The sequence below is a fragment of the Pezoporus wallicus genome, unplaced genomic scaffold (genome assembly GCF_028554395.1).
Source record: "Pezoporus wallicus isolate ANWC-B61680 ecotype Strahan unplaced genomic scaffold, APGP_CSIRO_Pwel_v1 contig_1438, whole genome shotgun sequence".
Classification (NCBI taxonomy): Eukaryota; Metazoa; Chordata; class Aves; order Psittaciformes; family Psittacidae; genus Pezoporus; species Pezoporus wallicus.
Window position 1 is genome coordinate 3588233 of NW_026638681.1, and position 129592 is coordinate 3717824.

Genomic DNA, 129592 nt, shown 5'->3' on the forward strand with positions numbered 1-129592 from the left:
AGGTAGTATGTCCCAAACTCAGATTAAAACTGCTCAGTATCTAAAGGCTTGCTTTTAAATTTGTGCTACTTTAAGATGTCCTTATTGATGACCTATGGCACACACAGAGACAGAGGCATGGAACACCCGGGTCTTCCATGTGTGTGTGCTCACATCTGTGCATGCACAAGCCCTCTACTGTGCTGAGCCTTTTAACTATTCAGTTCAAAAAAGAACTGAAATCGGTTGTGTCAAAATAGATGAAGCTTGACAATGTGCATTAATTCAGCTTTGTTCTAAATCATGACAGCCGGTGTTTTGCAGCACCAGAGCAGTATTTTATTCCACAGTTGCTGAAGTTCTGTCAGGAATTTTGATCCTTAAAGGAAGTGGCCATAAGCACATTGGCTCTATGTGATGTCTGCTCTTCTTGTTCCTCTGAAACACCTGGCAGAGCTGGCATGGCTTTCCAGCCTTTGCAGAAGGTAATAAAGACATCAAGCATATAACTTAGCTTCTTTCATCTTTTCTCCCGCCACACCTTTTGTTTTTTAACTCATTGGCAAGTTCAAAGCCTTCCTTCAGCAAGATCTTGCAGACAGACAAAGGCTGCTAAGCCTTTCAATGATTTATTGTGCATGTATTTTATTCTGCCTGGGTTTTGCTGGCCTCCTCTTCTACATTGAGCAAACTTATGAGACTAAACAATAGATGAAGGGAAAAAACCCAGTTGCGTCTTTAAGCTTTACGATTGCAACTACCCAGATCAAGCCATAGAGTTCCCTATTTTCTTAATGCAAAGCCGCAGTACTGTTAACACTTGCATGATTTTATCAGGTGCTGTGTGTAGGGGTCCCTACCCTCCTGCTTTCTCAGGATATAAGGATTCCTTTAAAGTTCCCTATAATAGTTAGGATACTTTTCCACTCCCAACAGACATATGTCGATTTCCACCTTGAGGACACCCATTTTTGCCTCATGTCCTGGCCTCGTCCCCTGTGGTGCTGGTGGAATGAACCCTTTCCTGCTCAGGTCCAGCCACACGTGCTTCAGCATTTGGACCTTACCACTTCCACCCAGGTTGCCTGTCCCCATCATGTGCCCATCTTCACCCCCATCCCACACTGGCCCCAAACTTCAGACCTGAGTGCCGCAGACAGCCCTCCCCTCAGCCCCCAGCACCAACCCCTTAGTGGCAAGGATGGGCCATTCCCACCCTGCTCCTGCATAGGCTGCTGCCAAAATCACCCTGAGCTTCCTGTTGCATGGCTGATGCTGTGGGGCTGTACATGCCACAACTTCATTACTTGCTTTCCCCCTTGTGCCCATATCTTTGACAAGAAAACACGAACCACAGCTGGTCACAAGATCCAGGGAGTGCTCCCTTACAGCACAACACATTTGCTTAATGCTCTGTGTTGTCTCTCCTTCAGTGCCTGGTGTTGTTTTCCCCTCATACTAATTTACCTACTGAGCCTTATTTTTTTGTGCTTCATTAACATTTACCTTTATGCCACTTCTAATACATAACTTTACTGAAATAGCAGGCTCTCCTGCTCCAGCCCCCCTCTTCCATTCCTGCAGGGGTCTCTGCTTGCTTTCCATATGCTTAGGAAAGTGACTGTGTTGGTGCCATTTAGGTCTGGGGTCCCATATAGGTTTCTCTTTATTCGTTAGCACCTTGGACTGGAGTTTCTGACTTTTCTTACTCTTGACTTCTCTAACTCTGAGTGAATAATTTTTCCTTTTGTGAATGAGACTTTCAGCAAGAGACTCCTTTCTTTTAATGCAGTGATGCAGAAGATGAACATACTTGTAGGAAGATAGGCTGGTTCTCTTTTTTTTTTTGCTTAGGGGTTTTTGATAATTTTGTTTTCTTGCTTGAGGGCTTGGGGTGTTTTGTTTAAAAACAGGGATTGCCACCTTGCTTGCTGCTGGAATTTGTGCTGAGGATGGGGGTTGGCCCATACACCCAACAAGGTTGCATAACCCCCATGGACTATGACTGCCAAAGGTAGCCCAATGACTGCCTGCATAGGGGGCTGGAAATTCCACAGCTTACATCCAGTGGAGGTATTTCACTAAGGTGGCCTGTTACTTTTTACCTTGTTTTAAAGAAATAAGCACACAAAGTCATTACTCAGTGAGTTTGTGGGTATCTCTACCTCACAGAATCAGACCACCAACACTTAGATGGCTTATTGCAGATCTGTCAGCCGCACTTCAAGTATGTTACTGAGGAAATTAGGCACCGATCACAGCTCACTTTGCTGCTCGCTTATGCCCACCTGTCAGCACTGAGGGCAATAGGAAAGCTGTGGTCCCTGGACAAGCAAAGACCATGGTGAGAAGCCCAGATGGTTCCATGTCAGGCATCAGCAGCCCTCGCTCTAGGAGCAGGGCTGGCAGTGGCTGTTGCTATGGGCACCAGAGCAGCAAACAATGACAACATCAAGGCACACTAAGGGGAAAAGGGTAAAACAGGATTATCTCTGTTTCAGTCTGAATACAGCTTCAAATTAACTGCAGTGAGCAATTACCTGTGAAGAAATAATAGTGATGATCCTTCAGTTTAGAAGGAAACCCCTTTAACAATGGTCTGCAAGAGACACTTTTGATTTTGTCTGCCATAAAAGGGCATTTCTTTTTCTTTTTTATGAGAAAAGAAATCATGGCCATGAAATATCCCACATCAGCTATTGCTAAGGCAGCTGTTTCATTATGGCATGCACTAGGTGGTATTATTTTTTCCAGACTGTTGGCTGTTGTGCTCAGCTGGCCTTCCCACCCATTCCTTCCAACCCCAATGGAAGGTTTTCATTCCCACAGATAAGGGAACGTTTGCTCAGCTCCCCTGCACTGAATTTTTCTCCAGCTGGGCTCTGCACATAATCTTAGCACTTTGATCCTTGACTGTCACTGGCAGGATAACTTTGCTGACTTTCATCCAATTTATACAAATTATTTGACCTTTTTCCTTTTGCCTTCAGCCACAAAGCACTCAGCTGCCACACAGAGCATGCCAGCATCCCACAGAAGGAGAAGAGCATCAAGCTGCCTGTTGAGGCACTATTGCCCAACCACTTCCCATCTGCAAATCCCTGATGGTAGCATTGCTGGTTGGGATCTTGTCTTTTGTTCACTTTCTTACAGCTTTCTGCTAGGCAGTTACTGCTCTGACCTGGCTGCTTTGTGCCACCCAGACAGCCAGGGCCATGCATGTGCTTTACCTCTCAGGAGCCTATATATCAGAATAGCCTTCTCGTCTGTCAGGTAAAGGTGTTCAAGGGCCACCTTCTTCTTCTTTCTCCCTTTTGCACTGCTTTGAGTTATTTAAGAAGAGGAACAGCACAGAACTGAGGCTGTGAGGACCAGGGGGGTCTCAGTGAAAAGCTCCTCTCTTCCTTTGTGCCCAGTGCCACATCTCAGTTCCAAGGCTCTGCATCTTTCCTTGGTTCTTTTGCTCCCTCCTTTGACACTTTGAAGGATAGTTTGTGTGGGACTGCACAGAAGATGACAGCAGAACCTATAGCCTCTGTATAGGGTGAGACTTCTGGCATTAAGAAACCTTGCACCTTCTTTCTGGTGAAGAAGTTTTAACCTATATTAATGATGCAATCTAAATTTGGCACTTCCTAAGTCTGAGCATCTAACAGTCTCACTTATAAAAGGAAGGCTATTGAAGTTAGGGCTTCTGGTCTTACTCCTTTCCCTTTTTCTTTCTCTTCCCCCATTCTCCCTTTCGCTTCTCACTCTGGAGCCATGAGAGCACTGGTCCTGAGTTGGTACCAGCAGCATCACTTATGTCCCTGGACACTTTTCCTGGCTTTCTCGGTGCTGCCAGAACAAGCATGAGACACCAGATCATCTCAGCTTTATAAAATCTGTTGCATGTGCACAATGTGACACTGCAAGCAAGCTGTGCCTCCACCAAGTCACAAAAGGATTCCCTTAGAGCGTGCAGCCAGCCACAGTCTGAAATACAGTGCAGAGGAGCAGTGCCTGTGTGTCTGTCCTGATATTCTGCAGCTCCCATTTGTGATTCCACATGGCACTGTCTGGATGTAACAAGTGCTTAGGGAAGTGCTGGTTGCATGAACTAGATGGTCACTTAAAAAGCCCTAGATCCTGAGAAACTGACAGTTACATATGGGGTTTTTTTGTGTCATTAACGCATAAGAAATAGATAAATACTGCAGGTGGGATTCATTATGTGCAGCACATTATCCTGTGACATGGAGAAGAGACATGGGATCATTCCCAAAATATCCTTCCCCACTGAGAAATTACAGCAAGCAGGTTTAAAGCTGCGCAGCATGAAGGATAACCTACTTAGGATGAACATGTGCGTGATGCTATCAGCAACATTGATGCAGTTACCAGACCTCATGTTGGGTTTGATGAAGGGTTTATATCAAATCACAATTGCCAGAAACTCAAGGGAGCTGATAGCCTTGAAGCAAAGCCACCTCTCATTTCCCCAAGGCTGGGCTTTTCCATCAGCCTCAGGATGTTTGCTCACTGCATCCTTCCTCTCCCACATAGTGTGGAAATAAATATAGGAAACAGAAAATAGAGGAATACTTTGTGTTCAGATGGTGTTAGGGGAGACCTGATGTGTGTGCGTGTGATGGTTCACACTTTGGGCATCTCCTATAGAAGTACCTCTGACTGGTCCGCCACCCCACAGGGAAATACAGAAAGTCCAGGGCCACTTCTCAGGGGAATGAGACTTTGTGCATCTCTGGAGCCAGACTGGGGACTGACCTCCATCCAGGGCAGGAATTCCCATGGAGGAATTCAAATTTGTTCATCCCATTGGTGCCTGGCACAAGTGCAGGGTGAGGAGGACACACAGGCACAGCAAAGTAGCCAGAGGGCACTTCATCAGTCAGGGTGGCTTGATTTCCACATGGGTCTAAGCATTCTAGAAGATAAATTCAAGGTGGCAGAGGCAGTGGGGCAGTTTGTTCAGCAGAATGCTTGCAGCAGCAAGCTGCAAGCTTTAAGGCGGAAATAGCAGGATTTATGAAAGGTTCAGGTGGGGCTGAGGCAGGAACACCAGCCACCTGATGTTTTCCAAGGCAGTCATCCATTAACAGGCAATTTCCCCATCCTTCCCTGAACTCCACAGCCCTCTGCTAAGCTCTGATGTGCATCATTTCTGTAAGCACAAACCAGCAGTTTCATTTTGAGCGCTCGATGGTGTCATCGGTTTCACTTCAGTTGCTCTTACAGCCTGCAAGACCCCAGGTTGTGTGTGGTGCTCCAGTAAAGGCAGCAAACAGTAACACAGGGACCAAGCCACTTGGAACTTGAAATTTCTTCTGTAATCTAAAGGGAAGGAAGAAAGAGAGAGAAAAAGCTCTAAAACTGGGGGAGTTAACAAAATAGTCATAAAACATGTCTGTTCTTCCCCCCCCAGGTAATATTTAATATTATGTATAGATATAGTGCTATAGTGGTCTAGTGTGTGAATCCATGACTGATCACACTAAATGCAGCCACACATGATAATCAAACCAGTCTGCACACAGGGAATATTCTCTTTAGTCATAGCTAAGCAAACAACAAATCTTTCTCTCTTCCGCAGGCAGCCCAGAGCCTTTACCACACTTTGGTGATTGCACTGCAGTCTGCAAAGCAGCTGGGGGCACGTATGTGTCTGCAGGCAGCAGGGGTTATATAGAAATATATATATATCTAATCAAACTTTTATTAACCCATGACCTTCCAGCTCAAAAAGACACAGTCAAACCACTGGTGATTTGTAATGGTTGCAGCCTCCTAACTGAGCAGAAAATCATTTGCAAACTACTCCTGATTTTCTGCTTTTTCATGATGTGCCAGCGTTCACTGGGGGCCCTTGGGCAGCTTTGCTGGCCATGCTGAGCATGATGCTGACTTCAGTTTGCTGCCTGGAGGGGATGCACAGGGAACAGTGGGACCAGGTGCCCTGGGCTGTGCAGCACCTTTACTACCCACGCATGGGCCCACGCCGGCTGAGGAGGAAGGTGTCTCTCACGGAGAAGTGACAGAGACTCTGGCTGGGAAGTCTTTATTTTGGGTTGTTCCTGTGGCTTTTTGTTGCATTTCAACACTTTGAGGCACTGAGCCGTGGAGGGGGGGAGCCCATAACACCTTGTGGTTGGCAGCACTCTCAGGCCAGCTTGTAATGGGAATGTCCTATGAAATCAGTGCTTATTGCTCCTGCTGCCAGGCTGGATTGCTGCAGCAAACATCAAAGTGGAGAAAAACAGGAACAGAGAAGTTTTTTCTTTCTTAAACAAGCAAGTAACAGCAACTCTGTGTCTCAAATATTAGCCAGCTGTACAAAAATCGTGAGACTTGAGGATTTACAAAATGTTTCTGTTCTTTATTACGTTATAGTACAATCCCCAAAAGCTAACCCAACTGCTTTGACTCACATCTGCAAACTATTGCTCATTCACCCAGTCCCACCTGCCCCAGCAACTGCTTCTTATTCACCTGCCATCTCCCGGCGTCTGCCCTGGTATCTCCAGGGGTTCCCCACTACAGCTCTCCCATCCTCTCTCCCAACACCATGGGATGCTGTCTTTGGGGTGCTGCTGGAAGGCAGGAGCCTTCTCACGCTTTGTGGGAAGGATGCTGGATACGTCTCTTTCTCAAAAATCTTTTACTCTGCTTTCTGTCTTTGGTTGCCTTATTCCCTCTCCATCTATTTTGTCAGCAGCCTTTATCTTCTTCTTTGTTTTCGTAAAGTCACTGGGGAGTGCAGTGGAAGGTCCCACTGGCTCACAGGCTTTGGTATAGTGTTGATTATACAATACCCAAATTCCCTAGCAAGACATTTCTGTGGACCCACATGGGGTTGGATGAACTAATTACAGCCTCTGCAGTTCAAAAAAGGAATGGGCAGACACATCAGCCAGATTTCACCTTCTTTGGGAAGGCAGAGCAAAGGCTGTTGGTACACAGCAGAGGGATGTATCAAATACAGACGCTTTTCTATTACTACTGGATGAAGGTAAGTGCAAACAATCAAATATCCCCTCCTATTTTCTGTGGCCCTCTGTGACGCTGATAGAGGGAATCCAAATGTTTCCAAGCAGGCAGTGACTATCTACAGCAGGCAGACAATTTCTAAATGTATTAGCAGCACAGAGTCAATAGAGAAATAGCAGTCCAGCATATCATCCAATTTTCAAATGTAAATAACTAGACCACTTTTAATTTGAAGGACTACAGCAGGGAATAAAACGAAGCCTGGAAAATACACATGGCAGTGAACACTGGTGCAATGCATTACCTTCAGGCATGCCTGTTATTTTCTCCTGCTGGCTGCTGTGCCCCAGTTCAGAAAAACCTGTGGTCTCATGTGTGAAAACAGGGCTGAGTACCCAAACAGCCCCACCACACGATGGAGAGGGCAGGCCGCTACATGGATGCTGCCATGCTGCAGACATGCAGCGCTGAGCACCCTGTGCAGGATGCAGCCCTGCTTCACCTCCCATCTCCCACTCTGGCACTGCTGGAAGGGAGAGGACATTAAAGAGAGGCTCAGGCAGTGCAGCATGTTGCTGGCTATGCTTTTTCTCTCTCTGGAGACCCTTTGTGGTTCCCATCACTGGCCTCACAAGCAGGAGCACCTCAGTGTCCCAGCCCATAACAGGCACTGATAAGGCAGTCACAGGTAGAGTAAGAAGTGGAATGAAGAATCCTCCTCCTGTCACAGCGACTGCCAGCAGGAGAGAAACAAGCAAGAAACCTTGAGGAGATCCTGGAGAAGAGGGGAAGGGATGATGCCTTTAGGAAAAACTCTCTTGGGGTTTGCCACTGTAACCAAAAGCAGATTTGTTCCCTTGTCTACACTGACTGCTGAAGGGAGGACTCTTACAATGTTGTCTGTGGCAGGACATGCCACGGCAGGGGGAAGCTGTCCTCGCCCTCAATGGCTGCTGGGATGTTCCCACCAGGCACATGTCCCAAAAGAATGCTGAGGACTCTCCCACTGAGACAGGAAAACGGGTCTGACCCTGGGACAGGCAATGACAAAATTGTTCTGTTCAAAGGAGGAGACCAATCAGGAAGGTTATGTCTTATGTAAATCCACCAGTCTCCATTGAACGGAGTGGAAATGAGCAGGCTTAGCCCAGCTGAGTGAGTTCATCCTGGGGCTCCTTAGCCTATTTCACACTCTCCTCACTCCCTTTTTGACCCACCAGTGGATATTCGCAGGGTGCATACAAGGAGGAACATGCTGGAGGTGCTAAGTGTCAGTCTGCCAGATTGGGAAGGTCACCTTCTCAACACTCACCAGCCCATTAAAAGACAAATCCTCTGAAAATGAATGATGAACATCTGGTTTAAAGCCCACCAGAGGTGAATCTGGCCCTATGGTGGAGGCGGAATATTGCTGCTGGGGAGATGCTTCTTTGGGAGGCCACCAGCAATGCCAGGAGGGCTGGCTGCAACACTCCCAACCAAGAACCTCTGCAGCTGGGCTGTGGGAAAAGGCTGGGTTTGCTTTTCTGTAAGAGCAGGCTGCATGGAGCAAGGGAGGGTGCATGGCTCACAGGGAGCTGTGAAAGCCTGCAGTTGTGACACTGCCTGTGCTGTCACAGGAGTGGTGCAGCCAAGGTGATCCAAGCATGTGAACAAGGCAAGATTTTCACTACCTTTCATTATAGAAGTTGGTCTAGCTGGAAAAAACAGACAAGGTTTCAGGCACACACAACTTTTAAGCTTGCCTAAAAGCTAGTCTGCACTGCTCATTGTTCTTTTTTTTTTTCCCAGACTCATGAAAAATACACTGGAGACAGAGTAAAACATCAGACAGAAATGCGGGATGTCCTCAGATTTCCCATACGCCCGGTGTTGGTGTGAAAGGGAGGTCCCCTGTGCCTAGGGGGGGGCCTGATGCTGAGCCCTTCGATGCTGCTTCAGCAGCAGTGGGGCCTCTCGGCAGCCGCACAGTGCAAAACCAGTGTGAAGCTGCAGCTCTGGAATGGAAAAGCAGGAAAACTGAAGGGGTTAAAGCTGCGGGGGTGAGGACTGTCCCCTGTCTGGCACTCACCTGGGGAACGGGTTTTCCTTAGAGGAACAAAAAAAGAGATGCAACAAAGAGTGTGAAAAGAGCAGCGCCCATAACTGGGAACTGGTAAACTCTTCCTTAGACCGTTATCTCTCATCCAGATCAACCCGTGTTTGTCCCCACGTGGTTTGATATGAGTCACATTGTTATATGCTGAGATCCAGCCAAGATTAGCTATTTTGTATAGTCTTGTGCTACCTTGCTACTACTGATTCACTGCAGTAGAAATGACAGTTTTACAGGAGGAAGAGAAGGGGTTGGAAATTGAGAAGCCCACCAGTACTTAAAACAGGGGATGTGCTCCACCTACTGGCTAGGAACAACAAAGTGAGCCGGGATAAAAGGCAGCATCCTCACAGAGAGCCAAACCAGTGCTCGATGTTGCCATCCTCTTGACTTTTTGCCTTTGGAGGAAAGGCAGGGGAAAGAATAAAGGAGAAAAACATGTGAAGAAGAAAGGAGAAGGAGATGATGGCTGCAAGGCAGGAAAAAATAAGAAGAAACAGCTCTTTTGATTTAAAAAAGAGAGATGATTCAAGCATAAGTAAGCTTGAAGCAACCTTGGCCATGTAAGGCCATTTTGATTTATTTCGTAACTCTAAAAGGAGAGTTCTTTGCATGCTACATCCCATTTTTTATTGATGCCAATGGGGTTTATACCTAAGACAGATGAGGATGCATCCCAGGCTGCTGCATGTTTTCTTTGGCTGCCGTCACATTCCTCTCCAAGGCCTAGGAGCTGGGCAGGGCAAAAGAACAAAGTTCCCAGGGCTCCTGCCTCCCCTGCATCCTCTGTGTAGCTGCTCCTACTGTCATTGCAATGTGGAGTGGCAACACATTTGTTTCCTGCTCCTGGTCCTTGGTAGCAAACCCGACTTTGGTTTTGTCATCTTCCTTCCACAGTCTGAGACATTTTTTCCACTCAGGTCAATGTAGCCTGTGAGCAGTCACTGTCTACATAGGATGTGGTTTATCTCATATGACATTCAATCCCCACAAAGTCTCCTGTGAAAGACACTTTTCCAGTTGCCAGGGAGGAGGTGGAGACACAGATCAGACTGAAGGTAATGTGTTCAGAAGTACACAATTTCATAGTCTCTGTGATGATTTAAAAGTAGATATTTAAGTACTATTAGGGTTATTGAAAATCAAATTCCCAGTATGGTCTTCTGGGAATTTCTTGGATTAACCAGTATGAAGACCAGGTCTGATTGTTTGTCAACTCCACAGTGGAGCAGCTGCTCATACCAGGACAAGGAGACAAGTCACTGCTAGTCCCTCCATCAGTGAGAAGGGTTGTGCACACGACTGTCGTGGTTTAAACCCAGTCAGGTAACCCGTTCACTCACTCCCCCCCTTCTTTCCCTCCCCCTACTCCCAGAGGGACGGAGAGGAGAATCGAAAAGAATGCAACTCCCACGGGTTGAGATAAGAACAGTTTAGTAACTAAGGTATAACACAAATCACTACTGCTACCACCAATGATAATAATGATAAAGGAAATAACAAGGGAAGAGAATACAACACCTCAGCACCAGCCGACCGATAACTCGCCCCCCAAGCCCGACCAAGCACCGACCGATACCTCCTCCAACCCTGCAGTCTCCCAGCCCTTCCGGCTAACTCCCAGTTACATCCTGGGCATGATGTGCTGTGGTATGGAATACCTCTTTGGTCAGTTTGGGTCAGGTGTCCTGTCTCTGCTTCCTCCTGGCTTTCCCTCCTCCCTGGCAGAGCATGAGGCTCACAAAGTCCTTGGCCAAACCAAAACATCATTGTTATCAGCTCTGTTCCCAAGTCGAAAGTCAAAACACTGCACTGCACCAGCTACCAAGAAGGAGAAACATGACTGCTTCAGCTGAACCCAGGACAACGACATAGAGGAAGAGAGAAAAGGGACCTGCAACTGTTACTCTAAATCCAAAAGGGAAAAAAGCATTTACAAAGTAGCACTGCTGCAGTGCTCTGAGATGTGAAAGAGGTATCTTACTCACTGCTTGCTTCCTCTTGAGGAACCCCCAAACAAACAAAACGCAAACAAACAAACAAAAGCCACCCAACCTTCCCCTCAAAGCTTCACAAAGTCTTTCCTGAAGTGGGATTTTTTTGCATGTTTAAATTTAAGTAATATTTTTAGTACTTCAAATATATATGTGCATATATACAATCACATATGTGTTATATACATTTGTATATATTGTACTCATACACATGCATACACACACATATGTGCATATGCCTTCACACAGGGGTCAGGAAGATCATTGCTGCCAAGGTCTACTTTTCAAATGTTTAAGCATATGGCTGCATGCACATAGCCAGGTATTCCTGCACCTATGCTGTCCAGTTGCATACTCCCTCTGTCATAGCATCATGCTAATGAGGACATATGGCACTGGGCTTGCAAACAACTTTGAGCATGGCCAGAGCAAGCACAGGTCCATCTATATCCAGCCATATAGACCTGTCTAAAGATCCCTCCTGCCCTCAAAACCCTTCTGCAAAGCAATTGCCCAATACTGTGTAGTGTATTCATGACAGAGCAGTAACTAACCATAGGTTAATGCAATAACAGTATCATTTAATATCTCACAGGGCAGCATCTGAATATATTTCAGACCTGTCCTGAATACAGATATTACCAGGGGTTGTAATTTGTCTATGCCTTTGCCTGCAGCTGCTCTTTTCTATTATTCTAGCAAATACTGCAGAAATGAATAAAAGCTAAGGAAGACTGGTAGGTTTATGAAGTGCACGCCTGCTACCGTTTCTTTGTCCTCATTATTAATCTACTCTACTTTTTCATCATTCTGTATCGTCTGTCTCCTACTGAAAAAAAAAAAAAAGATGCTTCCTTTTTCCCTTTGCATTGATATGAGCCTTTAATTCAACCCTGTCTGCTGGCTTTGACAGAGCAATGCTAAATTGTAATCAGATTGAGGCTATGACACTGTTCAGCTGCACACAAAATATGAAGGAAACAGGGAAGAAGGAAGAGGGAAAGAGAGATAAATAAAGAGGAAGGATATATGAGCAAACTCACTGTTTCTGATGTTGCATCCAACTTCACACAGTAGCTCACAAAGGGGCACAGGGAAAGATATTTACTTGGGGAGACACTGCTTCCAGACAAAAAACTGCCCTGTTATACCTCAGTGTATTACCACAACAGGACGGGTAGAGAGAAGAAAGAGAGAACAAGGTCAGCTGGGAGACAGGGTGACTTGTCTTGGGGCTGACAGGAGACCAGAGAGCTAGCAGGGACCAAGGGCATGGCTGAGGGTAGACAGACCTATAGGAGATATAGGTGATGAAGCAAGGAAGGGAAGTAAAACAACAGCGTGGGGAAAAGAACATCAAAATAGAGAAAAAATAAGGGGAAAAAAAGCAAAAGAGCACAGAGAGAGCAAGAGAAGAGGAGCTGTCTTGACAACTTGCAGCACAACTCTGCTGCTGGCTGCTTGGGCAGGCAGGAGTGAGTGGCTGGGGCAGCTCGCAAACCCTGATGGAGCATGTGTGGTGACAGGAGCTGCTGAAAATGAAGCTGAAGTACCCTGAGTTCCTTCTTTTCCCTGTAACCTGACAGGGTCTGAGTAAAAGCAGGTAAGGTTTTTGGGTTCGCTTTGGCACTGTGCTCCACATCCTTCTTCATGGAGGCTTGGGACACCTCAGTCCCCTTCTGCCTCACTCCTGGGCAGTAAGCCTTACAGATGTGTATCCCAAAATTTTCCAGAATGCCCTTTGTCACAAAGGGATTATTCTAAGTGCAGTTAGTTTTATTTTATCATCACTCTACTAAAGGTGCAAACTCTGGTGGCCTTTTTGCATGATAAGTCTCCGATCATCCATGTGATGTCTATTTTTTTCAACTCCCTTGAGAGAAAATACCTCCCTGTTCTGCTGTGCATACAAAATGACTGATTACACATCAATTAGTACACCCAGCACCCAGGCATACTGTATTAAAATTGTAATCCAAGGGCACAGAGATTGAGCATTATAAACTATTGATAATTTTTTTATATGGTTTTCATCCAAAAAATGTGATCTTTCTTATTTGCCATTTAAAAGGACCCAGGCAGAAATAGAATTCAAACCTATTGATTGCAAAAGCTGTTTTCTACAAAGAAAGCCAGGCTTCTCTTTTTTTCTCCTTCGTGAAGAGGTTTCAACAGGGATTACAGCTTTATGGTGCAGAACTGTGTTTTCCAGGTGAGTTGAAGCGGGATTGATTTGAGGTTTGAAAGTCTGTATCAAAATCTTCCTCCAGTTTAGGCAGCACATGGAGAGCTTTGAAGGCTATCAGCATCAGCCCAGCTCTAATCTCAGCACACCATCAGATATTCAGGGGCAACAGTCATGACAGTGCTCAGCCTCCCCACAGCCTCTACCCACAAGGGGCTGTACCTTGATGCCCCTTGATCAACTAAGCCCCGAAAGAGTGACGCCTGTGGGCATGCGCATGCATACACACACAGATGGGTCTGTTGAGTGACCTTCAGACCCTACAGCCTCCCTAGTCATTGGCTTGAACCTCATGGTCCCTCAAGTAGCCAACTGGCAGACCCTCAGGTCTCTCCCTGACTCCCAAGGCACTCAACCTACTCTATGTCAGCCCAGCCTGATGCTTACTGGTGATACATGTACCTTCATACCATCCAGCAGTGGCCTATACGTGCATGGACACTAAGACCAGTGTGTCCCACTCCAGCTGCTGCCACTCAGAAACACACACACACACACCACACAGTCCCTCCAGAAAATGATCAGAAATTTAATTTAATAAGAAAATATGGACAGACCGCACTGATCAGGTGCAGTGCAGGGCCAGACAAGTGCTGTGACTAGCAGCTTATGTACACAAACAACCCATTTTATCCCTTTCCCATTCTGTTTTTTTTCACACTTGTTTCTCCTCAGACTGCCTTGATCCCTTCCCTTGCCCATTTTAGGTTCCCTCCCCATCCCAGAACAACCCCTAAGTCACATGCAGTGCCAAGATGCTCCAGCCTGCAACCCATAAAGAATCCTTCCTCCCCAAAGGCAGTGATGGGGGGAAGACAAAGATGTCCAAGTGCTTTTTCATGCCCCTGTTGTGATGGAGATCCCCCCTGGCTATGGTCCTGGTCACCTCCTGTGACAGCCTGGAGAGGGGCAGGGTCATGTCCCCCTTTCCCATCTGCCTCTGTCCTCTTTCATGTGTGGGAACACCGGTCTTTCATCCAACACTACCAAGCTGTCATCCTTCATTTAACATAGCCCAACACTACCAAGTTGTTGTCCTTCATTCAACATTTACTTAAACCAGGACAATAACCCAATACTAGCCAGTTGCTCTGAAGTTCATATGAGATTTTGGAAATATCATGAATAACGAACATAATGGTGCTCTAATGGAAGGGGAGGTGATATGTTGGGATAAGATGCCATCTCCTTCAGCAGTTGCTGTTACCTACTGCCAGCATGCTGTGCAGGCAGGCATGCACACACCTAGGACAAGGGAAGTAAAGATTTCTAAAGCAAAAAAGGAAGGATGGAAGAGGTTTGAGGAGCAAGATTACAAGCAGAAGGCAGAGACAAGTTGAGAGTTAGGCTGGCCTCAATCTGATGCTTGCAGAAAGGAAGCAGAGGATGAGGAAGGGGCAGAGAAAGGACAGGGAAGCAAACAGGAACAGAATAAATCTTCTGACAGGGAGAATGATGTGGTCTGCAGGGCTAATTTTTCATCTTCAAATATATGCAGTGAAGAAGAATGTGAAAAATAAATAAGAAAGTGGAAAAAGAAATACATATTAAATGAGGCAGTGCATTCAAACGTAGAAATACAAAAGATCAGAACTTCAAGGACCTGTGTCAAATAATATGATTATACTGAAGTAAATTCTCCAGGAATTCAGAGACAAATAGAACTGTACCTAAAAAGGTATCACTTATGAAAAAACTCAGTGTGACTCTAGTTTGCTAAGTATGAAGTTAAAAGTAACCTCTTTTTGGTAAGTAAGTCATATAGTTGGAAATCTTTCCACAAAAGACATGACATTATATCCATACTGCAGGGTTTGGTAGAAACACCTATAGGAATACAGGAGTCCAGACAGGAGGTCTGCCACTTATGACCAGGGAAAATCACCTTACTCAGGCTCTGCTCCCATTTCAAAGCAGTTCAGGGTCCGACTAGTATGGAAAGGGAGGCTGGGAGGACCAGATGGGCAAGCCTGCCCTGCCACAACACCATCGCTGAGTCACCTTCAGCTCTCACTAAGGTCATGTTAAATACTAGCATGAAATACATTCATGAGAATCCAATTTGGATCAGAAAGGACCTTCAAAGACCAGTTAGTTAGTTCAAATCCCCTGCCATGGGGGACTTGGACTAAAACCCCTTCAAACCTCAAGCCTCACTCCCACCTTTTTATATTCAATTTAATAATTTTATTTTTTTTTCCCAAAAGTTGCTTCCAAAGACATATTACACCAGACCCCATCAAACCCCATCCAACCTGGCCTTGAACACTTGCAGGGATGGAAATTGGCCTTTCTGCTCTGAAACTTAATTTCATTACCCACTTTTATCTTTGGCAGCTATTAAAATGAAGAGCTGGTGAATAACTGTTCTTTTCACTTCTTAGCCTGAATCCCAGCTTTTATTTTTTTTAATAAATAACATGAATCTTTTACTTCTTGGCTTTTATTTTCATTCTTCCAGCTCCACTCTTGAAAACAATTCTCTCTCATCTTCTCCTTCACATCTCACTGGAAAAAGAAGAGAAGCTCAACTTATGACTGAATAATTTTCACAACAAGCAGACTTTGAGAGGGAAAAATAAAAGCATGATGGACTAGAAGATGATACTCCTGCTGAGAGAGAATCTAAGAGACCTATTAGAAAAATGCTAACGTTGTGTTATAAGAATACTATATTTTTAGGACAGACATTAAGAGGAGAACTAGATGCTAACAGGTTGACATGAGAAATTCAGAGAAGTAACAGTTTAAATTCATAGAGAGATACAGTTAATTATGAGATTGATTGATAGAAATGCATGAAAATATGAAAATTAAATACTTGCTGCTTCCCTAACCCATACAGTTACCTGTTTCCCTGGCGGTGTTGGACACCTTCCAGTGGCTGTAGCTTTGTTTATTTGGCTGGCTTAGTTGTAAAACCTGTTAGCAGAGCCTGCCCTGGTGTTAGCCCATAGTTAATCTGCAACAAAACCATCTGAAAGAAGCACTGTCCTTTAGTCTTTGCCAAGTGCCACATCAATGACCTTACACAGCTGATTCCTTCATTTGCTTCCAGGGAGCTTTTGAAATCACCTATGTATTTTGTCTTAGCAATATCCCAGAAGTCAGTCCAGGGCTCCTGAAAATTACTGAAAGACTGGGAGAAGGATCAAGGTAGCTATATTCATGCATACACACACATATATACAGAAATGCTCTGACAGTAGAGTAAAAATAAGAGAGGCAAATGGGAGGAGACTGGAAAGACATTAAGAGGTCAGGAGAGGATAAAGGAGCTTACGGAAGAAGTGGGGTTTGGAATTAAATTGGAGAGGCTTTTGCAAGGAAAATGATACTTGAGGAAAGGTTAGGGCTTACTGGATAAGATTTCTGAAGTGAGAATATAGTGGAATAATTAGGATCAAGTGAAGGGGAACATAATGAGATTGGATGGTGAGAAATGCCATTTTGTTGCTGTGACTGAAGGAGTTAGTGTTCTAGGAGGTTTCTGGCTATGAACAAGCCAGTCTTACAGATAAATTATATCCCCATCCCCCCCGCCCCAGCACAGAGATGTGCTAATACAATTCTGTGTTTCAACACCAGTTTTGTATGGGCTGTAAAGCAATTGGTTCAATGAAGAAAATTCACAAATTAATGAAAAGCAATTCACAAACACCTTCCAGCATCATCTGAAGACAGGTGTAACTGTGCCTGGATTTTGCTGCCTGAGCTGTTTTGTTCTGCTTGTCCATGCACATCTCCAGCAGCCACCAACCCCACTGCCCCAACAGGACCTTTCTTCCAGCCAGAAACTTCATCCCAGCATTAAAAAGGCTGCCTGGCAGCCATCCAGGCAGTCATCCAGGATTTCAGGCCAGTGGAGGGCTCATTTGGAGCCGATCTGACAGACCTCAAGCCACAGCATACGTGCTGTGCAGCAGAGGTGCATTGACTCCTGTATGCCTAGTGCCAGGCTGGACTCTGCGTTGAGGAGTGTTTCAGGAAGCTCAGCAAAGCCTTGAGTGTCCTGAATACACTGGATTTTATTGTGTATGCACTGCATAATCATGCATACATAAGCCTCCCAGGATTTCCCTGCAGAAAATACGGAAATCCTCCTACTGAAAGTCATTTTTCTTGCGCAAGCTGTTATGGTCTTTTTGTTGGTTTTTTTTTTTTCTGTATGTTAATTACATTTTAAGTGCATTTGCTGAAGCCTTGTTTTGCTGGGCTTACTAAGTTATTGCCAGGAAGACATTCACTATAGGCAATGAAATGTGAAAATTACTGAAGTCCAAAATATGGTTTTGTTCATTTTTAGCATATGTATTGGCTAGATAATACAAAACCCCAGGGTTTAAGCAATTGCAGAGCTAATGTTTCATAGGAACAGCACAATCTCCTTGCAAAACTCCTGAAGATACGGAACAGTACCTTTTGCCTTTACCACTTATTTAGCATCTTCAAAATGCAGACACCATTTTCTGATCTCCCTTGTGTGCGTATTTGATCACCACCTGGGACGGTGCTCACACGGTGACTGAGGGCAGAACCTTAACCCCTACCATTGTCACCAGAGCTTCAGTGACACAAGTGCTGTGGTACAGGTTAATGGCCAGCCATGAAAAAATGGCACTTCTGGAGAAAGTTGAAGGCTCAGGTCTCCTTCTGAGACCTTGCTCACATCAGCTTATGAAACACATACAGAAATAAGCTGAGCCTTCTTACTCGGACGTGTTATGGTAAAGACTAACAGTGGCTAATTGCATTTTCTGACACTTTCTGATTTATGTCAGATGTAGAGACAGAGATGATTGCTATCAAGCGTTTGCTTGGAGAAAAATATGACATGCCGCTAAAGCAAGGTCAGAATGGCTGCATTTGCATTTCCCAGTTCCTACTACTTAAGCTCACTATGATTCCTCCTACCATCAGACCATAAGAGACACTGCGGCACTGATTTGCTACACATCCCTTCCAGAGGGCATGGGGCACAGAAGGTATTTTGAGGTTCCCAAGCATGCCTGTTTGAGATCCAATAAGCCCCTGCTAATAGAAACTGAACCCAGAAAGAAAAACCACTGTTCACTCTGCCACACATGTTTACATGTCTTTGTAACATGTTACTGACCTACATAAAGATTTTGGTGATGCTTGGTAGCCCTCACTGTTTCTTAAGAGAGAACAGACAGCACCATTTTGTTACTGTCAACTAATGCTGCAACTAGTATTAATACCTAATACTAATAACTCATACTAATATGTCTACTTATACTGGAGCAGGACTTTATTGAAGGTAGCTCACTGGAAACTTTCACTCAGGAGATGAAAAAGGTTAACACAGGTTCAGACACACGAGGCAGAAATGCTGCATGTTAAGAAACATTTATCCCGTAATGACATGGGTTTGCCTGTTGTATATCCTTGAGCCTTTGCTTCCTATTGGCATCTCTGACTGGGACCAAATACCACTTACTTACCCAAACTCACAGCGTGCTGCTCAGCTGACCTGCTATATATGTTGTAATGTCACCACCTGTCAGTTTGCGTTGCCCTTGTTAGACTTCTAAAATGGTAATTTAATAAAGGAAGGTGATATGAATCATCAAGGAACAATCTGAATTATTATCTGTAGATAATTCATTATGCACACATTTCTTGTGAGATCCTTAAATCAGCAGGACTTCTTAATCAGAGACTTAAAAATTTTGTCTGTAGCAGCTAGAGACTTGACCCATAAATGAAGCAGCCAAGCCAGCAGGTCCAGTTCATGCTTCACATTTTTAACCTGTGAGGATGAGACACTTAATTACCACCAAGGTCACAGAAAAGGGGAAAAACCCTGTAACACAGAGTTGGTTTTGACAGCATCAATTCTGGCAGTGCTTTCTGAAAGTGGCAGATGGAACCATAGCCAACAACGCTGCTGCAATATTGCTGTCCTAACAGGATGATCTAAATGAGTGCTGATACCCTTAGAGGTAGCACAATTTTTCTTCCTTTGTCAACGGTAGATAATATTTGCCCAATATAAAATAGACAGTCACCAGAAGGTCCAACAGGTCCAGCCACCTTGGGTGACGGAGATGTGTTCTTCTGCCCCATTTTGACAGATGCAGAGGGGCTGCCAGGGGACCAGAACCAGCACAGCCAGAAGAAAAATGTGTTAGCACAGGTCTCTGAAGTACATTAGCCTACTTTACGATTTCAATCTCTTATTTTCATGCAATGACATGTATTTAGAGCATATAAATCCCTGCAATTTGAAAAGGAAGTCTAGGTTTATAAATCCACACTTTACTTTAAGTAAATGGCCTGCATCTCAGAAGTGTTAAGCCACTGCCATAGCCCCCTGAGGTGAACAGCACTGAATATCTGGTGCCTCTGAAAGTCAAGTGATAAATTTCAGAGTTTTGCGAACTCTGGGCCTGAGGTTTTGCTGATCAGTCGTAATTGTTCAGATGTAATGAGCTGTCTACTAGCACCTAGTTTGGATGATGAATGCTTGTGTGATCTAGGAACAAAGATGTTAACTAACTGGCCATATTTATTGGATTACATTCAGCAAATAATGAATTAGTTCTGTAATACTCATTTGAAATATAGTTAGGCATTTGTGCAGGGCTGTTTTTCCTTTGTTTTTCTTTCTCCTCTTTCTGGTAGTGCAGGTGATACAGTTCATTAGGGTCGGGAAGCCTCTGAATTCTGGTCCAGCTTTTGTAATGGGTGGCTGATCAAAGCAGATCCCCAAGGAGAGAGAGGTAATCAGCTCTTCCCTTAAGGAAAAGGAGTTTTCTGTGGAGAGCAACCCCACTGTGACATCTTGGTGACTGCTGCCTGCACCAGGAATATATGTGTCCAAAATTTTCAAGGGTTCAGCAGATTTGAGTCTTGAACTTTGCATCGGAAGAGATGGTGTCTCCTTTTCTGTTTTATACAACAAAGAACATACCCTTGTTTGTCCACAAGTGGTAATAGTTATTATGATTGTTTATGTTAATAAGAATCATAAACTAATCTCACCGTGAAAATATGGCTGGTTTTCAAGCATAATTACTTAAATATATTTTCACTGGTGGCAAAGCCATCCCAAAAAAAAAAGGTTGGGCTGTAGCACATATGTAAGACCAGCCTTTCCATGTAACTAACTTTACTTGTATCTATGACTTGGGAATCTGCTACAGGTGGTTTTCCAGGTACTCTTGAGTAACAGATTTTTACTCACAGTAAGGATGCACCTGAGAAAAGGAGACTATAAATTAGCTGTTCTCCAGCTCCACAATGAGACAGGACTGTGTTGCTATTTTAGTTTCTTCCTGGTTGCTATATGGTAATTTGATGATGTTATTTTACTTCAGCATGCAATTCTATTTTTCCCAAACACCAACATGGGAGATGTAAAGAGACAAGAGATTTATTTCAGGGCTCAGTCAGTTTTGAACATGACATGCTCAGTAAGTGAGTGTATTTTTGGCTGGAAAGCAACAATCACATCAGCAGGTAAGATTCATCTCACTGTCAGGTAATGGACAGAAGATGTGTGATGTTTTGCAAGGTACAGGCAAGTGGCTCCAGCCACTTCAGAGTGGCTGAAGAAAGCATAAAGTTGTCAGATGTCTTCCTTACCTCTGTGAGTGCAGTCAGCTAGAAGCCACTTGCCCAGAAGCAAGGGTTTGAGAGATTACATGCAGCACTATAAACTGATGGTGCCTGAATCTGAGCTGCTCCAGCTAAAGTAGCTATTCTTCACTAGCAAAGATGCATTTCTTAAAAAGTCACTGCTGTATTTACTTTTATTAGCGGCTGGGAGACCATGTCAAACGCACTATGAAGTGTTGAAATAGGTAAACCAGAAAAACGTATTCCCTCCTCAAGTACTACGTTGTTTAATGTAATTATTTCTAGGTATGCTTGAATGGTAAAACCAGGCCAGCTTTGTTTGTATTATTACTACTGCTATGTGTTTCTCTTTGGGCAAGATGCTGGAAATAAGGGGCACAGCCTTCCCTTACCTGGAAGCTGTGCTGTACAGCACAGCCACAATTGAAACCCAGAAAGCCTCAGTGTGAGACCTACATTTTGCCCAAAGCAGTGGCATATCACTCGCTCACAGCCCCTCAGGAAGGGGGTTTCTAATCGGCTGCTTGTCTGCTGCAGGGAACATTTTCCACGCTCCTCCCTCTCTGCTCTTTTGCAGTAAATCCAGAAATTTTCCAGTCCTGGCATTTCTGAACACTTCCCCTAAATGACACTGGGGCACCTGAAAGCCCTGGGTACTTGGACACAGGGAGACAAAATCCACTGGCTCTGTTAATTTTAACTTGTTTCAGGCTGTCTTCAGTTCCTGAAAGGTGTAATGGTAAAAAGAAGTGGACCACAAAGCCAGCTAATTTTTTGATGAAGCTTGTCTAACAAATGCTTGAAGAAAAAGCAACATGAAATGCAATTTTAAGGGTAGAAATTAGATGCTTTTCTGATTGCTTAACTTATCTGAACCAGAGGGCTGTGAAATGAACAGCCTGAGGTGGGTCTGACCGAAAGGGCTCTGGACCTGGTGTGGGCTGTGTGACTGAATCTAGTTGACAGGGACTCCCTCTCCCCTCCATAAATCTGAAATTATTCCTGTTCCTCTCAAAAAAAAAAAGCCTTTTTGGAGTAAATAGCATTTGTCATTACCAGGAGAGGATTCTGACACTCCTTTTTTCTTATGGTGGTTGGACTATCAGACCAAGCAGACAGGCTAGCTTACAGAAGGAGTGTCAGCACATTTGACTTGATAACACTTTTTTATTATTAAATAAATAAATCTTCTAAAACTTCCCACGTCAGCCATCAGCAAAATATTTTACCTACTAACAACAATCACATCTAGTCAGTGTGCAGCATTCAGAAAGCATTAGGAATTCATAAAATTTTCTTAAAAATCACAACAAGTGTATTATCACATAGGCACACACACTTCTACACACACATTGTTCTCTGCCCAGGGAACACTCCTTGTCACCTTTCTCAGCAATCGCACACACCAGGAGTATCTTTGATTTTAATGAACTCAAGCTTTTCCCATAACTAGCCATCTCCAGGGCTTGAAAGTACATACACTCAGGAACGGGGCTTATTTGGCTGCATTGTTGTAGTGTATATCAGCTATTACAATCTCGTTCCTACAGTATGCACTTAATAGCATTGGAGAGCCTCACTATTATGTCATGCATAGATCAAAAGAGGTTCAAAAGCCTTCCACAAGTTTTAAGGCTTGGCTCTCCTGGTAATAACATCAATGATGAAATTGCAATTGCATTTGATAGGAACAACAGCAGGCACTTTGCTCAGGTCTCATCTTGGGAAGTACTGAGCTGCTGCAGATCCCAGGAAGTCCAAGGAGACTAGTTCAGTGTCACACAAAAGCACATCCTTATTTATTAACTATATATTTACCAGGTAGTTCAATTAAACTTGACAGCTTGTTTATAGAGGCTTTCTGCCCAGTAGCTAAACAGGTATCAGCAAACAAACTGTAACATAGCAGCAAACTGAGCAAATGATGCAGGTCTCTTCATCATTTGAGCTGTACATCATTCACAAACATTGATTCGAGTTCAATACAAGTCATAGCACATTTGTGTCTGGCTTTATGTGAAAGAACATCAAAGCCTTTTAATGCTGACAGTGCTTCCCAGAATTTGTATACTTCAAGAACCTGAAAATATTCTGCACCATCATCATCTCAAGGTCAGTATACATTCAATATTCATTATATAAAAGAAATTGCAGGGGTGATAGAAATCTGATGATATAGATTAGCTGATGAGATGTCTGAATTCCCAGATCACCTGACAGGGAAGCAGCCAGGGGAGAGGGAGAAGGGGGAGCAGAGAGCTTCAGCAATTATCTTGTCTGAGTTAGTTATGTCTCCAGTTACAATACACATGTGGCCATAGGTACTTAAATAAGCTCTCAGCTCTCAGTTTCTGTTTCCTCCTTCCCAATACCATGTATTTGAGATCATGACCAGACCTGAGAAGCTTCCCTGTTTCATGTCGTTTGACCATTTATTAATTCTCTTAAGCTTAACTCCTGTCACCTCTTTGACCCTTGATTGCCTCCTCATGGGGTTTGACCTGTCAAGGTGTTGAATGACTCCAGCACTGTTCTGAGCAGTGCAGGAGCTGAGGTTTCGCCATGTGAAGAGGACTCCACACCCCTAGAGACAGGACCCAAAGCCCAAACATTTCAAACTCTGTTCCTTTCTAATCCCTCTTTTTCCTTCATCCAGCAAACACTACTGCGTTCTTGTTTCCATCACTTCCCTCCTTGTCATATCTGCAGTGTATTTTATGTCTAGCCACTTGATTTTTATGTTCAATAACTCACCAATTACAGTGTCTGCTTGGTATGATTCTTACCTACCTTGGTATGAATCTTACCTACTTCATTATTTCACTAAAGCTGGGGCATTGAATATTAATCATATCAAAAACAGTTGTTCATATTAATGTATAATATTCTTAGTTGTGTGACTGGGAGGGGAGGTTGTTTTTAGCATACATTTAGAAAATGTGCTTATACTAAATCTATTTAAATCAAGGAAATCCCAATGTAAGAAAATCTAGAGGTTTCTGAGCTAAACCAGAAGGATCAAGTATTGTGCTGCTTCTGGAATGGAGCAAAAGCACAACTGCATTTTCCTGATCAGTATATTTATTGTACAATATTTATCCTTCTATCACTCTGAGTTGCTGTTATTCTTAGTTTGCACCTTTGTATTTGAGAATCCCTATTACTCTGCTAAATGCATTTCTCACTAGAACCTTTTACTTTAAAACACCTTAAAGTCTAACCACTTATTTGTTTATACAAATCTGACATTAAGGATAATAGACAAAACAGCAAAATATCAGCCAAGGCTGTAGAGAGTATAAATGACTAAATCACAACACTGGAAAAGTAAATGGAGGCAAGTACAGAAAACGTAGTAGTAAAAATAGTGTAGCAGCACGCCATAAGAGAGGTAACATATAGCTAGTAAATGAACAAACTCTAATTGTCATCCACTCTCTTTACATACTGTGCTATATATTTTCTTGCTTAGCACATTGCATGGTTCATTCTGTACAGCTGTTTTTCAGTGAGTTGAGGGCTTTTCCAAAAAAGCCTTAATTTTGAGAAGAAAATTTCTTTTTATTAGATTGGCATTTTGCTTTCTGGGTTAAATACTTACCTGTCTGTTACTGTTCATGAATTCTGATATTATTTTGTCTTGGAATCAGTAAGACACCCATAAGAATTTACTGTCAGAGTGAGCAGGCTGAGGAGAAAAATTTAACCTTTTGCTGTATTTCACTGTAACTTAGAGATGGGTTCTGGAATACAAACCTAAATTCAACTCTTAAAAACTGTAAAATAAAGTCAAATTATAAATTATTTCACCGTAAGTGTAGTTTTAGGCATGTTCTCCTTTTCCAGACAGAATACAAGGAAGTGTCTGGATGTGATTTATACCCCTCAGCTTTGCTATCTTTCAGTAGAAACTAGAAACTGCAGGCCTAATTCAGGTGCCCTGGAGGTAGATAGTGAAGAATGGACCTCACCGGGATCTCAGAAGTGCAATGTCCTCTCCTGCCTTTCTGTAGAAAAGCCATATCTCTTATTGCTGTCAGTGGCCTGATCCACATCCATATGGCTGGCGATAGGCAGCAGCTAACAGGCACTGTTATGGCTCCCCATGCAGGGAGCATGGTCCTGCTGGGTGTAAATGGACCCCAGTAAAAATATTAACTGAGTAGCCCTGTTCAACATCATATCTTTGCAGCTGGATTTCCAAAAATGCTCAGGAGAGGCCAGCAAGCAAAAGTAAATATGCAGTAACTGAATGATGTCTAAAATGGGCAACTTGCACATTTTAACAGATAAGGGACTAACAGGTAAACATTTCTGGTCCATAAGAGGACTAACAAACATTTACAAAAGAGTGCTATGGTATCGTACGATGCAGACACGCAGAATGGGGCATTTCCAAATACAGAATTCAAAGGTACACCACATGTTCCCAGCCAGAAGCACAGCTCTGTGCAGGGTTAACCCATGCAGAGAGCCTGAGCTTGTCGAACAGGACATTAGGCTGCTGGATCTCAAATGTGCTGTTTGACTTCTACTTCTTACATACTCCTTATGAAGACACGTATCCAGCAGAAGGCCAAGCTTTGTGCCCAAGGCTAGGAAAAATGAGCTTGGTCTCTAAAGAGCTGGGATTACAGATAAACCAGAGCAGTCATGTCAAGCCAGCATAATCAACTTTCTCTTGGAGTGTCAATACTGGGTCAGAGTCTCTGGACTATCCAGAATGGCTACTGTTGTCACTGCTATGACAGTACCAATTGATGTGAGAGTAGCCACTGGGAAAGACAGGTCCTGACAAGATTGCTTGCCTTTAGCAAGAATTTGATGAGTTCTTTGCTCAGAATTACTGCTCAAACCAACCTGGGCTAATGACTGGCTTTAGCTAATGGTGTCTTTGAAGATTTATGTATTCATAACAAGAAGCAAACCAGATGATGAACATTATGGACACAACTTTGACTTTATCCACACCATTTCCTACCCTGGCATATTTCTAACTCAAATTAGGATGTTTAGTCTTATGTTCATTATAGCTTCTTTCATTGGAATTTTTCTCTTTGGTATGAAGAGATAATCCACATGAATATTTTTCCCATTATGGGCCACATTATTAAGTCTATTATTGTATTTTAATTGATGTTATTATAGCACATTAAGTACTTTGGGATGGGTTAGATACAGTTTGTTAATAACACTATTAATAAAATACTAAAAGCTGTGTTTCTATTCTGGGTAATATTGAAGCTTTCAAAATTGTACTCATTCTGTCATTTAGCTTGGGATCATGAATCTGAGCATTATCCTACTGTCTTTTATAGTGCTTTTAACTTCTTTAATAATCTGCTGTTTCAACAATGCCCCTATATTTCACTGAACCAGAGGTGATGCAGAACAATATATCATGTCTGGTTACAGTCATTGGCTGTATCAAACAAAATTTTATCCTACCCAAATGAATGACTTCAATTTTGCTATTTAAATGAGTATCAACAGAATAACTCTCAAGATGTTTATAGAATTTACTTTTGTCAAATAGTGGGGCTTATTTGCAGTCTGTTGTGGTTTGTTTTTTTTATTCCAGTATTTGTTTCAGAAGCCTTTGTGCCTCTTACATTCTCAGCAGAACCCTAAACACCTAAACACCTCTATCATCACCAAATCCTTTCCTGAAACACCCTGCATGAATTAGTAGATTGAATTTGTCAGCCACAATATTTCTATTCATCATGGACAAATTTGCAGCTTTCTGTCCCGTATCATGCTCCAGGTTAAACGGAATTAAAGAATGCCAAACTGAACAGGCACCTTCCTCATTTTTAAAAACTAAGCAAGTTGATTTGCAGTGAAATACAGTAAACGGAGAGCCTATGATTAATGTGTGGGCTGACCTTTCTTTTGAGATAGGACTTTACTTCAAAAAGTCTAAGAATGAAAAATCTGGTAATTCCTATCTGTATGAAGTAAAAAAGGTAATCATTTGAGCTTGTAGTCAATTCTTATGCTTAGGTCTCAAGCAGAGGGAGGTTATACCTATACTATTTAATACTATAAGACGTTCCTGTGCATTGCAACTTAATCAGTATGCATTTAAATTATTACGACAGTCACAGGGACAGTTTTGGCCTAGGGTAACTCATACTCTCCATACTCCGTATCCTCAGGCTATGAGTTAGCACAGGTCAGGGATACCCCAACACAGTTTACTTGGGAGGCTAAGAAAGACCAACAGTGAGGATGCAGACTCTTCGGTGCTGACTAACTTCAGTGCCAGAGTGTGGTCCTCAGCACATTTAATTTCTTAACAGAGATGTAGCCAGCTAGTCCTGTTGAAATGATGGCCACTTTAGCAGGTCATTTTTACATATAACCTTCTAATGTTATCTACAGAAGCCCAAGTCACAGAAAGGAATGAGACAGCCTATTTTCCAGCGAGAATGTGGAAAGACCATTCCATTCAGCTTCAGTGAGAGATGAATCAGGTCTTGAGGGCAGAAAGCTATAGACAAGTAAAGCAACAAGGAAAACTAATCTCTTTTCTCTATGAAACTGCCAGTCCAGTCATGTTAGTCATGAAACTCAAACAGCTCACAAACTTCTGAAAGTTTGGGAGGGGCTATCTGAATTGGACTATTTGACACTCACACCCCTCATCCAAAATACCACAGGCCAGATCAGAGCTGCCCATTCCCGGCTCTTGAGTCATGGTCAGTTCAAATACAGCCCCTATACCCAGGGTCTATGCTCTATGAACAGTGGTGAGGTAATGTGGACAACGGGCCTGTTTTTGCCTTGGAAGAAAGCAAACCAGTGGTGAAAGTTCATTTCACCATGTTTTTCCTGTTTCCATCTGAAAGTTCAACCCCTTCCCAGACATGAGGGGAGTCCTAATTCACACCATGCTGGGAGCTCTCCTTCTTTCAGTTCTTTGAGACATGTGCTGTATTTTTATAGCTCTCTGTCAATTGGCAATTTTGATGTGCAATGGGACAGGCAGGTGGTCCCTGCCTGGATTCCGTCATCAACAAGTGTGAAGAACTTAAATGTTCCTAAAACCTACCATGTTTGAGCACAGAACTGTTAAAGAGATGATGTGATCAACTGGATGCATGTCTCTCAATGTATTGTTCTTCTTGCCTTTAATTTCTATCATCTTAAGCCACTTCACACTGCCCCCACAAAAAAATACAATAACCTTTTATACCAGTGAAAAAAGTTAAGACTACAAGACTGTTCATCACAGTTAGGTAAGATTCAGAGTGCTGCACAGAGCGTCTTCCTTACAGATTTGTATTAAAGTGATGATGACCAGTTATGCCAGCAGCACAAATGTGTTGACTATGGGTTTTCTTTCAAGAGGAGAAATGCTACTATACCACATATTTCCACTTAACATCTCCAGAAAATTATGGCAGAGATAAGGTATAAAATGCTATTTGTCCTAGAATTTATATGTAGGTTACCGTGTATGTGAGCCCTTAACTATGTGAAATAGATGAAATAAACTCCACATTTGTAGATAAAGCAAGTCAACAGTTACTTGGCTGCATATTTTTACAGACTCTGTCACATCCTTTTCTAGACACAGGTATTTCATCTGACTCTGTAAGGTAAGTCTTACCCTCTCAGGCTTTTATTTGTTTTCCAGATGAGCCTTTCTCCTGTTCTCCCATGTGAGAAACTGCACTCCTCCTCAGATAAAATACTTCTTCCAGGGAAGACTGAGGTGTGTCAGGGCGGCAACAATTGGGGAACTAGTGTGGCAATGCTGGAGCAATGCCGTAGTACATGAACCCCCAGATGAATTACCAGCTTCTCTGAGCTTTTGGCTGGGTTGTTTTATTTGGTTGTTTGCGTGGGGTTTTTTACACAAAACTGACTGAAAACCGTTTTCAGCAATAAAATCCCAAAAATCTTTTCTTAGCAATATGATGTACAGTAGTCACAGCCTACAGACTACAACTGCATTGATGGCACCCATAGGCATTTATGGAGAGCAAAAAGGGAGAGAAGGGAGAGCAGCCCTTCCTTCTTTATCTAGGTCTCACTCTTTTTTAAAGTCAGTGTTGGGAATAAAGGCATTTTGTAACCCATCTGCTTTCACTTCCCTGCAGATTTTTTTTTTTTGGATTGTCCTGATGACCTTCCCATCACCTTCAGGTTTTTTTTCTGTACTGTACCACTGGATTCCAAGAGCTTCTCAGTTTTAATCCTTGTTCTGCTAGAGGGATCCTTTTTACTATCAGGAGGTCAATTAATACTCCAGTGCTCCATTTCCCCACTAACATCAAGGGATTTTGTGGTAATAATTGGAAGTTTTTCACAGAGCTCTCATTAGCAGCAACTTCATTAAAATTTTATTAAAAAAAAACAAACAACAAAATAAAGGACTTTCCAGTTGATATTAGAAAAGGGTATTTTATACGGAGGAGATGACAATCCTGAGAGAAAAAGGTCCAAATGTGTTCACTGCGACTTCTGTTCTCCTCTGGACATAAAAGGTTCCTCTCTGTTTCAGCACTGTGCTGACTTCCAAGTACCCTTTTGCATGACCCAAGGAAGCATTTGCTAGGTTGGTGCAACAAAGTCATTGGGTTCTCGAGGATTTTATGGTGAAAGATATATGTATATAAATATAATCCCCAGTCACTGTTGTAGGATGCATCCCTTCTTCTTTCATTCACAGAGGTTGAGAAGTTATTGCACATCCTTTCCAGCCTGTATGGGATGGCCACTGTACTGGGAAAGACATAGGAGAAATGTAGGGGTCTCTGCTTCTTCAGTGGCAGCCTAACACCCAACACTCATTGGACCAAACTCAGGACACAGGAGCTGGAGGGAGAGATCACTAATGCCTTGTTTCCTGTGGCATGCACTGCCTATAAACCAGATAAACTGGTTGCAAAAGGCTGAAAGGAAGGAATTGAAATCAGGGGAACTGTGTTCTTTCCAGTCTTTTCCATCTACTTGAGTAGTGCTATGTGTGCATAGCAAGTCCCTGGGCAGAAATTAAAAGGGCTGATGGAATCCCTGTCACGTCTAAGATGTTGTTTAATATTCAAATGAACAGCTGGGAAGCATATCTTGGTAGAAAGATATTAAAAAGCTGTCTTTCCCCAAAGAGGCATCCTGCCTCCTATATGCAATAATCTATTCCTGCTAAAGGATTTGGCAAATGGGCCTTTATTTGCATCACAAAAGGGCACTTCCATGGTTCTTCTGAAGACCCTGAAACTTGGTCGAGTTTGCACATGCTCACTTGCATTCCGTTTTGGAGCTAGGGCCCCTCAGACATACAGTGTGAAAAGAGGCTGACTTAAGGGGAGATGTTATTAAAACCTGCTGCTTGAGTTGCTTAAGTTTGCATTTTCTAAGGGCCATGGATGTTATTTTTCTATTTGCTAATTGCCACCCTTGATTATGGTACTCTTTAATGCAATTTAAATATAGAGCCTCCTTCCCTGAAGAGGGGGATTTGGGGGTTTCTATGTCTTGGTGTGCCTGAACCTGTGATGCAAGATCCTCTACCTTTCAACATTTACAGACCACAGTATTGGTTTATGTTATTATATTGGCTTTGGGTTCACCATCCCCTTGCCAAAAGGTAAGGGCAATTCTAGCACTTCTTTGTGCTAGAAGAAGTAAGAAACAAGAGGAGTGATGCAACGGCTGGTGCTGACTTCATCCCAAAGAGTACAGTAAGGGTTTTTGGAAGATGGCTGAGGACCTGTCTCTGACCTGGCTCTGTAAAGCACGCTCGGTTACCTTGCTGCCACCTGCTCCAGAGCTGTGGCACACAGGCTTTTCTTCATGCTGTGAGCTGCAGCTCCACGCTCGCCACTGTCACTGTGAGTCCCCAGTGTTGGTGCTACTGGTTTCCAGCCATGTGGCAGAGTTGGCTGCTCAGAACAATGTCGCAGCCACTGGGAGCCTATTTGTTTTGTTGGGCTGTGAAAGGGCTGTCAATATGCCACGCTTCCAAAACCAACTCCCAGTGAAGGCTTTTCTTTACTCTCCCCTACCCAGTTATTTATTACTCTTTCCCCTTTGTGTAGCAGTGTGTAAGCCAACCCTCTCCAGCAGAGGCAAGCTGCCCTGGGAGAATGACTGAGTGGAGGAGGAACAAGTAGCTGCAGCTGCATCAAAGGCAGCCCCGCCACTGCCAGCTTTTCACACTCGCAGTATGACACTCTCTTAATTCAAAAAGGAGGCCTGAATGTGCCCAGGGAACCACCCAGAGACCTGGTTCTAAAGGTGGTGAGCACCAATTCAAGGCCATCAACTAACTTCTTATTTCAGCATGAGGCAGCACTGTGCTTCTCAGGGGCTGCTTGGGTTTTACCAGCTCAGATTTTAGATGCCATGTCCTGACAGAAGACAGTGTGACAGCCAAGCAGTAAGAGGCACAAATAACGGTGTTACTCTTTGCAGTCAGCTACTAGATTTTGCTTCTGATAGTCAGTCAGCAGAGGTCTTGTATTAAGTGTTTCGAAGTGCTACCTGTACCCTTGCTAGCCAGCGTGCTCCTCTTCAACACTGCACACACACTGGGGCATCTACAAAGAAAACCTGTGACATTTCCCTGCAGCTGAATATAGAGTGTTGGGTGATAGAATCAGATGAATGCAAAAGGAGGGAAGTGCCTCAAATATTATATTTGAATGTGTTTAAAAGTATTCTTAATTTGACAACTCTCAGTGTCCACAGAAGCAGCAATGAACTCTAACATCTCAATGCCCACCAGTTTTGATGGGCACCAAGAGATGAGCTTCCCTGGCATCTGATCAGGATGTGTCATTATTCCCCCTCCTGCCTCCTTCCTTCTCCTTCCCATGCTCTCTCCCCTTATAGAAATCAATTTAAAAGACAAAATGGCCAGAATGCCCTTTTACTGTAACAGTGTATATACTTCTTTCAAAATTCCCTTTAGAGCTCGTAGTTAATTAACTCCCATTCAGAGGAACCAATTCCTGAGGTCACACTGCCCTGACTTCTTTTGCTGTCCTGCATACACTCAAATAAAGAGAGGATAAAGTAAATTCCAGTGCATCTGTGGTACCCGTAGCAAATCCCTTGGAAAAATAAAAAATTGCTGAGCAATATGTATGCCATTCTAGCTTCTCGTTATGTTCAAATGCAAAATGACAGCTGAAAAATATCCTCTGACTACAACTGCTGAGGAATGTTGCAGTAAATCATGCTTATCTGCATTGCTGCTGTTTTCTGCAGTGTTGTTTTCTATAGTGTAGTAATTGTTCCTAAAAGCAATATTGTACAATTCATAATTAAAGGAACAGAAGGTGTTATTGTGCAGTTATGACATGTGTCGGCGTTTAGCCAGTCGGTTCTGGCCTGATGCAGATTTGTGAGTGGCAAGTGCTATAAGCAGCCCATGGGGGATATCCACCTTTCCTGGTTCTGCCAGGTGTGACACGCTGTCATGTGCCCAGACTCTCCTTTCTGCCCAGCCTCAACCCACTGCATCAGTGGGAAGCATAAGTAAGGATTCAATACCTGATCACAAGCATCAGGACAGATTCAGTATCCAATCACACATACCACTTTAACGGAGCATTAAAATGCAGAAGGTCTAATCAGATGGATTGGTATGTTTAGGCAGTCTTTTGAGGAATGCCGGAGGCTGATGGTGAGATCAGATATCACCAATATCTGCAGAGATGCATGCAATTTCTGGCAACACAGACTCTGAAGGCATTGTTTCTGGACATCAGCATGAATGAGTCTTATGGGCAAGCAGGGAAATACACCAAGATGTTTAAGATCCTCTCCTTCTGGAGATATGCAGCAGCCCACCTCAGAGTAATCAACTTTTCAAAAGCAACTTGTAATAGCAATTATTGCATTTAGCTTTTGCTTCATTTGAACCGTGTCCTGGGAAAGAGAGGATTTGGATAAAAGCCTAAACCCAATTAATCCCTTAGCATTTTATGTTTTCTTAATTTGACTTTATTTTTTTTTGTATATTTTACATATAAAATTCTTTTTATCTAGGGGAGCTAATTTTACATAATTTTGCACACCAGTGGCATCTATTGCTAAAGCAGGATGAGGCAGTCTATATATCTGTAACGCCATTCAGTGGTTGCAGGTTATATAGCATTCAATCTGAAGCACACTGATTACTGATGGCATTTTATTTCTCTAAAGCATCACACTTGGAATTTCCCAACAGAGAGCATTTCTGGCTTAAAAAAAAAAAAAAAAAGAGGTGTGTAATTATTTTCCCTGCCCTGGCTCTTTGCTGAACACAATGTCCAGAGGCTGTAGTCAGTAAGTCACCATACATCACATTTGTGTGCATGGTAACTAAATCCCAAGGTGAACAAATCCCCAGGTAAGGGATTAAATGTTTCTTAAACACTTTCATGCACAAGGGCACTGGTACTTTTGCAAGACATAAAACCAAGAAAGGGTGTGACAGGAAGGCAGCAAAATCATGGCAAAGTTATCATGCAGCAGCAAGAGAGTGGCTCTGCCAGTATCCCAGTCTGAGCTCGTGGCTGGTAACACCAGTTAGCACACTGCTGCCTCACTTGCGGCATGTTCATCAGCTTATGCACATTCACGGCTTTCATAAATTTTTGTCACATTTAGGAAAGGTTGTCCTTCTGTTCCCTTTTACCCTTCTGTGAACACAGGTGTCACATCAGAGCAGGCAAGAGGCTGTTTCAGAGGCTGCACTGGCCATTTCTTGAAAGGAATAATAACAATCAGTATATGCCCCACCAAATTTTATAGGAGCAAGCAACCAATTGTTTTTAAGATCTCACTCTAGATGCTTACAGCAAACACAGCATCACATGAGCCCATTTGTCCCCTGCTGTTCCTGCTGCTATTTGCAGCAAAGGAACCCTTCAGGTGCTTCACATCTTGATTAAGAGACTGCTCTCTCCTTAAAGGGCCTGCCACTAGCTCACTCAGTGATGTATCACAAATTCATTGTCCTAGACTTACTTATTATGTTTTATTCTCTCCCATGATTCTTGAATTAAAAGAGAGCTTTTCTGCTTCCTGAAGGGGTGAATACTTTCAAAACTGCTGCTTAGGAAAAAAACCCACAATACTTTCAAATGGCTTCTTTGCACTGACTGAAAATCAGAGAGAAATGTTTTAGTCCTGCTAAACTGGGCTGCCTGGCCTGCTACCGAGCCCGGCCTGCAGGCATTATATATCTGTGCAAACACTGGCAGCCTAGAGGCCTCTCACATGAATACCTGCAACCAGCTAACACTGCTGTCATTAAGAAGCTTGAAAAGCTGCAGTTTCTTCTCATTGCATCAAAGAGAACTCAGATGATCAGAAGCCAAGCAGTAAATCTCAAAAGACGGCTTTGTCTAAAACTTCACAGTAACCCCTGTGCTAACACTGAATACCTAATGGACATAGCTAATTCCTATATAAGCCCAGATCAATAAGCCCAGGATGAAGTTTGTGAGTATTGACAAGAGCTTCCTTCCTTTAGTGGCTGCAACACAGCATGGGGCAGGAGGTGGGGGCTGAGCGGGGCTGAGCTGTGAATGCTTCCTAACTCTTGTTCTTGTAGACATCTCCCACCGCAGCAGCGACACTCATGGCAATGACCAGCTAAAAACAGAGAAAACACAGTCTTTTCCAAAGCAGCACATCTGCATCCTCCCTCCCTACCCCAGAGTATCCCCAGAGCACAATATGCCTTCAGGCTCAGGTACCGTTGTGACGGATTTTAGTACAAAACCCTGGCTGACAGGCAACAGATTGAGGGACAAACAGCAAAACCCTTGTTTTTTAAAAACAAACAGCCACATGCCTCTCGGAGGACAGAGCTGCCTAGAATAACGACTTGAGCAGTAGGGGGTTGCCCTGCAGGGAGGAGAAATGAAAGAGGAGAGGAGAGGAGAGGAGAGGAGAGGAGAGGAGAGGAGAGGAGAGGAGAGGAGAGGAGAGGAGAGGAGAGGAGAGGAGAGGAGAGGAGAGGAGAGGAGAGGAGAGGGAGGAGAGGAGAGGAGAGGAGAGGAGAGGAGAGGAGAGGAGAGGAGAGGAGAGGAGAGAAGATTTACCCTAGTAAACTAAAAGGGGAGGAAATATTTCTGCCCCACTGAAATCAAACCTTTCTTTATTGTCACAGCAGAGACCAGCCCCAGCCTTGCTCTGCAGAAGACTTTGTGGGCTATTTGACTGCCCAGAGATTGAACACAAGGAAAGCACAGAGCACTCTCAGCTGGAAGAGTGAAATGGAGCTAAAGGCTGAGCAAAGCAGGGGTAGATGATGGAGGGCTGAAAAATGTAGGCTGAAAAGAGAATGGGAGTACAACATTAGATGCTCAGCATTTATCTAAATATTTTTAAAAATGTTTTTACAAAAGCAGGCAAAGAATGTGGAAAAGATCTAGAGAAAAAAGGAGTCCACGTTTTTATGTCCACATCACTCGCAGCCTTTCTTAGGCTATTTAGAATGACATTTAAGCCTGAAAGTCTTTGACATTACTTCAAACAAGCAGGCAGACTAATCAAACTGACAACAGAAGCTACAGCAGCAGTTTGGTAGGGAAAAAATATCATTATGGTCTTTGTAGAAAGAAGTTTATATTAACTTAAAATGTGGAGAAAATCTTTATTTAGAAAGAAATCATTCCAACCTGAAAAGCAATCATCTCAAGTAAGTCCCATTTCCAAATGACTGTAAGTGCTCTTCTGTGCAAGATTTATCATTTTCAAAGATCTTCAGTACCGTTTGATTTGTTCTGCATCCAGCTGAGTGATCCCCTTCATGAGAGGGCACCAGCAGAAATCAGCCACAGATCTTGCTGCTTGAAAATGACATCAGTTTTGATAAGGCTCAGCATAATTTCACTTGACACTGGTTTTTCTGATAAGGGTCCTGTACGTGACCACAGCGAGCAGAACTAGTGGCTCAACACTAGGCATTCAAATGTTGCCACCCACCTAATGCTCATGTGTATCTATCTGAATGTTACTTTGCTGACTCCTTTTTTGCAGGTATGTGATGACACACTGATTGGGGAAAGCTTAACACAAAAATATGTGACCTGCATAGCCACAATCTTCATGCTTAAAGCACTAAAATAATGCTTTCTTTTTCAAGCAGGAAAGCCAAAGATCTCCAGCTGAACAGCTGCAGTATTGGAAGAGGTGAAAGCATGGCAGAGGCATCCACCTCTTTCCACACAGCAGCTCCACAGTTGATCTACTCAGAGAAGCAGTGTTTTGAGATTGAGTAGGAACTTGTGGAAGAAGAGTTACGGAGGGACTACAGTCACTTAGATTTCACCTGGTTCTTGGTATACAGCAGTAGAATGTCAAAGCAAAAGATTCTGCATTCATTTTTTTCTGACATTCAGGAAAATTGCCTTGGTTACCCATTCTTCTCAAGCCAGGCTCTTCACTGTGATGAAATAAGTTGACTGGACTATTCTTTGTAAGTTATTAAATCACTACTGAAATTTCTCTTTTTATGCATGTATATATCTCAGCAGCCACAAAACTGCATGAACCCCATTGCATGAAGCTCCCTGCAGCCCCAGAGGGCACCGCAGGACTGGCATCACACGTCTCATCACTACAAGGAGGTGCAGCAGTGGACTCCCAGGTGACTCCATTGTGATAGACACAGCTTTCCAAGCAGCAGAATGGTTGGCATTGCTGGGGTATCCTGTGAATAAAATCACTTTGCAATTACGAACTACAGATTTAGGCCCTGTTTACTTGACTTGTCCTAGGTTGCTGTCACCAATCAACTCTAAATTGACTTTCAGATTGGACAAACGTGCCAAATGTTGTTAATTTTGTCATTTAATACATTGTGACTTTAAAACATTGGAAAATCCCCAAGGCATGTTATGCCAATTAGCTTGCTTTCAATAGCTGAATACATCTGAATAATAAATCCAATTACAGCCCCTGTGCATGTTATGGAAATGAGATGACATGGGGCCATACTGATGTATATTTAGCTGTCTGAGGATGATACACTTCACACAAGAAAAAAAATTTAGAAAAGATCATCTTCATTGCTGGAACAAGGGTGAAATCCTGCCCTTAAGAGGTCCAACTGTGGTGGTGCTGCTGCAGAGCCACAGGGGCCTGATGAGAAGATGGTATTGGCTAGCCAGGGGTTCCCATTACTCTTTGCAGGCAATAGCTCAGGTCCTGGGCTTACACCCAGGTAACATTAATAGTGTTGTGAGTGCAGAGGAAATACAGCCATCAAGACAATTCTATGCAAGGCAGCAGAGTGTATCCCCTGAAAGAGCAATCTGGTGGTTGGTTCAAGAGAGATGAACAAAACCTCCAAACCCTCCTTTTACACTAAATTAAAGGTTTCATCCTGAGAGTTTCCCCCCGTGAGGTCCAGCAACACCCGTTTTTGCTCAGGCCTAAAGGAATTTGCAAGTCCTTAAAAAGTTTGACTGGTTTGTGACAAAGCTGTATTCAAAACTCTGAGGTAGAAAAAAAAACAGACATGCTTTGTGAATTATCATGTGTCCTCTTTCTAGTTTGAATTAACCTACGTTCCTGTATTTTTGTTTTTTTTTCAGTTTCTACTTTTCTTGTTTTAACTGAAAAGCCAAAGGAAAATCAAAGGACCAATTTTAAATTAAACGTGTGTTAATTTGTCATTTTTGTGATACAAGTATATTCATGTTTGTTGAAATTGCTTTCTCTGCGGGTAGATGCATACATCAATTGTATTCTCTGCTCAGAAAGAACACTAAATTGATTACACATGTATACACTGTGAAAACATGAAAATTTGGCACTTTGTTTCACCAATAGTTGACTACTCGGAAGGCATGAAAACACGTCTTTGAGCATTGTCCTCAAGGACAAAGAAAACAGATCATTAAGGAAAATCTTGCATCCCTTACAATTTTTGTGTTATGACCCCTCCTGACCGGCCTGATCACTCTTTATCATAACCTTGCATTTAATTACAAGCCAAATTATTATTTTCCACTAAACATAGCATAAACTTCATGTTAATCAATTTATGCCATTCACTAGAAGCAACTCCTACTGAATCCAAATTTATTGAAGTTACCATAAATAAAAAGCAGGACAATTTAAAGCACTGAATGAAATTAAGGCAATGCTTTGTCTCAGCAGTGTCTGTGCAGCCCTGCTGTTTTTATGCCAGCTCTGAGGTGTCCCCTCGTGGTTGCAACATTAACAGGACCAGCTACTCAATGGACAAAGCCTTCCTGAGAAATTAGATCAAATGCCCCAAAATGCAGATCATGGATCAGTTTACATGCAGGTAAAATATAAGAGATTTTGATTAAAACAAAACAAAACAAAAACACAAAAACACCTGAAAAAGCTTTTATATGACAAAGTTGCTTTTTTCCTTTCTTTGTAGCATGGAGAGTTGTCCACCTCTGTGGGTGTCCAGTGCCATCTAACTCACCCCCTGCTATGGCAAGGACCTAGTGTGGTACCCTGATATTTTTCTGAGCCACATTACACCTGCTTTGGTTATGCTTTGCTTCTAACTCTAGCAGAAGTGCTGGCAAGTATTTTGTGCCCTGCAATGCCTAGGTGTGTGTAGTATAATGCAACACCCAATCATTCTGCTCCAATAGCAGTGGAACACTTTGCAGGAGTGATGGTGGTCCCTTCTGCACCTGCCTTCCCAAAAATATTTCCTTGCAAAAACAATCTGTATGATCTTGCCTTTTGACACATCCTGTGCCAAGCTACATGTATTCCAACAAAGCTTTTTACTGTATTACTGCTTCTCAAAGCTGTAAGAACAAATCTAATATAACCCATAGTGCAGCAAAGGAATTGCAGGTCAGAGTTGTGAAGCCCAGCCTCACAGATACTTATTACAGAGAAAATCTCTGTAGGGTAAACGTCATTCAGGCTAAAAGCAGAGGAATATGGACATCATTTTAGGAATACATAACAATGTGAACCTTGCTCCAGCTATACTACTGACACTTAGTTCCTCACATTTAACTGAAAATATGTATCTGAGGCTTGAGGGGAGAGTAGGTATAAAGCTTTTTATTGGCACTCATGTGGTATGGCGCACCAAGAGAAATACAGCATGCAGGTCATCTCCAGTTACTGCCAATAAAACTTTTATGTACTCTTTCCAAGTACGTATATGATGGTTTCATGTCAGTGTTAGTCAAGAACCATGTAGTGTCAAAGTGCCTTGCTACATCACACTGTCACGGTTCTGTATCTGTTTCAGATGTTCTGGGTACTACTGCCCTGGAAGCCACAAGAAGGATGTTCCAAACCAAACTGCATGGAGCCAAGAATGCTTAAACATTACTACTGATGCTATTTTTTATCTCTCTGCCTAGAAAGAAAATGATATTATTAGTCTTGGGTCATGCTGTCCCAACCATGCAAAAAATGCCAAAGGAGGGTCTCCAACAAAGGAAATCTCAATGATGGAAAGCAAAATACCCTCTGGTGCTTTACTATGCTTTTGTGAGCAGCACTGGGACAGACAGAGAAGTAATCTTATCTCAGCCCACTTGCAAAGCCATGGTGCCAGGTCTGCCCTGCTGTTCATAGATAACTAACAAGGAACAAGGAGTTTGAGAAGGTCAAGTGTGCACAGGCAGCAGCGTCCCTCTGACATTGGATATTCAGAACATAATCTTAACTACCCTTACATTGCAAATCTATCCTTAAGGGGCTACTGGGAACTAGAGGGAAACAGAAACAGTTTTTTTACATGTGAGAACATGCTGACTTTAAGATCTACAGCTCCCATATGAAGACAAGCTGAGAAAATTGGGGCTGTTCATCCTGGAGAAGAGAAGGCTGCATGGAGACCTCATAGCAGCCTTCCAGTATCTGAAGGGGGGCTATAGGGATGCTGGGGAGGGACTCTTCATTAGGGACTGTAGTGACAGGACAAGGGGTAATGGGTTAAAACTTCAACAGGGATTGGATATAAGGAAGAAATTCTTTACTGTGAGGGTGGTGAGGCACTGGAATGGGCTGCCCAAGGAAGAGGTGAATGCTCCATCCCTGGCAGTGTTCAAGGCCAGATTGGTTGGAGTCTTGGGTGACATGGTTTAGTGTGAGGTGTCCCTGTCCATGGCAGGGGAGTTGGAACTAGATGATCTTAGGGTCCTTTCGAACCCTAACTATTCTATGATTCTATGATTACAGAAACTGGAAATACCCTTGTTTTGATGGTACTGAGTTATTCTTCAAATCCTGTGCATTGAAAAGCACTGAATTTTAAACATTTGAATAGTGATAAAACAAGTATTGCCTTTTCAAATGTGGGTTGGTATGAAAGAAGGAGAAAAAAACCCAACAGTTTTGGCCAGAATTCATTCAAACCAGTTATCCACATCTGGTTTAACTTACATATCCAGGAACAGGCTCCCTGATACAAAATGGTAAACCCCATTTCTCCTCCATTTTTAATATATTTTTTTCAAAGGAAACTCTTCTTTGTGAAAATATCCCCTAGAAGGGATCCAAACCCAATAAATAGTACTCAGCTGTTAAGCTTAACATCCTCCTTTGGTCTTGCCCTTTTGATTCTGCCCCAGCTGTTTTCCATAGTGCTGTAATGAATAGCCCAATTGATTTATTTTTTAGAATAAGTTCATTGCAATTGCCATTTTTTAGTATGAATGATATCATTGTGCCTGGTAGTCCTTATTGTAGCTAATGCCAACACACTTAAATGTCTTGTTTTCAGACGCTCATGAAAGCTTCAACATTTGCATCAAGATTTTTCAGGCTGGAGGCTTGCTTTGGGTTGACTCTTGTTGATTTAAAGTTCAAGTCACAGTGATCCAGCTGTTCCAAGGAATTAAGGGAAAGTGTTGATAGTGAAAAAATGAAATATGACAGAGTGGGTCATGCTGGTGTCAGCAGCATGTCCTGATCACTGCTGGGAAAATCTATCCGCTCAATGTAAGTGACGAGCATTAAAAAAGCAGTCTGTTTATAGTTGGTAAAGATTCATTAGGGGGTAAACACTGAATTTTCCAAACATTACAGATCAATTTTCACTGGCAAATGCTCTGACCACACCACCCAAGTCTTGCAGTACAGATGGAGGGACTGTGAGAATGAAGACCCTAGGCCCACTGTAGGAGAGGATTTGGTCTGAGACCATCTTAAGAAGCTGAACATGCACAAGTCCATGGGACCTGATGAAATCCATCCGTGGGTCCTGAAGGAGCTGGCTAATGAAGTTGCTAAGCCACTGGCCATCATATTTGAAAAATCATGGCAGTCAGGTGAGGTTCCCGACGACTGGAAAAAGGGAAATATAACCCCCATTTTCAAGAAGGGGAAAATGGATGACCTGAGGAATTACAGACCAGTCAGTCTCACCTCTGTGCCTGGCAAAATCTTGGAGCAGATTCTCCTGGAAGGCATGCTGAGGCACATGAAAAACAACAAGGTGCTTGGTGACAGCCAGCATGGCTTCACTAAGGGGAAATCCTGCCTGACCAATTTGGTGGCCTTCTATGATGGGGCTACAGAACTGATGGACGGGGTAGAGCAGTTGATGTCATCTACCTGGACTTGTGTAAAGTGTTCGACACTGTCCCACACGATGTCCTTGTCTCTAAATTGGAGAGACATCAATTTGACGGATGGACCACTCAGTGGATAAAGAACTGACTGGATGATGGCACACCAAGAGTTGTAGTCAATGGCTCAATGTCCAGCTGGAGACCAGTAATGAGTGGTGTCCCTCAGGGATTGGTGTTGGGAACGGACTTGTTCAACATCTTTGTCGCTGACATGGACAGTGGGATTGAGTGCACCCTCAGCAAGTTTGCGATGACACCAAGCTGTGTGGTTTGGTTGGTAAGCTGGAGGGAAGGAATGCCATCCAGAGGGACCTCTACACTCCTGTGAGGTGGGCTGATGCCAACCTCATGAAGTTTAACCATACCAAGTGCAAGGTCCTGCACCTGGGTCAGAGCAATCCCAGGCACAGCTACAGGTTGGGCAGAGAAGAGATTCAGAGCAGCCCTGCGGAGAAGGACTTGGGGATGTTGGTCAATGAGAAAATGAACATGAGCCGGCAGTGTGCGCTCACAGCCCAGAAAGCCAACTGTATCCTGGGCTGCATCAAAAGGAGCGTGACCAGCAGGTCGAAGGAGGTGATCCTGCCCCTCTACTCTGCTCTCGTGAGACCTCACTTGGAGTGTTGTGTGCAGTTCTGGTGTCCTCAACATAAAAAGGACATGGAACTGTTGGAGCAAGTCCAGAGAAGGGCCACGAGGATGATCAGGGGACTGGAGCACCTCCTATATGAAGACATGATGAGAAAGTTGGAGCCTGGAGAAGAGATGGAGCCTGGAGAAGAGAAGGCTGCACAGAGACCTCCTAGCAGCCTTCCAGTACCTGAAGGGGGCTTACAGGGATGCTGGGGAGGGACTCTTCACTAAGGACTGTAGTGATTGGACAAGGGGTAATGGGTTAAAACTTCAACAGGGGAAGTTTAGATTGGATATAAGGAGGCAATTCTTTCCTGTTAGGGTGGTGAGGCACTGGAATGGGTTGCCCAGGGAAGTTGTGAATGCTCCATCCTTGGCAGTGTTCAAGGCCAGGCTGGACAAAGTTTGGGTGACATGGTTTAGTGTGAGGTGTCCCTGCCCATGGCAGGGGGCTGTAACTAGATGATCTTAAGGTCCTTTCCAACCCTAACTATTCTATGATTCTAATTTCAGCATCTCACAGCTTTGCTGCTTACCTACTTACTGTCCTTAGCAAGGAACTTGCTTAGGTCCTTAGCAGGGACCATGTTTTCCCACCAAGCAACAGGGACTAAGCCAGTTACGGCTTGGTGGTTTCTGGCTACCCGAAGCCAGAAAGGTGGAAGAGGTGCTCCAGCACTTGTCCTCCCTCCATCTTCCAAGTGGCGCCTGTGATGCCTCTGCTGTCACTTAGGGATTAACGTGAAATCAAAGGTCACTCATTTGAAACACAAGTGATGAGGACCCAGACCTGTGAAAGGCCAGGGAAAAGATGGGACAAAGCACCCAAGAGAGGGGCACTTGAAAGAAGCATGCTTAAAAATGATAAGCAATTTTACTTACTGCCATCACCACCATTTCTACCTCTGCAATCCTACTGATCTCTGTCAATGGGACGTTCCTTTCCACTTTGTCAAGGTGCCCTCTTGAGTCAGTGCTGGAGAAGCACTTCTTTAAATCAGACTTGCTGGCAAACGTGGCAGTTTGGATTCTCTGCGGATGGGTGGGAGCTGAGAAATGCCACGTGCTTTTGAGGCTGGTATTCTGAAATGGGATGCTGAAATGGCATGCTGGAAACCAGCTTCATGATTCTTGCCCTAGCTGAACAGATGGTACTGGGAGATGAAATATTAATCACTGGTGGAGGTGCTCTTAGGAAGGGAAAAGCTGATGTTATTCTGACAGGGTGATTATTAGAGACAAAATTCTAAGGTTTTTGATTTCTTGCTATACATGCAGAAGATTTCTGTGCTAGTAAAGACTGAGATTTGTCTGTGTAGAATTAAGTCTCTGTATATTGGAAGTGACAACCTGTCTCAGCAGAACCCCTAATCTGCTTCGTAATTAACTATGAACTCCAAAGAGCCTGGATCAGCTATTCAGGTTGCCAGCTGCAAATTAGGGCACAGGGAAGCTTAAGCACCTTGGCATGCCAAGGTAAAATGCTTTCTTTCTTAAATTTATAATGTCTCATTCTTTTACAGCATTGAACATTGACAGATGGATGTGCTTCATAACTAAGGTTTGTATCACAGTCCCCCTTTCCCACAAAAGGAGAAGTGGCAGCAGAGGGAGGTGAAGTAGCACATCCACAATCATCACATCATGGTTGTAGCACATCATGCCCAAGGGCACTTCAACTTTATGCAACTATCAGATTTTCTTTTGTTGGCTAGAAACTATTTTTCACATTGAGTCAGAAACACCATTTAAAAGTCAGGAAAATTACCAGAGAATAGAGTTTGGGGAACATGTAGATGTTGGAAGTGCTTGCAGAGGGATTAGGCCTTGCTTTGTATGCTGCTTTAGCTGGTGGGAAAATGCGCTACAGCACAGGTCAGCAAACTGAGCAAGAATGTGTCAGGGAAAAGCGAATGAACTCTGCAACTTCTTATAGATAAGACTCCTGATAAAAAGAAAAATTCTTTCTCCAGAAGCCAACCCAGCATACTGATGTGGTCCAGCAGGTCGAGGTAGCTGGACAGCACTGACTTACACAGCTTTTCAGAGTCTGGCACTCTGGCCTCTGTCAAAAGACTGCTTAAATTACAGATGAGCAGATGTGAAGCTTTTCAGACGTGCACATCAGACCCTATGTAACACAAAAGGCACTGACAGCATCTTTTCATAGAAAAAACAGCCAACACATCAGGACTGGAGAGCAATTCCCTTGTTTGGCTCAGGAAACCCAGACTGTACTCTCACTGGCCTGTCTCTGCCCTAGCTGCTTTCTCATCTGTGAAACTGTGGCAACACTACCTTTTGGCAAAGGACTTCCAAGTGAAAATGCTGTGAGAGAGCAAATTACCATTATTTCTCACTCACAGTTGATATGCCTGAACTGGGGAATCTGAGAAACAAACACATGGATCCATGGCCAAGGACAGCGCACCCTGTTTGGACCTCCACCCATGACATGGGGTTCAGCAGACATGGCTAAAAGCACTTATTCTACAGTTCAGAGTCTGTGTAGCAGCCTGCCTCAGCCTTAATCCTGATAATTTAGACATTTTTAAGAACTGAATTTCCACAAACTGGTGCAAAAGTACTATTCTGCCTCCGAAAGCTCAGATTTGGATATATGCTAGCCTAGTTTGGCTATTTCAGATTTTGGATATATGCTAGAAGGGTAAATTGCATTTACTTTCAACTTCTAACATACATGTATCAGAAGCTTGAAGAAAAAATGCTGTCCTGTGTTAGATTTCTTTTCTTAATCTTGTTCCGAAAGAAAAGATACATGTAGTTTTACACATCTTCATTGAAAGTGCCTGACAAATGTCATTGCATGCCACCAGTTTTCAACACATTCAGTCAGAAGCACTTTCATGGCAGAAGGAAGCAGGATGGTATGCAATGCTGCATTGTACTGACAAGTCTTGCAAAATAAGTAGCACAAATACCAGTCTAATAAAGGAAAGCAGAACTGCCTTCTCATACAGCTTTCAGATGAATCCAAGTGCAAGACAGCAAAATGGAAAAAAGAATCAAAAAAGGGTAAAATGAAGATACTATTAGGTAACACAGGCCAAATTACTTTTTAATTTCTTTCCTTTTAGTGATTCAAGATCCATATGCTTCTTAAAACATAGTATAAAAGCTCTAAAAGGAACTAGAAGAATCATAACTCTGTGTTCAGGTCTGCAGCACACAGCTGGTGCTGAGAGTCACTGCGGGCATACGGCCACTGCAACTGAGAGGAGGATTTGGTCAATGAGACCTCAGACAACTGGACTATCCATTGATTCTAATGCCTTTCAGCTCATGACTCCTTCCACTTAAATGAACTTTCTAAAGATAGGGTGAGGATATTCTTTCTCAAGATCTGACATTTACTTTTCTCCTTTTCCAATACATTGAACTAATCTCACAGCAGAGCTCACAACAATGCATGACTGGATAACCCAGTGCTTCCTGCCTTGTTCTTCATTTTCTAATTTTTTTTTGCACACACCTGAACTCAAAAAGGTCAGCTCATGAACACTGTACATCGCTTCTGCTCACCAGAGCTACATAGGTTTTGAGTGCTAAGCACAGGTTAAAAATGGGTAACCATACAGAGTTACCAGCACAATCTTCACTATGCTACTGAGGATACAGCTGTGCATCTTCTCTGCTTTGACTGCTGCTTCGAGGCTGGAGCACCCTCAGTTTTCTTTCTAACACAGTAGCATACCTGAGGGACTGCCCTCTATTTCCTCATTTTCATCCACGATGTTTTACTTTCATCCACAATTTCATCCACATAAGCCAGATAAACACCATGTCATTATTCTGTCTTTGTGAGATCTTGAGAGCAACCTGCACACTGATTTCATGTCAGGTTGAGCCCCAAATAGGTGCAAACAGCCTACTTTCCATTAACTTCCCATTAACTGGATACATACATTGCAACTACCACTGCCTTTACCTCAGTATTTCAGAGGTTTATCATTAGCCCTGACACAGTGTACTTTCTCCTGTCTTTGAAACAAATCTCCGAGTCTGTAATCATCAAAAAGATGCTTTGCTTTTCCTGATTCTGTTTGAATCTGAAGCATGCTTATTTGGCTTACAGAAGGAAATTTATTACATCTGCAGAAATCAAAACTGTGAGGCATTCTTAGGATTGCATATGACCTACTCTTTATATTATATTGGTTTTGATATTTCCAGACTGAGCAACAGAGTGGAAAATTATTTTTCCTAGCCATTCGATTTTCTATCCTACTATCTACTAAACAAAACTTTCTCAACTGTATATTTCAGCTTGCAGGAATGTAATTCACAGCCATTTACTTGCTCAGTCTACAATGAAATTTGTATTGCATACTTACCTTCTGTCGCATTAAATTCGCTGTTCGTTAAGAAATAAAAATATATATATCTAAAAGTATGTGCTAAACTTGCATTTTTAAACAAAATGTCCTGATATCACAGCCTAAATGACTGTCTGATGTGCCAATATACTATTATCTGTGCAAATTCAGGCTTTGGGTCTGACAGCAATACAAAACATAAAAGATGCCCAAGCCCTGAAAATTTCATGTTAAACCTGAGGTAAGAGACAGAAGTAGTCACTAGAGGGAGATAATGTAATTTCATAGAACACTTCCAGAAAACTTTCCAGTGGGAGAATTTATAACAAGCTGCATAATTCGTGCCTGTGAGTCTCAAGGGTTAACCTGCTGGTACTACCCTGCCTAGCAAATTCAGAACTATAGGATCAATGGCAATATGTGCCCATGTTGGAAGCAGAGAATAGATATTACAGAAAAAAAGAACCTGCCTACTCTTCAGTCATGAACTGTATTCACTTTTAAAATACTGTCTTTGTCTCATCTGGGATAGAATTAATTCGTTTTTCTAGTAGCTGGTGCAGTGCTGTGTTTTAGCTTTAGTCTGAGAATAATGCTGATAACACACCCATATTTTAGTTGTTTAAGAAACATCATCAAGGATAGAAATACATTAAATATGTATTGGATTCAAAATATATGAAATTTTAAGTTTTTTAGTCTAGGCAGGAAAAAATTCACATCTCTGATGTATGATATAGGCTTACTGCTTTGGGTAGAATTACTCACCTTAATTCACCAAAATGAACTCACCTCAGTAGTTATTTCTCTTCTTCATTCTCACTTCTTTCCTTTAGTTCTCTGCTTCATCCCTGTTTCCACTCTTCTTTGCCTTATGCTGCCTGTGTCAGCATCACTGATGACCTAAAGTTTAGCCTTCTGTGTGTGTCTGACTACAGACCAGATGATTTTGATGAAAGATGCTGAGAGGGTCAGCACAAATGTTTACTACTTCACAAACATCTTTATTATGTCTAATACCTGGACAATGCAAATTGTATATTGGATTCTTTGTCAGGACTACTTGGGTCAGTGAAGCCAACGGGTTTCATGACAAGTTGAGAAAATGCAAGCAAAACACCGAGTGAGGAATGGCAGTAGCGGTCACTGGTATGGACTGCAAAGGGATTGAAGATTCTGCTGATTCAGGTACCTCCTTGCACTTTTTCAAAGGTTTCAAAGGTTTTTTCAATGCAGGAATTTCATATTAGTTTAGCTGCACTGAATTAGCAATATTCTTCCATGAGAAATTGTTTATGCTAATCTGATCACCATTATTAATTTGTAACAGTACTATGTGGAGGCTACCTGGTTTGGCTCTTTCAGTTTTTATAATAATTATAGCTAAAATGATACAAACCCTGGAAGTATGGACCTAGAATATCAGTATGCTGATTTTGCAATCCAATATAAAAGGCACTAGTCCAATGTAAAACATTTGTAAAACGGATGCTTTACCAATATCTACCACTTGAGTCTCATCACCTGCAATTATGCAACAAATGCTTCCTCCCAAAGCTTGGCTTTCTATTTATCTTTCAGACTTTCTTGAAAAAAAAAAATAAAGCATAATCAGCTTTGAACTAATTTGTGTTCTCTGTCTTCAGGAGAAAAAATAATTCTACATTCTCCTATTTGTGCCACCTGTGACAACACTGAAGCCATCTGGCTTGCTAGCTCTGCTTGCAAGCATCCAGTGACAAGCAACGCAGCAGCTGCGCTCCAGTGTGACAAAGAAGGTTTTCTTTTACCAAAATCAGTTTTACTTTTGTTGTTAAAACTTTAAGAACTAAAATCCCTGTCTTCTCTTCAATCCTTTTATCAGCTTAAATCTGATGAAAATGACAAAGGTAATTACGTGAATTACAGAGAGTGAAATTGACATATTCATTTACCCAGGGCTGAAAATTAAGGGAATGAATATTCAAAGCAGTATGATGCACCATTGAGTGAGGTGAAAAGACTTTAAGCCAAGCTGAATTAATGGTTTATTGGCAGCATCTTTGAAGTGGATCTTGCTTTTCCGAATAAAAAGGTCACCGATCGAGTAGTTCCCACTAAACTCAGCAACCAGAAGAAAAATCCTGTACATAGCAATCTCTCTCCTGCTAAATTCAGAGGATCTGGATGGCCTCTGTAGGAATGAACAGTATTTCTTGTGGAAACCCTCTTTCTAATAAATTTGGTTTAGATGCACTTCACTTCAGCCTCCACCCCAGGCATTGTGTATTGTTAATAGACATAAATCAATCAATCAATCAATAAATTTTCCAAAGAAACCCTACAGCTGGGATGCCATAAGAGGGTTTTTTTTTCACCTAATCCTTGCTTCTTGCACAAGACTCAGCATTTTTCTTAGTTTGGGAGATCACTGTGGAGCTGCCTTTGATGGAAGGTGAATTGACCTGCCTGATCCTATACAAAGAGCATCCAGACTTTACAATGCTGGATGTGGTATTCAAAAGCAGAAAAGTCAGCTTAACCACAAGTGAACTGTATATTCCCGAAACGGTCTGGACTGGAAATCCTCTGTAAACACATCTTTTTCATCTCAGAGGAAGGGTCCGTTGCTTTTTTCTCCTTCTGCTCTGATTTGTGGGTTTGCTTGGGGCAAGAAGTGAGAGTAGGCTGCTTGAATGATTTCATCTGACTGGTTTCCACATCTTTAGAGCTGCTTGAACAGGTTTCTGTGCCACTACCAGGACTCTGTCTGTATGTACTGTAAACAGTAACTTCTTTGGATGGCAACGTAGATGAGATTTGAGTGAGAATTTGTGTGAACTTCCTGTAACTGGATAAACTAGCTGTCTAAATTACTGTGAAGTATACAGATAAACAGCAGATGAACTCTATTCTTGTTGCCATCCCTTTAAAACCCCTCTCTGCAAGGGTCCTTCTTCGGCACAGTAACAAAATTTTACTCACAGAAATAAACTGTTTATTTCAGAGTAACCTTTACAGATTTATTTATGCTCTGGTAATTATATTAGGCACTTCAATATACTATTAATAACTCTGATAAGTAGCAAGAAAAATGCATAATTTATTTATACTTACTTGCTACTCCCAACTTAATTCAAGGCATCATCTACAGATAAAAACTGTTGTCACTAATTTCAGTCCTTCTATATAGAATCATAGAATAGATAGGGTTGGAAAGGACCTTAAGATCATCTAGTTCCAACCCCCCTGCCATGGGCAGGAACACCTCACACTAAACCATGCCACCCAAGGCTTTGTCCAGCTTGGCCTTGAACACTGCCAGGGATGGAGGATTCAGAGCTTCCCTGGGCAACCCATTCCAGTGCCTCACCACCCTAACAGGAAAGAATTTCTTCCTTATATCCAATCTAAACTTCCCCTGTTTAAGTTTTAACCCATTACCCCTTGTCCTGTCACTACAGTCCTTAATGAATAGTCCATCCCCAGCATCCCTATAGCCCCTCTTCAGATACTGGAAGGCTGCTATGAGGTCTCTGTGCAGCCTTCTCTTCTCCAGGCTGAACAGCCCCAACTTTCTCAGTCTATCTTCATATGGGAGGTGCTCCTGCTTCCTGATCATCCTTGTGGCCCTCCTCTGGACTTGTTCCAACAGTTCCGTTTCCTTTTTTGTTGAGGACACCAGAACTGTACACAATACTCCAAGTGAGGTCTCATGAGAGCAGAGTAGAGGGGCAGGATCACCTCCTTCGACCTGCTGGTCACACTCCTTTTGATGCAGCCCAGAATACGGGAGACAGTAGACATTTACAGAGATCATTATGCTGACAATCTTCTCTGTATTCCATGCTAATTCTACCTCTTTATTGTTTCTGAGTGTCATTCACTTATTACTGCGGATACAATCTCTGAAAATGCATTAGTGTTGGAAATCCCTATATTGCTTTAAATCCTTTTATTTTCCATGAGGTGCTATTTGAATAATATGCACTAGAAACCTCTGTGCCCCTGTTGCAAACAGCAACACATTTTTCTCCTCATTATTTGAAAGCATTCATCCAAAATTAAATGCTACCAAATATTAATTTCCTTAAGCCTGTTTTTCCTTCCTACCACAATATTTTGTTCAGTCATTACAATGAATATTCACATTCTTGACATAATTGGCATTATGTTAGCATAGCCTCACATCCTCACTGCTAATGCTCATATTCAGAATAGCTCTTCTCACCAGCAGCTAATTTGAGTTAACCTGCTTTGCTGAAAATTGTTGTGCTCAGAGTTGGGCTAGACCACTTCAAGATTATTAACATTAGGCATTAATCTGGCTTTTACCTGCTACGTTTAGAAGCGTTTGTAAAGTCCAGGCTGCTTCTTTTCTTTTGTAGATATTCCTTAGTATAAAATGACAAGTAACAAACCAGCCTGTTCTGCAGTTTCTTCTGCCCTCTGCTGGATGCAATGCTAGAACAGCTCCAGGAATTCATCGTTTTTTATCATGTTGTGCCAGGTAAGGTGTTCTCTTAAGGAGCAGGGTGGTGTTTTGTTTTTCCTTTTCTTTTCTGTACACAGATACAAATGATCACCTGAGAGAGAGAGAGAAAGAGAACATAAATAACAGTCTTTGCTTGGGGAGCAGAAAGAGGGGGTTAAATTCTTCACCTTACCGGGTATTAGGTTTCAGCTTCGGCACATTTCTTACTCAGACTTCAGCATAAGTGTGTTGTCTCTCTGCAATTGCTTTAAACATAGGGGTACCACAGAGGTTAAACTCTGCATGCTTGCTCTCCACTTAATCACAGAAAAACTTGCACTGGACTGCCTCTCTGGAGGTCATCCTGGTCCAAGCCTCTTCTTGAAGCAGGACCAAAATACACTGTTGTACACAGTAATCATGAGTACCTACCCGAAGGAGATCACACCACCCTTCTGGTCATCTGTTCCGGTGTTTGCCCATCCTCACAGTGAAAATGTCCTCTTGTCATTACCCACAAGCTCTCAACCGGTTCATCATGCAGCCACCCCTTTGCACTTCCTCACGGCCTTCCCAGACTGTCTTTGTCAAAGAGCCCATACCCACATAGGCAGCACTCCGGTCATACAAGGTATCTTACTACACATGTCCCAACAAAAGCACAGCTCTGCAATCGTGCACAGGTTTCTAATTTTAACCCTTTGTTTCCCCTGCTCAAGTGTTTGTGTACAAGCACTTGAAATGGACCCCATCACAGTGTTCATACAGAAAGAAGTACAAGACCCTCCCCATCCTGCTGTGACTTCCCCACTGCTCCCTGTGCCTTCAGTTCTCTGTAAGTTATAATAAACTTCCCCCAGCTTATGTAGTATCAAGCTGTCCTCACTGGGTTTGAGGCCTGACAAAGACACTCTTGCCACACCTCATTAGATGGATCTTGCCCCTGATTTGAAGTCCTTGCCCCTCCAAAACAACTGCATGTGTGCAGAAGCCATGCTCCTCTGTGATACCAGTCATGCACCAAAGTGTTGATCCACTGAAGGTACCCACTCCTGCCCAAATCTCTCCCTCTCACTAAAAGAACTGAGAGCACTACTGGTGACACCTCCCACGACACACTGCTGGTAAAAAAAAACACATCTTTTTTTCCCAAAAGCCTATTATGCTGTACCCTTGACCACGCCATGTATGCATAGTCTCTCATGCAGGGGCTGGCATCTAAAACCAAATTAAAAACCTGTAACCCTACTGGCAAATTTCATAAGCATCAGCAAAGACAACAGTACATTAAATATGATCTTAATTTGTGACATGCCTTTGAAGCTATGCTACATGCTGAGAATGCTGACACCATGTAAGTGGCATGTTCTATGCCCTTATTGGGACTGCTCTGCATTCAAAATGAACCTCCAATCTGTCTCAGATAGAGAATCCAAATCAAAACCAAGTCATATTGCTGATGCAAATTATCAAGGTAGGAAATCTTAAAACTGCAAGAGGTTTGCCTCAAAGTAAGTAAAACAAATCCCCATTCTTATTTTTAATGCATTTTGATTTCTTTTGAAAGATTCCCAACTAGAATTTCCAGACATCTGTTTACTTTCATGTCGCACATACGCTTGACAATACGAAGTCAAAATTTCTTTCCATGACTCACCACTGCAACCAAGCTGAACCAAAATCATCAGTTCTAATTATGACAGGTATGTTCTTTGCTGCTGATATGTCTTTTTGCCTATTTGCATTTCTGCTGAAGCCACTGGTGAGAATGCTATTTATTTAGTTAACTTTCTAGAGATCATTTCCTTTTGTGCAAATGTAATTAACGTCAATCTGGATTGTTTTCACCTACACAATGTACTAAAACATTATTTATCTAATGACTTTTCTTCATCATGACCAACTTAAGCATGTAATCTGTGCGTCGTTCTTTACTGTGCTGTTATTTCTCTTGAATTCTGCTTATTAAGTTTTATTGCTATGCTTTGATGTTTTCTAGGTTACAAAATAAAATAGTCCTGCACTAACAAACTTCTTTCTAATCTGATGGGTATATACAGAGAAAACAGGATACAATGTTAACCAGACATAAGTATGATTTTGATCTCATTGGATTAGTATAAACTTTTACTGCTTTCCTAGGAATTATTTCGGATTTCTACCCATGATTGGTAAAATCTGATTAAGAATATCTGTATAGCCCAACTATCCTGTATGCTGCCCACACTTTGATGGAAAAAAAAAATCACTACTTTCATAAGAGTTAATATATATATTTAAAAAAAAAAAGGCTTTTTTATGTAAGATTAGAAACCTTACACTATAAGGAGATAAATGAAAACTGAACTGAGCCACTTTTTATGTGGGAAGAGGACGAGGTGATGCCAGACATGGACATATTCTAGGAGCCTGAGTCCAAACTTACACTTTTAACACCACTGGGGCAAAGTAGGGCAACTAAAACAAAGCAACATTTTCAGGATTTCTAGGAAGCTTTAGGACTCAAAACCATACAGACCAGGTGAAAGATTCCCCATAGCCTTCTGCAAAGGAGGCAGCTACTGCAGGATCACAGTTACACAAACATAACCCTCTTTAAAAAGGCTTGGGGTGGAGCTAGGAAATTATAGACCAGTTTGACCTTGGTGGCAAGACCAAGGACCTTAGGCAAGATTCTAAAGATATTAATAAGAGATGAGATCACAAGGAACACAGTCTGCACAAAGTGGTTAAAGGACATAATCTACTTGGGTTTCCAAAAAGTATTTGACATAAAACTGCAAAGTAGATTAATGCATAACGGTAGCAAGAGTAACAGAGGAGGTGTCATCCTTGAATGAATAATGATACAATCTGCAGCCACACTCTCAGAGGATGTATGTTACAAAGCTGGATTCATTTGACATACAGGCTGCAGATGTACTACTAACACACATTAAGGCTAATTTGCTGTCCTAACGCTGCTGGTCACTTAAAGATACAGTGGACACATTTTGATCTCAGTTTCACTACTGAAGTCAGAAGAATTGCTCAAGGTACAAAGACAAGATAGACTGGAATCTACCCTAGGCAACTTGCCTTGGCTCAGTGTGTTTCCTGTATTTTGTTAGAGCCAGGTTTTTTGCCTGTTACTCCCCCTCCTCAGTATATTGCACCATTTTTTTACTTTAATGCCTCATCAATACAGGTGGACTGTTTGCCAGCACAGATTTACCACTCAAGGCTATATATATACATATATAGTATCACCTACTCCTGTCAAACTAAATTATTTTGATTTGTTAGTATTGATTTGAATTCACAACAGTGTATATGACAGAAGTATTCAGCTCTTCTTTTGCAGCACTAAGTTCTTTGATGGCCACTGTCAGGAATCTAATTCTGGATCCTTTGTATGTTTACATCAACCAAAGAAAGCTGTTCCACTAAAATAAATTTAAAATTCTAGCAATAAAAGGATTAAATGTGGGTTTTTTTGGCCAGATCATCTGAAAGTCAACTGCATCAATTACAAGAGAGAATTTGGCTTCTGTAGCTTATTTACTGCTGACCTCTTGTAAAGTCAAAAGGAAGTTCCAACCATTTACAAGCTGACATATATAAAACATGAATACAATGGGATGTTGTAAGTCTGCTTTGGAAACCTTGTCAACATCAACAGGTCAGGCTAATATCAGCAACTGCTGTGATAGTTGTTCAGAACAGTCATTCCTTTTTCCAAGCGTAAAGCTGAAATGGCAAGACAAAGCTGTTGCTTGCACTCGTGCTGTTCCTTCAGTTGGTTATATTTATCCCATTACTACTGGAGAGCTTGGCAGTTAGCTGAAGCACCATGATGAACCAGTTATTGATAGCAGGGAAGCCAGCTCTGTTCCAGATTTGTCATGTGAACATGACGCTGTGTGCAGTGGGCTGCAATATCAATGAAAGGATCAGAAACAAGTCAGCTGATCACTGACGATTCAGTCACTAAAAACTACCACACATCCACTACCGAAACTCTCTTGACAGGAAGAGGCAATCATAATGCATACTTCTGGAATTAGGAGAGACCGCCAGCAGGAAAAGGTCCAGAAGTGTGTATACCAAAGCAGTGATGAATCTCCAAGTGTAGCTGGGTAACTGAAAATGAAATTTGACTCAAATCTGTTGACAGCCATGCACGTACAAGTCACAATGCCATTCAGATGTGTTGTGTGGTGAGTTTGGTTTATTTTGGTAAGAGTGACGTTTCAAAAAATGGTTTAAATTTGTTTTGGACTCTATCAGTACTTAGCAGTAAAAAGTTCTACTAAATTCTCTCTACATCATAGAAAGAATATAAACCCAGTCCTCTGATTTACCAAACCTGTACAACCTGGGTTGGGAAAAATGCCTGTTTCAGCTATTTACATCTACCTTTTTGCTAATCATGTCCCCCTTTTGTTGTATCTCTATCAGCTGAGAATTTCACACATCCCTTCCCAAATGGAAGAGAAAGCAAAAGAAATTATGTATGGATCATGTTCCTTGTCCATGCCACAAATTTATTGTAAAACTCATCATAGGCAGGTTTAGGGCTCACAGTCCATGACCCTTTCTTATGGATGACATGCACTATAAAAAAGAACCTTAGCTTTTATTTTTAATTATGTCTCCAGTTTTGTCAGAATAGTCACAAGCTGTTAGAAATCAAAAGAAAATAATCTAGTTGCCAAGGGACTCTTAGAGATGACAAATAAACACAAAACAATCTTTCCTCCCTGCAAACATTTAAAATCAGCAAGGGAGATGTCTCTCTCCCACTACACACTGGAGGCTGGTATTTCAGCTTCTTCCTTTTCACTGGAAGCCTTAGCTAATTTCCTGGCTAAGGAACACCTTCAATGGCAACACCTTTTTGACTGATACTTCGAAGTTTTTGGTCATTCAGATTCAGCTGGGTTAGAAAGAACATGGAAAGAAACGTGTACAAACTAATGTGGCAGGGGAACTTAGAAGATGTAACTATGATACTTAAGAGGGATACAATTGCTCTACTACACTACTGAAAGAGAAACCCAAATTCATGGATTCCTTAAAGCAGAGAGAAAATTACCACTGGACAAAGAAATGGCACAACATTTATCTATGATGATCTATCCTAAGACAGAAAAAATGAGAAAAGCCAGAAAGAATAAAGTTTACTGAAATGATACACGAATATCCAATGCATGAGGAGTCATCTCACATGCCAGGAGCTGGCACAGAGTGTAAGACATTTTTGGAGATTCATGGCTGAAACAATTTGCTTTCCCACGCATGAATGGTCCTTTCTATTCTTCTGGACAACACAGTTCACCTCAACATGTTAACAAAAATATAACCAAAAGTGATTTTTGACCCCATGATAAAAACATTTTACATTGGTGCCAAGCTCTGCTGAGTTTTATTTTTTCTCACAGATTCTGAATTTTATGCAGTTATGACATCAAACCCTTGAACTCTGTGGGCTGGAGCATATCAACCCAGAATCCAGACAGCACAGAGGCAGCATGAAAATACTGCTGCTCTTGTAAGGGATTCTGGGCGGTCAGTTGGTTTCAGGGGCATTAGTTTGCCATGGTAAAGTCTAGGTAAGTCTCTCAGCTTACACTGAGAACCGAGAGAACTGAAATGCAAATGCAAATTGACAGTTTGTGTTTCTCTGATGTCTGGGGATCCTGCCATTAACAACTAAAAACCACACAGCAGTGAAAATTTGCATTGAAGAGAAAGCCCAGTAAAAATATAATTTACCTATAGGAAGAAAAATATGCATGCTTAATTCTCTTTCAACTGTGCCTTCCTCTTGATTCTCAGATATCAAGGGTCTGAGCCTATGTACACCAACTCAGGGGAAAATCTTCCAGCTACATTAGGTTATAAGTGTCCATCCTAAAAATCTAAAAATAAGACCAGCTGTGATGGATTAAAGAGTTAATTTCTCTACACAACATACTTTTTCTATAATTCCTTGAAAAATAAAAATAATCAATGCTGGTTCCATATGAGTATTGCCCCAAAATCTGCCTCATCCTTCAACAAAACCAAACCAAACAACAAATCACACAGCTTTTGCAAGTCCTTGCAAGCTTATTGACTTTGGTACCATTTTTGTCTGAGTGAAGCTGCAGAGCTGACAGAATTCAATAGCACAAGCTCACTCCTGGAACTGTACCAGCTCCCTCTGCGTACACCTTGGCAGACCCATCTTCTGGCTGAAAGGCTGCAACAAGATAGGAAACAGAAGCGGTAAAAATCAGCCTCAGCCTCCCCCACGCTGATGGGTCCCAGAAGATTTATGTCGTTGCTAAGAAAGGCACAGGGCCAGGAGTCTTGTGAACCCTCCACTCCAGGGATACTAGTGGAGTTTTGTCTACGCTTTGAATCTGGCTGCCTTCCCATGCAAACGATGCATAAGGATTAGCTTCTGTGCCAAAGTAAGTGTAAATAATTTTGCCTTGACTTGAATGCTAAGTAGCAGACCCTCTGTAAGTGAGGTTTTAAAGGTAATTTTAAAAAGCAGCTATTTCTTTAAATTTCATTGTTCTTTCTAATTATTGTAAAACTGAATGGCTTTCATTTGAAGCCAGATACAATGTAGCCTGCTAACTCTGGGTGACAGTTTTGGAGTGGGGTCCTTTTTTCCAAGGATGAATATTCCAGCTGTTATACTGCTGAAAGTTTATTTCCAAAGACATATGTTGACTCTGAAACAAAACATTTTCTTGGGGACAAGGCAGATGAAAAACTAACTTTCCATACCTGTAGACCGCTTAAAGCACAGTCTGCAATAGTAATGCCATCAGCCACTGTCTAATGTGCAAAATGTAACGCACGCAAAGAACATGGGTTTGTGTTTTATTGCCATAAAGGATCTTGTGACTCCCCTGTGGCAACATAAATTACAAATAGACAGCTATCTGTGCTTGGAAATGAGTAGCTATATCACTTTACATATCCTTCAAAGTGTGCGTGAAGAAAACAATTCTAGGGAGAGCTGAAAAATAGGCTTCCTTATACGGACATTATTATTAATGACAAGAGAAATTTTTTTACTGTGTCACCTAGTTCCCTGATATTATTTCTCTCAAATACGGACTATTAATTTTTAATTCTCCATTAATCTCAATATAATAGTAAACATTTTCTTTCTTTTTAACGTGCACTCACTGTGTTTACTATTATGTTGGCACAGACTTTGACGTAAAGGAAAATACATTGCCTGGAAAGGACACTCCATTTCTCCAGTGGAAAGACGCATGTCAGATGAAAGGTTATTTAAAAGGTGTTAGTTCCCTGAATTACGTCTCTCTGATACTCAGCATTCATCTTATTTTTTTCTTTTTTATTCCTTCTCTCCTGTGAACTTTGCCTGGCTTTTCAAACTACTCCCCTGAAGGAAATCACCCACCCTGATTTTCCCTGGTTATACAACTCAGGAGAATTGCTAAAATTCTCTTTCCTTTCTTCTGCTTGTTCTTATTCTTGCAGTACCTGACAGAAGGTTAATGAGAACTTGTTTCCATGCTCTGCTAACCTGTGTAAAGAAAAATACAAAGGCTGAACTGGGGCAGCCTTGAATAGTACAGAACAAAAGTATCTAAGTTAAGTCTTACATACAAAACCAACAGCAGTAAGTTCTTCCTTGTCTTCAGAGATTCTACTTTTCATTAAGAAGAATAATAGTGGACTAAGTTTGAGGAATGCTTAGCTTTAAAGAGAGCAGAAGGTGTTGAATCGTTATTACGAGTCTCTCAGTGAAGATGCTTTTCCATAAACTAGTTGGAATTTCCTAAAAATGATCTTATTCAATGTTAATCTAATTCCACCTGGTGACAGCAGTATTTGTTTCCAGTTTTCATATCCTTAATACTACATCCTTTTACTAGCTTTTCCCAAACAAACAGTGGCAGGTGGATCAAACCAGAATCATAACTACTTGATGCTGTGTGGCTTGATTCATTGATTGCTTTGAAGTTATTATCAAGGAATATGTAACAGCTAGCAAAAGGACTTCAGCAGTGGTAAACCACACTGGAAGTTTTAGAAGCAGCTGCTGCTATTGACCACAGCATCAGGTGGAAAGAAGGGGCAATATTTTTCAGCTAGCTGGAGATGAAAGAAGTCCTGCTTGGAAACTAATGCAGCTCAGCAAACAACTGAAACAGTATGTATGACCTGATACGACTCTGAGAAATAGAAGCTATGTGCCCCAGGTCTACATAAGACACATTTGTAGCCAACTCCACAAAATCTTGTGTTTTCATACAATAGCCTGCAGTGCCATAGTCTGCAGAAGGACACAGTACTACAAGCACTAAAGTCATATTGTGAACAGTCCTTGAGAACCACCGATACTGTTTCATGCTCTGCTCTGGCCTTAGATTATTGTTAGACCTTTACAGAATTCACAAATGTCACAGGCTGCTTGCTGCCCCAAAATATTTTAGTAAGGCTGAAACTAAACATTCCATAAGTGGGCTATAAAATACAATCAAAACAAACACAGAATGAGATCTGTTGCATTCTGGTTAATGAGTAGGATGCCATGTAAGTATTTGGCTTTTATTAATATCCTGCAGCATGGTTGCAACTTCCTGTAGTATTACAGAACATGGTTTGAAAATCATTTTCTATCATACCTGTGTATCTTTCTAGGAATATAACAAAGATATCAACAGGAAGTATTTGCATCCCAGTCAAAACACACTGTTCCTCCCCTTTGGAAAAACGCAGAGCTTTAACACTCTTTATGCCTCTCTTGCCCAACAGATATGAGTAGGAAAGCAAGAAAGAACCTAAGAAATATTTGATCCTGAGACAGTAGTGCTTTTTATATGCTCCACAGAACTTTTATGCATTCCCTTGAGAACAGGTATTTCATTTTTACAGATGGGGTTTTTCTGACCCAATCATTCTGACTGCTCTTTTACTAGCAACCATATCTGATGTGATCTGGTAATCTGCTATCTGCCTGTATTCCTGTTCACAGGATAAGCTGACACTGAGTGATAACTGGGCCGCTGACAGTATGTGATGATGACTTTAGACAAGCAGTCAGTACAGTTCAAAAGTACTAACTCCCTTTCAAATGTCACACCTCAGTGAAATATCTGGGAACTGGAAATACCACCCTGATAGATCTGATTATAGGAACTGTCGCAAAAAATGTTACTCTCATCTTCAATATACTGCAAAACCAAAGTTAAGAAATGTGATCTTCTATCATAATTTACAAATATATGTCTTTTACCCTTAAGATTTTCAAAATCCTTAAAAAGCAATTTTACAAATCACATACCAATCTAGGCATATGTATATAACACATGTAGGTCGTAAATGGCAAAATGGACTTACACCACAGACATTGTGTCCCCTGCGGAAGTACAGCCACACCTAAGATAAAAAAGGACAGCTAATTTTATAGAATACAGTAGTCCCACACAATAGCATTGGCACAGAAGGAGCAAATGACGTCATTCATTTAAATTCCTGCAATCACAACGAAACTCTGGGTATTTAGAAACCGGAATTGACCAGAGCACGAAAGCTAATGGTAATGAAAAATACCCAGAAAGGAACCAATTATATTTATCACCCAAAATATAAATACGGTCTTCATGTTGCTGTAGAAAACAAACCCTATTACAAATAATCTTTGAATTGTATTATTAAAGCCTTTGAACACTAACAAGAAATATGCATGCTCATAAAAGCATACATGCAACCATGTCTTTTCACTTCCCTCACACCACATATCCCACTCACTCACACACCACACCACTTACTCTGTATGTTACTAGTGAGTTGATTCAGCACTCTTTCAGCACCAAGTAGCTCTACTGACAGCTATGCCAGGGCTGCAGCAGTGAAGTTGACTGTGAAGGAGTACTTGAAATTTTCTCTAAGTTTTTAAGGATGCTTACGGAGAACCTGCATGCCTGTAGAATCTAGTTCTTCCAAGTCAAAGCCTAAAGAAGTGTAAAGCAGCAAACTTAGTTATGGAAAATGCAAAGAGAAAAATGGGGACTTCTCTATAGCTTTTCTTCTAGGAGAGGGAAAGCCAACTAACATACGCATGCCCCATATTAGCTCTACTGCTCTTCCCAGTGTCTATGTACTATGTGTTAGATGGCCGCACGCAAAGAGTTGTGGTCAACGGCTCAATGTCCAGCTGGAGATCAGTAACAAGTGGGGGTCCCTCAGAGATCAGTGTTGGGACCAGTCTTATTCAACATTTTTGTCAGTGACATGGACAGGGGGATTGAGTGCACCCTCAGCAAGTTTGCTGATGACACCAAGCTGTGTGGCTCGGTTAATACACTGGAGGGAAGGGATGCCATCCAGAGGGACCTTGACACACTTGTGAGGTGGGCAGATGCCAACCTTATGAAGCTTAACCATGACAAGTACAAGGTCCTACACCTGGGTCAGAGCAATCCCAGGCACAGCTACAGGTTGGCCAAAGAAGAGATTCAGAGGAGCCTTGCGGAGAAGGACTTGGGGATGTTGGTCGATGAGAAAATGAACATGAGCCGGCAGTGTGTGCTCGCAGCCCAGAAAGCCAACTGTATCCTGGGCTGCATCAAAAGAAGCGTGACCAGCAGGTCGAAGGAGGTGATCCTGCCCCTCTACTCTGCTCTCATGAGACCTCACTTGGAGTACTGTGTGTAGTTCTGGTGTCCTCAACATAAAAAGGACATAAAACTGTTGGAACAAGTCCAGAGAAGGGCCACGAGGATATCAGGGGGCTGAAGCACCTCCTGTATAAAGACAGACTGAGAAAGTTTGGGCTAGTCAGCCTGGAGAAGAGAAGGCTGTGTGGAGACCTCATAGCAGCCTTCCAGTATCTGAGGGGGGCCTATAAGGATGCTGGGGATGGACTCTTCATTAGGGACTGTAGTGATTAGACAAGGGGTAATGGGTTCAAACTTAAACAGGGGAAGTTTAGATTGGATATAAGGAAGAAGTTCTTTCCTGTTAGGGTGGTGAGGCACTGGAATGGGTTGCCTAGGGAAGCTGTGAATACTCCACCCCGGTGGTGTTCACAGCCAGGTTGGACAGAGCCTTGGGTGACATGGTTTAGTGTGAGGTGTCCCTGCTCATGGCACGGGGGTTGGAACTGGGTTATCTTAAGGTCATTTCCAACCATAACTATTCTGTGATTCTATGATTCTAAGTTCTAAGACATCTTCATTTTGAGCTCAAGTTCCTGATCCATGATCCTAGTTAAAAGAGTAAACATTTTATACTGTTCTCTCAGAGTCACACACTGACACTAATTTGGAATGGAAAGATAACCAGGATATCCAAGAGAGTCAAACAGTTTTACCACAAAAGTATAAAGGCTGATGCACAGGCCCCAAAAGTTCTGACTAAATATGGAATCTAGCAGATGAACTGTGCTCTAGAAATTGTTTTTTAGGGCATAGAATTTGCCTTAAGATGAGGAAAGGCCAATAATACATTCTTTACAATGCAATGAAAGACAGAGAAATGAGGTGGTCTTATAAATCAGCGGTATAGGAATTACTAAGGAATAGCTAGATGGCTTGAGAAATTGAAAATGATGTATCAGGACTAAAAGTTTCTATTTAATTCTGCAGGCAGAATTAAAATTGTTATACAAAGAATATCCTTCACTGTGAGCTCTGGTTCTATAAGCTTCCACTTAAATAACGCTGCTTAGACCCTTAAGTCTGCAACTTCTTGTGCACAAGTGAACTATTACAGCAGTCCACAGGATTTTGACACTAACACAGGGTATTATCACAGGCCTACAGACTACTCTGTTTAGAAGTCATCCCAAGAGAAAACCATCTTCCACATGGAAAATGCTAAGAAAAAAATGGCACCTCCTTACTCGAGGCACACATTCCTGGCTTTATTACAATTATATCAACTACTTCAAGTACACAAAGACCAAAAAATGTTACTTCTTTTTGTAACTATGCACCATCAAACGGGTGTATTTCAGTGACAAAACACACATTACTGACCACAGTGTAATAGGGAGAAAGAACTCAGTTTGACTTTTTAGATTCAAGACTTAGTTTACAGTGCCTATATTTTATAAAACTGCACTTTTGATCTGTAAGTAGAACTAACTCAGTATAGGATCTATTCAGACAGAAAACATACAGACTACCAGAAGGCCGTTTTATCAAGATACTGTCCTGGCTGCAATTCTTAGGAACAAACATGCAGAAAATTGCTTTTTTTCCAAAATAGGAAACTGGGCCTCTTAGATTGCTGTTCATAAAGAAAAAAGGGGAGCAGAAATAACTACATTTTTGTTCTGCTTAAAATGAATGTAGCATGAAATTTAAATCCCAACCTGAGGCCTTTTAAACACAGACAGTAATAACTGCCATGAGCATTAAATTTAAAAAAGTGAAAATAAAAAAATCACACAAAAGCCAGGGGCATTTTCATCAAGAAGTCATTACGGAACTAGAGTCAACAGTTAATTCCACTCAACTCTGAGTTACTGTCTGAGCTGCAAGTATGGAAGTCTAGTTTTTGAGCTTTTCAATTCATATATTGCATTTTTTAAAACACACACAAAAAAAAAGGTATTTTAGAGCACTGTCTGATACACTGGCTCCCACACAGCTGTCCAAGAACTGCCCTGATTACTCAGTGCCAGCTCTCCTTGTTTCCAGATGCTAAATCCCATTAGAATCAGCTAAAAATACATGAAATACTTTCCTAATACTATTTTTCCATAAAATCAATTGTTGTAGCTGTCATATGGATAAGAGAAGACAGAAGAACTGGATCAGCAATAAAATGAACTCCTTTCAGAGATGTGTTCAGCAAAGTTAAAACACATGCAGTCTTTGATTTCTGGGGTTGTCAGGCACCTAATACACATAGGATTTTCTTCCTAAATTCTATAGCAGAGCACTGTCTCTGCTGTGATTAACTGTGAAGTTTCAAGACTGCTTAATTTGCCAGAAGCACAATCCTGCTCTCAAATCTGTGACTAGCTAAGGGCAGACAAAAAATACAAAGTCCCTGCAATTTCTGTTGCAATGTTCTGCTTTGAAAGTGTGATGAGTGCAGACAAATGAAGCAATTGCTAGATGATAGTCTTCCATTACAGTCTATTGCAGAGGATTACAGAGGAAAAGCATCCTTTCCAAACAAAAGAAAAAAAAAACAGACTGGCTGCTGCTGAACTGAAATGGACCCATGGAGCTCACTGACATGATTCTGAACTGGTTAGCCAATACAATCTGGAGCTGCAGTACAGGGGGTTTACAGGGAGACAGCGAAAAACAGTAGAGGAAAGCCTAGACTCGGATGTTGATTTGAAAGATTTGGAACCAATAAATTCTAGGATAAATTAAGACAGTAACTGGATAATATGAAACATGGCTGAACAAGCCAGGGCCAGTATGTGTAATCCAGGGCACAGAATGTCTCATGTGCGTAAGGCTCAAAAGCCATACAAAGGGCTGTTTCTCATATTTTAAGAGAGACTAGAGCTATTGGAACTATCCATTGGGTCTAAAAGCATGCATTTATATTTGGAAATTATGGGGCTTTGCTGGGGAATGTGCACTTCGGCATCTTGATATTAATTGCAATCACAGGATAAGAATCAGTCTCAGATAACAGTACTGTTGAACTGAGATCCTGTTTACTTCTGGTTTTGCATCTTGCCTCTCCAGATATGCTGGTCAGGCTTGGCTTGTTTCTGATATAGGGATTAGGATACAGGAATTCCTTAATTAACTTCACGCAATCTCTGACACAGGAGCCAAGGCCTCTGCATACAGAGGATGATATGGAGAGTCTGTAACAGCAATACAAGATCACCCCTTCACTTCCCTGTTCTCTACCAGAGAGACAGAAGGTGGTTACAGGGTCTCTGCAACTGCTGATTAATTTCAGCGCAATGGAGTTCCTATGGTTCTGAGGAACAGCAGTTAAGTAAGAAGAGAAAATAACCCATGTAAGACAGATGCCAGCTAAATATTTGCACGCAAAAAAAGCAGGCAACCTGTGACAGTGTTTTACCACCTTCATTATAACAATTTCTTCCTCATGTCCAGCCTGAATCTCCCCTCCTTTAGTTTAAAACCATCACCCCTCATCCTATTGCAACAGGCCATAATAAAGTCTGCTCCCATCTTCTACATGGCCGTTTTTTCAGTATTGGAAGGCGGCAAATACAGTGTGTCCGCACAACACACTGCAGATGATAATACTCGGAAGTTTCCATAACCGCCCAACCACGCTGAGGAGGTGGCTCCTGCCAAGCGGGCAGCCCCCACAGGGGTGTTAACTCCCGTTCGCTGCCTCTCGCTCCCGGATCCCGGGTGCTCACTTGGCCTCCGAACCTTACTTTCCCCACTCGCCAGCACCTCTGTACAGCATCACGGCGGCCACCCCCCACCTCTCTGAAACCGACTACGGGGAACCTTTATTAAGCGCGCTGAGAAAAAGCTCCCAATGTGGGAACAGGCAGAAGAAGGAACACAAGAATCTCCAGCGACCCAGCGCCGCCTCCTCCCTATACACAACCCCTCACCACAACGCCGCCTCCGTTCAAAGCCAACACGCCCCACGCCGCCAAGTCTCGCGAGGACTTAGCTAGGCGTCGCGCGCGGGCCGCGCCATGTCGGAGCCTGGTCGGCGCAGGCCGGGCTCCTCCCTCCGGCTCGCGCCCGGCGGCCTCAGCGCCCCGCACTGAGCGTGCGGCGCAGCCGGGCGATCCCGGAAGCGCTTTCCGGCCGCGCGGCGCGCTCCAGGACCCCCTTCCCCCTGTTCCCTCCCCCCCATCCCCTCTCAGAGATCAGGTGCCACACGGAGATTCCCCCTCCCCACTTCCCTTTCCCCTTCCCCCTGCCCCGCTCCAGGCGCCCTCACCGGGGGGGCCCTCCTTCCCCTCTCCCGTTCCTTCTCTCCCCCACCTCCCCGCCGGCTTATCGCTCAGGAGGAGCGGGGGGGGCCTCGTGGGGCACCTCCTCGAGTGCCGTCCACCACTCCCCCCCCCTCCGTCCCGCAGCCTTCCCCTACGTTCGCCGTCCCAGAGGCCCGGGGCAGAGCCGAAGGGCCGGGCGGGCGAGCGGGCATGCAGCCGCCGCCGGAGCCGAGCCCCCAGCGCAGCACGGTGAGGGGGCAGGCCCCGGGACAAGGGTGGGAAAGCAGCGGGAGAGGTGCGGGGGGGTGAATCTGGGGAGTGGGCAGGGCTGCCCTGCTGCCCGGGGTGTCCCATCAGGGACAGAGTGTTTGTCGGTGGGGGTGATACCCCCGCGCTGTCCCCCTCTCTCCAACCGGCTGTGGGGTGAGCCGCACCCCCCCTGGACAGATGGGGTAGGGGGGAGACGGGCTGCCGCGGGGAGAGTGAGCTGGCGTGGGCCGGGGGTGCCCGCGGAGTCGGCCGGGGCAGGGGTGTGGTGATGGGAGTGTGCTGGTGTGGGTGCTGGTGTTGATCCTGGCGCTTGTTTTGCTGCCGTGCTCCCACGCAGCGAGCAGGGAAAACTTTGGTCTTTGTGTTTTGAAGCCCGTCGGAAAGGGTGTCTGCCCGGAGATCCTGTGCGGGAGTCTGCTTAGCAGGGGCTGTGATGTGTGCTGGGCCGCAGATGCTGCTTTTGCTGTGTAGCAAAGGCATAAAAACCGAGTAAACTCACAGGTGAAAGAGCTGCCACTGCCTCTTCGGCGTGTTGACTGCGATATGACGATGCTGCTGATGTGGCTTGGCTTCTGCCTTAGAGTTAGAAGGCCCTCAAAGGTAGCAAGGCCTTAGTTATGTTCTGTCCAGAGTCTTGTCTTTAGGTCAGATTTGAGGTCTAATCCGTTGTTTGTGTTGGCTGTTGGGAAGAATAGCTTGGGTCTTATTTTGGTTTGTTTTTTAAATATAGGTGGATATGGTGAAAGGAGGCTACTTTTATGGCTTGATACTATTGCAGTACTAGCGTGTGTGGTTGGTGTGTTTTCCCCTTGTTCAAACACGACTTGTAATGTGATATTGGCTGTTCATTCCCTTGCTTTAGCAAGGAGAAAACAAGAGGAAAGGCATTTGCTTAGGTGGCTTGAGAATAACTATATTTGGGAGTTTGGTAGAGAATCCCTTTCACCAAAAATAGGGAATGGCCTGAGGATGTCACACTGGAAGGTAATGGAAAAACTTGAAAGCAAGGCACTATGTTCAGTAAAATATGTGTAAAACTGTCTTTGAAGGTTTCAGTGATAACTAATTTGAAGATGCTGTTAATAGTCTATTGATGTCTTTATAGCTGATGAATACAGTAAATATTAGATAAATAAATTAGCTTAAAAGATAGCTATTTATAGTGCTTTTATGATTTTTTTATAAGTACTTTTTAGGATTTTTTTCAGCTTGATATTGTGCAGTAGGTTTCCTTTCCCCCTCTTCCATGCCAACCCATCCTGCTGATGTATTGATAGGCGCCTGTTTAGTGCTGGTGTTACAGAATTGAGTAGTAATTGTACATAGGCTCATGTTCTGTAGCAGGTCCACAATGGACAAGTTTGGTTTTCAGAGAGCTTTACATGAAAGAACTCTTAAAATTTACAGGTAGAGCCCACATGGTCAAAGGTCAGTGTCTGTTCTGTTAGCTTTTCTTTTCCAGATCTGGGAGAAGAGCAATACTTTCTTTTGCCCTTTTTCCAGTATATTTTCAGTTAACATATTTCATGTAAAAAGAAGAAATGTTACATTCATTTCCTCTTAGTAGTGAGAGACAAACAGAATTCTTAAAAATAAAGTATTTCACAACATTTGTTAAAGCCTGCCCTTTGTCCTGTCTTGTGAAAGGTGTTAGTTGATAGCAGCAATCTGAAGAATGCTGTAACAGCCGCTGTTAATGTACATATAGACTGTCTCAGTTCATCCATAAAATTACTGATGTGTCAGATTTTACACACAGTAGTAAAGAATAACAAAATCAGCACTTAAGCCTCTCTTTAATCATAAAACTTTTGGTTTAGGTACAGTGAGTTGGATAAGTGTGATGGATGCTTAGTATGAAACTATTATATTGTGGTTTTGTCTGGCTTGGGTCATAACCTTTACTATAAATGATTGCAGATAAATGTAAACAGGGTATGGTGAGATCTGTGTCCATTCTTTCTTGTTTCCTGGATCTCATCAAAGCTTCTTTTTCCTTTCATTAGCTGTCATCTCAAGGAAGGCAAGACAAGTTGAATAGGTGTGAAAATGTGTCTTCTCTTCCACCCAGCTCTGGTGGTATGCCTGTGCTGGTATCTGTCTGCCGAGTTGCAGAGGAGTAATAGTAAACAGTAATCCTAATGGTAACGGATTTCTTTGAAGTCATCCAAGACCATACATTAATGTGATTCTTAAGGTTAGTCAGTAATAGCTTGTCTCTTTCTGTACCCTCTCAGAAATTATGTAGTGCTTAAATGAAGTTTTGGTTGCACTGGACTGTATATGCTTCCTCCTGGTTTGTGTTATGATTCATTTTGTATGTATTTTTAAATGGCATAACTAGCCTCAAAGTATGACCTGCAAAAGTATTCTTGGTTGGGGTCGGATTTACCTGTTTCTTTATGTACTGCAGTACATAATAAATATGAAACTTAAGATGTTTTTTTGAGTTATTTTTCAAATGGCTGATTTTTTAGTGGGATGATAGTTCAGATCTTTACTTGTAGAGCTGCAGTGTTTCAGTAAAATCGCTAATACTACAAGTAGAAGCCTTCGATATTTTAGTGCTGATCCAAATGTTGAGTAAATGACCAAATCCAGTAATTTTTGGGTAATATCAGCTCTATTGTGTACGCTTAGTCATCCAACTCAACTCTGGTATGACACATTCTGCTCTAGGAGTGTCTGTATGGTGCCGCTTTTTCTACTGCTGTAAGCTGAAGTAAGTGTAGCACCTGGTAAGTATGTACCTGTGTACACACATAAATGTATGTGCAGTGAGTTATTTTTGTTACATGGTGCCTTTATAAGGCAAGTGACAAATGGAGAGTGAAACTAACAGTTTGTACAAAGCCTCATGCTTTTTCATACGCACATTTTGGACTAAGTGTTTTAATTTACAAGGTAGAAGAAATAACTGACTTGCGGTTTTGCAGTATTTTTTCCTGTTCCTATTACTGTGTTTTCTCAAACGGAAAAGTAAGGCTAAACTGGAAATTGTTGCTGCCTAGTGCCTAAAATGATACTAGGGTATTACTTTCAAATCCCTGCCAAACTTTTCTGGTGGTATTTGTCTCTTTTTTTGTTTTTGTTTTCTAAGTCGGGGCTATCCTTCAGTTATGTGTATAGTGTAAACTGTCTGTAGAGTATTATTTCTGTATGGGCATAGTAGACTAAAATGCTGTGTGAAGGGTGGTATTAGCTGTCTTGTTCTTGTGAAAGACCAAGAATCATTTTGTTGAGGTTGAATGTGTGGTGATGTCATGGTGCAAATTTGCATGTGTGAAACATTCTTTCTAAATGGAAGGCTGAGAGTTTTGAAATACTTGTTTAGGCTTATGTATGCAAATATTGAAGGTGTTGGTTGAAAATGTTTCTAGAATAGATTCTTAACTGGTACTTGGAAGTATCAAAGTTGTCCTTTGAATGGCTTTCATATTGTGAATATGCTAGTAACACTGAATTTGTCTCTTCAGCTTGAGAAAAAGATCAAAGTCCAGTTTAGTAGCATAGATGGTTTTGTAGTACTGAGTATGCATTTAAGTGTGTCATATTCTGTATGATGTGGATAGTTAGCGACTTCTGGTGTGTTGGTCAGTGCTGGCACTGTGGTATTAGAGTCAACTATACTCATGCGCAACTATCAGAAAAAAATATCACTGGAGCCTTTTTGTTGACCTGAGAAGCTGAAATGCATCTGGCAAAATTCAGTGTGTAATAAGAAGACAAAGTTACAGTGTTGCTAATAAGCCATACAGATCAAGATGGGCAGTGAATTCTTAATGTTTGGGGGGTTTTTTTTGTACTTTTTCTTTTTGAAGTTTAATTATACTAGATAGGTCCCACCCTGTGTGTGTGTCTGTTTAATGTTGCGTGAAACTAACCTTTCCATATGCTTACACCCCGCTGATTACTATGTTAAGTATTTCTCCCCCTTCAGGTACTGTTTCATAATGGACAGCACAGCACCATAGTATAAAAGTGAAAAATGTCGTCTCTGTTAAGGTTATGTGGAGCTTTGTGTTCTTAAGAAGCATTAGTTCTTGAATTCCAGGTGGGCTTTATTTTATTTGTGGCTTGAATTTGAATTGAAGCATCTTCAATGCTTTTAAAATGCTTCAGGTTTTATCCTAACCTAGCTCTATAGTAAGGAAAATTACTTATGCTTTTGCTTTTTTTCAGTGGGTAGTAATAAGCAGAGTGGCTTCATAAGCTATAGAAAGATGTAAAGGTTGTTTTGCTACAGTTAGTTTTTAATAACCTGACTGTCACAGCTCAAGTATAGATGTTTTCCTACCTTCATGTGGGCTTGCTGTTGGAGAATTAAATATGTTTCCTTAAAAACACCTTTCAGCAACTTCAGTCAGTTGTGTTCTACATACAGTATGCTTTAATGAAATACTTGCTCTCAGATGAAATTATGTATCCACTAAAGTGTGTTAATTTGGAAAATGGATCAATTTCTCTGATACCATGGGTGATCTAGGGATACTTTTAGAAAAACAAAATCATATTATATGTCTTGGATGTTGTGGCAGAAAAAAAATTTGATACTTTTCTAAAACGTATTCACTGCCGACTGCTTCTTATCAGACTTGGTAGTGAGTTCCACAGCAGCAGTAGTATCAGTTTTACTTTTCTTTGTTATGTTCTGAGTTAACTTTCCTGAAGTCTCACTTGTTTGAACAATTCATACTGGTTTAAAATGTCGTAACTTCCTGAAGATACCTGGCAATTGGCTTGCTTTGTTCTATGCATGCCATAGCATTTGCTGCATTGGTATAACTATTTCTTTTGTTCTGTAGTCAGTTTGTATGCTTTGGCTTAACTCAACCTGTAGGCTTTTATTCCTAGCACTTGAAAAAAATATGGATTTGTTTTCTTCTTTGTTTTTTGGCATTGGACATGGGATCAGTAATAATTCAGAGCAAGTAGAGGGGGTGGATACAGTTTTGCTTGTGTTTTTTTGTTTGTTAGGTGTTTTTTCTTTTTTACCTGCATATTATGCAAGTTATAATAGCAATATAAAAATTGGCTTTTTTTGTTGATGTTTTTGAAGATCAGCTTGCAAACTTAGTAAGCTGGGCATTAAGTCTCCTGTGGAGCATTGCTGTTGAAGTCTATTTGCCGTCTTTCTGGAAATTCTTAAGATTGTCTTGATGCAATAGTAATTCTCACTGTAATCCTGCTAATGGCAGATCAGAAATGACATGTCCAGATAAGGGGAAGCATTAACTTGGTACAATTTCACTGTGTTGCTTCCTGTTTGCTCCAGAGATGTTAATAGGATATGTTTCTATTAGCAAGCCCTTTCACATGAAATATCTTTCTTCCTGCTGCTGACTTGGAGGTGGCAGAAACTTTACTATTTTTGGGGTAGTTCTACTGAATGCCACTGTATGTCCTTTTCTGGTACAAATCAGGTTTCGGCTGCTGGATGATCTAGCACTGTGCAGATGTGCTTTTAGTTATCTTGAAATTGCCAAGCAACTGAAATCAGAACACTTAAATGAAATTATATGTAAAAATAGACATTTTTGTCAGTGCTTTTGTAGATTAGCATGGGTTTTGCAGCTCGTAAGTCTTAAATGGGCAACATGGGGTAACAGTTATTTTAGTTTGGGTCTCTGCTTCATTTCCTGCTGTTAGGACAGCATTGTGAAAATGCGGTTACAAAAGCTTGCTTGCTGTTCCTTCATGAGCATCAGTGTTTTATACAGGTATTTCAAAACATATCTCACTGCTGGTGTGGTAATGTTTCATGTGTTGTGAGCTTATGAGCTTTCTGAGTAATTGTTAAGGGTGATGTATGCAGTTTTGTACTCTTGCTTCTGTATTGAAGCCTTTGGTGCGTACTGGTTTTAGTAGCAGGTAGTGACAGTGGGATAAGCTCACATCCAGCTTCCTTATATGTTGGTTTGAGCTTATTAGTACTTTCTGTAACAAACATATCCTACTGTCGTTTTCTTACAATATCCACCTTAAAGGAAGAGGGGAGAGAGGGGGAAAGCACTTAGTACTGTGTCTGTTGCAGTAGAGTTAAGTTTATAAATGACAGAATGTAGCCTTAAATGAAATCTGCCTCTTTGCTTTTGAAGCCCTCTCTCTAGATACAGTAACTGCTGCTGTTGCTTTAAGAGCTCCAAGTCAAGCAAATGTTCTACCTGCCAGTCCTTTCCAGGATTTGGGAGTTGAGGTAAATGAGGCTGAAGGTAGCCTTAGACCTAAGTGAGACCTAGGTAAGATCAACTCTTTTGGTCTGTCTTTAGAAATGATCTTCTACTATAGTGAAAAAAGAGAGGGCGGGGGGAAGGTATGAAGAGAAGAAAAGTCAAAAAGTCACCAAAGTGTTGAAATAGAATTCCTTCATATAGGAGGAAGGGGTCTGTGAGAGGGAAATGAATTAGTGGCTTGTCTAGAAAACAGCTTAAAGTTTTCCAGAGACAAGAAAGAAACTTGCTCTCAGCAACTGTATACCACAGCTCCTGACGCTTTTAGTACTGTTAACTGGATGACATCTTTGTTTAGTAGCGTGGACACTGAGGGGTCTTCACTGATCTTTCTATTATTACTCAGCAAGGCACTAATATCAGCAGCACTGACACTGTTGGTTACTGTGACAAAAGAATACTTCTATTTCTGGAGGAACACGAAAGCTGCTTTTCCCTAACTAAGACCACTTTCTGTAAAAGTTGTAACAAAAATATCATGACACGTCTCCTAAGAGCATATGTTACCCAAGATGTGAGCAGGGCATGTTTGTGTTGTTTGTTTCTTATCTGTACAGTTCAGTCTAGGCTTTTCATTTCCAGAAGTCCTTGTGCAGTTTGTTCTCACGTATGCCTGTTAGTGAGAGGTCAGAACATAGTGTTAGTGGACAGATGTCTTCAGTGTGATGGAGGATTCCTCTCCTAGAAACAACAGAAAAAACGAGGGAAGAGCTCACGAGAGCTCTTCTATCACGAGACCTCACTTGGAGTATTGTGTGCAGTTCTGGTGTCCTCAACATAAAAAGGACATAAAAAGAGGAGGCCAACGAGGATGATCAGGGGCTGGAGCATCCCCTGTAAGAAGACAAACTGAGAAAGTTGGGGCTGTTTAGCCTGGAGAAGAGAAGGCTGCGTGGAGACCTCCTAGCAGTCTTCCAGTATCTGAAGGGGGCCTATAGGGATGCTGGGGAGGGACTATTCATTAGGGACTGTAGTGATAAGACAGTGGGTAACAGGTTCAAACCTAAACAGGGGAAGTTTAGATTGGATATAAGGAGGAAGTTCTTTACTGTAAGGGTGGTGAGGCATTGGAATGGGTTGCCCAGGGAAGTTATGAATGCTCCACCCCTGGAGGTGTTTAAGGCCAGGTTGGACAGAGCCTTGGGTGACATGCTTTAGTGTGAGGTGTCCCTGCCCATGGCAGGAGAGTTAAAACAGAATTATCTTAAGGTCCTTTCCAACCCTAACTATTCTATGATTCTACTCCTCTCATCTTTTAAGGAATCCATATTATCTCAAAGAGAAAATTCTGCTTTCTATTCTGGTGATTAGGTTTTTATTGCCAGACTCACTAAAGCAGTCCCTTTGTGACTGCTGATCGCACACTTGGTTTCTCCAAGAAGTGTATGAAGGGGAAGTGGTGTTAGGGAAATGGCAGAGAAGGATCAAAACAAGTTTGCCTCTATTATTCTGTGAATTCAGTTTTAAAATAACCACAAAACCAGCCCACAAACCCCCAATTCTTTTCTGTCCTGTCCTGTGCCTGTCTCTCTCCTGCATTGATTCCTGTTAAAATCTACATCATACGTCATTGTTTAGTCCATCTTTCTGTCAGAAGAATTCTCTTAATTCTCTTGGTTTCTGGAAAGGTCTGAAAGGTACGGGTTTGGTAAGTCCCTAGAATGCTAGAAGAAGAGCGGGTTGTGGTGGGACTGTTTAAGTATTTTTCTTTGATTTATAGTCTTTGATTCAGGAGGGACAAAAAGTAGCTATGACATTAATGTTTTATTATCTCTTGTTCTTATTTTTTTATTATGTGATACGACATAGATTCCAGAAAATACATATGTGCCTGGACTTACGTACAGTGTAAAGGTTACAGTCTCATGACAGTGGCAAATTCCTGCTTTGGGGCTGTTCTGAATAAATTTTCTTGAGCATAATCATTGGTGTACTGTATCCACTTGTTCATTATAGAATCATAGAATAGTTAGGGTTGGAAAGGACCTCAAGATCATCTAGTTCCAACCCCCCTGCCATGGGCAGGGACACCTCACACTAAAGCATGTCACCAAAGGCTTCGTCCAACCTGACCTTGAACACTGCCAAAGATGGAGGATTCACAGCTTCCCTGGGCAACCCATACCAGTGCCTCACCACCCTTACAGTAAAGAATTTCTTCCTTATATCCAATCTAAACTTCCCCTGTTTAAGTTTTAACCCGTTACCGCTTGTCCTGTCACTACAGTCCCTAATGAAGAGTCCCTCCCCAGCATCCCTATAGGCCTCCTTCAGATACTGGAAGGCTGCTATGAGGTCTCCACACAGCCTTCTCCTCTCCAGGCTGAACAACCCCAACTTCCTCAGCCTGTCTTCATACAGGAGGTGCTCCTGCTTCCTGATCATCCTTGTGGACTTGTTCCAACAGTTTTATGTCCTTTTTATGTTGAGGACACCAGAACTACACACAATACTCCAAGTGAGGTGTCACGAGAGCAGAGCAGAGGGGCAGGATCACCTCCTTCGACCTGCTGGTTACACTCCTTTTGATGCAACCAAGGATATGGTTGGCTTTCTGGGCTGTGAGCGCACAGTGCCGGCTCGTGTTCATTTTCTCATCGACCAGCACCCCGAAGTCCTTCTCCACAGGGCTGCTCTGAATCTCTTCTTTGGCCAACCTGTAGCTGTGCCTGGGATTGCCCCGACCCAGGTGCAGGACCTTGCACTTGGCATGGTTAAACTTCATAAGGTTGGCATCAGCCCATCTTACAAGTGTGTCAAGGTCCCTCTGGATCGAATTTCTTCCCTGCAGCATATCAACCAAACCACACAGTCTGGTGCCATCGGCAGACTTGTTGAGGGCACACTCAATCCCACAGTCCATGTCAGCAACGAAGATGTTAAACAAGACCGTTCCCAACACCAGTCCCTGAGGGGCAACACTCGTTACCGGTCTCCAGCCGGATGCTGAGCCATTGACCACAACTCTTTGCGTGCAGCCATCCAGCCAGTTCTTTTTCCACTGAGTGGTCCATCCATCAAATTGATGTCTCTCCAATTTAGAGACAAGGACATCGTGTGGGTCAGTGTCGAAGGCTTTGCACAAGTCCAGGTAGATGACATCAACTGCTCTACCCTGTCCATCAGTTCCGTAGCCCCATCATAGAAGGCCACTAAATTGGTCAGGCAGGATTTCCCCTTAGTGAAGCCATGCTGGCTGTCACCAAGCACCTTGTTGATTTTCATGTGCCTTAGCATGCCATCCAGGAGAATCTGCTCCAAGATTTTGCAAGACACAGAGTTCACAGAATATTTGAGTTTAAGCCTTGTTAGCAGTTGTTTGTAGTAAAGTCTACTGGTATTTTGAATCAGTTCCTAAATGCTGCATTCTGAACTGACCATGTTTATATACTTTTTTTGCCACTGTTGTATTGCTAGCAGTAAAATGGTTAAGATGACTGCCACATGCTTATGTAAGCTGCACTCATTTTTAAATCAAACTATTTATGGTACAGGCTATTTAGTCTGTTCAGAAAAGGAAAACTCTTAAATGCATTCCCCCTGAGCATGTAGATTTGCTTAGACCTTTCTTATGTCTGACTCCACGAGTATTTTTTTGTTTTCTTACTGTAGTGGGCTTTTTGTGTAGGATTTTCTAAAGTTTTTTTTTTTTTTTTATTTTGTTTTCCCAGCAAGTGTATGGTACACTTAAAATTGTAGAGCAAGATATTTCTGTGTATAGTAGAATTTGAGAATTATGTAAACATGTTATGTAATTGTAAATAATCTCAGTTTTCATTAAACTGCAGTAAATGTCAAGCAACCAGAAAAACATAATGGTTTGGATTATTTGTTCATGAGTAGTGATGATCCCATCTGATGTAGCATGAGCATCCTAGGTCCTTGGTTACCTGATATTATGTAGAGCATGACAGAATGCTACTAGAAGATTATATTGCAGGCAGATACTCTACAAAAACATTGATGGATTTTTTTTTTATTTTTTATTTTTTTCCAGTATTCAGGAAGTATTGTGGTGGTTATTTCAGGAGTACATTATTAAAAAGCAGTAAAATATTTGTATTGCAGTTGAATTAAACAGTATTTAACTGGGGTTCTTTTAACAGTTAATTACATTGCTAGCTATGAAAAAAAGAATACTTAAACAGTAAATGAGTTTATGATGGTGTAAACCCCTCGATTGCTTTATAATAGGTTGTTGTTATGGATATATTTGAGTACATGTAATTTGTGTTAGGTTTATGAATTAAGTTGCATACTCAGAGATGAGTAACTTCTCAATGTATTAATGTAATTATAAAACTTTCTGCTGAATAACTTTTCAGGAGGGATCTGTGAAGTTTTCAAAATTTTAAGTGTTTGTTTTAATTCTTTCATGACACTAGGTTAAACTCATATCACTTCTGTACATCTGATATTAAAATACTAAGATTTCTAAGCACACTGTAGGTATTTTTACATACTTTGCCCTGCTGTTTGGCTTGTTTTCTCTGTTTTGTGATTCTTGTTTGCTAACCCCTGATATTCACAACTAATCCAGACTGATCTGTGGTCAAGGCGAGGAACTCTTCCTGGTTCTTCCAAATAAAAAGAAAACGAAGACTCAGGCAGCTTTTCAGGGAACCTGTGGACAATTAACTGTTCACTAAGGTTTAGTTTCCTGGATGGCTTGAATGTAGATGACTTGGATTTCACAGGGATGCTCATTGTTTTCTCATTTAACCTTTAAAATAAGAATTCTAGAAATGTTATGTTTTCCTTCATTGGCTAAAACACCAAGTAAACTATGACCAACCAGATACATTGATTGCAACCAGGACTATTGATTGCCTAGTTCATTGTAACTGTGAGGTGCCTGTGTGTCCCAGAAGGAAAGCAGTAAATGGAATCAAAGATTTATGACTTGGACTGCTTTTGTAATGGACTAATTTATAGTAGTTTTTCCTGTCTTACCTATGGGGAGAGTCTGATTCTGAAATCTTTCTGGTGAGATTTCATCATGCCATTTTGAGATTTAACACTTCTGTCTCTCACCCCTGGCTGCCCACTTTTCATTCAGTGTTTTGTATCTGATTATAGCACAAGGTTTCATGGGATTTTGAGGTGAATCAGGAAGTTGATCTAGATTGAGCTAGTGTTTAGGGCTTGTAAATCAAAGTTCAGCTCTAATAATGTTCAGTTCACCATTTGGTCCCTAAACATTTCTGCTGGCACATTGGGAGGGGGCAAGCATTCAAAGGAAGGGAGAAGCAAATTCTTTTTTCAGAATCATTGTAATTTTGCTGGTTTAAAGTGATTATAAAACAGTCGGGTGAGACTCCCGATGTGATAATTTTCTCTTGTGAAAACACCTAGAGTTTGCATTATAGCTAAGCATTTTGTGTCAAGGAATTCTACCCTGGACAAAGAGATTATCTCCCCCAACCCTCCTTCAAAACTGATTTCCTGAAGTTAAAAGGGTTTTGTGCCTAATGCTCGCTTGTTTCAATTTTTTAATATTTTTTCGGAGTTCGGCTACAGTACGAAACCCTACCTGTCTTTTCTGGGATTGCTGCTGTTTCTTCAGTGTTTTCAGTGGTGACAGTGTATGCTGGAGAAAGAAACAGATGCATTTGGATGTTAAGTATTTCTTTTCTTTATAAATGTGTATTTCTGTTTCTCTGCATAGAAGGGAAATAGACTGCAGCCTTATGCTCCCTGTTAAAAAAGTTTGTAAGCAGCTTAATATGTTTGTAATTTTCAGTTTTGTGTATTTTTTTATTTATTTTTTTCCTTCTGTTAATTATTTTGAATTTCTAATGTTTAAGAATTCCCCTTCTTCTCCCTTTTTTCTGGAAATAGCATTTAATACCACCTTAATCAGAAGCACTAATATTGCAGAATTTACTAGTAAGTTAAATAGTTCTGCTTATTCCCAGACTAGCCTAGGTTATATCTATTCTATTATGTAGTCTTCTTTAAAGAGACATAATTGTTTTACACTAGTAATTTAAAAACTGACTTAAAATGTGAAATACATTTGAAAGTCCAATTTTATTTAGGTTAAAGCAGTTGTAAGAACAGTTCTGTAAATTGCAAAAATGTAATTTTGAATTCCAGTAATGACATTTCCTTTGTTTCTTTGGCTCTTACTTGAAAGTAATAATTTGAATTTTAGAAGTTGTTTTTTGTAGTAAGTTACTAAAAATTCTCACCCTGCATACAATTTAAGCATGCTTTTTATGATTCTTTCATGTTGGGATTCAGTTACTGACAGGTTTGGTAAAAGTAATGAGTACTTTGATGTAAATTAGTAGATAGTACTGGAGTGTTTGAATTTGAAGCTTAAGTGTGTATCTGTTTTTCTTTATGTGCAGTTTGTGTTTATTCTAGAATCTATTCAGTTGAACATGTATAAATAAGAATGTCTTTACACTCACATACTTGAAAATTTGTTGATTATAAAGGTAGTGTCTCATTAGAAGACTATTTTGTCTGTGTCTGATTAACTTTTCAAATACATAAAAAGTTGCTCTTCAAGTGGTTGAGTGCACATGACAAATTAGCAAAATAATAGAACTGTATTTAAGCAAGCATTCACAGAGAGTTGAACATAAGTTTTCTTTTACAAGTGTTCAAATTTGTGTGAAATTTATATTTAACTGATTTGAAAATTAGACAAAATGTTTAATAAGACAGTTGAATTAAGAGTAACTCCATAAGTAAACTGTTGGAGAATTGGTGGGCCTCGAGTATCCATGGTCATGTGTGTACCTGGAATGGAGCCTAGTAATCCTTCTTGGCAGAAAAGTTTGCTACAATACCATACTATTACATAAATATGGAAACTGGGGACTCTTTTGGTTATGGTTCTCAGGTAAACATTGTTTTAAAAAAAATTCCACTCTTCTTTTTTTTTTTTTTTTTTTTAGCCAAGTAAAACCCCAGACTTTAGACTGTACTGGCTTTGATTTGCTAAAATGGAAAACTGGTGATGTAAAATAGTCATTAGCATGAAGCGATGACTTGTGCATTATATGAGTTCTCAAAAATAAAATTTTTTTTTGGTGTGGTTTTTTTTTTCATTTTTTTGTTTGTTTGTTTGTTTTTTTAAATCTGATGCTGAATCAGAGGAACAGGTAACTCTGGAAGGTATCCAAATACTTAATGTATTTGGATAGGAATAGGAAGGAATGAGAGAACCTACATACGATTATATAGTCCAACTTAACAGTTCTGATGCAGTATTGCTTAGCTCTTCTGGCCATTCAAGTATGGAAAACAAATTTTAAATACACAGCAGAATTATTCTGAAAATGTGCTTATTCATAGCATTTTAGAAGTATGTTTAGATCTGATTTTCAGATAGGTTTGTATTCTATTTCAAAATAGTGTTTAATTGTCCAGAAGTGTAACATTGCTTTCCATCCTGTAGGGAAAGAATGGCACAGAGAACAAAATAGGCTTGTGCTTAAACAGCAGTATATATGCCAAAGATTTTCAGCTCCTTCCCTCTCCTCCCCTTATCTAAAAGCAGAGAAAACTCAAATCATACACTTGAGTCCAGGTCATGGAACTGCTTGGAGTTCCAATTTGTTTGTTTAATGCTTCTGAGAACTGGGAAGAAGTCGTTGGTCTGTTCTGTTAAGCAGAGAGTGTGACTACTTGTACTAGGATTTCAGAATCAAAGTGTCAGATTACAGTGCTATTTTAATGTATTTTTGCTTTCAACCTCTTTTTTGTTTCCTAAATGTACAAGTCTGTCACTTTGTGCTGCTTGTGTCTAGGGCAGACACTATGCATTGATTATCTGCTTCAGGGGAATGCTCTGGTGGTAGTGTGTTTGGCTGGCAGGGCCATGACTGCAAATTTTTAAACTTCAGATTTTTCTGCTGTCTAAACCTCTTGTATACAAGACTGCATTTGATTTGTGAGAAGATACATGACCCTGATTTTTTTCCTCTATGTCCACCTCAAATGATGCTCTTCTAAAACATCAGGGAGTTAGACCAAAATACGTGTTTCAGATTGAAATTCTTAATGTCTACATGAAGAGCTGGGCCTTGAGCAACCTGGTCTAGTGGGAAGTGTCCCTGCTAAGGCCAGGGGGCTTGGAACCAGATGACTGTAAGATCCCTTCCAGTGCTAATTATTCTGGGATTCTGTGCTCCATATCGTTACTCTCTACAAAACATGGACACTGCCACTTCCTACAATATAGAAATCAGCAGATTGGTTAAAGAACTAATATCACATCTCCTTATTTGCTGCAGCATCTAAGCAAAGAAAACACTGTACCATGTGTACTACTGCTAGTAATAATAATGATAAGGGAAATAACAGGAGGAAATAATATAAAAAGGGAAAGGGAAAAAACAACACAAGTAATGCACAGTACAATCGCTCCCACCCACCAGCATTATACACAGCCTGAACTGAGCAGCAATCTGTCCCTTCCAGGTGACTCCCCACAGTTTATATACTGGGCATGACTTGCTGTGGTATGGAATATCCCTTTGGCTAGTTTGGGTCAGGTGTCCTGTCTCTGCTTCCTCCTGGCTTCTTGTGCCACCCATCACTGGCAGAGCATGAGAGACTGAAAAGTCCTTTATCGGGGTAAGCATTACTTAGCAACAACTAAAAAATTGGGGTATGATCAGCACTGTTCTCAGACTAAAGCTGAAACACAGCAGTGCCCCAACTACTAGGAAGGAGAAAAATAATTGTTACAGATGAACCCAGGACACAAGTGAAAAGACATCTCAGTTCTTGTACCTTGCATCTGCACCACTCAAACTATTGGATGGATATTGGTTACACTCTTCAGTTCTTGTGAAGGTGAATATCACTGAGCACGACACAAATAGCAGGGCAATTTTAGCATAAAGAGCATTTCAAGCAGTTCTTTTACTAAAGCCTTACCAAGTTATCCACAAGATGTTGTATATCCCATAAGAACGGAGAGGTCTGTCAAAACAAAAAGGAACAGCTGTTTTGGAGCATGCAGCTACCTTGAGCTGCTGGACAGCATCTTGTTTCAGGGAAGTGAAATAATCCAAACCTCTTTAAGAGCAAAATGAGTTAGCAACTATTTTAAGTTGGAGCTGTCTTTGAGCCCTTTGTATTTTTTTTTTTCTTCTTCTAAAGCAGGATTATGAGGATAGCTTCCTAAAAGGGAAATGAAATCAGTGCAGTTTATCCGACCAACCTTAATGGAGTACAGTAGGGCAGATCAGTGCAGAAATAAGAAATACCGATTGCTCCAAGTGTTGTAACATGAATATTTATCTTACATTTGGAAGCATATTTGTCATGTAGAATAAAAATAAGGTATTTGGAAAAGCAAAATTGTGAATACAGACTTCTGGGTGAAATCCTGTGGAAATCCAAATGTGTGCTTCATTCCTTTTTGTCTCATATTCAGATTTAGACTTTTTTTTTTTTCCTGTAGCTGTATCTGATCAAAGTGAAATTTGCTTCTGACTTCACCATTAGCCCATGCAATGTCAACTGTGGGAAGACTGGCTAGTAGCGAAGGACGTGTTTCACTTTGATTTGTATATTGTAAGCCTGTTTTTTTTTTTTTTTTTTAAAGCCATGGAGTTGTTTAATATGTCCCAGCTGTAGCCTGTGATCACAGGCTGTGTGAAAGAGGGCTCTAGCTCCATCAAAACAAAATTGATCTTTTTATGCTCAGCTGTATGTGAAAAGTCATGTGTACTCCAGCCAGGAATTGCGTTAATCTCGGCACTTGGATCTGAAACTTTCTGGCCTGGTACTAGACCAACAAAAATAAACAAATGTTACGACTAATGACGTGAATACCAGCAACCTGCCTGCAGACAGTGTCACTGAGTAACCAAGGTGTTAGGACTACTAAACACAGTTTTCTTTAACCTACGAAAGTCGTGACTGAAAGAGGGGTACAGTGTTCTTTGGAATCAGTTTGTGCTGTTATATAGCTATGAGTGACCTATGAGTGATTGTAATTTATAAAGCTCCTGGTTTAACATTCAGTTGTTAGATAAATCAGTTTCCAATCCCATCCTCTGCTCACAGCACACAGAAGAGCACAGAAGTTACTTGGCAATATGAAGTAGAAATGAATATACTTTGGTGCTGGTGGCTGCCCTTTTACAGCTGCTATCTGTAGTTTTTCAGCCTGCCTTTTCTGGTGTTAAAACACGCTATTTGGTGCCAGGCTCTCTGTAAGGATGAGGGCATGCTAAAGCTTTTATCAAGTCAAGCTACTGGATACTGTTCAAGTCCTTTGAAGCTGTACAATAATTTTGGCAGGAATGCATCAGTGCATCTTAGGATGAACAGTTGTATTCATATTCTTGTCTTTCCATTATCTGTTTTGGCTTGTCCTGTTTCTGGCCTAAGATCATGGAACAAGTGGATCTGAAATAATCTAGACTTCCTAATGGAGATAAGCCATTGAAGCAATTGAACAGAGGGCAGCTACAGCTTTATCTGAGTGTTGATGGTTTAAACATTACCTTATACTACCAAGGTTTCCTGCTGCAACAGTTACAAGGTAGACCTTACTTATGGAAAGAGGAAACTCACAGCTTTCCTCCCACCAGACTTTTTTTAATCCTATTAATGTTCTTTATAGAGAATGCTGAAGTGAGTGAAGAATGAAAACATTTCAAAATGTTTTCTGCATTATATCATATCTAAAGCACATCTTCCCCAGAAAGTCAGTCTGGGGCTAAGCAGAGATAAAACTTTGTCTTAAAATAACGTTAACAGAAGATGAATGTGGCATTAAAGGAAAAAACCACTGCAGAAACAAATGTCTAATTTCAATGCACTCTTCCCTCCCTGTTCCCAAAAGCAAAAAGAAAAAAGAGAAAAAGTTTAAGCTATGGCTTATATGACATTTATATATGCACAAATATATAGCTACATACACGTGTGTATATATATGTAGTTGGCAGATAATGTTCTAATTTAAGGTATCTTTTCTGTTTCCCTAGGAAATTGGGTACAGCGAGTCCTTAACTATGGCCCACATTCAAGTGTCTTTAGATGTACACATGATTATAGATAACATCAATGTGCTAATATGTTCTGCTGGAATAAACATGTGCAGATAAAATACAGTCAATGCTATGTGTAACTTCTTAGTAGGACCTCTTTTTGTGATACCTTTGTGGGTAGATATTCATGCAATGTCTTATCAGAAGATACCACAAAATAGGCAAGATTCATTTTATGTTTCCTTATCTTAACAAATTCTCATGGAGTGATAGAAAATACTTGTGCAGTGTATTTTATAGCAGTTAGTTGTCTCAAAGAAACTTACGCAGTCTGGCCACCAAAACTTAATTCAAAGCTTCAAAAGTGGAAGCTGATGTTTTCTGGTGCGTAGGGAGTATGTGGTTCATATTTTTCTGTACTGTCAATCATTTGCATTGCTCTGTATTGACTCCTGTCTGTTCCTTGTTTTTTCTGTATCTGCTCTCCTAATTTCTGTCTTATTTTTTGTTGCTGTTTATATGCCCCTTTCCACTTCCCTCCTCTGTTTTCTCTGTGTGGAGTCATATCCTCCATCAGTATTTTTTGGTGGGGATCTTGAAATCGGTTTTCTTATTCCCTCACTGAATTCCACTTCTTTCTAATCTAGGGTTTTTCTTCTAGTTTAAGGTGGCCAAAGTGAGGAGAGGCTAGTGGTAGTCAGGTCACAAAGTGTTGCATAGGTGTTCATGCTTCCCAGTACATTTTCTTTTCTTTCTCAATTGTTCATCTTGGGTATAAGAGTTGTAGTGAATATATATATATATATATATTATATATATAAAAATTATATATATAATTTAAACTAATGCTGTTCAGTATCTCCTTTTATCTCTGCAGAAAAGTGAATACTTCTTTACAGGTGTAAGTATGCTTTAGAGTAATCTAATCACTGATGCAGAAAAATGAATGTTTAAGACAGTGTGTGTTACAGAAATTGTCTGTGTCCTATCCACTCTTCCATATATTCAGTTATCAGCAAAACAGAAACCTTTGATTTAGTCAGTGTATTCAATTCAGAGTATTTTCAAGGGTTGTCATGTAAAAACTCATCAGAGGCTTGACAGGGAAATCATACTGGTGTGGTTATTTTTAACTTGTTTACAGCACTGTCACTGTTAACCATCGCAGAAGTCTGTCAGGGATATTTCAGAAGCAGAAAACTTGATGTTTAACCAGCTGATTCAGAACTTTTTTCTCCTCTTTCTACCATAAGAATGGCTTAATTCGAGCAGTTTAGATTTTCTTTGGTAGCATAAACAATTTAATTTTTTAAAGTTTGTGTTGTCATAAATCATTGGCTCTATGGCTAATTCATAGCATAGTTGACTAAAAGGAATGAATTTACACTTCATAGTTCTTGCACAGCTTCAGCTGATTCTGAGGGGATGGTCACACCTTTACTTCACTGTGAAATTGTGTGCTGAGTCACCCAAGTAAATCAAATAAGTGGTTAAAAATTCAAATGGTATAGCCCTTAATGCATGAAGTGCGATAGTGTGCCTTTTATGGAAGTACCAGCAGGCTCTGATGACTAATGTGATTGTGTTGCTTTTATTCTGCAAATGGGCAATAGTCTCTTTTAGATTTATTGATAGCAATTCATTTACTTGGAGCAAATGTTTTTAATAGGAGGAAGCCCAAATCAAAGAGAAAGTGAAGAGAAATGAGGGAGACGTTTAGGCTAACCATGTGAATAGCCATTTGTATGTGTAGCAATTGATTTATGAGTGTAGTTAATTCTTGAAATTTCAGAAGTTCTGTGTTGGTAAACCAAATGACAGTTTGGTTCATATTTTTTTTAAATTGTGATTGTTGTCTTCAGACTTGTTGAAACTTCTGACTTTAGTGAATACTTACAGCTGTGAACTCCTGCAAAAGTGCAGTGTTTCATTTTGTGGAAGTCTCCTTGAAAGGACTCTGTATTTTGACCAGTGTAAATATGTCTTGCAACAAAGCCTGTTCTGAATGTTTTAAAAGCAAATTTGAAGTGTAGCAATGAATTTGTGATGCAGAATCAGGAGCTAATGCTGAGAATCACCTTGTGTAGGAGCTATCAAGCATCTCTTAGGCTGGAACAGTGTTAAATTCCTGTTGAGATGGTTGAGATTCAGACTAGTGACCTGCAGATAAATCTCTGTTCATAGCAATAGGTGGAGACATTTCTTCAAGAAGTGTTAGTCTCACAGTTCTGAGAGGGAAGCTCACTTTCTGAGACAACTTGTGTATTAAACAATAGTCAGTATTTTTTGGAGTTTGCCAGCTCAGTTTCCCTCTAGTATAAACCTCAGGTGCTAGTAATTGTTTAACTTGTAAATAAGAATAGTAGACTGTACTTAAAAGTTGAAGTTTATGATCCACAGATTTACAGTAGACTTTTTCCCATGTTTTATAGTATATACACAGTTTTCCATTTTCTTGAATCCTTTCTTGGCTCATTTTTATTCCAAAAATAGGATATAATGAAAAAAAAAAAAAAACACAAGAAAAAATTTAAAAGATTTAATAATTTTAAAACTGCTTTTAGCAGAGCCAACACTTAGAGTTTACAAATTAAGAAATCTGACAGTGTGCTGGTTCACTGCCCCAACCCTTATTTCACAAATATTCAGTCATTAATCATGCATTGTATGCCCTGGTAAGAAAGCCATTTCATTGTCCTCATAGCTTTTAATACTAATGTGATACTTGTGACAATCTTGGGATTATCTGTGAGATACAGAAACACACTTAGGTTTACAACTTTTAGTTGCACCTAGTATTCTGCAGAGCTATTTTGGAAATTAGTACTTGTTACATAGTAGCATCATTCCTGAACGAGCTCGCACTGCCTGGAAAGCCTACTTGTCTTGTAACCTTTATTATGTAGCAAGAGCTGCTTCTAGTTGCTCCGTGGAGTGAAAGAACCATAAAATCCTAATTTAGTATTTACTAGTACCTGTGGTGGCATTTCAGTGTATAAAAGAGACTTATAAGAAAGATGGAGGGAGACTTTTTACCAAGGTCTGTAGAGACAGGAGGAGGGACAATGGTTTTAAACTGAAAGGCGGCAGGCAGGTTTAGATTGGACATAAGGAAGACTTTTTTTTTTACTGTGAGGGTGGGTGAAGCACTGGAGCAGGCTGCTCAAAGAAGTGAATGCCCCATTGGGAGACATGCTCAAGGCATTTGGATGGGGATTTGAGCAACCTGATCCAAGGAAGAGTGTCCCTGCCCTTGTCAGGGGGGTTTGAACTAAATGATCTTTAAAGGTCCCTTTCAACCCAAACCATTCTCTGATTGTGATCTACTTAGTAGAGGAATTACTGGCCAAGAACCTGTTAGCTACTTGCTAAAATGAGTATCAGTGTTCCAGTTAAGTGGTGTTCTTATTATCATTCAGGTTTTAGTATCTGCTAGTGTAGTGTACCATGTAGCTGTTAAAAATAAATGCTACTTTGTGGAGACATATATAGGGTAGAGATGACTTTCACTCCTTTTGCTTCCGAAGTAGTGGGATAAATAAGGGCTCTTATTGTCTAATACTAGTCTTACTTTAAAGCACAGAAATTTAATCATGACCACAGAACAATGTGTGACTTATTTTGAAAATGTTAGATCTGTGCAAAGCAATACTTCCAGATCCTTTTCCACCTGGCAAATTGGTCTCTTGGTGCCTGATTATTTATATATTTTTTGAATCTGTGTAAATACTAAACTGTCTGTATTGTTCCCATGACATTTTTTGCTGTCTTCTATCACAGATGGAAGAGGGAGAACAGTAAATAGATAACACTAGTCCCTTTAGATGTTGCTGGATCACAAGGATGGCAGACCATAATGAAAAGGATAAAAGCAAAGCGAATGCCAAAGTATGTGAAGCAATACAAAATATATGTCTAAGAGACAGTAATAATTGATCATGATTTTTTGAATTTTAGTAGCAACCTGTGTCATTAACATGCTTGCCCACAGAGCACAGGTGAAACCTCATGATGCTTGAGTGCTATTTCTAGGCAGTGTCATTGTTTCAGTTGTACCAAAAATGGATTTCCTCCACCCAGGTTTCTCTTACCTCAGAATTGCATATTGCTTTTTTATGATGAAGACACACCACTTTATATCACAATATTCTTCATTTACAGGATCTGTGGAAATAATTTCAAACATGGGTAAAACTGATTATTGCTGAAGTTTAAGCTAATAAAAACAAAACTAGCCACCATCACCCCCACCAAAAACCCCATAAACATACAAATAAAGAAAACCCACATGAAACAAAACAACAAAAACCCCAACCAAACAGAAAAACCCAAGAGAAGGTATGTTTTCATTGCTTTATGCTCCTATTTCATCAGTGTGATATAAGAGTATTCTCATCATGCTGGCTTTAATGAATTACATGCTATCTCAGCACTCTCAGCTGTTCTAGGCCATCAAATGATACATCTGTGTAACTACTGTATGGCTGTGTAACTGTGTTCTATGGCTAAGTGGACAGGGATATTGAACCAAGAATTGTCAGATGACCTTGTATAACTTTATCATATGAGTCTTATTTTGCTCGATACTTCTTTATTATGTACGGCTCTGGTGTCCTCAACATAAAAAGGACATGGAACTGTTGGAACAAATCTAGAGGAGTGCCATGAGCATATCAGGGGGCTGGAGCACCTCCCCATATGAAGATAGGCTGTGAAAGTTGAGGGTGTTCAACCTGGAGAAGGCTGTATGGAGACCTTGTAGCAGCCTTCCAGTATCTGAAGGGAGCCTATAAGGATGCTGGGGAGGGACTTCATTACAGACTGTAGTGATAGGACAAGTGTAATGGGTTCAGACTTAAACAGGGGAATTTTAGATTGGCTATAAGGAGGAAGTTCTTTACTGTAAGGGTGGTGAGGCACTGGAATGGGTTGCTCAGGGAAGTTGTGAATGCTTCATCCCTGGCGGTGTTCAAGGCCAGGTTGGACAGAGCCTTGGGTGACATGGTTTAGTGTGAGGTGTCCCTGCCCATGGCAGGGGAGTTGGAACTGGATGATCTTAAGGTCCTTTCCAACCCTAACTATTCTATGATTCTGTATTGGCTTCTTGCCATCCAGGAGCTTTATGAATCTGTTGATCTTCTGTACAAGTGAAAAAAAAGTTCATCACGAGATGACTTGCCAAACCATGAAGTATTTTTAGGGATGCAGGCATTCATTCAGAGCAGTAAAAGCAGCATGCTGAGCTCAGCTTTCAATATTGACTGCTTTTCTTTTGTTGAATTTAATATGTCTGTATGAAATGGCAAAATGTCTTTGAATTCTATTGTACCTATCTTTCTTACTCTGTGAAGCAATACAGCCCCAAAGCTGTGGGATATATCACCGTGTAGTAAAAAAGCATCCGTAACAAAAGGTCGTTGTGATTTGTGAGATGAGAGAGTTGTTCTTAGTTATATGTAATCCTAAAAATTATTGTAGCTGGACTACTGCAGGGAAAAGTATTTCTTTTTCTTTTTGTCCTACATCCTGTTTAAACAGTGAGTGTGTGACTGAAGGTAAATGTGAGGGAAAAGTTGCTCCCAAGGCACTGTTGTAACAGTTTAGTTTCTTGTATTTCTGAGACTTTAAGATCTTCCAGCTAGCAAATCTTTATAAAGGTCTCACATTACCATAAAAGTATTCACAGGCCTTTGCTGCAAATGCAATCCAAAGTCTTGGCTGGATTGATGTGTTATTTGTGGGACGAGTTAATTGGTTTCATTTGAATGATTAAATAGAAACTGAGTGTACGAAATTGTTCTCTTTATTATTCCCAATACCAGTATAGCCTGATTTCTTTAAGCCATTTACAGTCAGTTTTATATTATACTGCAGGCCCCTTTGAATTTAGGCCAACAGTGGTTCCAGAGGCTGCTCAAGGATTAGAGGTGAGATTATGTGATTTCATCTGCAGCCAGGTCATGTGCCAGGCATGTTTACAAGGCTATAATTGGGTTCAGATGCGTTAAATAGTAGCTATGTGTGGGATGGGATATTAAAAAAACCCATGTTTTTCCCTAGTTAATGTTTTGTGTGAAGCAACTCAGTTTGAATCGGCATCTTCAAAATCCATGATCTTATACAACCTTATTTACAAAATTGTTGATGTAACAATTTTTCTGCTGTGGGTTTGCAGTTATAGTAGGAAGCATCACAGTAGTTATATACCTTAGCATCTGCATACGTATTGAAATACAGAAGGGGCATAGGGATGTAGCCGTGACTTTGGCTGAAGTCATACTTACTTGTTAAAACCACTGTGTTAGGTAAAAATCAAAAGATATTAATACTTTGTCTAATAAAGTACTTTCTAAATCTGTAAGATGAGCTAATTCCCTTCTTGTCTTCTTATATTTTACTATTGGCACGGAGTGTATGGAGGATATTCTAGCCTTTGGAAGAATGTAACCAATGTGTCAACAGAGATGTAGAAGGCATCATCGTATCGGTGATGAAGAGCTGTCTGCCTGTAATCAGTTGGTCCGCCATGGTTTTCAGAAAGAATTTTTGAAGAGAACAGTATTGCATGGACTGTGGGGAAGTGCTGTGGAGTTTGAAGTACAGTTTCAGTTCTGACCTCTTGCTGATGTGCCTGCTGGGCACAGCTGACAGTCACCTTTCTTGCAGTACCACAACCATATTCTTTAACTCCAGTATTGACACTTTGCAAAAAACCCATTCCAATTTAATGCTGTTCATACAAGAACAGCTTCAGTTCTTTCATTCTAAGTCTGCTTCAGGTGAAGAAGGTGCATTTTTGTTACGGCTTTTATTGATCGGTTGTCTTATCTTTGCTGAAAACAGGGAGGTGATATTCCTGGTCCTGTATCCCTTCCTACCTTTTCCTCTTTTCCTTTCCACAGTGGTGTGCTATTCAGTGGGCAATCATTGTGCAAGGTAAGCTTATTAAAATAGTAAAAAGTGGTTTTAATTGTTTTAGTAGGTTGAGTTAGTTCAGCTGAGATGGCTGGCATGGGAGGAAAGGTGGAGAAAACTGTTGAGTGTATGAGTTGTAACTCACTACAGCTGGCCTCATTGTGTTTTCATGCTGCCTCATATACAGTAAATCTTTGCAGCCTTGGAGGACTGTAGCTGAATCTCTAAATGACTCTGGAGGCAGTGAAAGTTTGTCCACATCTATTCTAGAGACTAAATTGATATCTACCTCCTAAGCAGCCCTTTTTTATAGGATAACTTCATTCAAGAAACTAACAAAAGCATAATTCACTGAATAGTTTCAGTTTGTATACATGCATATGTAAATAAAACTTTGAAATCTTTTCCCAGTAAGACAGTTTCTAGTGACTTAGCTTGTCCAAATTGGGGGGGGGGGGGGGGGGGGGGTATTTGCAAATAACATAAATGCTTTGGACTAGTTGCTGAATGTGAGTGCTGAAGCTGGAATAGGTGATATTTTACTTTTGTGAGAGGTGGAATGTTTTCACCTAATTTCTTGGGCCATAGGGTTTAATAAAGACAATTGTAGTAAGGAGGCTAATCTTTTAAATGCAAGTTAAATCTTTGTTTATGTTATAGTAATATCATTTTCACAGTTGGGAAAATAATAACTATTTGGAGGATCTGTTATGCACTGTGGCTGGTAACGGAGTACATTGTGGTTCAGTACCTGGATGACGTTTTGGTAGGATTATTTCAATACAATACAACACCTTTAATTTAAGAATCTAGAAGTAAGTAGTAATGAAACATGAATGTCCTAATATATGTTATTAATAAGTAATGATTTTTCAATTATATAAAAAAGTTCTGATCTAGACAAAACTTCTTTACTTCCTAAACACTCTGTGTAGTCTGAATTTGCTGTATGCTTTAGTAATATTACTTTGTAGAGCTAGACTAGTAATGCTGGGGTTTTTGTGCTGCAAGCATGAACGGTCTGTTCTGTAAGGCTTTTCCAGTGCCTCACCACCCTCACAATAAATCGCTTCTTCCTTATTCTAACCTAGATCACCCCTGTTTATTATTAAATAAATATGTTATTATTAAAAATATGCTTATTATTAAATAAATATTATTAAAGTATGTTTATTATTAAAAAATAATTTTAAGAACCGAAGATATAAAATGTCACTCTGATTCAGAATCTGTGCCGTGGAGCCAGTTAGTTAGCATGGCTTTGAAAACAAAATGTCATGTTTTAGTAAAATCATTACAAATGAGTGTTAGGCTTTTATTTTTGTTCTTCCATTTAGGGAACATCATATTTTTCTTTTGGACATTCTCTCATTTTTTATTTACCCTGCTATTTTTGGTGAAAGTAAAATTCTGTATTAATCCAGATTAATGAAACAGAATTTTAGAATTCTGTATCTTTTTCTGCTTCCTCAGATCCTGTCTTCACAGTTCTTCCACTGTTTACTAGCAGAGAAGAAAATAAAGTTCCTCCTGTTCATGGAGGATATTCAGACTGTTACTACTCTTCTGGTTTGGCTCAGAGCAGGACTAAAGTTCTGAGTAGCACTGATACCAGTGTTACTCAGAAGTTTAATGCCTAGGTGCCAGTAGCAAATACAAACAGGAGGTGCTGCTGTTGGGAAAGAGAAAACAATTAGGAATTACTGTCATGAGCTTGGATTATGTAACTGTTTATTGGATTTGCTGCTTTATATTTACTGCAAATGAGTTTAAATGTCTCTTAAAGTCGAAGTCACTTTTGGTTGGTGAAGATGTTTATATATTTTAGCTTTTCTCTTAGCTTACTGATTTGTGTTAATTTTGTCCTTTCTGTTCTGGAGATTCTACTGTTTTGTCCACCTAAATTTCATGGTATCTTCATACTCCAGTTCCTGTAATGTTTATGCAGAATAGAGCATCCAGCTTTCCTAGCTTTCCCTGAAGCCTTTTTTACCTCTTGGGTAAAAAGCCTGTCAGTCCAGTGCAAGTATTTGAAGGAATTGCCCTATGATTGCTCAAGTAAAAAAATTCTACAGTATTTATGAATCTGAAGACCAAAATTCATCTTCAACACTTTGATTTGATATAAGGAGGAAGAAAGTAGATTAATTTACAAATACTGGGTTGGGTTCATTTGAATGTTGTTCAATAAGTCTACTTTTTGTCTGTAGGCATCAGCATGCATTTGACTAGAAGTCAGGACAATGAAACTTAAGAATTACATTTGTGTAGTATTCAGAGGAAACAGTTTTTTATTGGCTGTGCTTAAATCCATCTGTGTTTTCTTATCCTTGTAATCTAAAGGAGACTTAAATATTTTGAGATGAAAGAATTTATGTAATAAAGCAGGACGCCTCTGAGGTGTTGCTTTTATAAACTGACTTTTTTATTATCGTGTTTTGTCTTACTGGGTTTTTTTTCTTCTTTTATCCTTCAAGGCCCAACTGCTACTATAAGACTCTTAACAATTAACTTTAAATTGATGAGGCCTGTCTTCTAGCTATCCTCTTTTCTGGAAATTCACTCAGGAATTATTTTAGTTGCTCCAAACATTGTAATTGCGTAAGTGCATGCCAGTACATAATTTATAAATGCCAGATAGTATCTGTTGACCTCGTTTATTTTTCACTTCGATCTCATTACTGATGATTCATGTATCTTCAATTTAGGTGATTTAGTACTTCAAAAATAACAGTAGTGAAATGTATTTCCTTTAGCATATATTTGAACACATCTGTGGGGAATATCAAGAAAGTGGTAACTCTACTTATTTTTAATTCATTCTTTTAGAGAAGAAGCATCGGTTGATTGATGAAACTGTTGACTACTTCCATAACTTGCAGGGTACACAAAGAGTTTAAGGAAAGAAGATAAATTTAAGATAAGGTTTTGCTGTATGTATAATTTGGGCATCTAAAAGGTGTGGAAACCCGATTAGTACTTGTTTAGGGCTCGAGTAATGCTTTGCATAATCCTCAGATTCGCTAGTGGCTCCCAAGGTCATCTGTGTGTGTGTTAACACAGCAGGACCAATTCTGCAACAATATCCTTTGGTTTTGTCATTAGAACTGCTGTGTGTGTAGCGGTGTTAATTTATTCCACCCTCATGAAATACTTTTCAGCTGGAGTTTGGGTATTCTCAGCTCTTTTTTGAAAGTTACAGGTGAAGTGGCTTGCTTTTATTGTGACTGGATTGGTTTTTGATGTGTTCTGCTCTGTTAACTTTCAGCAATTATAAGGCTGGTAGTGTAGTGCACCTCAGCGTGTCCCTTAGCCTGTGCACGCTGTGAAAGAAAGAAGCTTTGAAGGATTGCTTTCTTAGTCTCTTGTGGCTCAGCAGGAGTTCTTCTCTAAGCATGTTAGCTGTGTAGTCTGTGCTGTAAGCTCTTGGCTCTCTGAACAACTTGCTTCTCCACCTGCTGGGTGCTGTGGAGCAACGTGGGAAGCAAGTATTGTATTCCAGCCAGTTGTGCTTGCTTAGAGTGGTAAATGTGCAGCCGGCTGTAGGCAGGTCAAACAGAATAGGCAGGACAAAATGCTGGATAATGGGTACAACAAAGTGCTGGGCTCCTGGATAAGGCAGTAGTGAATTCTATGGTACTGGCTGAAAAATAACAAATTTCCACAGTACTGTAAGCATGGAATCCAAAGAGTTCTGAATAAATGTGTGTTCATGCTTCTCAAGATAACTATTTCAGGTTTCTTACAGTCTTTTCAAGGCTATCTGTGTCACGAGAAGCTTCAGCTCTTCAAAGTGATTTTGTGTGTGTGTGTGCTTAGAAGAGAACTCTGTGATAAAATTCATAGCTGGCCAGTAGCCCATATTACATTTGCATATACATTTGAAGAGAGAAGTGATACAAAGGTTTTTGTTCATGCAAATTAAATTATTAAAATTATTATCTTCTATTTCAGATTTTTAGATACTGTCATTTGTTATTCCACAGAAGTTTTTAACTGCAGTTTATTCTAATAGGGTATTCTTCATTACTGCACTTTATTCCCTGCCTCCTGGGAAAAGGAGAGTTGTCTAGAAACACATAGAGCTTGACAGCTGTAGGGTTTTCTTTGAGAGTCCTTGTGCTGGTCTGCCTTTCAGAATATGATGTTTGTCATTTATGAAAAATAAGTTTTATAAAAGGTCCCCTACTGTGAGTGTAGGTACAAAGTTTCAGCTTGCTTTTGTAGTTAGTGGAAACTTGTTCCCTTTTAAAATAAAAGGGGTCTGCAGCTTTACTGGAGTGGGCAGAGCTGAGCTGCATTGTGATTATACTTTTTTACTGTAGCATTTCTTAAATCACAGCGGGGTAGTTCACATATCTCGCTGTTCTTTAAATCTGTCTCATTTATCTTGAGAAAGTGAGTGATATGACAATTGTAACACTGTATACTAGGATTTATCAGATATGACAGAGAGAAAGCCGTCCTGTAAGCCTATGAGTTATTTAGTGAATGCTAAAAAGCCAGTAAAAGGGTGTCCACATACAAAGTAGTCGCATAGTGGAGTGGACTTGACTTCTGTTTTTGTTGTGGTGGTGGTGGTTGTTTTGCCCCTTTTCTGAGAAAAGAAGTACTGTTTTGAAAGGGGTGAAAAAAGAAAGGCATGGTTATTAAATACTCAAAATAGTAATTAAAAAAAAAAGAAAAAAAAACCCAACAAAACAAACACCAAAGCTTTTTTACACTAAACCTGACATTTTGTATTCCTTTGAAGCTGTAGGAGAGATACAGGAAACTTTTGGAGTTTATTAGTGCTTAAAGTTATATATATCATTGTGCTGATCTGTTGTACTGTTCTAGACTGCTATTAGAAGTGGAGCTTAACAGGTGAAAAACTAGCTGTAATACATTGAGGTTGAGATAGCATGATACAAACATGGGACTTCAAGTAGCTAATACATTACTTAAACACCAAGTCTGCTGGTATCTGACTTTCTGTTCTTGAGCACAGGTACTACATTCTCAGCAGTTAAGAATTCAGTTGAGTAATGTTGGAAAGTCTTTGAAGCTTAGCAATAATAGATGTGTTACAGGGGCTATTGTGCATCACTTTCATGCAAAGTGAATCTTTACTTAGACTTCAGCTACTTTTTGGATACTACTGTGATGATAAGACACAAGTGAGAAAAGCATTTGTTAACTCACACTTTATTTGCCTTCTAGCAGTCCTCGGATATTGAAGTTCTGATAGAATCTTTTTGCTGTTGAATACAATAATCATGAAATGGAAGGGAGGGGTTTTGTCACGTTAGTATGAATGTAATAGGTGCTTTGCAAAAATCTGAAATAGACCCTCATCATAACCCTAAAAAAAAGACTCTTTAAAGTCTGTTCAACTCTTGTTGCGTTTTACAAAAATTGCTTGCAGCTTCTTGGATTTGTAGTGATGTAACAAGCAAAGAGTTTAATCCCTATTCTAGAGGAATATTTTTGGCTAATTGTGCTTCTCAGTTTTCCAGCATGTGTCGTGGTTTAAACCCAGTCAGCCATAAATCAGCCACGCAGTCTCTCTCTTACTCTCCCCCCTTTTCTTATCCCCGTTCCTGGAGGGATGGGAAGGAGAATCAAAAAAATGTAACTCCCACGGGTTGAGATAAGAACAGTTTAGTAACCAAGGTATAACACAAATCACTACTGCTACCACCAATAACAATAATGATAAAGGAAATAACAAGGGAAGAGAGTACAACACCACCCACTGACTGATAATACCCAGCCTGACCGAGCAGTCCAACCCCGCAGTGCCCTAGCCCTTCCAGGTAACTCTCAGTTATATCCTGGGCATGACGTGCTGTGGTATGGAATACCTCTTTGGCTAGTTTGGGTCAGGTGTCCTGTCTCTGCTTCCTCCCAGCTTTCCATCCTCCCTAGCAGAGCATGAGACTCAGAAAGTCCTTGGTCAGACTAAACATTTGATCAGTAACTAAAAACTTCGGTGTTATCAGCAGTGTTCCCAGGCCAAAAGTCAAAAACACAGTGCAGCACCAGGTACTAAGAAGGAGAAAAAAAATGACTGCTGCTGCTGAACCCAGGACAGCGTGTTATTCCTAGCACTTTGCAAATAACTAAGACGTTTATGCTTTGTGATAACTTCAGGCTTTTCTGCAAACTTTTCACAATTTCACTGGCAGTAAGTATATTTCATGTAGGTCAGATTAAGTTATGCCTACATGGTACCACAGGGGGACTCTGTAAAGTCCTGTACTAGCACATTCCAGGGAAATGTTACATAGGTATACCTGTGATATATTAAGTGTTTTAATATCAGATTTTGAGACATAATGATTCCCATTTTTGTGTTTAAGCCGTTGTCTCCCTTGATATCTAGATCTAAAAATGTAATCCAGTAATTCTTTCACACATGCAGCTGGGGAAGGAAGAGAAGTTGTTGTGGTGGCTTAGAAGAAAATTGATTTTGTGTTCTTTCTTACAGAAAATGCAGGAAGCCTCAGAAGACCATAATCATTGGAAGGCCTGTTGAATTCCATTTTTTGGTAATCTGGGACATCATCAGTCTGGCATGGCGCAGAGCAGTCAGCAACTCAACGTTCAGGTACTCCATGATCTCCGACAACGTTTCCCTGAGATACCCGAAGGGGTGGTGTCTCAGTGCATGCTTCAGGTATGGTAAAGGGTTTTAAGAGCCTATGTGTTTTATTTTCGAGGTATAAAAATTCATTTTAGTAGTGTACATGGAGCATAGATTTTCATTCTTCTACTTTTATTTTTAAACAGTGGAATACTGCACTACTTGAATTTGTGTCCTGTCTTCTATGTAAAAAGATTTTAGAATTCTTCACTTATGCTTGTGGGGGTTTTCCTGCTGTTTTTCCTGGTCTGTGTGACCTGTGACCCTATGCATATAGGGAATAAGGGAAGTGGCTAATAGGATGGTTATTGATGATGGCTACACAAATAACATACTGGGAGAGATTTTAGCAAATAATGACTCATTCTGCTGAGATGAGGAACTGCCCCTAGCTAGGAATCTAAAGGTTTTCTGTCTTCATAGTGTCTTTTTGCCATGGCTGTCCATCCAAAGGTTTATTTTCACTTCTCTGTTTCCAAATCAGGTGGCAGTTCTTTTTTCTTTTTTTTTCTTTTTTCCTTTTTTTTTCTTTTTTCCTTTTTTTTTCATTCTCTTCTTTTCCCTTTCCATTTTTTTCTTCCACCTCCATCTAAAATCATAAATTGGAAGTGATGGGAAGTGATAGTAAGCGATCATACATAATCATTTTCATAGTCTTGGTCATCTGGAGATACCTTCCATTAATGGGAAGATTTAGGAGAAGAATAGGGACATACAAGATCTTTTGGCTTTGTGTGTCTGTGGCTAATGTAGAATCTAATGTGATAAACTGCTGGAGATGAAAGTAGTGGCAGAGGAGTAGATTTACTTATAAGCGTGGCTGTAACGTTTGCATTGTGTGTCTTCTAAACCATACAAATACGAATTAATTGATTTCAGAGAACTGTGAAGCAGGGGAAGCCCTGCAGTGTAAAGCTTTACTTATCCTGATGTTCATCTCTACTGTTAAGTACATTATCCTTTTGATGAACTATGTTTGTCATAGACATCTTTAAACTGATAAAATTAAACTGCCCCTAATGCTGCAGAAGCATATATGTATCTATAATAGTGATATTATATATTATGTATATTATATATTACATGTATAGCTGGGTAATGTTGCAAATATCTGTCATTTTTTTTCCAAACCCACTTTATATTTGTTTTAAGATACATGAGCTGGTTTCCATTACATTTTGCAATACATGCTCTAGATGTAAACCAGTGTGTGTTTTGGACATATCAAAAATTGAGGGTGCTTTGAAATGGCAAATATATTCCATACTCTGAGAAAATCACATTTGGGCCTGTCCCTTCTACTTTCTCTCTACCTCCACCCTGATGAAATGACTTTAGGAAGCTGAGGAGTCTATGAAGTTCAGTTTAGAAATTAAGTGGCTTTTTATAGTGGTTAGGTTTTTTGAGATTGCTGTCTTGGAACTATGGTGCTGGTTATTATTACAGGGTCTGATTCCCACATATTCTGGTTTTATTTTTTACTGTGATATGTCTGGATATTTTCATTGACCATTGGAGTCGAGAAAGAAAGCTTCACATGGAAGGAAAGTAGTCAGGGAAAAGTATCTATAGGGTTCATCAAACATAATTGCTAGACACTTCTGTCATGTTCAGTAGTAAGTCTTTGTCTGAGATGCTTAATATGTATGTTTGCCTGATAGTGGAATCATATGAAATTTTGGGAAAGTAATCTTCACTTTAGCATTAAGACTGACTAGGTATCAGTAAAGGACTGATATGACTTTTCAGTTAGTGTGTAGGCTGTTGTGTTACAAGGTCGTGTGAGTATTAATATGTATACAAACTTTACATAGTGATAGTATTTGAAATAGAAGTGAAACCATTAGTGGCATATATTCCTTAAGATGGTAATCTTAGCACACTAAGGAAGGTGGGGGTGTATGCATCTGTATGTAAATATGTACACACTCGTTCTGGTAGGAAGTGCTTTATGTCATAAAACATACCGATCTTGGATCACGTAACAAAGTTAGGGTCCTGAGGGCCAGATGTAGTGGAACTTAGAGTGTGGTGTGTTTTTTTTGTTTTGTTCTTTTTTTAATTTAACTACTGTTTAAATTAAAAACTGAACCCCAGCTGATCAGCTGATACAGACTGTTGTATGAGAAACTGGGGAGAAAAAAAATACACAATCTGGATGGCTTTCTAGTGGTCCTACTCTTAAAGAAAAGCTATCATTTATGTCATTCTTTGAGCAAGACTAGATTAAGCTAGGGAAAGATTAAGGGAAAGGGAATTCTCCATTATACTTTTGATTTGCTTCATAATATGTCTGTATAGTTTCAGCTGCTGGCACCGAAGAAGACATGAAACAATTTCAGGGGTTATTTGGTTTCCTCACTGATGTATTGATAAACATTTTTATTTATTAATTTTGATTTTTTTTTTAACCTTGATTCTGAAAAGCAGCTGAAATTATGTCAGAATTATAAGGTGCTTTATGGAATTGCTGTACTTTTTGAAGCAATACTGATACTGACTTTATTTTTAAGACACTACATTCTGCTGTACCAAGCAAAACTGTGGTTTGTTGGTTGTTTTTTTTGTGTTTTTTTTTTCTATACTAAGAAATTCCTGGGCTTTTAAACTTTCATGTAAAGAGAAATATTCAGGTAAACAGTAAAAAGTGAGAGCAGTAAATGCTCAGGTAAACATTAAAATGTCATCCGCATTTTGGGTTCATCTTTACAGAGTTTGCAATTTTGATCTAGTTCAATTTGATCTGTGTTGCTGCTATTAGAAGCATAGATACCTGTTCCTTGCAAAAGATGCTGAGACTTCTAACCATTGCTTTCTCCAAACGTGGACTTGTTTTTCTTCATACTGTAGCTAGTGTAACCATAACATTTTGCTAGATGCCATGTGAGCTATGTACTACTTACATACTGTGACTTGGTAGGTATTACTTTTATTTCAAAATTTGTGTTTCTGAGATGTTATCTGTAGTTGTGTTCAAGTTGGGCTTGACTGCAGCTTCAGCTGAATGCTTGTTGAATGCTAAGCAGTGGCATTTTCTTTTGCCATTTGACATTAATATGTGTCCATTCTTACTCCTAGAACAACAACAACCTAGATGCCTGTTGTCGAGCCCTCGCACAGGAGAGCAACAAATACTTATATATGGAGTACCATAGCCCTGATGATACCAGAATAAACAGAAATAGCCTTTTGCACATTAATCTGGGTATTCATCCTCATACCAGCTATCATGCAGGGGATGGAACTCAACTTAATGGTGGTCGTACACTGGTACATAGTTCAAGTGATGGACATATTGATCCACAACGCACAGCAGGTAAACAGCTGATATGCTTAGTCCAAGAACCACATTCTGCTCCTGCTGTTGTGGCAGCTTCTCCTAGTTACAATCCATTTTTCATGAATGACCAGAATAGAAATGCAGCTACTCCTCCTCCACAGCCACCTCCACAGCCATCTTCCATACAACCAGGAATGAACACGTCTGCTATGCAAGGCCCTCCTCCCACGTATATGCACATACCTCGGTACAGTACAAATCCCATTACTGTTACAGTATCACAAAACCTCCCCTCTGGACAGAGTGTACCCAGAGCTCTACAAATTCTTCCACAGATTCCAAGCAATCTCTATGGGACTCCTGGTTCTATTTATATAAGACAAACGTCTCAGAGTTCTTCAGGACGACAGACTCCTCAGAATACACAGTGGCATTCATCACCACAGGGCCCAGTTCCACATTATTCTCCCCGTCCTCTACCTGTGTATCCCCATCAACAGAACTACCAACCTTCTCAGTATTCTCCTAAACAACCCCAGATCCCTCAGTCAGCTTTTCGATCACCACCGGCATCTCAGTGTCCCTCTCCCTTTGGCTCTCCTCAACACCAAGTTCAACCTCCTCAGTTGAGTCATCAGAGTTCACATGTTTTCATGCCTCCTAGTCCTTCAACTGTCCCACCCCATCCATATCAACAAGCATCCCAGACTTTTCAAAAACAAGGTGGTCACTCTGTATCATATCTTCCTACTTTTGCTGGACCGAGTTTATCCAAAGGTTCCATGAATAAAATAGAAATTACAGTTGAACCACCACAAAGACCTGGGACTGCAATGAACAGAAGTCCTTCACCAATAAGTAATCAACCATCTCAACGAAACCAGCATCCGCTGTATACAGCCACTACTCCTCCTTCAAGCTCTCCATCAAGAGGTATGTCAGGTCAACCCAAACCTCCATTTAGTGTTAATCCAGTATATATTACCTACACTCAACCAACTGGACCTACAGGTGCACCAACACAGTCTCCTCGGGTAATGGTATCTCAGCCAAACCCAACCATTTTTAAAATCACAGTAGGTCGAGCACCGACTGAGAATCTTTTAAATTTAGTGGACCAAGAAGAGCGTTCTGCAGCACCAGAACCTATTCAGCCTATTTCTGTAATCCCAGGATCTGGAGGAGAAAAAGGAAGCCATAAGTATCAGAGAAGTTCTAGTTCTGGATCAGACGACTATGCTTACACTCAAGGTAAATGTTTCACCCTGCAAATTATATTAATGTAAAATGGATTTTCAGCTTGATTTTGCTACTTTATAAGTGAGAATTTTTTGATTTTTTTTTTTTTTTTTAGAAAATTTGCCAAGTTTCAGTCTAATACATAAAGAATTTCTGAGTTTCTTAAAATTGTTATGCTTTTGATATTGGGTGTCTCCTTAAAAAAAGACATTACTGCTAACAGGAGTAACTAGTTTGCTCAAATACTGTTTGTAAATTCTGAGCTGTCAATTTATTTTATTTGCTCTGTGTTTGGATGCTTTATAAAACCTGAAGCACCAACTTCTGCAGGGAATTTGAATTCAATTTATTTGCCTTAGATTGAAGAGTACTAAGTGAAAGTGGAGCGTGAGGTAGGATTGCAGCTACAGTTACATCTGGTGTCAATAAAAATATTTTTGTTTTCAAAGGTATTAAAATAATTATTTTTAAGAACTTAATCAAAAGTTCACTCTTTCCACATAAAATTTTCAAACAGGAGAAAGTGATTGGCAGACAGATTTTAGGACATGTGTTCTGGGTTAGAATGTGGTTAGATTTGATGCCATGTATAAATGAAGAATTAAGTAATTTAGTAAAAAAAAATTCTGACCTTTAGCTGAAAACTCTTTTTCTCAGAATAATCTGCTTTATAGATTTGAACATTTAAAATTGAGCAAAGGAATCAGTCTGCAAGCAAACCAATCATTTGGGTTAGTGACAGAATGATAATCAGTAACAATTACTGAAAGAGTGTGCTTTGTTTTGTGATTTGTGTTTGGAAAAGAGAGTCTATTCCTTCATTGTTCCTTCTAGCTTTCCTTTCCCTTTAGAGAGCTGATACAGTGATTATAATGCTGCCCTGTAGTTATTGATTTCTTATTTTGTTTTGTGTCTTTTGAGCTGTTCTAACTCATCAAAAAGGAACTGTTCTGTACCTGTTAGACCCAATTAGAGTGTTATTTAGAGAGAATGAATGCTAGCAGGTGTGTAACTCATAGGCCTTATGTTTTGTTTGATGATGTTCCTATTACAGCTTCATTAAAGATTGTAGTTTACATGAGAAAACTGTAAGTAGCTTCACATAACTGAAAAAAACATCATGAAATGTAGAAATCTGGTTTTACCTTTGCATCTTTGATGGGATTTGCGTATTTGGAAAATAAAACCAATAAGACTAGTTAGTATGTACTTTCTGGGGAGCATCTGCTTTTGTGGCAATATCTACCACAGCTGGGACTTTATAGAGCCTTTGGTATTGTTGCACTCTGAACTCTTGATGGAAATAAATTGTAGAAGAATAAATGTTACATTCTTTATTACAACAAAGGACTTATAAAGAGGATTATATTTAACAGCTTAATATAGGGAACAAGGTTGTTTAATTTCCTTTTGAACATGAACCATTGTGAAATTTATTGCCAAAATCCATTCTGATGTCAGCACTTCCACTGTTTCTTTGTAGTGTGAGTCATGTTTGATGACTTGGTCTAGAGTATAATGCAAAGCTATACAATATAGTCATACTGGGTGTTAAGTTGGAAGAGTCACACAAAACCAAGGTTTGATAGCAATAGTGCAAAATCATACAGCCTGGCATCTGTACTTTTGTGATCTCTTAGACTACTTTGACTTACACTACTTCAGCAAGTAGGGAACAATTTTGTTCAGTAATAGTGGTATCTATATTATGAAAACTTGTGATGTTATCCTTTGATAGGATTTTCAGTGCACAGAATACTGACAAACCCCACTCATTTTTATGCTGCTGACTGTTTGGGTTTAGGGGGGTTTTGGTGGGGTTTTGTTTGTTTTTTTTTGTTGTTGTTCTGTTTGATTTGTTTTGGTTGTTTGGAGGTGGTTTTCTGCTCCACAGTAAATTGTGTCATATTGTTGCTAATTTTTCTAACTTTTTTTTTTTTAATTAAAATATCCATGAGGTATGATGTGGGTTTTCTCTCCCTGTGTCGGATAGGGGTGAAGAAAAGAGCAGGTACGGGCCAGTGCTTGTCTGAATACCCACAGCAAATTTCTTTTGCTTTTCTCTGTCCTGCTAGACTTTAATCAGGTAAAACCAGCCAGATCAGAAAGTGCTAAGTATCACACTAATTGTCTTGCCCAGTTTTTGCATCATGATGAAATACTGAGAAATGCTCTTCCTGCAGAAACTTGAGTATTATTTTCTAGCTAGTCAGAGTTTGTTCTTTGGCTTCTCTGGGAGCTCAACATCAGTTTGTGACTGAGAGTCATGAATTTCAGTACCAAACCAAAAATGTCAGAGAATGATTACCAGCAGAGAGAGGTTAAAGGACAGTGAATCAGCTCTAATGTAGAACTGAAGACCCTGAAACACCTGAGCTGCCTCTGCTTTTCATTTTTTGGATTCTCTGTCTGTTTTATTGAAGTTGTATAGATTTGCCTTTGGGTACTGGGAAACATAGAGTATTGAGAATTACAGTACCCTCTGAAAAATCTAAGACTACTTTAAAGTTGTTATAGCATAAACTGTAATAGCAGTGAAAAACTCTGTTCAGGACTGACGTTTGGCTTATGTCTCAAGGCTAGTGTGTCAGCTGCTGTTGAGCAGCATATACGAAGTGTGTTACCTTCTGATCTTACCTCTGGTATTTATTTTTTTTTCTTTGCCAGTACAGTATTAATATAACTAGGTTGCTGTTGCATCCTGAGAAGCTGTCTCCTTGTACAGGTGCCTTTGTATTTTTGAGATGAGAAAGACCAAATGCAAAAAAAGAAGCTTTGACCAAAATGGTAATATCAACTTCAAGTTACTGTCTAAAGCGTGTTTTTATTCTGGAAGAACTTTGTTCTAAATTGTAGTTCATTTGGCATGAAAGCATCTTCACACTGATACTTGGCTGCATGTTTATGGTCACTTTTTTTTTTCCGAGAAGGGTCACTCATGAATATTAGGCGTATGTTGACAATTCAGTTTTCTGGGGTTTTGTGTGTTAGTAACTCTTTCTTTTCCATGTACAACATTAGCCTTGCTGTTACATCAGCGAGCAAGGATGGAGAGATTAGCAAAGGAACTGAAGCTTGAGAAAGAAGAGCTAGAACGCCTGAAAGCTGAAGTCAATGGTATGGAGCATGATCTAATGCAGAGGCGGCTTCGAAGAGTTAGCTGTACAACTGCAATTCCAACAGTAAGCAATTTGTTAGTATTTTAATTCAAGATACAAATTTATTTTTTATATTTTCATGAACTGCAGTATTACAAAAAAAGAAAAAAACAACATTTTGGGGTATAAAGTCTTCGATCATTGAAGGTGATTTTTTGTAACTTCTTGGCTTGTTGTAACCCAGTTCTTGTAATTTAGAAGCAGATATATGTCCAGATTTCTCAGTGTTCACAACAATTTCTGAAACTTGCATATATGTGCTTTTCTGGGCCACAGAGCTGAATAGATAGTTACTTTCCTAGCAACCTATACAAGTATGTGTTCAAGTCTGTTCAAAAAGCCCATGCCATATACAGCTTGGTGTTCATGAAGCAAGGTTTCACTTTTTTGAAGTTGTTTTGTTGTATTGAAACATTTTGTTGTTTGAGGAGTTGCATCTCGTATGCAATCTATTTCCCATTTGGTATATGCAGATTATGCCAAGTGACTTTGTGGCCAAGTGGCAGCGTTGGCTCAAGTAGTTGGCACCCCTCTCTCACCTTTTCCGTGTTGATATTTTCTATCTGTATGGCTTCACACCTGCAAGTGACTTTAGCCCAAACACCTGTATGGCTCTGATAAGAGAATTCATTTGACTGAAAAATACCTTCCAGTTTGAGCAGTTGTTAGCCAAATCAGTTCAGACTTACTATCTGTATTGACGTGAACAGTGCACACAGTTGTAGGCTGGAAGGCATAGTAGGGGCTTTTAGCTGCTATGTATGTCTCCCCCGTTTCAGGGCAGCTTTCTGCAGATATGTTCCAGGGAGGAGTACAGAGGTATTGTCTTGAGTGTGCAGGGAGGAGGTTAGGAAAGCCAAAGCCCAACTGGAGTTGAATCTAGTACAGGATGTCAAAGACAAATTGAAGGCTAGTGAAAATGTGGGCCCATTGCTTAACAATACAGGAAGCCTGGTTACATAGGACATGGAAGAGGCTGAGATTGAATGCCTTCTTTACTTAAGTCTTTACAGGCTTTCAAGAATCCTTACTCCAAGAGAACCCCAGGAAAAGTCCAGAGCAAGGAAGGTATACCTTTGGTGGAAGAGGATTAGGTCAGGGAATACTTAAGCAAAGCAGATACACCCTGAGTTCATGGTCCTGGATGGGATGCTGAGGGAGCTGGCATATGTCATTGCAAGGCCACTCTATATAATATTTGATTGATAATGGTGTTTGGGAGAAATGCCCAAAGACTAGAGGAGAGAAAATGTCACTTCTGTCTTCAAGAATGAATACCCGTGGAACTATAGGCTGGTTGACCTCACCTTGATCCCTGGGAAAGTGATGGAGCAGCTAATCCTAGAGACTCTTTCCAGGCACATTAAAAACAATCAGTAGTCAGCATGGATTCACAGAGGGAAAGTCAAGTTTCAGAGTTGAATAAACTTCTAGGATGAAAGTACTTTCCTGGTAGATATGGGGAGTGCAGTGGTTGTTGTTTACCTAGACTTCCCGTAAGGCTTTCAACATCATCTTATTTAAGATCTTCATAGAAAAGCTGATGAAGTGGGGGCTGGATGAACAGCAACATGGATTGAAAATGGGCTGAATAGCCCGGCCAAGAGTGTGGTAATCAGTGGCACAAAGTCTGGTTGGAGGCCAGTGCTAGCAGTATACTGCAGGGGTCAGTGCAGGGTCTGACCCTGGTTCACATCTTCCTTAATTATCTGGGTGATGGGGCAGGGTGTACCCTCAGCAAGTCTGCTGATGACACAAAACTGGGAGTGTTGTGCTGCCATTCAGAGCAACCTCAACAAACTGAAGAAATGGAGTGGCAGGAACCTAACGCCATTCAGCAAGGGGAAGTAATAAGTCCTGACTTGGTGACAACCCCATGCACCAGTATAAATTGGAGGGTGGCCAGCTGGAAAACATTTTTTCAGATAAGGCCCTGGTGAGACCAAGCTGAAAATGGGCCAGCAATGTGGCAAAGGCTAACGATACCCTGGGCTGCGTTAGGAGTGTTGCCAGCAGCAGGGGGGAAGTTACACTTCCCTTTTATTCAGCACTGTTGAGGCCACACTTGGAGTATGCTGTCCAAGAGTGGGCTCCCCAGTGCAAGAGAGAGGTCATACTGGAGAGTCTAGTGAAGTGCTACAAAAATGATTTACCATCTCTCCTGTGAGGGCTTGCTGAGAGAGCTAGGACTGTTCAGCCTGGGGAAGAGAAGACTTAAGGGGTTCTTGGCAATGTACAGAAATACCTGAAGGGACGGTCCAAAGAGAGTAGAGACAGGCTTTTTCCACTGGTGCCCGCTGGAAATGGACACACACTGCAACACAGGAGGCGGTGGGCAGAAACTGAAATACAGGATGGCCCCTCTGAACATAAGGAACCATTTCTTTACTATGTGGTTGACTGAGTACTGCCACAGGTTCGCCCAGGAGGTGTGGAGTCTTCATCTCTGGAGATACTCAAGAGCCCTTTGTCATCTGGGTGGAGGTGTTGGGCCAGGTGACCTCCAGAGGTCCCTTCCAACCTTGAACTCTCTGTGATCTTGTTGACTCTGTGATGCTAGAATATATCCTAGGATAAGATGGTTATTCCTACATATGTGTTAATAATCACTGCTGCTAGCACTAAGAGCGCTTTGTATTGCAGTAACTTTGGGTTTCTTAATGGTATGCAAATATATGGATTTAAGTAACTGATTATTCTATTAAGAATAATTACTGCCTTGCAGCATTGAAGTATTTAAATATACTGAGTTAGAAGGTTTGGCGTGTTGGAGCTCTTTGGGGTGATGCATATAAATAAACCTCTGACCTTACTCGGTTATAATCAAATAATAATTAATGTGAACTGCAGCTCATATGCTGTTTCCTAATCATCTCAATTTAAGCTCACATAGCAAGTCATCTGTTTATGCAGAATTTTGTAAGGTGCATGGTTTTATAAACTTGAGCCTAGCTGTATCTTCTTACTCATTAATTTTAATATTAAGTAACTTGTTAACTTTCCTCCTCAAATGCCAGCAGAAGAATATTTTTTGAGAGAATAAATTGGGTTGGGGGAATGGGACAGAGTGGGCTCTTGGCTTTCTTTTCAGTGTCTTATCCATATTCAGTTTCTAATAAGGATGTTACAGATGTAGCAAAGTTATTTCTATGTCAGATAAGATACTAACTTTCCCACAACTACTATTTTGGGTTGCTTCTTTCTAGCCTGAGGAAATGACCAGATTGAGAAGCCTCAACAGACAGCTCCAAATAAATGTTGACTGCACACTGAAAGAAGTTGATCTCCTTCAATCTAGAGGTATACAATTGATACTTAAACCCATAAATTATGGTGGATTTTTTTTTTTTTAATAATAATGACTGGGAGTGTTGATCTCCTTGAGGGTATGAAGGCTCTACAGAGGGATCTGTATCAATGGGCCAAGGCCAGTTGTATAAGGTTCAGCAATGCTCAGTGCTGGGTCCTGCACCTGGATCACAATAACCCCATGCAACAGGCTTGGGGAAGAGGTAGTAGTGAGGTAGGTACCGATCTCTTCTCCCAGGACAAAAGGAAACTTTCACAGTCCATATACCTCAGGCTTAGAAATAGGCTGCCCAGGGAAGTGTTTGAGTCACCATGCCTGGAGGTATTTAAAAGATGTGTGTGGGATTTAACAGACATTGTTTAGTGGTGGGCTTGGCAATGCTAGGTTAAGGGTTGGACTTGATCATCTTGAAAGTCTTTCCCAACCTAAACTATTCTGTGATTCTAATATAGTATGTGCTCAAATTTGGATACTTGGACTCTTTAAAGTTCACTTTTGTTTATCAATATCAACTTCTTTTTCAGTTGCAACCTGATAAACTTGACTTTCCAGTATTTCTGTTGGCCAGGTTAAATTACGTTACCAAGAAAGTGGTGACTTAAAGTGACTTTGTCAAGAGCAAATGGAAAAAAAAAAAACAACCAAACTGAACACAAACCAACCAAAAAACGACCATTAAGTAAACGTTCTTTGCTTAAATTTTTACCTGTTTGCTGATGAAAGCTCTGACCATATAATGCAAAACAGAGGTACAGGTTGCACCCGAGAAGCTGGCAAGCAGAAATCTACTTTGGTCTTTTAACGTCCTTTTTCTATGACAGAAACTTTGACATAAATACAGTCAAATAGATTGGAATATGCATACCAGGAATGCTTCCTGCAGAAAAATTTACATTTTCACATATTTTTAAAGTAATACAGAATGTTGAGCTGGAGTTGATTCTTCAATATGGGATTGTCCTGTGGAAAAAAAAAACTAGAATCAACACAAAACTGAAAATATGTGACAAAAGATTACTTGGGAAAAAGCTAATGTATAGCGGCATAATAAAAAGACGTTTAAAATCTGAATCTCTACATGTTCATATTGCTGGCATATGTATGTAAATAACCTTCTCACTTGTCTTCTCTGACAGGGAACTTTGATCCAAAAGCTACGTGTAACTTCTATGATAACATAGAGCCTGGTCCTGTTGTGCCACCAAAGCCATATAAAAAGGGTAGGTCAACAAACAAGCATCAAGTTACCTAATGTGCAGGGAGAGCTTTTCTCCTTTTTTAAAAAAATCCCTGTGATGACAGAAAGCAATTCTAATGTTTATAATTTTTCTCTATATATGAACCAAACCAGAATGATTTTGTGTAAGTACACGAACCCTGGCTACAGCTTGTTTTCCTCAGGCAGCTTTTTGCAATGAATGCTCTGTTGATGTTGTTTCTAAATACTGTTATTCACTACTAGAAAGGGAGTGGAAAGTATATAAACTTTTACATGTTAACTTGAGCTTCCTAATTAAGTTTTTTTTAAATACTTCAAGTTGGAAAGTTCTGTGTCAGGTTTGTTTTGCTGTCCTCTAATATGTGTTTAGTTTTTATAGTTCAGTTGGTTTATTTTATGCAAGTCACAGCAGCTTTTAAAATTTGCATTGTATTTTAACTTACCTGGTCACACTTTCAATATTTTTGTTCAAAGTATGGATTTCACAGTAGCCCTGAATTTTTAGCACAGCAAGAGCATGAGATGTCTTTAAGAACCAAGACGGAACACATTTCCTCACGTGGCTCTAAGGAGATAAGTGTCCCACTTGTACAAATTCATTAGTGGTTTCTAAAGTTTTCTGGGCTACTTGTATAGTATCTAGGACTCATATGTATAGTGGGACACTTAAGTTTTATGTATGCACAAGAGTTAAGTGTTTAGTCTCACTTCTTGTACAGTGGAGATTCAGTTAGTATATCCCAAAGTGACTCAACACCTAGTCACTGTTCAGTAGCTTTCTGAACTCCACTATATTTAGTGGTAATTTTTGTGCAGAATCATACCCTTTGTCGGGGGGGGGTTGGACCTTTTGGTTTGATTTTGTTGTTTTGATTTTTACTTTTCTTGCTGGAATCTGTGAAAAGAATGGTTTCAAATGTTAGTGGAAGTTTTTAAACACTTTCTGTCTTTTTGCTGAAATAGCCAGTCTGGAATCTTGTGCTCTGATAAAGAGAAAACAGTGGTCTCATCACATATAACATTTTCAGATAAAAGATTTATAATATTTGTTTGGTTATGTAGTTAAGGCCTTGCTACTTCATGATACGTAAAGAGTTTCTGTTTATTGCATTAGCCTATTTGATTTATTACAAATAACATGCAAAATAACATGCAAAACTTACATGAAATAAATGATTTTATTTGGCAGTTGGAAAGATAATGTATTGTACAGATTTGTACAATTTTTATGACTAGCTTTCTGGTTGGCTGTGAGCTTACTAGAGGTAATTTTAGGGTTAGTGTACTGTCTTCTGAGTTTGGCTTTTAACATGGAGTCATCAAAATTGTTTGGTTTGTTTTTTTCTCCCCTTAAAATTGCAGTCCCCTAATACTCAGTTGTTGAAGCTGTGGGCAGGCAGACATATCTGAGCAGACAATGGTTTGCTCTGTGCTGCTCTCTGGCCAGTCAGCATGATGCAGTCTAGTGTCCCGCTACTTGCTTGCTTAGAAGGAATTTGTGGAGGCCAAGCACTGTTAATGTAACTATACCACTTCTGGACTGGAAGAAGGTTTACATCTAAGCAAGGAGGTTACTTTTGTTTTCTTTAAGTATGCCTCTCAAGGCAAATGTAAATACTGTTTGCGTTAATGTTGCCATCAGCCACCTACTAGACTTCTTAGCAGATGACAGCAGTGTGTGCACTTTGAATTAAAAATTGCAGTTCTTTTTTTTCAACATGAGTTTTCTTTTAATTAGGCTGTTCTACAGATGTTTGTTTAGCAGATGCGTATCTTAACTTTACCCTCTGGGTATGTGTGCAAATGTTGTTTTAAACATTAACATTATATAAAATGTTGTTTCCACATCCTAGGAGTATTTGTCACTTTTAGTTGATTACCTGTGGTCTTGAAGTGGTGGTAGGAGAAATCAGGTAACCAAGTCTGTGGGTTAATACCTATGTATGATTTGCATATGGGTTGACTTTATGAGTGAAAACACTTAAGTGCTGCTTCACATACATACATCCCTGCTGCAGAGCCATGAGGAATTAAAACAATCATCTTGTTTTGGAACAGGCCTTTCATTTTATTTTTATGTTGTAGTTTCATCAGCCAGGATGAAAGCTAGATAAAGATGCAGAAAATAGATCATCTCTCAAACTGTTTGAAGGAACTAAGTTAGAAATAGTCTTTTACTTTAGGTAAAGTAGAGTTATTGGAATTTAGAATTTGGTAAGAGACTGCTGTATGTAAAGCTGTGAAGTCATTCCTTAACAGGATGGTGTTGCAGTGCCAGTAACAAACTTTTCAGTACATTTTAAGCTATTTAAACCTTTGGCAGTTATCAGTGGCCTAACAGTAGTGACTGCTCTTTTTGTTTTTATTGTAGTATGTTGACTACTTTCTAGAAGTGAAATACTTCAGTATTTCACAAACTGAAACAGAAATGCTTTCGTGAAAAAGACCTGTAATGTTACCTAAGTGGAAAGGTTTCAACCTTCACTTTAAGACAGAATGTTTAATGAGGTGACAAACCATGGTAGTGTGATCTTGCCTATCATCCTTCTCTTCTGGAAAAAGAAAAAAAAAAAAATGCATGTTTTCCTTTGCCTTTTTTTAGAGCATCAAAGCAGCTCCAAACAGACTCCACGGACTCACCCAAGAGATGAAGATTTTGAAGGGGCTCCATGGAATTGTGATAGCTGCACCTTTCTAAATCACCCAGCACTAAATCGCTGTGAGCAGTGTGAAATGCCGAGATACACCTGAAAATCAGGAAGGGGCTGCATTGTGTTGAAAACAGGCTCTCAAGCCAACAGCTGTAGGAGAAGGAAACACGGGGAACCTTTCACTCCATCTGCCCGGCCTTTGCTAGTCAACAGTCTTCATACTGCAAGGGGTGGGAGTAATGTGGTAGGATGTTTCTGCTGGTGCTACACTGAAAATGAACTAATTAAAGGTGAAATTCTTTCTTATCCCATTGCAGTGAGCAAAGCAGAAAATGAAACCTGAAAATGTAAAAGGATTAATTTTGGGAAGAATGTATACAGGAAAGCAAATAACTACTGGTGTTTAGTCCTGTGGTTATAGTTACTGCTTAGTGGCTCAAGAAAAAAAAAACTTTTTTTTTTTTTTTTAATAAAAAATTATAGGATGCTTAGTAATGGTGTGAAATACTACACTTAACCAGAAACTGAAGAGCCAGAGCTGACTTAACCTGGCCACAGCTAGCTGGAAAACAAAGGCTCCCTGTGCTTCTAGATTGTAAGCTACTGAAAAAAGGAGACAGGTAAATGCAATGATAAATTTTACAATGTATAAAAAAACAAGGAGAAGGTATTTGTAATGCTGCTTTTTTTCAGGGTAACTTATGTCTACAAGAAAAATTGCTGTTTGAAATAGTAACCTAAGGTGACTAAATGAGATACCGTATGAGTGTTAAAGAGTTTAATCAGAGGTAATTTTTTACAATCCCTTTTGCTTGTACAGTGCTCACCTGGCTGTGTCAACACTGGTAATAAACTAAGAATGAATTCTACCATATTACAGACAAAACTACTGCTGCATGCTTTCATTAGGCCGTTGTATTTCAAAGCTAAAAGTATTCTTTTATATACAACAATCTTCTAAGCCTGTGCTATGTAGCAGCACAGCTACATATGCCAAACACAGACTACTCCAAATTCAGTTTGGAAGACTTGAGCTCAGCCATGGTTGTGTATGAGAAGAATTTTACCCAGCTCTTTAGGCCTTCTCAGCTTCCAATTCGTGAAGAATTCTTGATGTTTACAGCACAGAAGGTACTTTGTGCCCCAGTTCAAAGTTAGCTGAAAAATAATTAATCAGTTAGCTCTTCAGTAAAGGTTTATTTGCACATTGTTAATAAACCAGCCTGTATAAAATAGCAAATGCCAGATCTTGAAAAATTACACACCGCATTCTTTTTATTTTGTTCAGGAAATACTTGCCGTAGGTTGAAGAACACAAGACTTGCAACTGAAAATCACACTGGTACTTTCATGCATACGATATACTGTATTATAAAAGTGATGTTCAATTTGTTTGAATGCTTCAGGTTGCTGTAATAAAGCACTCAATACTTGTGAAATCGAACTTGGGTTTGGGCAGCTGAATGATTATGTTACACACTGTGTGGCTGAGTAGAATGTTCTTGTGTACTGGTGAGAAGCTGGTACAGTGCATTTGAGTTTTTTGCATCTGATTCTTTGTCAAGAGATGCAACCAAGCACATCAGCTGAATCATGGTAATTGACTTTGCAACTGTGAGGCAAAATGTGCTAGCTAAAATTTAGCAGAAGACTACTTCATTTTAAATAGTTTTTAGCTTATGGCAACCACATCCATATGGTCAGTTATCACAATTCTCTTGATGTGTGATAAGATGTTAAGCTGTGGTAGAACAATCATGTGTCTGAATCCTTTTTTAAAATAAAGCAGCTGTTATAAGGGGTGGGTGGAAGAAAACTCATCTTGACTTCACTGCTCAATCTGGTGTCTTCTGTCCCTGCAATTTGTAAAGGTAACAGTAAAAACCAAATTGTGATCTTAGATGAGGAACCAGTATTTTTATCTAGCATTTTTTCAATATGTTCTTGCACTAATTAAATCTTCAGCATAGTCTTAAATAAGCTAAGAGAACTCCAGCAATCAGTGTGCACCACTGATGAGCAAAACAAAGTCAAAGGCATCAGAGCTAGTTTTTCTTCCTTCCTAATGATTTATATTACTATGTGGGGAGCTCATCACATGTGGAAAGGAATAAAAAATTCAGTGTCAGTTGAAGTTAGAAAGCAAATATTAATTTTGGTCATGTAGGTGGACAGTTTGACAAAACTGAGATAAATAGAAAGATGAGCAGAAACATTACACCTAGGATGAGCAGTGCCATTGCTGTTATCAGCTGTATAATGAATTACTCAAAACAATACCAGTAACTTCATGACTTTTCTATTGTGATGCCTTTGCCTTTGTATTATTTCAATTTTCTGTTCATTTGTACTAATGCTGAAGTTCTAGAAGCATTTGTTTTTGCTGGAAATACAGAATGATAACAACTGAAATGAGAGTTAGCAAATGAGAATAGGTGTGTCATGCATCAATACAGTTGTGCCGTTTTCAGACAGAATAAATGCTACTTTTGAAGAGGGGCAGGGGAGGAATATATGTAGTCCAATAATTCCCTGAACTGTAATAACCATTAATGGAGGCTTGGAGTATCTTAGTTGTAGTTTCACCAGAGGAAGAGAAGGAAGGCTGCCATGACAGCAAAATGCTTTTTGGAAGACTGAGTGAGTGCAGTTAAATTTCAAATGAATTCCTTCATACCAATAATACTCCAGTTTTTCAATTACTCTAATTTTTTGCCTGTACAAAAAAAACCAAACCAATGAATGCTTCTGTTCTGTTCTTTTCTTGTAAATGCCCATCCTTAAATATTAATAGTCAAGACTTTACATGGTGCTTGAATATTCCTAGTTTGTTGGAATGTAAATTGTATTTTGAATATCGGAAGATCCATTTTCCTTCTGAAAGAAGGTGGCGCCGTACACACCCCAACGGAATTGTAGATTATACCAAAAAGATTGGTTTATGTAATATTTATTGAATGCACATAATGTCAGCTGGCATATGAAATGCACTGTATTGTATAAAACGTGTGTGTGTGTGTATGTATGTGTGTGTGTGTGTGTGTGAATGGTGGGATGCTGATGCCATTGTGTTGAGTTAATGCACTACTTGTGTTTTGTTTTTTTTTTCTTAATGACTGAGCTTTCCCTCAACCATGCTACTAGATTGATAGAGTTTGTAACTGACTTGGACATTCAGATATTCAAAATTACTTCACTTTTCATGGAAATTTTATAAAGCTTATTTTGTATTTACTGTGCTATTAAGAATAATTCCCTTTTAATTATAGAATACTACTGTAGTTCTTTAAAAGTTTATTTAGAGTGGGGCTTGTGGAAAATGATTCAGAATATAGTAAACCAAAAGAAATCCTGAACTTTGGATCTGTTTTTAATTTTATGTAATTATTAGTCTTTTTATGGGTGAAGAGGAGGAAAGGGGTGGGAAGTCAAGCGAAAGGAAGTCCTTTGTAAAATGTAGTCTTAGATCAGATTGAATTGTGTATCTGTGTGTCTGTGGTATGTGTGTGTTTCCCTTGAAAAATGGGAGGTGTGGTGAAAAGGTGTAATAATTCTTAAAAGAGCTGGTCTCAGTACTTAATTATGATATGCTACTAAATCACATTTAAAGAAAATCCAACAACTTTCCATTCAGTTACTTTATCCCAGTTATACATCTCTCATTTCAATTTCTAAGTACTTTTACATTTAATGTTGATTGTAAAACCCCTTGAAACTGAAATAAAAATACTTGAGTTAAAGTGGGGACAAAACCAAACCAATAAAGAATGTTTTAAAAAAGAATGTGAGAATATTAAATATGTTGAAAACCAGCTTGTCATCAAGATGATAGTTTTTGTTTTAAAATTCAGTGGTGTACCCTAGAATGTGAAAATGACTATCCTGATGAGAAGTGGACAGTTGGACATAAACAATTCATCAGCTTGTTTGGTACCACAGAATTTACATGCTCATTACTACAGTGACTCTAAATCCCGTAAGGAAAGACAACATGTACAGGTATCACATCTCATAGTAGTACTGTTTCTATGTGCTGCTGCATTTGTTTCGTTTCAAAATGTCAATATTATACAAACCTAGACATGACTGAATTCTGCCAGACTTCTTCAGTTTGGGGCTTTCACTGCTGTTTATGTCCATAAATATTAATGCAAATATTTTTCTTGGGTTTGAATAATCAGAAATCAGTGGAGTTAATGCAATATTATAATCCTGGATTTTCACCTTTGAAACCGATTTTAAAAGAAACCTATGTTCTTGAAACTTATTTATTTATGGTGACACCAGTGTATCTGATCCATATTTCCTGCTGTGTGAAACCCTGTTAATTTTTTCATTAAAAAAGAAGACACAGTCTTGTTTAATCCTGTATATATGGTGTCTACATTCTAGATTTGTGTATGCTGTGAATGAACTTATTACTAAGAGATGAAATTGTATAAAAGCATTCAGAGGCTATGCATGCATGGTACCTCCAGAAAGTGCATACTCCGAGTTGCAGATTCCTGCAAAAATAAATTAATAAAACTAAGCAAACATCACATCCTGCATTTGTTCTTCTATATAGTAGGAAACATTTAAGAAGTACAGCCTTTTTGCTTTCATAGCCCAATTATTTCTGGTCTTTCACTAGAGCCCTTAGCAATAGCAAATTTGTTTCAGGGCTCTTGGGGTTTTCTTTTGGTGATTGATATAATTGTCATTAGGCAATTGCTGAACAGAGAACTGGGGTGCAGATCTTGTTCCTGTGAAGGTAGACAGCTTTTATAAGTGGGAGTCCCATTTAGATGATTGTATTCTGTGAAGCCCCTGGTGTAGAAACAGGATATAGGATGTTCAGAGTGGGAAAGTGGGCTCATCACTTTTCTCTTACTTTGGAATGGAAAGCTCTCATTAAATGAAGAGCTTTCCCTGCTCCAGCAGATTGTCACTTTTGGTTGGGAGCCTTCACTGCAGGCATTCCTGCTCATGCTTGTAGTATCTGGATTGCAAAAATTCCATCTTCTGCCGTAACCTCTTGCAGAAAGGCACTGCTCTAGGAGAGGATAGAGAATTTGAAACGCATAAATCAGTTTGCAGGCGATTTCATTAGTGTGCCTTCTCAATTATCTTGATTGCATCAGCTCATCATAATCTAAAACTTGGAAGCTGTGCCTCAGCTGTGTTTTGTTCACATGCAGTTTCAGTCATTAAGCACATTCTGGTCTAACAAAACCACTGCAACTTTGTGTTTGGGCTTTTCTCAGCAAACGTATGTAAGGATTTAGTTTTGCATTTCTTTTGCGAAATTGAATTTATAAAAAAAATATAGCTTTGCGTTTAAATCAAGCATTTCATTAACTTTAGAAATTATTGCAGTTGAAACTTAGTGTTTTAACGAAAGTTTCAAAGCTTTAAACAAAAGCTAGAAAATGTTAAGGTACCTGTAAACTATATGCTGATGGAGAACACACAAAGGCAAAAAACACTAGGTCTAACAACTGAGTGTCCTCTGTTTTGTTGTTTCCTTGATCTCATGAGGAGTATCTGCCTGGAATAACTGCATAAGCCTAGTTGATTTATTCGTATGAACTGCTTGATTTTGACAGTACTGCACCTTGTCTTAAACCTGTGGTGCCTAGAGGTTTGTCTTATGATCTGCTGAGTACTCCAGCAATGAAGTGCTGCTGCTTCTGATCAGTCACAATGATCCGTAGTGCTGGGTAAGCACTGTGTATTCTTTAACTGCACCCTTTGTGACTGTAAATACGCATTTAGGAAGGAAGTGACTGAGATAACTGATTTCACCTAACAGCTGGATGGAAATGTTTGTATACAAAATGTGTTATGTGATGTTCAGTGGAAACCTTGTAAAGTTGTTACAGAAGGGGCTGTATTAGTTGTTGGGTAGACAGTCTGCAATTGTGACATGTTCTAGTTTGACGTAAAAATCAGGCCAGATGCATAGAAGCATCTTGGAGGAGTGCCACTATTTTACAAAGTGTTTTCTCTCTAGGAACAGTGATGTTTTGATTTAAAGAAAAAAAATAATCATAAAACCTTCACTCTGCAGATTTTTTTTTTCTAGTTAGGCAAGACTTAAACCCTTGAATGCAAGTATTTGCTGATTTTACAGGTTCCATTTTGAATATTCTTACAAATTAAGTGTCCTTTACTCCAAAGCTATAGTGATCTTGCTGAAATTAGTGAGGGCTCCCTTGCTAGTTTTGCTTTTTAAAAACAAAAAGGTAGATGCAGTTCTGTTACTACTTTGGAAACAAGAAGCCTCTGAATGAAGGACATGAAACACAGGTGCTACTTGATTTTAGACTAAAAACTTCATCTTTTTGGAAGTGTTAGGAAAAAAAAATAAGGCATGTGGTGTTGGTTTTTTTTTTTTTTTTTTTTTAGAAAAATACAGAATATTTCAGGAAAAAAAAAACTCTAGGTGTGAGAGGTTATCATAGGTCATCATCTGGTTCCAGACTGGTACAGCTTGTCGGTATGTTGTGTAACTGGTACTGAATTCTGGCATTGGTTACAAAGTCCAGGAGTAGTAGCAGTGTGCCCATAACTGCTGGTGTACAGCTGCTTGGCTGAAACAGGATGCATGGCATCTTTGGGAAGCATTTAATAGTCACATACTATGGCCCTGTGTCTTGTGCTTGGACATGCAGCAAGTAGGTGACACTGGGCTTCCCTACCCTAAATCAAAGTCACAAGTCACAGCTCAATGAATAGTTAGCACAAGTGCTTAAGGGTTCTCTGCTGGTTTGTTCTCATGCATCCTGAACCAGCCTTCCATATCCCTGGCATTGGGGATTATTCCTCACTTGGAATTTTTCTTCTTTAAATTTGAGGCTATTCAGTTAACTCCACTGACTTGGCAAAGCTGGAGTTGCTTTTGGCAGAGTAAACTGGACTTTTTGCAGATTATCCCATGCACTGGAGAGTGCCTAGTGTGACTCTGCCAAGGGTCTTCATCTGCGTGTGGTACTCTGTGGACCTAGCCATCAAAGAAGAGGAGAAAAATAGTCAAATACGCTTTCCAGACAGATAGAAGCAGGGTCTGAGAAACCTTTGGAGGGAACACCTTATATCTTTATGATGATTTGTAAATTCTTTCTGCTGATTAGACTTCTGTACATGCTTTGCTTTCTTCATGCTGAACAGCTGTGGTGGTGAAAAGCTTTGGTCATCTCATCACTGCAGATACTGAAGCCTGATGGGTTGGCTTAGCTGCTGTTCCAGGTAGCTGATTTTAACTTGATTGTTTTTTCCCTCACATTTGTCTTAAATGATTGTTCATAAGCCATTCTTTTTTCTTTTTTTTTTTTCACTGATCATTATATATGATCATGGATCTGTCACTCATCATTATCTTTCAAACTGTGAAATTTTCAAAGCTCCAGTGAGTAGGTTATGAGCTGTGTGTATGTTCACACTCTTCTTCACAGCACAGATACCTCAGGTCAGTGTTGTACCACACAGAAAGAGCTTGATAAATACTTTATATATCTATAAAGCAAATCTTAAAAAACACATAGATTTTGAAACTTACCTCAGGCTTTACTACTACTTTTTAATGAGTCTGAGAAGCAGGCAGTCTGACTTGATCCTGTAGCCCTTTCAAGAAGTTCAAGCCAGTGCTGCTTGAAGTAAGCATTGTTATCTCTGGTAAAACAGCAACTGCCAGACAAAATGTGCATACCTTGTTTTGTACAAGTGAAATACTTGAAGCAAGCTTATTCTTTAAATATGTATGTTGGCCTTAGTTATCAGATGGTTGATTAAATAACAAGCCACATGATTTGCATGCAGAACATTCTCATCTTGTAGTCCCTGTATTACAGTATTAAAGCCGAGAGCCATCAATCAGATTTTTTTAAGACAGCGATAACAAGATCCATTTTATTTGCAACTGCAGTAATATTAAACTTAACCAAACATAGCATAATGTGCCCTTTAAATGTTCTATCATGTTCTGCTAGTTGATTGTCTTTCAGCTCTAGTCCAAGTTGAAATACATCTTGCTTTGGCCAAGGAGGTTCCCCAAGTATTTGATGGTTCCTTGTCTGAGGTTATTTGATAGCAATTTTTTACCAATTATAACTTTCAGGTTTGTAGCAGTTCTTGGTGCAAATGTTCACCTTTGAGCATTGCTTTCTCTCCAGCAACACGCTTGTAAATGAAGCAGACTTAGACGTTAAAAAAACTCAAAGCAGATTAACAATGAACTGTTAAAAAAAGACGGCTCTGTGAGTGTCGAACAGCTGTGTGCATGCAGGATCTGTCATGAAAAATAACCTTTATTGCCGAAACGTTATTCTGAGATGTTATTCCATCTGGAATAGCAGTTGATGCAATTTGTATCCCAGTGCAAGTCATGTAGAACTTCAAGTGATTTCCCCCTCCATATTTAATCTTTCAGGAAAGCAGAAAATCGGTTAATTGTATCGATATGCTGTTTTGACTGCCTCTTTCCTAGGTTGCAAGTTAGCCCCTAAGTTTGGATTTCCTCTCCCCTCCTCAGTGGGACTGAGGTGCAAAGAACTACCGCCTGTGATTCTTTACAATGTCTGTTTTTTCCAATAAATCCTTAGTAGGAATTCTATTCTTGTTGGAACTTGACTATTTCAAATCCAGGTTATGTGTTCTTGATAGCTAGAACTGGGAAGCAAGAGTCATTTTTCCTTCTCCTTGTCTTTCTGATCTTTCTGGTCTGCCAAGATACCCCAGGAAAGAAACATAACGATGACAGAGTAATAGCAGGGTGCTATGCTAAATACGGCTAAGCTATTGAAGTGTATTCTGGCTGTGACACGAATCATCTATCCACCAAGGAGGGAAATACAGATGTTTTCATGAGCTATGAAAGACACCAACTGCGTGAAATTCCCATGTGGTGATACCTGGCTTTAAAAATGAAAGCAAGTTTATTACAGCAATAAATGCAGAGTATGTAAGTCTTTTCCAGTAGCTTTCAAAGCTGTTCCTTAAAACTGGAAGTGAAAGATAATCACTTTGCTCCTTTTCCAGCTCACTGACATAAAATTTATTCTATGTTAGAAACAGCTTTGAAAGAAATTCTCTGCCCTGACAAATGAGGGATGTGTTTCTTATCCAGAGAATTAACCTACTGTCTCCCAAAGAAGAATTTTGTCTTGTCTGGGTTTTTCTAACTCCTGCAGCTATTCGGATCCTTATAAAGTTGTGCTGTTCTTCAGCTGCCACATTTTTTTTACTTGTCTTTACCAGCTGCAGGCAAAGTCCTCCCTAGCCACCTGCAGGTCACTGGTCTGACACTGAAGACCTGCTGTGTGACAGAGATACACATGTTTAATCTAGATATGTTTAACAAACTGTCATGCCAGTGTCTTATGGGATTAAGTTTTCTATTGCTGATCCGTAAGGAGTCAGAAATCCCAGCACCACCTTGGACACGGGTTCCTCTCTCTTGGGGATACAAGATCCTCTGATCTTGGTCACCTCCCAGAGCTGCTGCTTTCTTTGATTTTTGAGGCAACCAACCTGAAGTACCCATTTTGAAACTGTGCTGGCCCAAGTGCAGCATATTATCAGTAGAGATATCTGGACATCTCATGGTGCCCGTGTAGTGCCTGATAGCTGACTCTTGCCTTTTTTCCTTGCCCAGCCAGAAGGGAATATTCTGGAGCTCAGTTCTAACTCTGTGCATGGGTCCTACTGAAATGAGGATCCTTTATGTGCATCTGGTTTAACAATAGTATTTTAGCAGATTAAGACTTTAGTGACAGAACAGTTGAGAAACTGCGGTCAGTTGCTATTTTAATTGATAATATTCAGTCTTCAGGGGTGAGAAGAGTCAGATGAAAGTGAGGAACATCAAGAGAGAAACTGTAGTTGTTTACATGAAATTCTGTATTCGGGGCATTGTGATTAACTTTTTAGTGGTTGTGGTTCACTAAACTAACTTAATGGTTAAAAAAACTCAGAAGAGAGTGGGGAAATGTGAAATATGGGCATCTTCCTCTGACCCTGAAAACATCAGAGAGATGCAATATCGATCATGCAGAACAGCTGTATGAGCCCACAGAGTTTCTTATTGCCCTCTGATTAGGAAGGCCTAACCAAGTGTTGCCAGTCTGAGGCTCGCTCTGGGTTTAGCTCTGTAATTTTTTCCACATATATTCATTTGGTTTCTTCTCATATTGACAAATTCCTGCAAGCAGGAAAAATGCTTTTGGAGCATAAGCATTTCATGTATCTTGTGGATAAGACTGGACATGGGAGACAAGCTCCACTCATAGTGGGAAGAGAGTGGCTGTGATGTCTTAGTGTAATCTGTTGTAGTACATTATCTTTGGTTTACCAGCATTTGAAAAATCAGAAATGAAAAGTCTGCAGCACATTAAGACACCTCATATGCTGTAGGAAGAGATACAACCTCGACTGAGGTTCTAAATGTCACACCATCACTGCAACCCCCATTGCTTGCTTTTTTCCCTTCTTTTTTGAGTCATTGTTTAAAAAGAAGTAAGGTGGTCCCATGTGCTGCACTACTCCTAAACACTGCTGAAAGATGCACTAGCAGCACTAAATCTACATGACTTAGTTTTACCTGCCAGCTTGGATGGGCTAAGATGCTGGTAAACCCCAGATGTTCTGTCACAATGTACCTCTTAGTGGTCAGGTTACGTTTATTCCCACATTGCAGTAGTACGGAATTTCTGACAAGTTGATCCCAAAGCCCTTTTGAAAGATTTCAGCCATTCCCTGCAAATAAGTGTATTATCTGAGCACTGAATCAGTGGCCCAGTCTTCCAGGAGGAGGAGGAGAAAGGGGAAGAGAAGGAGCCAGGAGCATGACTTCTGTGGACAGGGCAGCAGTTACACCCTGCTGTGCATCTGTTGGTCTTATCACCCTGGCAGGTTGTGAAAGCAACAGCTATACAAATTAATCTCAAAACATGTTGCTGTGATGCACAAACTTCTCAAACACAACATTTAGCTATTGTTTGTCACCTTCTAGTTTGTGGAGTTTTGGAGTTCCCTGGGGTGTTGTTCCACTGCAGTTAAATCACTGAATTCAGCAAAGGAAAGCTACCGACAAAGGGAGTACCCATGGTACGAGCCACAAGATGGGTGCTCTTATCTGATTTGGCTTTACTTTCATCTGGTACACAAATATTGGTAATTTCACCTGGTGTTTACCTGCGTGTAGGCAGGCTATTTGGTAAGGTAGATATATGTGTGCGTGTACATACACAACTATGACAGATAACCCAGTTTACTGATAGCTTGTAGCTGGTCCCAGTGGAGCTGTGCCCTTGCATACATTGAATTCATGTGTTAAAACAAGAAGAAATACTTTATGGTGTTGAAAAGGTAGGAAATCTACCAAAAGATGTAGTAAAAACTGGAATTATAGCCAGATAATTTTTATTGCAGCTTAGGAAGTCTGGCTAAATCTACTAAGTTGTGTAGGTTTATTTTTGTATAAAACAAATAAACAAATCCTCAATAATTATTTATAGTTGACTTTTCTTTTGAGGGTACTGGTATAGTAAATTTTAAAGCTCCATAACTTGCTGTACTGTGATTAATCTCTTAAACCCCTCCATACCAAATCTAAATAAGTGAGACAACAGAGGAAAGCTGTTTAACCAATGAGGCAGAAATAAAGACAATAAAAACATATCAAATGCAATTTCTGCAGAAACTTAATTTTATTGAACACAAAATATCCTGAAGGTAGTGCCTGCCAAATAAATCGAATTTAAAAACCTGTTATTTCAGGAAGATAATTAGGGTGTATGGCACTGAGATGTTGGTTGTAAAATTTCCAGGCATCAGCATATAATCACACAAGTTCCAGCCCCTCTGTCACCGGCAGGGACACCTTCCACTAGACCAGGTTGCTCAAAGCCCTGTCCAACCTGGCCTTGAACACTGCCAGGGACGGAGCATTCACAGCTTCTCTGGGCAACCTGTGCCAGTGCCTCACCACTTTCATAGTGAAGAATTTCTTCCATATGTCTAGGTAAATCTCCCCTCTTTCAGTTCAAAGCCATTCCTCCTTGTCCTGTCCGTACATGCCCTTGTAAAAACTCTCTCGTCAGCTTTCGTGTAGCCCCTCTAGGCACTGGAAGCTACCCTAAGTTGTAGTTGGAAGACTTATTTTAGACAAGCTGAGGTTTGAAAGCCTCCCTTCTTTTACTGTTTGTGTACAACAGTTGTGTTTTGGTTTAAAAGCCAAAAAACTCCCTCTCCCACCTCAACAGCTCTCCCTTATATTTCCCTCTCACTGCTCCAGTCATTCAGCTGCTGAAGGGCACCCAAACCCAGCACCCCAGCACCAGCGTTGCCCTCTGTGTAGCCCCAGGTGTTCTTCCAAAGGGAAGGAGCAGGGCTGTGGGCAGCAGCCGCAAGCGGCGGCCCCTTGTCCAAAGCACAGGTCAGAGGGGCTGAGCTGTTGCTGTCTGGCAGCTCCTGCTCAGCTCATCCCTTCACAGCTCGAGGGAGGAAGCAGACGGCAGCCACCACTTCGTCAGGAGCCGGTGCAGACAGTGGGCAGCTCCAGCCCATGTCCCCAGCTGCACCAGCCAGCCAGCACAAAAAGGGCTTTTGGGAGGCAGAGCTCTGATCCTGAAACAAAGGCCAAATCTGGCATAAGAGGCTGGTGAAAACAGCAGATGGGAAGTTGGGAATTGTGCTGTTCCATGCCACAGTGCCTTTGATACATGTCTGGGTCTGAAAATTCACACAATGCATTTGATATTGCTGGGAAAATATGCATTAAGATCAATATTAAGGTTCTACCCCACTGCCTGAATAGTGGAAAGGATTCTGACACAAAATTAGAATCCCGTCCTGTGTCTCCTCTGTAAAGGTCTTTTCTGCTCCTCAATAAAACCCTGTTTTTCCTGACCCTCTGGATCTGGAGGTTGACATCCTTTGTCCTCTCCCTCTTTTGAACCCTAAGATCATCCATAAAGTGGGCTGTCAGCCTAGGCTTGACCACAGCATCTCTAATGCTGTAGTTATCACTAGTTTGTGACTCACAGATTGGTCAAACCCCAGAAAACTTTGCTTTTGTCCTAAGGTGGTGCCACCAGTTCCATGCAAGTCTGTGCCACTGTCACCCCATCCCAGCATGCTTCCTCTTCCTGCCCACCCCGCCTGGCTGTCAGTGGGGGGGTCCAGTTCAGGCTTCTCTTTCCATTCAGCCCTCCTGCTGCTCACTTAAAATAAATAGGAATCAGAGCTGTTTCCATTGGAAGGGACCTCCAAAGATCATCTACTCCAACTGCTGGAACACTTGAAAGCTGACCAAAAGTCAAAGTATGTTGTTAAGGGCATTGTCCGAATGCCTCTTGAATACCAACAGGCTTGGGGCCTCTCTAGGAATCCTGTTCCAGTGTTTGACCATTTTTCTGAAGAGAAATGATTCCAAGTGCTGGTCTTTACCAGTTTTAATGAAACTAAATTAGGCAAATGGAAAGTCTTAAAAAAAAATACATAAGAGCAATGGAAAGATGTTTGCCTTCAGTCCATTCAAATCAATTTATCCCTCACACTGGGGATGAAACAACTGTGAGATTGCTGGGACTGAGCCTGTGTAAAGCAGGCTCAACTGAACTATTATTTTGTTACAGTTTGGTGCATAAGTTTACCCTCAGTATCAACCCTGCAATGGCATTTTTCACACCAAAGGAAAGCTTCTTGCACAAAATTGATTTCAGTAAAAAATCTCAGGATGAGGCGTAAGGAGAGTGTTTCAAAGCCCAGCTAAAAAGGAAGAAAAGAGCTCGCTTCCTCCAAAACTTCTACCACAATCCAGTTTGTCACACGGATGCCCTCTGTGTTACTGCCCCAAATTAGAACATCTTGGAAAATAAAGAGCAATCTCACTCTTAATTCCTTATTGATATTGATATTCCTTATTGAAGTCTGGATCATGACTTCAAAATGAAAATGAGCCTCAAATGTTATAGGCTATCCTTTCCCTACACTCATTTCAAGAGAAACAATAGCTGTGATAGGATCTGTATCAAAAAATACCAAACCCAGACCTAAAAATGAAGACCTGTGCACAAGGTGCCACCCAACAGACAGCTCCAGAGCTTATGCTTGAACCTGGGCTGTCTGTATGTTTGAGAATCTGTCCCTAGATTAGTATGGGGGAAACCTGGCACCTGGCTGGGTTTTAAATGAAACTTTATAGTTCATGAACCACAACCATTTTATCGGGCCTCAGAGAAAACACTGCTCTACCTTTTTATCCATGGGTTTGATCCTGTGAGGTGCAGACATCTTGCATCTTCCCAGTGACTGTGGTGGCAACTGGGAAACTCCACACCTTGTGGAGCTGGGACGACCCACTAACAGAAGCCTTGCTGGGAAGCAGCACTTAACACAGTGACCAAGACAGCTTAGACATCTTTCTTTTTAAATTGCTCTTTTTTCACTGTTTTCATAACCATTAACTGCCCAAACCAGGGTAGATCTACATAACACGAGTAGAACATTTAATGAGAACTACCTTGTATTGATTTAGATGGATGATAATTCTTAACTTTACAGGAATATTCATGGGAATGCAACAACTGTGATGTCCAGCATTTGTTCAGTGTGCGTTCTTACAGAACTAGAGTACTAGAGGAGATTACAACATAGAGTACAAAGATATTAGACCAGTACATAGAGTTTTATTTATTTATAGAAGCCAATTTAATTTTACAGGAAAGTACAGAATGAATCAGCACTAACAGTGGTGCAATTTCTTCTTTTTCGCACCTTAAAACACCGTTTCAATAATGGAAACTCAGTGAAGAGTTAACAGAAAAAGTCTCTTTGGTGTTCATGTTCCCAGTTCCCTTTTTAGTAAGAAAAAGCATTGTTTTGTCTGCATCTTCTACAGATTTCAATGCATCCTTTTCAATCTATTTGACAGTCAATCTTGTTTTGATAGTTTGGGGTGGTTGGGAAAGGTACTATAGACACGAGTCCAGGCACAACAGACAACAAATAGCAGAATTTGGTGCCAAAGCATGATGGTCACTTTACCTGGTAAACAAGGCATTTAGAACAAGGCTGAATATCATCAAAGTAGATAGCAAATACCCAGCAGTTCATTTATTTTCCCTTTCTCTCTATCAGAAAAAATAACCATTTGACGATCCCTACCTGAAGACCCATTATCTCCAGAAGAGAACAACAGAAATAATCCTCCAAAATTAATACAAAATGAAACTGTACAAATTGGATTTCCCCACACAGAATTATTGTAGCCTGTTTAGCCTTGCTTTATTCACAGGATCCAGGTGGAGCTATTTGCTGGTCCCTTATCAGGTATCCCTAAGCCATGTTAGGGGTTTAGCCCACTGCAATGCTGCACAGCCCTTCCTAGCACATTCCTCTTAATCTTGTTCATACAGTCAGCATTTCTAGTAAATTCGATGTGAAATGTCAAGCTTTATATCTACATTCCTGAAACAAATATTGATTTTTTTTTTGGTCTCCCAACACAAGCATTTAATCTCTATTGAGGAAAAAGGGTTATCTGATCTTGGTAGGCAATTACAGGAAAAGTTGAAACGAAGTTGTAAAGCAGAACCAGATAGAAGGCTTAAATTTGGGAATTTCCTTGTTCCTGCTGTGTGTTTAATACTCAAAGAAGATACTTTTTTCCCCGTGAAGCAATAAAAGAAAAAAAAAAAAGAGCATTAACTAAGAAAAAGTGCAGTCATGAATTCAGCAGAGAGAGAAATGAAAACCTGGCACTGAAGTGAACATGACCTGCTGAAAGAGAAGAAGAGATAGAGATTGTTTTTTTTTCCTCTGAATAAAAACCCATGCATTTAGATTTGTACTGTAATTGAACAAAAGGCTGGCTGGCAATCTAATATAGAAAACTTGTCAAATAAGCATTGTACAATGGTCAAGTGCTTTGGTTTGGATAAAATAAGGACAGTATGTCCCAACTCAACATCACCAGAAACTGTTATATCTGAATTGATAATACTATTAGGAATAAAGTTATTTGAACTCCTGTCCTTCCTGAGGCTAGCCTAGTCATCTATCACACTTATTTCCTAGCTGAAGGTTTGACATTATATTACAGTATTGCCTGTGTTGTCCAGAACTCCTAATGAATGATGTTAAATATTTTTGTGCCTTGAAGCAAGCAAGAAACTTATGTTAATGCATTTTACAAGATAAAAAGTAAAATAAAAAAGGTTTTAAAAATAGGGGGGGAAAAACGAAGAAAATTTCAAGCATAAGCACATGAACTCCACCTCTTTTAGACACACTATTGCCCAGCTAAGTAAGCAGCCTCATGGTCCATCTCCCTCTGCTAAGCCACAATGCCCCTCTGCAGGGGAATGTAGGGCAAGTCCAGATGCTAACTCAGACTGCCCAAGATCCTGACTGCGCTCCAGCGGTGACTTCCTGTGCTGAACACTAGCAGGGCTCAGGGCAACATGGTCAGAGCTGTGAAACTTCAGAGTACCTAAACTGGGGCCATGACATAGCTGCAAAAGAAAATACTTTCCACACTGTAGCTTGAAGACCTTTTAGTATGTATTAGTTAGAGAACATGAAACCCACATCCAAGAAGGTACTCATTTGGACAAGGAAACCAGCAGGATTCAATACCTTGTGCAGTACCATCAGTTTCATGAGGGCTAGCCATGGAAATACTGCTACAACAGGGCTTTGCCTGGCAGGTCTGCATGGGAAACCAACGGGTGAATGTTGCAAGCCCTGAAAGCTCACACACAAACGCAGAGGTTATGAAGTTTCCTCAGGGGAAGTGGGGATTTTTAGCCACTGGGCTGGTATGTGATCATCATGTTTTCTTTTACAGCATTTCTGGTTAGTCTAGTGTTTATTTATACAGGAGTCCAAGATCTAAATTGTAGAATCATAGAATCACAGAATGGCTTGGGTTGGAAGGGATCTTAAACATCACCCAGGTCCAACCCCCTGCCATGGGCAGGGACACCTTCCACTAGACCAGGCTGCTCAAAGCCCTGTCCAACCTAGCCATGGGTTTAACATAAAATTGTAATAAAAATCAGGTAATAGTGCAGCGTTGGGTAATGATCAACTGAAAAGCCAAAATAACAGAACTTAATAAATGAAATGTTGATGAATAAATGAAAGGCAGAAAAAAACCCCACTTTCTTTTCAAACATAAGGGCTGGTGTATGAGCCCTCACAGACAGTAACAGAAACTTCCCATTTGTCATCTGGCAGCTGGAGCTCTTCTTCCTTACATACTATGTGGAACTAATGGTTCTCCAAAAATAAACACTTGCTGTGACCTTGAGTAACAAATATGTAGCTTTTGAGAGTGGTAATATCCTTAACTTTTCAGGGTTCTTCTATCTAATTCACTAATGACCTGGTAGTGCCTTTCAAAGGATAAATATAACATAAAAATCAATACTGAGTTACAGAATTTTTTGGTACCTTTCCCATTATTGATTAATCTCTTCTTAGAATTTAAGGCTATAAAACATTTATTACTTTTTCAAATTTTCTTTTTCTTTCCTGAAAAATTTTCAGTCTGTTTTTGCTGTCCTGTCCTTACATTCACTGATTTCACTTTGCTTCTGGCACTCTCTATTTCAAAGGGTCTGTGATGTGAGATACACACCAAGATTTTCCCTACTTAAATTTGTTCTGCCTATTTTACTTACTCTCCTAAAATGACTGCTGGACTGCATCTGCATATTAGTCACTCTCATTCATCAAGGAGCCCAGGCCTCCTGCCCCAGCTGGGAAGCAGGATTAAGCATGCAAATTGTTCAAAGCTGATTTCTTATTCCTTAAACACACATCTAACTCTTTCTTGCTGAAGCTGATGATAACATCAAAATACAGTTAAACACCTTTTCTGAATGGAGACATTTCTCTGGATCTATGACAGAGCTATGACAACCAGCACTTTGTTCTGGGTATTGCGTTTTCTTTTTTGCATTTGCCTTTCCTGAAAAGACA

At 40.5% G+C, this 129592-nt stretch overlaps 1 protein-coding gene and 1 long non-coding RNA gene across 7 annotated transcripts; one reads left to right on the forward strand and one right to left on the reverse strand.

Annotated features, from left to right (window-relative positions):
- Positions 1-54436: 54436 nt before the first annotated feature.
- On the reverse strand, positions 54437-60846 carry LOC130600487 (uncharacterized). The gene is made up of 3 exons (XR_008972464.1): positions 60669-60846; positions 60240-60276; positions 54437-54789 (listed from the first exon to the last, which is right to left on the reverse strand). It is a non-coding gene; the product is annotated as an uncharacterized LOC130600487 (long non-coding RNA).
- Positions 60847-65883: 5037 nt separating this feature from the next.
- Positions 65884-114258, forward strand: TAB3 (TGF-beta activated kinase 1 (MAP3K7) binding protein 3). Of its 6 annotated transcripts, none has more exons than XM_057411889.1 (9): positions 65884-66004; positions 68032-68169; positions 96610-96798; positions 99844-100978; positions 101123-101296; positions 104306-104466; positions 107649-107742; positions 108889-108972; positions 111574-114258. In XM_057411889.1, the coding sequence occupies exons 3-9, from the start codon at positions 96697-96699 to the stop codon at positions 111720-111722; spliced, it is 1899 nt and encodes a 632-aa protein (XP_057267872.1). In that variant the 5' UTR covers positions 65884-66004; positions 68032-68169; positions 96610-96696; the 3' UTR covers positions 111723-114258. The 6 variants fall into 6 exon arrangements, 5 of the variants coding, with proteins under 5 accessions (XP_057267872.1, XP_057267873.1, XP_057267874.1 ...); XM_057411890.1 differs by having other exon boundaries at positions 101159-101296; XM_057411891.1 differs by having other exon boundaries at positions 101219-101296.
- The last annotated feature ends 15334 nt before the right edge of the window (positions 114259-129592 follow it).

Excerpts from the sequence above, each read along its gene's own strand:
- TAB3 (XM_057411886.1), top strand. The coding sequence starts at position 96,697 with ATGGCGCAGAGCAGTCAGCAACTCAACGTTCAGGTACTCCATGATCTC. Across the intron at positions 104,467-107,648 it reads GTACAACTGCAATTCCAACA|CCTGAGGAAATGACCAGATT; the intron begins GTAAGCAATTTG and ends GCTTCTTTCTAG. Across the intron at positions 107,743-108,888 it reads TGATCTCCTTCAATCTAGAG|GGAACTTTGATCCAAAAGCT; the intron begins GTATACAATTGA and ends CTTCTCTGACAG.